This window comes from Lathamus discolor, chromosome 3 (assembly GCF_037157495.1).
Source record: "Lathamus discolor isolate bLatDis1 chromosome 3, bLatDis1.hap1, whole genome shotgun sequence".
Taxonomy (NCBI): domain Eukaryota; kingdom Metazoa; phylum Chordata; class Aves; order Psittaciformes; family Psittacidae; genus Lathamus; species Lathamus discolor.
In genome coordinates, this window is record NC_088886.1 from 38,216,820 (window position 1) to 38,360,998 (window position 144,179).

General features: G+C 40.7%; 5 protein-coding genes and 1 long non-coding RNA gene across 12 annotated transcripts in view; 3 read left to right on the forward strand and 3 right to left on the reverse strand.

Annotated features, from left to right (window-relative positions):
- Nucleotides 1-19,574: 19,574 nt before the first annotated feature.
- On the forward strand, nucleotides 19,575-29,120 carry RARRES1 (retinoic acid receptor responder 1). Its single transcript, XM_065674692.1, has 6 exons — nucleotides 19,575-19,856; nucleotides 25,884-25,946; nucleotides 26,922-27,096; nucleotides 27,771-27,907; nucleotides 28,478-28,540; nucleotides 28,633-29,120. The coding sequence occupies exons 1-6, from the start codon at nucleotides 19,638-19,640 to the stop codon at nucleotides 28,789-28,791; spliced, it is 816 nt and encodes a 271-aa protein (XP_065530764.1). The 5' UTR covers nucleotides 19,575-19,637; the 3' UTR covers nucleotides 28,792-29,120.
- A 3,026-nt stretch (nucleotides 29,121-32,146) lies between these two features.
- Nucleotides 32,147-56,250, reverse strand: GFM1 (G elongation factor mitochondrial 1). Its single transcript, XM_065674688.1, has 18 exons — nucleotides 56,079-56,250; nucleotides 55,332-55,484; nucleotides 54,498-54,630; nucleotides 54,071-54,275; nucleotides 53,144-53,260; nucleotides 51,910-52,060; nucleotides 47,700-47,854; nucleotides 46,674-46,758; nucleotides 45,462-45,599; nucleotides 44,673-44,774; nucleotides 43,986-44,042; nucleotides 43,441-43,578; nucleotides 42,437-42,519; nucleotides 36,104-36,266; nucleotides 34,846-34,990; nucleotides 34,198-34,358; nucleotides 33,304-33,357; nucleotides 32,147-32,511 (listed from the first exon to the last, which is right to left on the reverse strand). The coding sequence occupies exons 1-18, from the start codon at nucleotides 56,157-56,159 to the stop codon at nucleotides 32,380-32,382; spliced, it is 2,253 nt and encodes a 750-aa protein (XP_065530760.1). The 5' UTR covers nucleotides 56,160-56,250; the 3' UTR covers nucleotides 32,147-32,379.
- On the forward strand, nucleotides 36,942-42,903 carry LXN (latexin). Its single transcript, XM_065674693.1, has 6 exons — nucleotides 36,942-37,125; nucleotides 37,596-37,658; nucleotides 38,266-38,440; nucleotides 39,051-39,187; nucleotides 41,072-41,134; nucleotides 42,087-42,903. Exons 1-6 carry the CDS (start codon nucleotides 36,997-36,999, stop codon nucleotides 42,180-42,182), a joined length of 663 nt encoding a protein of 220 aa, XP_065530765.1. The 5' UTR covers nucleotides 36,942-36,996; the 3' UTR covers nucleotides 42,183-42,903.
- Nucleotides 56,251-56,304: 54 nt separating the features above from the next.
- Nucleotides 56,305-71,045, forward strand: LOC136012004 (uncharacterized). 2 transcript variants are annotated; one of them, XR_010611546.1, is made up of 4 exons: nucleotides 56,305-56,473; nucleotides 59,461-59,535; nucleotides 68,406-70,339; nucleotides 70,417-71,045. It is a non-coding gene; the product is annotated as an uncharacterized LOC136012004 (long non-coding RNA). The 2 variants fall into 2 exon arrangements; XR_010611545.1 differs by having other exon boundaries at nucleotides 68,406-71,045.
- MLF1 (myeloid leukemia factor 1) lies at nucleotides 57,154-73,388 on the reverse strand. 3 transcript variants are annotated; one of them, XM_065674690.1, is made up of 7 exons: nucleotides 73,365-73,388; nucleotides 68,388-68,550; nucleotides 63,234-63,320; nucleotides 62,191-62,319; nucleotides 61,001-61,160; nucleotides 60,258-60,390; nucleotides 57,154-59,310 (listed from the first exon to the last, which is right to left on the reverse strand). In XM_065674690.1, exons 2-7 carry the CDS (start codon nucleotides 68,520-68,522, stop codon nucleotides 59,208-59,210), a joined length of 747 nt encoding a protein of 248 aa, XP_065530762.1. In that variant the 5' UTR covers nucleotides 68,523-68,550; nucleotides 73,365-73,388; the 3' UTR covers nucleotides 57,154-59,207. The 3 variants fall into 3 exon arrangements, with proteins under 3 accessions (XP_065530762.1, XP_065530763.1, XP_065530761.1); XM_065674691.1 differs by lacking the exon at nucleotides 73,365-73,388 and adding an exon at nucleotides 73,132-73,219; XM_065674689.1 differs by lacking the exon at nucleotides 73,365-73,388 and adding an exon at nucleotides 72,951-73,070.
- A 10,480-nt stretch (nucleotides 73,389-83,868) lies between these two features.
- The window catches only part of RSRC1 (arginine and serine rich coiled-coil 1), a 172,177-nt gene continuing 111,866 nt past the window's right edge, over nucleotides 83,869-144,179 (reverse strand). For all 4 annotated transcript variants that reach the window (XM_065674698.1, XM_065674694.1, XM_065674696.1 and 1 more), the window contains 4 exons: nucleotides 120,079-120,147; nucleotides 87,880-87,986; nucleotides 86,807-86,953; nucleotides 83,869-85,987 (listed from right to left, as the gene is read on the reverse strand). In XM_065674698.1, coding sequence (XP_065530770.1) covers nucleotides 85,895-85,987; nucleotides 86,807-86,953; nucleotides 87,880-87,986; nucleotides 120,079-120,147 — 416 coding nt within the window. In that variant the 3' untranslated portion in view covers nucleotides 83,869-85,894. The remainder of the gene's footprint in view (nucleotides 85,988-86,806; nucleotides 86,954-87,879; nucleotides 87,987-120,078; nucleotides 120,148-144,179) is intronic.

Genomic DNA, 144,179 nt, shown 5'->3' on the forward strand with positions numbered 1-144,179 from the left:
GCTGAATGCCTTCTTTGCCTCTGTCTTTACTCCTGCAGACTCTCCCCGAGGGCCCCGGATTTCTATAGCCCCAGAAGGAGTCAGGACAAAGGAGGAGTTTGCTTTGGTAGATGAGGATTGGGTTAGGGATCAGCTATGCAATCTGGACATCTGTAAATCGATGGGTCCGGATGGAATGCACCCACGGGTGCTGAGGGAGCTGGCGGAGGTCATTGCTAGGCCACTTTCCATCATCTTTGGAAAGTCGTGGGAAACGGGCGAGGTGCCTGAGGATTGGCGGATGGCAAAGGTCACACCAATCTATAAGAAGGGCAAGAAGGAGGACCCGGGTAATTATAGACCGGTCAGCCTTACCTCCATCCCTGGAAAGGTGATGGAACAACTTATTCTTGACTCCATCACTAGGCATATCAAGGATGAGGGGGTCATTAAGAACAGCCAACATGGTTTTATGAGGGGGAAGTCATGTATGACCAACCTTATAGCCTTCTATGAGGAAGTGACTAGGTGGAGGGATGATGGTAGAGCGGTAGATGTAGTTTTTCTTGATTTCAGTAAGGCATTTGATACTGTCTCCCACAGCATCCTCATAGATAAGCTAAGGAAGTGTGGGCTTGACGATCAAGTAGTGAGGTGGATCGAGAACTGGTTGAAAGGAAGAAGGCAGAGAGTTGTGGTCAATGGCGCAGAATCTAGCTGGAGGTCTGTGACTAGTGGAGTTCCTCAGGGGTCGGTGCTGGGACCGGTGCTGTTTAATATTTTCATCAATGACCTGGATGAGGGAACTGAGTGCACCCTCAGCAAGTTTGCTGATGACACAAAACTGGGAGGAGTGGCTGACACACCAGAGGACTGTGCTGCCATTCAGCGAGACCTGGACAGGCTGGAGAGTTGGGCGGGGAGAAACTTGATGAAATTTAACAAGGGCAAGTGTAGAGTCTTGCATCTGGGGAAGAACAACCCCATGTACCAGTACAGGTTGGGGGTTGACCTGCTGGAAAGTAGTGAACGGGAAAGGGACCTGGGGGTCCTGGTGGATAGGAGGATGACCATGAGCCAGCAATGTGCTCTTGTGGCCAAGAAGGCAAATGGCATCTTAGGGTGCATTAGAAAGGGAGTGGTTAGTAGGTCAAGAGAGGTTCTCCTCCCCCTCTACTCAGCCTTGGTGAGGCCGCATCTGGAATATTGTGTCCAGTTCTGGGCCCCTCAATTCAAGAAGGACAGGGAATTGCTTGAAGGAGTCCAGCGCAGAGCCACAAAGATGATTAAGGGAGTGGAACATCTCCCTTATGAGGAGAGGCTGAGGGAGCTGGGTCTCTTTAGCTTGGAGAAGAGGAGACTGAGGGGTGACCTCATCAATGTTTACAAATATGTAAAGGGTAGGTGTCAGGATGATGGAGCTAGGCTTTTTTCAGTGATATCCAGTGATAGGACAAGGGGCAATGGGTGTAAACTGGAGCATAGGAAGTTCCACGTTAACATCAGGAAGAACTTCTTTACTGTAAGAGTGACAGAGCACTGGAACAGGTTGCCCAGGGGGGTTGTGGAGTCTCCTACACTGGAGATATTCAAGGCCCGCCTGGACAAGTTCCTGTGTGATGTACTGTAGGTTACCCTGCTCTTGCAGGGGGGTTGGACTAGATGATCTTTTTAGGTCCCTTCCAACCCTTGGGATTCTGTGATTCTGTGATTCTGACTCACTGCCAAGTAAGGTGCCCTTCCTTGACTTACACAGGTAGGAAAACCCATTCTGTGCATGTCACCTGTTTGCAACCTGAGTCAGACCTACCCACAGCAAACCACATGTGTTCCTGAGCTTCTTTCAGAAAGGATGAAAAGAACAGATTTCTTTGAAAAGAATGTTCTATGAGCTAAGCAAATGGGCAAAAGTTCTGAGATGGTTCTTGTTGGAAACCATGCTATGCTTGTATAACCTTTCACTTACAACTTGTTTTATTTATATATTAACTTTTTCCATTTAGGGAAATCCTAATTATATCTACCTCTTCACACCGGCAGTAAGGCAGAAAGCAAAAATGGATCCCAGTGACATGAGAAGGCTGCAACCTTACCTCTCCTTGCTTTCCGTCAGGAATGAAATTCCCAATAACATTAATAATTAAGTTACCATAACTAGATATATAAACCATGATCTCACTTGGATGAGTAAGGCAAATTACACTACTCTGAACTGGCTGTGGACATCTGTGGACTCCGTTTTGATTACACACTGTTCAGATGTGAAGTTTTTCCTTTTGAACTAAAACAAGTTGTCTGCTTTTTTAAACAGAAGCTCAAACCTTCAGAGACAACCTCACACTACACTGGTGTCTGTATGGGAAACTTCTGGGCACCCCTCTTTGTCCCTTGAACATCCCCAGTATTCCCCATTGGCCTAGGAGGGATGGCCTGGAAAGGACCAGTATTGGCTTCTCCTATCCCAAGCTGCTGGAATTCCTTCTGTCCCAGGTGTTCCCTGTGTAAATGACTGCACGTACCAGGAGTAGCAGCTTATGGTTCTTTGCCTGTCCTGCCTGCATGCTCTGCACCTCTGTAACCTCAGGTGAAAGCCAGCTCCCTGCTCAGAGATCCCTTGCACATCCAGTGCTTTGCTCACACTTAGCCAGGGACCGCATGGTAACCATTACATGAAGTCTTAGTTAAGAAGAAACTGAAGAGAAAAAAACACAAAGTTATCCTTTCTTGTAAGGAAAACAAGTGCAACGTTTTTTTTCTGGAAATTTGGTCGGTCGGTTCATGTGACATATCTACAACAAGATCCACAACCACAAAGCATTCAAATAAAATGCGACAAGGCAGTGAACTGCTGTGACACTTTTATTTCAAATATCTAACATCTAACAACAAATGCCAAGCATACTGCTTTGTAAAATTATAGAGAATGTAAAATGGAAAGAGAAAACTGAACTAAGGAAAGGAAACAGATAAAAATCCAGCTTTTGAGAATGACGCCAAGTAATAATATTCCATCCTGGCCCCCACACAAGACCTGAATTGTTTGCTTCCCTTGGCAAACTGTATAAAATCACACTTCTTCCAGTATAGTTATGCTCTAAACAATAAGTGCTTTGGGACAGATTTGGGCTCCAAGATCTCCACTTGAGTGCCTTGCTGTCCAATTTACATATAACCCGCTGGTGAACAAGAACTGACTCTTAATTTCTTTGGGGAACGTGTTGCTCAGAGTCTTTCCAAGTGCTGGTAACAACTGTATTGTTTTGGATGGCTTTTCCGTGCTGAACGGCAACATTTGCATCACCACAAAGAGAGAAGAAACAAATTATTAGACCTTTTATAACTTCTTAAAATCTGATTATTCCAGGGAATTAGAGAGTCAGTAGATTCATAGGAGGTGAGAGGGGTGGAAAAAGGTGCTTGCATCTGAAGCCTGCTTTCTTACAGGCTATGGAGGAGGGGTGGCACCAGCAAGAACAAAGTACCCATGCTTCCTTCTCCTCACAGCCAAGCTGCAGACACAGGGCTGACCTCACAAAGGAGCCAGAATTATATGGGATTCTTATTAAAGAAAGAAAAAAGGAACATTTTACAATGACATTTTTAATGTCATTAAATTTCATTAAAAAGGACATTGTCTTTGGTCATTCCCCACACCAGAGTAACATGTACAGACTTCCCAAAGATGACACTTTTCTACAGTCATTTAGTCCTGGATCATCTCAGTGTGACTGAGGATCTAGACCTGTATGTCTGAATAAGATTTAGATATTTTACTGTTTAGATTTAGATGATTTAGTCACAACTAATCACACTGAGGTTTGATAGTCAGGTGCGCAAAATCTGCACTGCTTAGGAGTCAAAAATCTCACTTTCCAAAGTCTGTTCACATGTACCAAAGTCATGCTGCAAACTAACCATAATTCTTCAGCTTTGTATAAATTTTTGCCTAGAATCTAAATTTTTAAGTTTTCATTTAAAGGCTCCCTCTTGCTATGCCCAGCTCTGTTTTTCTTGTTGAGCATTGATGAAATTCTTCTTGGTATGAGTATGCTCAAACAGATCTGTTATGGTTATTAAAAGCATTGTACATGCCAAAATATTTTGATTGACAAAATGAAAAACATTTCCAGGACTCTGAGATCCCTATCTGCTGTAAGCCTTGTGAAGAACTGGCCCAAAATAAAATTACATTGGTGGCTATTACCACTGGCAGATTGGTAATCTGGTAATTACTAGGAAGCACATCAGCCCAGGCAGAGCTGTAGCATCGAAAATTCCCAGGGTGAGGGTGGGATGTTCTGATCCCCGCACAGCAGCGAGACTTTAGCCTTGATATGTGCAACATATGGCACTTCTGTACAGCCTGGACACTGATGAAATGAGCTTCACTTGCTGCTGAAAGTTACTTTCCCCCACAGAAAAAGAAAGCAAACCCAGGAACCCTGCACTTGTAACAACCACTCTGGGAGAAGGAGGCTAGAAAGAGGCTTTACCAGAAAACACAGCCTCTAGGTTTAGGCTTCCACGCTTCCCAGACTGTGCTTTTTCATGAATGTAATTAACAGCAAAACAAACTATCTTAATAAAGTTTTCACTCAAGTACAACTTTTCATATGGATCTTCTATGAGGGACCCTCCTGCCTCCTTCCCTAGCTACCCCAACATCATTTCAGCTTCTAGTCCAGTTTTTCTTAGCTGTGGCTCTCATTTTGCTGCACTTTCTGCTCAACAAGAAAGAACAAAAGCTTTTTATAAGTTCCTTATACTGATACCTGAAAGCGCAGTGCTGCTCTCAGCACATTCCCAGCCTTTATTCCCTGGAAGTATTTCCCACAGACAGCCTCACACCCTGTGTCCCTCGCAGGAAAAGTAATTTTCCTACAAAACTGAAGGGCTGGGATTTTCAGGGAGATTATGTCATGGACATTAGGCTCAGGGGATAATGTTTTGATGGCCAGCCCTGGCCCCAGTGTGGACATGGAAGGTGTCCAGCAGCACTGTGTAGCCCAGCAACCTGCCCAAACACCAGTGCTTCCAGGAAATGGAAAAGAAACAGCGGTTTGAGCAACCCATTCACAGGTCCCATGGGACTGGGAAGAACTGGTGGATGAATCACTGCTCACAACACATCTTCAAGGAAGTCAGCAGAAAATTAAATGGGCTCCAAATCCCATAATTAGTTCCCAGGGGGCCAAAGGGGACCCTTTGCTGAAGCCAACAGCCAGGTTTCAGCCTACAACCATACAACCCTCATCTTGATGTATGCAGCAACTGGCTTTGTCAGAGTTTGGGCAGGGGCAGCTTTAAGAAAAGAAACAGTGTCCAGCAGTAAATGGTCTTGCTGACGCAGCATGATGTGTTGAATTGGTAAGAATATCTTTTGTTGCTGCAATGCTTTCCTCATTTATGTGTGTACTGAGTACTCAGCAAATAGATTTAGCAACCAGGCATTGTTAAACTAAGTTATGCTCCTCCTTCAAGATTTATTTTATATGCTTACTATCAATATCTGCCACAGCAATCCTGCAGTTTCTCTGATTTAGCACTGCATGTTGTCCACAAAGTGACAATTTGCTGTTGATGCTATTGTCTTAGATAAGATAAGCCACAGAGCCCAACAGTGGTACATCTAAAGTTCAGCTCCAGACAGCAACTCATTCCCAGAGCTGTCACATGCTCCTGCCTTCCCACCTGAGAGGTTGCTGCTTGTTCTCATTGCCTCTCAGCTATCAGATAAGCAAGAAAAAACGGGTAAAACCAAGGAGTTGATGTCTGCAATTCCTTTTCTGACCAGCAACTGCAAAACTGCTCCCAACCCTGGAAACATGCTGGCTCCATAAACAGGTCATCTTTGGTTTAGTCTGAGAAAAGTCTACCGCACCCTACTTCCAAAAAATGCAAAAATATCCAACATCTTTTTCAATTTGGTGGTTTTATTTAATTAGACAGATTGATCAGGGAAAGATAAATAGCTTACAGTGTCAGCAATACTGTCCTGAACAAGCCTGTCCTGAACTCATGCTGCCTCTTTACTTTGCTGCCAGATGGAAGTACAGTAAAAATAACTGCAGGAAAAAAAAAAAAATCATTTTCCTAACACTTCACAGAACTAGTGAAAGGATTGGATGTGAATATTCAAGATGGTTATAAATATCTCAATAGGTTGGATTGTACCTTTGCTTTCACATTTAAAATTTTGTTCCCTTCTCAAGCTCTCTGATGACCCCATGACTGACAGTGAGCTTTTAGAAAAGGGCATTGTCACACTAAATCCTCACAACACAAACCTCACCAAAAAAACCAGAGAGGAATTGTATTGGCAAGGTACAGTATGTAGCAGTATACACAGATGCAACTATCTAGAGACTTGGCAATTAATATCTGTCATATCCAGTATATACATATATGTGTGTGTACAAACATGCAGAAACACACATATGCAGACCACAACAAAGTCACACAAATTGTGGGCTAAGATCATATGCTCTATCACAAGGTATGGCTTTTTATATCCTTTACCCAGACAAAACCATGGCTTTTCCTGTGATAAACAATAAAGTTTATTCTTGGGAGAGCCAACTGGTAAAAGATGGGCTGTGTGACTTCCTCAGGTGCATTCCCATCCCACTGTCTATGATTGTTGGTGTTATCTTCCACCATCTCATATTCTCTTAATATAACATCATATTTCATTTGCCATTTCTAGCTCATTTAAAATTTTTTTTCATTTTAGTGATGTCATGTCATGATACGGTCTTCTATTTTCAGGCATCTTCATTATTTGTATAAGAAAATGTTTTCTGCCACAATTAGCATAAGCAGTTAGATCATTCCTGCCAAAAATCTGTTTTAGAGCGGGTGCCTGTGACTCTTTCACTGGGATTGCCAGGCATTTCCTCTTTGAATCAATAGGCTGCCTTCATAAGTGAAATATTAATATCAACCCCCCCGATTTAGTTTTTATGCCTAAGTCAAATTTACTCTGCTCCTTCTAAAATCCTGCATCCACTACAAATATGCAAAGTTGCTTAATTAGAATCTAGAAGGCTAGAAAAAATAATTCATTAAAAATCAGTACCTAAATCATAACATCTGTATGCTCTCAGCAAAACACTAATCTATTCCAGTAGATTTTGGTTGCCTTTATAAACAAGTTTGCAAACAGAAAAACATCTGTCATTTGTCTACACCAGAAGTCAGTGAGGGTGCCTGGTTTGTAACACCACTCATAAAAACCAGCTAGAGGTGCTTCCTTCTATCTTTGTGTACAGCATGTTTCTTTCTGCCTTTTTATTCGTAATTCCTCAGTTACAGTAAAAGACATGCAAATCTGAGAATGTGCCCTGCCACTACAGCCAGACCCCTGAGCAGTGCCAGCGTTCACAAAGAGGAACTTGCACAACTTTATTTAAACAAGGTCACACTTCGCCGATTTAATACTACAGAACCACGTAACTGTACTGGGCTCCACGTAGAAGGCTGAATGAAAGTTCCGCATGAGTAATACGAGGTTAAATCTGTCATCTTCTGCACCCACAAATGTTCAGAGTGCAAAATGGGGATTGCATTTATGCCCATGAGAAAACGTGGGTTAAAAGTACAATCCTCCCTGCTTTCGCTGCCTCCAGTGATATATTACCAGGCAAAACTACATTGCTCTTACAAGTGCTTTGTAAAATCCCTCGCCTTTTCCTCTCTGCCTGCTAGCACATTTTCCTCTGTGCAAACTTGCAATTGCAGTCCACACAGGGCCGCACTGACTGGTGAAAATGCTCAGCCACTAGGAAAGTACTTCATTTTTCTCCATCTGTCTGCAGCTTTTGCATCATAGCAAAGTTATAGCAGTTAAAAATACATGTTTAACCTTCTGAAGAAAACCTCTAGACTATGGCATAGCAGCATATACAGAAACCAGAGCAACAAAGGAACTTGTATCCAATTTCTCAGTTTAAATCATGTTACTTTGCTTACTTTAACTCATATTAGTACAACAGTCCAGTTATTAAAATTGATCTATTATTGCATAGAAGCCAATAGATAGCAAGACTTCTAATTTCCTCTGTCCAAAAATGTGAAGAAGATAAATCCAAGAGGTATACAATCAGCAACGTTTTTATTCAAAGTGCGTATTAACAGTATCTAACCAAGCATTCACTAGAAATCAAACTGGAAGATGCTACTGGGAGAAACCTGTTAGTAAAAATTAGCATGTCTGTCATAAGCAATGACCTATGAATGCATTTAAAAAATGTATCTTAGGCCTGTTTTGATGAGATTTCATTGTGCTCTTAAAATGTTACCACTAGAATATATGTTTTTAATACTGATAATAGTTACCTTACTGAAAAGGCTCAGGGAACCAGAGGCCAGTAGCGCAGTGCTGGGGACAAGCCATAGATATTGCCAAGGGAAGGAAAAGGACTCAGTGGCAACAGAAGCATTTCCCATTATTGTGCTTTAAATATGCTCAGCATTCACTCCCCTGCTATTGTTTTTCACATTCACCTTTGGAAGCAAGGTCAGCCAGGGCTACTTAAAAAAAGTCAAAAAAATGTCATTATAGGTTTGAGCTATCTGCATGGAAAACTGCAATAATGGTCATGTCTTACATAGAAAAATGTAACAGTTCTCCCTCTTTGTCTTTTACACAATAATTTCACTTAAATCTTCAAGATTTGTTTAGACAAGATCAAGAATGGAATACTACCCTCAGTTAAAAAATCTTTCAAAAGGAAAGGGTGAATGCAATCAGGGATTCAGAAAGGAAATCTTAACCACAATATTCACAGCAATACTTCAATCATATGTTAGACCTCTGTCAATATATATCTATTTTGCTTCATATACATATGGGGATATGTTCTGTTCATGAACATATTACAGATCTGAAGCCCAGCCCTACAAAACAGAAGATTGTAGTGTCAGGCTCTTAAACTGGCAGCAAATCATATCATCCAAGACGTTGAAACAAATACTGCAGCACATTATAATAATGCCTAATAACACTGGTATCAGGCAAAACAAAACTTCACAATGTTGGATGTATTTTTCATAAATAAATAAATAAATAAATAAATAAATAAAAATTAGCAAAACCATCCTAAACACAGTTTCATGTTGTAACCCAAACAGCAGATATCATGCTAACACTGATTCAGTACAGACAGTCTGACATTGAAAAGCAACTCCCCCAAAAAAGAAAAATGGCAGTTTCATTTTCCAACAGAAAATGTCAAATTTGCATCTGTAAAATATAAAAATATTAATCCAGTTTCTGCCATAAATAGCATTTTCTTAAAGTCTTGGGAGGGTATCAAGCCCAAATCCCTGACATTTTGATTTAGTGAAACAACAGAATAATTTCCCGGATCACATTGTATTCCTGGGCAGAAGCAGCTTAGCTAATGAGATGCATTTTGCTGGTGATAACAAACAGAGCACAGGAAAGGTGGTCGCCAGGTGAAAAATAATGTCTTCTACAAATTGTGGGAGAAAGCTGGTGACTGCTGAATGCCATTATGTCTGGATCTAGATATGCAAAAAGAAAAGCAAACTCAAAAAAACAGATCCATGGTTTGTGCTGGAGCTGGGCATAAACATCTCCTGATCTATACTAATACGTCAATCATTTCCAGGGAAGAGTTTAGTATTACATTCCCCATCAGTATAATATCAGTAAAAAGCTATAATATTCTTAGGTCTTGAGCTACCAATCTGCTGATGTGCAAAATTAGAGACCATGGTGCAGATTTTTTTAAAAATTGAAGATTTGAATATACCCAAGGCTTCTTTTCCCAGATCAGAACTACTGTTCAAGACTATACATGACATTAAACATTCCCAGTTTTCATTTGCTCTATTTCTCATAGAAACTTGTAATATAAAGGACAAATGCTAAACATTAATGCCCATTACAACGTTTTCACCTAAACATGACCCCCCCATTTTTACCACAGCATGTAGTGAGAGGTGATAGCACAAGCAGTCAGCTCACTCTCTGCTGTAGCATGATGCAGTTGTGCAGCGTTCAGCTCATGGCAGTGGAGCTTTGCCAGATTACACAAACTCACTTAAATTTAACAGCAATGAAAGTTGAAGAACTTTCTCTGTGTAGTCTCTCCAACTGGAATTAATGTCACTGAAAATTACTGTTTAGGGCTCCTCTACTGTTCTTTACAAACTCTTTTTTCCTTGAGCTTTAAACGGCTGAAAGTCTTTTAGTCAGTCTTATTACAGGATCAAAGCTGCCGCCAAGCTCATAGCTTTCGGTTGTCACACAGATTTTTTTTCCAGTATATACAGTGTTTCAGTGACTATGATGGTCATGAAAAGTACCACATTGGCCACACTGAAGTCTGTGCTTTGTAAGCAATGCTGTTTCTCCTTATTTTCTTTAATCCTTAAACCTCACAGAGAGATTTGCATTTTGACTCCACAATCACGCTGCTGATTAAGCCCAACTACGCAATGTGAAGAAATAAACACAATAGTTCTTATACGTTTACATGAGGAAACAAGTAGGTATTTGTTAAAACGGTATGACTAATCGAGACAGAAAAGATCATTTTCTCTGAAGTTCTGGGAACATACAGTGATGCAGAAAAGGACAAAGGAGGAATTATTCCTAATCAGAATGAAGAAAAAAGAGGTTATCATGAGATAGAGCAATGATAAGAAAACTGCCATTGACCAATGAGAGACATGTTGAGAATCCAAACCATTCATTAGGATGTAAAGGAGATAATACCTAGATATGTGAATTACTTAAAGAATGGGAGTCGGTTGCTCTGGTGATTTTATTTTGTATTCATCTAATGCTCAGAATAAAAATCTAGTTCCAGTTTATTTTTAAGACACATAAATAGTATCTACAATAGCCACATATGAACCTCACAATCAAAAAAAACCCACCATAATATGGATTTTTGTTGGTTCTGTGACATGGTTTTAAAAGTTACTGAAGAGTAACATGCCCTTATTGCTATCAGGGTGGTCAATTTGCTTCAGGACTGTATTGCCTGGGGTAGAGTAAACCCTGCAGAACAGTAAAATTAGCATCCTGCGAATTGTCATCACACCATTTTATAGGTGTGAACTGGAAATTGGGTAATATATCTACTAGCATAAATAGAGATGACAGTATTTAACTTGGAGCAAATTGTCAAGGACAGTAAGTACAAAATTCAGTATTTGAAGAGAAAATGCCACACATAAATTAGTTAATCTCCAGAATGCCTCCCTGCAACAAAACTTCTTACTAGAGAATTAACAATAGCTATTTTCCAGCTTAAATAACATCCCTAGATAATCAAGGGAACCCTCCAATGCCAAATATGTTTTTGTCTGTGTTTCATCTTTTGTCTGAGAGACTTCAGAAATTATGAAAAAAAAAAAAAACAACCCAAAAACCTCAGGATCACCTTATAGGTCTGTCTGCCCAGAAGGTTTTGTTCAGCAGTGACAGAGCAGGATTGTCCCCAGCTGTGCTTCAACCAGTGTTTCTCCCATTTTGGCTTTCAATTATACAAGCCAGGGACCTTAGAGCTCAGCATCCACGGCTCCTAGGGAGAGCAGACCGTGGAAACAGCCACTGCAAAGGGCAGAGAGAACAGCATTCATAAAGGAGAGGACAAATGGGATGATATAGTGAGCAAAACACGGAAAATGCGTTCCCTCTGTTGTTACTTCCGCTGGGTCCTTTCAAACACGTCACCTTGCAAGAAAGACGGTTTGTGATACAGTGTTTTGGAATTTAGCTTAATGCGTTAACTCGTTTGTCCTTACCTTATTTAAAACACTGAGCCGTCATTCTCTAATTATTGTGCAAATATTTAATGTCTTGTTTAAACATTGTGCAACTAAACACTGCGAAAATTATTGTTCTGTTGCAATAGTCATTCAGCTGTGACATACATTGAATCTTTATAAAACCAGTGTCAAAAAAGCCAGTATTTCAAGGGGATTTTTTGTTGCTATCAGCTATAAGTAAAGGTTAGGCAATAACCTATTAAATAACCTAACTAAATAACCTAAATAAACCTATTAAAATAGTGTGTGGGGCGAGGGGTTGTGACTTAGCGTCCGTCTGGATCTGCTGGGAGATTTAATTTAATCCAAATAGTGCATTAGGGGCTTCATTTTAGACCCCATCATTTGGAGATCTGAAACACTGCCCAAACATCTCTGGAGAAGTAGTATGGCTGAGAGCAGTATGAAGGAATGAGAGACTCTAACCAAACATCACAGCTCTGCCTGACCTTACAGCTGTGACAGCCTCTGTGACAGCCATCAGTGGTATAAAACACTCAAATAGACGTGTAAACCTATCAGCCTTTCATCTTTAATGGCTACTTTAATTTCTGTCAATTTTTAAACAGGCCTGAGCATGTGTCCAAGATCTATTTGTTACAGTTTTACACGGCAGATCTGTGATTTCAGTTTATTAATAGGCAGTTTTTATTGCTTCTGTTTATTCTTGGCTCTGTGTGACTATATCTCACTGGGCATGTAAGGGATTTGTTTGCTGGAGCCAGTCTATAAACTAAGATTTCTTTGTTCCATACCTGTCCCATAATCAAGAGAAAATAATCCAAATAGGTTACCAAAATGTTCTGTGTCTCCTTTTAATATTAGATTTACTCCCACTGGTTATAAAATACAGCCTTTCACTTTTCTTGGATTTAGGTAACTTTGCATATATTCCTATTTTCTAGCAAAATATAATTTCTGATTCCATTATTTAGCCCTTAAATTTAGCCATCTGCTATAAACCCATCTCATTTTTCCAGCCCAGCAACAACCAAGCAAAGTCCAGCCCAAGAAATACACTCCAAACCTGTCATACTGACACACTGAGCAGCTTACTTTTCTGCCAAACTCCAGAAATGCAGCACCCATCTTGTATCCTTGATAAAGGTTAAGAAACTAAAAATAGCTGTGAACATGGTAAATCTGAGCTTTGTGACTATTCCCCAAGGTGGGTGACTTTAAATGTGGTCCTATTATGAAAAAACAGCCTCAAGAAAACCCCGAAGAATCAGTGATGTGTATTGCATGAGTGGCTTGAAACGGCTGAAGATGCAGCACAGTGACATGCTGTTTCATGCTGACTTCCCCGGGGGCATGTAATGTCACCAGTAAAGAGAGAAGATCCACACTGCATGTGCTTTGTGCTACTAAAATTGATGCTAGCACATCTATACTGCAACCACTGTTGATTTTTGGGGAAGTAAAATAAAAGAGGACCCTGTAAATGCTTACATATTTGAGAATTTCTGTGCTTCTCTGTTTCACTGAGTTCACAGAGGTTTGCTCTGCACATAAATAGTTGACGCTGTAAAAGATATTGATTTGACACACTAAAGCTATGGTAGATCGAATCCCATAAGGCTTCAAACACCTTAGCAAAAAGAGTGCAATGGGAGATTAACAGTGATCATCAAACATCCCTTTTGAACCAGAGGAGCCTCCAAGCAGCAAGACCAAAAGTCCTAATAGATAGTTCATGGGAAAAGTCTGCTAACAGCACAGGGGCAGTTAAAAGAGAGCTCAGAAGCTTACTCACGACTGTTTGAATTTTACAGGGTGTCGGTATGCATTGGAACAAGTCCAGAGTAGGGCCACGAGGTTGATCAGGGGACTGGAGCACCTCCCATATGAAGACAGGCTGAGAAAGTTGGGCTGTTCAGCCTGGAGAAGAGAAGGCTGCGTGGAGACCTCATAGCAGCCTTCCAGTATCTGAAGGGGGCCTATAGGGATGCTGGGGAGGGACTCTTCATTAGGGACTGTAGTGATAGGACAAGGGGTAATGGGTTAAAACTTAAGCAGGGGAAGTTTAGATTGGATACAAGGAAGAAATTCTTTCTTGTTAGGGTGGTGAGGCACTGGAATGGGTAGCCCAGGGAGGTTGTGAGTGCTCCATCCCCGGCAGTGTTCAAGGACAGGTTGGATGAAGCCTTGTGTGGCATGGTTTAGTGTGAGGTGTCCCTGCCCATGGCAGGGGGGTTGGAACTAGATGATCTTAAGGTCCTTTCCAACCCTACCTATTCTATGATTAGAAAAGCAATATTAAAACATACAAAATAATGGAAACAGGTAGCATCAATCATTTTGCAAGGTTTTGGCTGGAAGGGGTTACTAGACCTTCTGGACTTACATAGGTATCGCAGTCCCTTATATGCCAAGTGTTAATCCTGTATTGACCCAACTAAGTTGCACTTAAGTGATGGCTTTCACATCCTTTCACTTTTCTTCATTTCCTGGCTCTAACAATTCTGGTAAAAAAAAAGTCCTGAAAGTTTAATAGCAGACCAAGTCAAAGGCCTTGAAGGTAATTCATGTCATAGTGAGTATTTACTGGCTTCAACTGCTTTCTCCCTTCTTGTTTATTTTAATGTCAGTTCCCTATGGAACTATTACAGCTACACAGCAAACTTCCTCAGAGGCCAACTGACATACGACACACAGGTTTTTATATAACTTGTCTACTGTACACTCACTTGGACCATAAGAGACTTCATTTTGGCTTTAGCATAGCCTGCTTGTTTGTCAAATCACAGCACATCATATATTTTGGGCGAAAGCACCTGCAGGAAACAGGCTATGTTGAGTCACACATACAAAATCCACTGGGAAAATTCTGATACCTGGATGTGCAAGAATGGCATCTGCCACAGCTGACACCAAACGTACATGTCTATCTTTATAAAAAAAATATAATAAATTCATTAATAACCAGAAAGGTTTAAAAATAGCCAGAAGCCTTCAAAACCAAGTTTCCCTGAAAAAATGAGGCACACTAAAACAGCATATGTATTTTTATGCCTATGCTTAACCATACGCAAAGTCAGCCCAGCAATACATGAGATGATCACTTATTCAAAGCTTGATTTATCCAGCAAAAAATCTGGATATTAATTAGACAGAAAATAAGCTCTTGTGATTAATTATTGGGAATAAAATAAAACCATAAATATTGGGGGATAGGAGGAAGCCATAAACAATTCACTTAAAATCAAGTAAGTGAGCTTACTTTTAACTACAGCATGATGCTGAAGCTAGAACTGGAAAAGTTGCAAAACAAAATAAAACTGAAGTTTGTCCAAATTCGTTGTATTCATATGTGTTACAGTCATCTGTTAGTGATTACAAGCCAGTGGGGTCTGTTGTATGCAAAGGATGTAGAAACAGTCTTCAAATATGAAACAAATTAAACAGCCTCTAAACAAGTGTTTGATGTATGAAAAAAGATAGTAAGAAAATTAAAACCTCAGAATGCTTTTTAAACCAGCTGCCTGAAACAACCCTCCTTTCCATTTCCAAAGGGTCTGAGTCAAATGTGACATAAGCATGATTCAAACCACCACACAATGTTAATACTAGGAAATTTTCCATCATGCAGTTAGCTAAAGAAGAACAGAAAAAGGAAGAGTGAGAGAGGCTTATTGGTGGGTAACTTAGACCACTGCCATCCTTTGAATCTGGACCAAGTTAACTGGGATGAGAGGTAAAAAGATATTCTAGAAGGACAAAACCTACATGCACCACATACTAACTTACGTACATCACTTCAAGGTAGATCTTTCACCCTGGTTTCTTTTGTTCAGCTATTACATGCTGTAGAGCTCCGTTTTCACAGTCACCAAAGAGTCTGAAACAAATGATCAGGGCCTAGCTTGAGGTCTGGCTGGTAGAGGATGCGCTTTCAGCTTTTAAAGGCCTCATAAAATCAGGGTTTAAAATAAATATTCTAAACATTATGAAAGCATAAAATGCCTATGTTTGCACATACTTAGGAATATCCCACTAGCCCTGACCTGGCCATGTTCAGCATCTGAGCTTGTATTTCCCAAGCCAAAATGTTTTGCAAATTCAGACTTACATTTGATCAACAGCAAATTATAGCAACATAATCTTTGTAGTATTTTAGGAAACTGACATGGAATTGTCCCTGCTTTGTGATAGAGGTTCTCTGTCCTTGTCAAACTGACCCTCGGGTCCTGGTTACTCATAACCTCTTTGTGGCACTCAGGAGGAAGGAAACAGCTGTATCGCTGACAGTGATGCTGACTGAGACAGCAGGAAAAGGAGAACATAAGGGGGAAAAGGAAGCACATCGAAAGTCATAGGTGGGTCAGAGCCTCACAGCCCAGCACTGAGATACCTGAGGTTTGCAGTCTTTTACAGCACAAGTGGCAGAGAGCCAGATTTACAAGCTTTTACCTCTTTTTAAGCTCTTACCTCTTATTTAAGCCTCTGAACTTCCACAAAACCCAAGGCATCAAAAACGTGAGCATGAAATGTCTGTACAGGGTGGGTTTAACTTGTTTCCTCAAACAGGGACAGCTGCAGCATGTGAGTACACTATTGTCATGAGCTGGAGAACCGGCCCCTTGCAGCCTTCGCCTCCTCCCTTCCCACCCTGTTTCACATCCTGCACCAAAGCTTTTCTTACCAGCCATCCCTGCTTGACCATGCTGCTTGCCCTTCTTGGCCTCTGCTTCCTCTGCTCCCATGACATCCTCAGCCACTTGTCCTACCTTCGGAGAGCCACTGTGAGAAATGTAGTGCACGAAGTGAGCTGGTAGCATCAGGAGACCACTGACACTGATCAAACCCCTCCAGTGTCAGCTAAGGGGAATCATACTTTGAATTTAATTTTAAAAGTAACATCAGAGCTGTCATCGCAGCAGGGATAAATGAGAAAAGACTAGATTGCAGTTTCTTCCAGCTAAACACTGGAGAAAACACTGGCCACTGCTCTTGTGGCCAAGAAGGCAAATGGCATCTTAAGGTGCATTAGAAAGGGAGTGGTTAGTAGGTCAAGAGAGGTTCTCCTCCCCCTCTACTCAGCCTTGGTGAGGCCGCATCTGGAATATTGCGTCCAGTTCTGGGCCCCTCTGTTCAAGAAGGACAGGGAATTGCTTGAAGGAGTCCAGCGCAGAGCCACAAAGATGATTAAGGGAGTGGAACATCTCCCTTATGAGGAGAGGCTGAGGGAGCTGGGTCTCTTTAGCTTGGAGAAGAGGAGACTGAGGGGTGACCTCATCAATGTTTACAAATATGTAAAGGGTAGGTGTCAGGATGATGGAGCTAGGCTTTTTTCAGTGATATCCAGTGATAGGACAAGGGGCAATGGGTGTAAACTGGAACATAGGAAGTTCCACGTTAACATCAGGAAGAACTTCTTTACTGTAAGAGTGACAGAGCACTGGAACAGGTTGCCCAGGGGGGTTGTGGAGTCTCCTACACTGGAGATATTCAAGGCCCGCCTGGACAAGTTCCTGTGTGATGTACTGTAGGTTACCCTGCTCTTGCAGGGGGGTTGGACTAGATGATCTTTTTAGGTCCCTTCCAACCCTTGGGATTCTGTGATTCTGTGAAAAACATGGCATGTATCCCAATAAGGAAAAAGTTAACATGTTCCCTTTGCAAAATTTTATAAACACTTTCCCGCTAAAATATATGAAGAATGCCATTATCCTCTCATAACCAGCTGTGTGATATCAAGACAAGCAGCGCATTGTAAAGCTGGGAGAGGTGCCAAATTAATCTAAAGTTAACCTTTCTATATGGGATATAACTCAGATGAAGATGGGAGGTTTGGCTCCCAAATTGGATAAAAGAAACTTAATTTGCTGCTTAAGTTATTGACGGTGTCAGTTAAGACTGAAGGCAAAAAAAAAAAAATAAAAATAATACCAAACTGCATAGTTGCACGCTTTCTCTTGGATGCCGAACTTACTGAAATTGAATTTAAAAAACTTCACCAACTTCTAGGATGACTCGTATCAGAAAACAATTATTTTTCTGTAGTACACGTCCTGGGGGAAACTGCTACACAGATTCTGAGGATGAAGATAGAAAGCTAAATAATGTCAAAGAAAGAGATGGGAAAAGCTAAATAATGTCAAAGAGAGAGATGGTTCCATACTTTTGTCTGGAACCAAGCATAGTGTATGACAGAAAAACAACCATTAGGGTAGGAGTACAGTCAGATTTAAAAAAAAGATGGAGTAGTGTTCAGAGCCTTGCCTGCACCTGGCACAGGCTCAAGGGGCAACAGGACTACTCTGCAGAAGAGAAATCTGCTGAAGGCTACTAACCCCCTAGAAAATACCCCTACCACCTCAGGAAAGCAAAGAGCTGTAAGTGGCAAAAAGCTGGGAGAGTATTCCTGGGAAGCATGAGCTATTCTTGCCTTGTTCTTCTGGTCCTTGCAAAGAAAAAGCTTTGTCCAAGGGTACTGCGTGAGATGAGCTCTTGGCTGGAGTCCATATGGTTATCTTCATCCTACATTTTCACTCAAAACACAACCCATTTTTCTTGAGGTGCTTCAGAAACTGTAACAAAGAATTTGCTAACAAGCAACAAGAAGGAATAAAGCAAGCTATAGAAGGGACAACACAGAAACAGCACAGGGTTTCTAGGAAGGAAAGTTAAAAAAGAGAGGAACTACATTTGCATCTGCTACCCCAGTGGAAAGAAAGCAAGCAGCATGCCGGAGGATGTGAAGATACAAAATATTATTTATTGACAATATCTCAGGAAGGAAAATCATAATCACAACAAAGTGAGGGCAGTTAAATGTGTGAGGTGGCACACAAAACAGTGTAATGAAGATTTTTCTTATGCCTCTATTCTACTAATTATCTCCCTCATAATTATCATATTCCACTAATTATTTCCCTCATAATTCCCTCAAAATACTGAAGAAATACTGAATATTAAGTTCTACGAAAAAGCATTACAGTAATAAAGGCAACTTAATACTCTGTGAGAGACAGTTTGAGTCTTTAACTAGAGTTCTGATTTGATACTTTGATGCCCCAATGCAGAAGCATGCCCCACATGCAGAAGTGTAAAAACAGGTTCCCAGCTGCGCCCAATACAACCATCCATCAGCTCAAATGGTAATAGAGCAGACCATTAAAAGCACAGCATTTTTAACCCAGGAAAAAACCCGTACATAAAATATGTTATACCATATTCAGTCTCTCCAAAAGAGATGCTTCCAGCAGTAGCACTCAGCAAGCTCGCTTGTGTCTTAAAAATCATCTTAAGGGAATCTGGCTGCTGGGCTGCTGTCTCAGTTCATTTTCTTCGCACTACAAGAGAGATGACTATTCTGGTTGCAAAAAACTCCACTTCGTGAGATCTATTTCAGGGAGGAATGTTTCATCTGCATCTTGTGCATAGTTTGTGGAATATTTCAGCTGCATCTCAGGGAAAGTCTGTCTACCTGTAAGCGTGCCTGTTGAGTTTTGGGCAGTGCTATGATGACTCTGAGGAGGAGATAACTGGGGGTTTTGCCTAGTAATTACCTGTACTTGTTCACATATGCACTATGTGGTTGCCCATCTGTCTCCAAGTGGCAGTCTCTCACTTCACACTGGCACCCCTTCTAGCTGAGGGGGCAGCGGTTTGTCTCGAGGGAGCCAGGGGGCTCAGGCTCCCGCAGTCCCCTGAAGCCCCCATCCGGGCTGCGGCAGGTGGGAGGGCTGAGGGGAGTAGCCGAAGAGACAGGAGGTTCCCCAGGCAGACAGCGGAGGGAGGGGAGGGCGGGAGGTAGCGGGCCGGGCCCCCGCTATTAGTACCGGCCCTCGGCGGAGCCCGCCTCAGTGCGGAGCCGGCCCGGCCTCTCGCCGCCTCTCAGCACCATGCAGGGGCTCAGCGCCGCGCCGCCCGCCGCCTTCCTCCTCTGCCTCAGTGCGCTGCTGCTGCCGGCGGCCGCGGCTCCGGGCTCCGAGCGGGGGCTGAGCCCCAGCAGCCGGCTGGCCGCGGGAGCGGCGCGGGTGGCCCTGCACTACCTCAACTTCCGGACGGGGTCCCCCGGGGCGCTGCAGGCGCTGGGGCAGGTCCGCAAGGCCACGCTGAAGGTACGGGGGAGGCCGGCGGGGCAGGGCGCGGGGGTAGCGGCGTGGCTGCCGGTCCGGAGGAGCGCGGGACGGACGGGCGAGGTCTTTAAAGCAACTGCGGGAAAAGTCTAATTAACAATAATTACTGTAATAAAAGAGGGCGGCCCTCAGCGCGCCCCCTTCTCAGGGGGTCGGGCCACCGGGTGCCCTCAGGAGGCTGCGGTCCCACCGCCTCTTCCCTCAGTGGGCACCTCCGAGGGGATCCGCTGCTAAAGGTCACAATTTAAATAACCCCCAAATCCAAGCCGAGAGCCCCATATGGTGGTTGAGGGTGCTCCAAGTGCCCTGTCCTGGAATCAAAAGCAGCATAGCATGGAAACTGAGGAACAGAGCAGGCACATGCGGGAAAGAAAACAGTTTGATAACGAAATCTTTCCGACAGAATCACTTCTGGAGTGACCATCTACTTTGTGAGAGTAGGGACAGAAAGGACTCGGCTTTCTACCTCTGGAGACTGAGAGCTTCAACTAAAGGCAGCACAGTTCCCGTCAGAAAACATGTCTTTATTCTCACATGTCAAATTGTGGTGACAGAAGGGGATGAGAGGCCTAGACAGAAGCGGCTACAGGGGCAGAGCTTTCATGTCATGGAGAGCTAGTCAGGGATGCTTGAGGCACCCTTGTCATGCTCCGTTCTCATCTTCTGACCACAGGTTTTGGGGGGTTTTGCATCCTTCTCAGTTTCTGAAAGTAAGAGAACAGGCAAAATTGCCTAGGAAACACTTAAAAAAGGAGATCTTGCAACACTTGTCCTCCAGCATCTGCATGGCATGTTCAGTTCAGGCCCTTACTCCTCAAACTGAGAATAAGATGGTGTAAGTGTGAAATCTTCCCTTTCAAGAAAGATGTTCCAAGCCAGCCTAAATCATTTAGGATGAGCCTCAATCTTTCACATGTATCCCAGCTGGCAGCTGCACAAAAACAGTTTGAAGCCTGTTTGAGTTGCACACAGTATTTAACAGACCAGAATAATTTCCAATTAAATTTGACAAAACACAAACTACCACATGAAAATTCAGAATGTGTGTGTCCTTTCAGCCTTGTGCTATATGAAGTAAGTACAGTGTTAGCCATGCTGTCAGGGAATGCTAACACCATGTCCTGCTATGGATTTATCTGAGACACCACCCTTTAAGTAACCCTGTTCTCACCACCATTCCCAAACATGTCATTAAACATATAGTTTAAAAGGTGCTGAGCATGGATGTGCTGGAATGACATTTCATTCTTCTTATGAAATTGCTGCAGACACCATATGACAGAAATTTACTGTGATACTTGACACTTCTCTGTCGAAACTTACAAGTGCTCCTTCTGTATTTACTGGGCACTTTACTGGATAGTGTGCATAGGTATATATGTCTGTATTTACATATACAAATGCTTGTGCCTCTTTTAAGAACAAAAGTATGTGCTGCTGGAGACAGTGCATTTGCCTTGTAAAGAGACATACCAGCAGTAAGGGGTTGGTGCAGATCCTCTTTCCAATCCCCATGTAACTAAGTATTTGCAAGGTAGTTTTGGTTGCAGGGAGAGAAAGGGATTTTTTTTCCACCTGCAATGAGCCATCTGTCTTTTAATACAGGAAATAAAAAACTGGTTCATAGAAAAGTGAAATGCCTCATTACTTCATTACAATACTGGATGTTGTAGGAGCTTTCTGTAACCATTTCTATAGTTTATTTCCCCTCTTTCTTTGTACACTGTGACAACAAGAGGAGAAATGTACTAGACCTGGTCACTTCCTTCTTTTCTGTCCTCCACTGTAAACAATGAAAAGCATTTCCTGGAAGGAATGTGCTATATTATGTAAATGAAAGAGACAGAAATGTTGGGGTTTGGGTTTTTGTTTGTTTTTAAAGAAAGCTTCATATTGGTTGGTATATTACTGTATCTAGTAAAAATAGGGTAATTTTATAAAGGGATAATAGGATAATTTTATAATGGGATTTAATAATGAGCATCGTCTTTTAAAAACTAACAATACTAGCCCACTAGTTGGTGAAACTGTGGTAATTGGAAACAGGACTGGAGACAAGTCACCAGTACGATAACTCTCTTAGATGTAAAGATACTTTCTAGTTCAGGTGAAATGAGATGTCAGTAATTTTTTTGTCCTAGCAACAAATGGTAGAGATATGCCAAATATATAACAAATCCTACCTTGCTATTGGCTGCAGTTTTCTTTTTGTTGTCCCTTCTCATTCATGTGGGTTTTTAATTAAGTGAGTATCTTTCAGGAAACAGCAGCATGCACCACATGGAATAGTTGACAGAAGGACTTTAAAATACATGTTTTTTAAAAGACAAGCATTAGTGTGTGCCAGCTGAATATCCTAGAATTCAAGAGAGAAACTTTCAGAACACTGATGTAGTGGTAGTCTCCTATACCAAGCTGACCTGGAAATAAATCATAGCTGAGCAGGAGGTATGTGGACCAGGAGGTGAGGTGCAGAGGTAAAGCTAGGTAATCTCTTGGCTGAACTGCTACACTTGCTTAAACTGGACTACAAAATATAATTTTACAGATGAGTATTTCTCTTCACAAGCTCACCTTGACACAAAACAGCATAACACCATAACCATGATCCTAATATTAGAAGTCAATTAAAAGATTTCTATTTATTTCCAAGTCAGTAGAATCCATGGCAGGGTAGGTAAATTGTCTAGGGAAAGCTAGATACAGAGAGGTTGAGAAATTATCCATCTCTGCTGGGTTTTGCTGCCTGCATGGGGTGACATGGCTGCTTGTGGATCCATCTCCAGAGCATCCTGAAGCTGCAAGCCACCAGTGCCAGGGCTGAGGTAGGAATCCCCACGGGTGATACTGCTCTCACTCCTCTCTGCAATGCTAGCTCCTCCACACTTAATAAGCAGGTCAGCCCTCTGATCTGGCAACCAAAAACTGGTCCCAGGGGAGAAATGCTAGTGGGGAAACACACAGAAGAAGAGATGGAAACCTGCAGCACAGGGTGAGAGATGGATCACCCCTTTCTGTGCCAGTGGGGAGTTACAGCAGCGTACACCAATTGCGAAACCACCTCCTTTGGGACCTGGAATGAAACTGCTCTTAAATTGCTATTTTGGCCTTCACAGTACTAAAAATCTGTCATGAAAATTGCATTAATTTTGAGCCCGGAAATAAAAGAATCCCGTGACCCAGATATTCAGTGGAAAATTGAATTACTCACTTGTTTTCTTCTCCTTTGGGCACATTGGCTTCTTTCAGCCAGAAATCATTGCATGATGTCGAATATTCCTGAGCTCAGATTTAACTCACACTATGTGACAGTTTTTAGCGATGCATTTTGAAATTATAGTGGAAATACTTTTATAAAAGTTAAACTTGTTTCATGCCAAATATACCTTCTACCTCCCTCTGGTAGGATCAAAGTCCTGTGGGATGCATACCCAGACTAAACATGTATTTTAGCTCTGTAGCACCACTTGAAAGCTTGAATCTAATTACTATTTTCAAAGTTATCACAGTTATAAAAATAATATTTTCTTCAGCAGAGAGACCAGGTAACACCAATGTGAGAACAAATAATATAGGAAGAATAGCTGAACATGTTTGAAATGACTTGAATATACTGGACAGAAAAGATCCAGTTTAACTATAAAAGTTTTGTTGCAGACTTTAAGACCCTGATGTTGTAACTGTGTATAGGCAGCCTGTGGCACTATGCTCTTCAGGAAAAGTTTCCACAGGAACCATCCTATCCCATCCATTATCATCAATTAAATTGGAGCTAAGTTTTTCCTCCTGCTTCAGAGGTGTTGTAGTCTACCTGTTTCAGGTTCTCTCATCTGTGATACTGGTGTCAAGAAAAGGAGTAAGCCTAGCTCACTGTGCTTAAAAAATACCTATGCTTAATCACAAACAACAGTGGTAACACAGCTCTTGGGTAGCTTTACAACAAACAGAAACTTAGGACTTAATGTAGTGATTAGTGAGAGATTAGACCTTTCTTTCAGCCCCACAAATTCCTGATTCTTTTGTCATCCTGCATTTCAGAAAGATAGCTTTTACTATTTTGCTGTATCTCCTCATGTCACATTATCTGTCATTTCAAGGACAGCATTTTAGCTGATATACAAAACAAGAAGAAGGGAAGAACGGAGAGGCAGGGAAGAAAGAGATAATCTGAATTCGCCGTCTGTCCATTTCCTTCATTCCCTTCACGGTGTGATCAGGGTCCAGCTCCAGACTTGCCTCATCTTAAAGTTCAAGAGGATGTTTTACAGAAGTAGAGTAAGCAACTGAACCAATTTGTCCTCTTACCTACAGCACGTAACTCCATGTGTGTACTAAAGGCAAGTGCTGGGCTGATGGCCTTGCCCTAGGAATGAAATTTTGCTAACATTATGCTATTAATGGCTTCCAGGAAGAAAGTATGAATGGTAACACAGAGGCCCAAGTTTAGATAAATAAACCATGTCCATTTGCTTTGGGTTCTAAGCTTCAAAATTATGCAGACAGCCAGAATTCCCTTCCTGTTTATCTGAGTAGTATTGTATTTAAAAACCAAATAAGACTAACAAATCAGTGCTGTTGCTGGAATAGTCACTTGACTTAAACATATGCTTGAGAAGGCAGCTTGCTGCTCTGGTAAGATGCATTTTCTACATTTTGCCTCATGCGCCACACAAAGAAAAGCCTGTGTAAAGATATATCCCCTACCAGCGGCAAACAGAACCAAGAAGAGGTTTTTGACAAGGGAGAATGCCTCTTCTTAAGCCAGGCAATATATGAAAAGGAATAAACTTTCAGACACAAAAGTGACCTTGTATATCAGAAAGCTTGTCTAAGAAATCACAGTATAGCACACAAAAATACTTACTTTCATTTACTTCTAGCTGATTTAATCAAAGGATTGGAAATGTACCAAAATGTTAGATAACACATAATGTTATTTTATAAGGAAGTAGTTGAAGAAATAAACTTTTCCACACTATTTGTTACTCAGACTCCCCACTCAAAAATACAGGAATTCTGAAGTTAATATAAAAGTTGGTAGGAAAACAAGAGACTGACTAATGAAGTATAGACCAGATAATGCAGATACTTCTTACTAGCTCTGCTTTTTTATTATGGAATGAGACACTGATCCTGTTTTAGCGTAATTAATATTTTTTATTGTCAACATTAAAAGCTAATTTCTGTTTCAGCATGCTTTGGGCTGGGACAGTCTCATATCCCACACCAAAAATATAATTTGTTAACTGAACCATTTCTGTCAGCAAGACCAAAAAAAACCCCCACCCAAATAAACAAACAGAAAAACCCGATATCCAAGAAAATGGTGTATCTCAAATTTTACTTTTTTAAGGCTTTTCTGATGCATTACGCTATAAGAGGTGCTACTGGCTGCTTTCCATAAGCAAGGAATATTATTTTATTCTTCTTTTATTCCTTAACAAGCAAAATCTTGGACAGTTGATTGAGCAAGTTAGTGACTGGTATTTCCAGGGCAAAAAGAGCAGATCAGAATCCTGCTCTGCCATGCCATGTAATGAAATCAAGTCTCTTCCCAGTTGCTGTAGAAAAAAATAACTAGGCTAAATTAATGTAAAGCCTTAGTGTAATTCCTGTTCAGCTGTGAATCAGTCAGCAAGATTTGATTAATTTATATATTCAAGGGCACTCTGATGGCCTGTACAAAAAAGAAACTTCCCTGAAGGCTGAACATGGATCTGTAATTCTATGATTTTTAGTTATTCAGTATCGATCCATCCCATGAAGGACTTAAAGCTGCATTTTTCTACTTGTGTACCTCTCTTAGGAACGGGGTTAAACCATCCCTTAATGTAAGGGCTATTTAACGGTAGTATTGAGATCCTTCACAGTTTGCTGCTTAGGACTGTCTCAGTGCATCTCATCTGACCAATTTCCTTGATGCCCTTGTTTCCATTATTCAGCGCTTACGGCAAGTTACAGTACATAAGGCTATAGTTATGCCAATTGCTGAATCCTTCTCTCTTCCAGAGCATCCCAGATTCTGGTCACAAGTACTACCTACAGTTCACTACCGAAAACTACAAAACTGGGGTGAGTTTATGGTCCTCCATGTTTCTTCTAATAGTGTATTAAAGGAACTTCAGTATCTTCGTAACAGGTTACATTTAAGTGCTGTCATAAATGGATCCTTTCACAATGGAAAGACTTACCTTTATGGTTCTACCTGTCTGTCCAGCATGGGGTACAGCTTGCGCTTGGGATCACTTGAGTATTTCATCTCAGACCCCAGTCTCTGCCTGGGCCCAAGTGGTCAGAGCACTGTAGTCACCCACTTTGCTCAGTGCCTGAAGAGCCTGTTATGTTTCAAATCACATTAGTCACATGTGATTCGGAGAACCACCCCCTTGTCTCACATGTAAGCACCTGAGTGAAGTCCTGCAATAGCCCAAACTCATCATGACAGTATGGTCCTCATTATCCAGCTGTAGCTCCTGCTGTGCACACCAAAATGAGAATAGTTGACAAGTTGTGTGATTTTTCATTATAGCCCCCCCTCCATTCATTCTGTCAGGCAGTTGTCATTAGCAACTTTACTGTAAGCATCTGCTTTTCCCTTGCGCACACATTTAACGAAATTCTAATTATTTTCAGAACTTACTATGAAGCATTATTTTTGTTTCAAGGCTAAAGTACACAAGAAGAGTCCCTGTTACCAATTGAGGTTATTTTTCGAGAACTCAAAACATATTTCCAAGATGACTTACTGCTTTTCTGACACACTTTGATTAAAAAGTTCTGTTAAATCACTTTAGCCTCGTGGGTTTAACATATTTACTTTTCTGGGAAAAAAAACAAACAACAAAACAAAACCCCTACCAAGAAAGAAAATTATAGCCTTCTGAAGACTTTCTTGACCCTGCATAGTTTTATACAGAGTATCTCACAAAGACATATACATATTCCATATGTATACTTCACATCATGTACCAAGAGCCTTTTTAAAAATGTGTTGCTGGCAAATAAAACCTTGCTTAAAGACAACATGTTTAAATTCTATCTTTCCAGGAAAATACTGGGAGCTGCCTTGCTACAGTGTTGTATCTGAAGACAAAGTCTCCACCTGTTGTCAATATCAAGTGCATGCAGAGCAAAGACCAGCAGCAAATCCAGGAAGAGGACAACAGCCTTTACCAAAAACTCAGGCACCAAACAAAACCAATAACTGGAAACAATATTCCAGGTATATTCCTCCAAATAATTGACTGTATTTCATTTTATCTTAAAGAGCCTGGGTGCTTTTAAGAACAGAAGCAAATGTACATGCATTTTAAAAAGGAGACGCATGCATTTGCAGTAGCACCCTAATACCATAGAGCTAACTATCAAAGCAAGTCTACCTTGCCAACAATTCTTGAGGAGAAAAAGAAAACACAACCCAACATCTGTTGTGAAAGTGTTTTGGATTTAAAAGCAAAGCCTGTGCAGTTTTATCTTCAAGTAAACGCAAAACGTCCTCACGTGGTAACAATTGCCTTAACCCACACCCCTTCCCCAGCTGAGGGGGGAATTCACAAAGGATGACTAACAGAATTTTTCCATCCTGGAAACAGAGCACCCTGGTCCCTCCTTTCCTCCCCACTAGGTAGGGGCTTCCACTGTCATGGATACTGGGCTTCTCCCATCCCAGCAGGGACCGAGTGAGCAGAGTCTCTTGGCAATTGCAGTTCTGTCACACTTTCATACTCTGACTGCAGGCTCAGCATCACTTTGCTCCCTGTTCAAGCCTAAAACATCAAAAGCAAATGTTGCTTCCCAGGAGTAGTGCTGCACCAGGCAGAAGTGCTATGGGTTTATAATTTTCGCACTGAACAGACAGAATCAGTCATTTTATATTACTCTTTCTCTCCCTTGCAGACAGCCATGGCAATATTGAACCTGCCCTGGAACCAGTGTGGGCTTTGGCTGTTGCTGGCAGCAGCTACATAATGTGGGAAAAGTCAAGAGAAAACATGGGCTACTTCATGGCACAAGTGAAGTCTGTGAAGCAGTGGGTAAGTGACGTAAGTGAAGTGGGTAAGCAAAGTGAAGCCTAGCCAGGCTGAAAGACAGCATCAGCCAGTGCCCAACCTGCATTCTCAGGGAACACACCTTACACCTTCAGTGTAATGAACAGGAGTTCCCAAAGCTTTGTTTCCCCCCCATTGCCTCTGATCAATAGACAGCATTCAGTTTTTAATCCCTAGTTATTTAGAATGAGATCTGAGTTATTTCAAATGAGAATCTCTCTGAAGGAAAAATTAAAATGCATGGAGGATTCTCAAAGTTATTTGAGGGTTAGTCAATTAATTAGGACCAGAATCAGCTGAGTTTCAGGTCACAAAACAAACTGCACAGCCACGCCACAGTTAGTGCCTTCAACTTTTTATAGGCAGGGTATGCTCCTAATTCCCTGTCTCTCCGCACACAAAACCTGCCTCAATGACACAGCCATCTCGAGCCCTGTTCACCTCACCTTGCTCTCTAAGCAAGCTAAATACAGTCAAGTAAATCTGAGTAGCCTCTAAACTTCAACAGTATAACTTGTGTCTTTGGTAATTTTTTTCTTTTTGAAACATGCCCAGATAAGGAGAGATGATTTTATTGAGTTTGACTACACCGTCCTGCTTCATGAAATTCCAACACAGGTAAGAAAGTGCAGGCATACACTACATCCTTTCATTAACTGAGGAACAGCATCAAAATTGTAAGAGATGTGTATTTTAATTCTCTTCTCCAGGACATTATCTCATGTCACATGCGCCTCACTTGGCTTCCTGGTCATCCTCTGAAAGTAAAATACTTCTGTGCTTCAGTAAACCATGGGCTGGAAGATGGATCTGGAATGGAATCTGGATCAGCTGCTGGGGTTCTACATGAAAAGGGACCCAATCTTTAAAAGCAATTGTCAGTTTTATATACCTATATTAAAAGAGAAATCCTTGTATTAATAGACCTGGAGCTGCATTTTTTCTATGCAAGTTGAACCGTGAATGAGTGCTTTTGCTAGTCTGTCTTGTTCAGAAATTAATTCCCATAGTTTCTTAAACTGCTGCACTCGTAGAGTTCTACATAAGAAACTTGGCTACTACATACATATACAGAGAAACATACACAAGTTCATTTTATGTCACTGACTTACTGTAGCTTTGAATAACATAGTTTGTAAATAAAGTTAATATATTGGGATAAAAAACTTGAGAAATGTATTAATCTGTTGCTAAGAAATATTTGTCTACTGATTTTTTATTTTTTTTTGGGGGGGGGGAGGGCAGAGGGCTGTGCTAGATCTATGCTGATTTTTAACTTACAACTCCAATAAACCCAATACTGTTCCACAGGATGGAGGTTGGGTTTCCTTCTGACACTGCTGTCTGACACTAGCTGTCCAGCCTCTAGAAGGACTTAGATGAGCGCAGGCAGCAACACATCTCCCCAGGAGGCCCTGGTAACCACCCTCTGCAGAGCCTCATCCTGCTGAGGCAGTACCAGCTGACAAGAGTTTTTCCTCTCTTACTTGTGAAGGCAACTCAGAAAATACTGATACAAGGAAAACATGTTTTGGGGTCTGCCTGTCCCAGAGTCCTGCACAGCAGTGCTGCTCAGGCAGAAATCGAGGGCACTAGCATTGTGTTTGCAGTTCTTTCTATTGCCCTGAACAAAAAACTGCCAACAGGACAGCTCTCTATGGATGAATTTCCACACTGGGGTTTGGGGTGCAGAACACCCCGTCAAATAGCTCGTGGATTAAAGCTGCTACGTCTTGTGCCTATTCTAAACACAGCAAGTCCCCTGGTAATGATGTGGTTTTATCCCGTCATGCCCAAATCTCCACTTGCGTTCCAGCAGAGCTGCTGCTGCCTTGTCTCCATTTACTCAGATAGTGCCAAACTATCTCCAGTTTGCTTTTTCTTCCTCCCACAAGCAAGATTTCTCCCAGGTTAAATTAACTCATTATCAGTAAGTACCTCTTCCTTCGGGAAACACGGCCTCTGTTTCTGGGATGATTTTGTTCTTTGTAATTTGTGCTACATTGCGCTATCATTGATCTGTAACTGGAAACCATGATTTAAGATACTTAACATGACAGCTTTAACTGTTTAGGCAGGTGATATGTTAACCCCCACAAATTCAGGCATTTTACACAGTGTATTACAGTCCAATGTACTTTTACTGACTGAAGCTTTTTATATAAGCAAGTAACAGGCATTACAATAAATTCCATGAAGCAGCATTTCACATACTCCTGGTGTTTTCCTTCATGCTGGCAAAACATTCTCCATCATCTAAGGCATGAAATCAGAGCTTGTAAATGACATTTCTCAAAGAAACTAGTGATGAAAACATTTTTTAGAATTAAAAGATTAGCACAGATTTTGCACTTTGGGGCTCTACTTTAGCACACATCTAACGGCAAGTTCAGTTCCCTTACCTCGTGAGGCTCTCCAGACACCAAAGAGAGGATTGGGCACTTCTAACTTGCCAGACTGGTGTAACTGATTACTAATAAGCAACACAAACTCATGTCAGATGAGAAGCTGCACCATAACTTCTGGAGAAGTAGCAAACCTGTTGGAACTCAAAGGCAAAATTTTCATCAGCTTCTTTAGGGCCAAGATTACAGTTAGTGGGCCAGAACCCAGTATCATACAGCAAAATTCTTGGTTACATCAATGCAGTCATGGTCTGAGATAAGGCCTGGGCAGGTTCACAGTGAATTCTCCATGCTACAAAACCTACGCAGAGCCTGTTTGGAAGAGGTGGAGGCAAGAGAAGAGGAAGCACTCTTTTCCCTCTTTGCTGCTAGGAGGAGTTCACCTAACTCAGACATAATGTGAGCACTACCTAAAATTTGACTAAATAAACGCCCCATCGTGCTCAAAGAAACAAAGGCCAGGGTGTCCTAAGGCTCTCGCTCTCCACCCTACCTCCAGTGCTCCCCATTTCCTGTGAGCCTTCCCTCACCCACAGATTCTCTTCCTGGTGCTTGAGCTGGGCCAACCACACTGTGCCAGGTCTGCAGAGAACCAGCACTCCCCTGGCTGCACCCATGAGCAAGGAATTCACTGCACAACTGGCCTCAACCAAGCACAACATAAAAGCCATATATAAATAAAATAATAACTACCCCATTTCTTCCTTGCATTGATTCTGCTTTTGTAAGCCATCTCTGACTTTTGGTAAACGTGCTGTATTTGCTTAAAAAAATCTCCAAATGTCACAAGAACCTGCAGGGCTTTTTGTGAAACAAGTCCCAGCTGAGTATTCTCACAAAACCAAAGCTGTGAGTGTAAGGAAATCAAGAAGGATTTAGTCCAAATCAGTATCGTACTCATACACATTTTGCCTGTGTTTAGACAGCATTTAACCACCCGTGACCAATCTCTCACTGTTCTTGAGGTTAAAGTCAGTAATTTTCACTGTCTGCTTGCAAAGGCTGAGAAGATGCCCAGCTGCTACAGTTCTGTCTGTCTGGTAACCATCAACCCTGATCCTGTGCCAGGAATGTGGCTGGTTTTGAACTGGAAATTCATTCTCTGTTTACTGGAAGTCTGAAAAAATATTGTTAAGCTGAGCAGGACAGGAAGAGAGACCACGCAAAGAAACCCCAGTGTGGATCTGCTGGTAGCAATTAACAAAAAAGTAAATAATGATAACTACTCTTTCTCACCTAACTATAGTACCCTTGTCTCAGCTCTCTTCTGAGTGACCAAGAACCATTCAAGTGATTCCCAAGCTAGCATCAGCAGCAACATGTCCTCTCGATTGGAAGATTCTGGGAAAATTAAACTTTGGTTTAGTCTTCTAACAAGAAAGCAAGGCCATAAAATAAATCCGTGTCACTCACAGTGTCAGAAAGAGTTGACTTCTACATACATTCTCCTCAATCCTCTTCCAATACCCTCTACTGTCAGCGACAGGTAGATTTGGTGACAAGAAAGACTCTAGAGGCTTCTGGCACAGTTTCTGAAGGATGTGGAGGGAAAAGTGACATTCGTTCTCTGGAAGGGATGCTGGAAGTGGCAAAGGATCTGTGCTTGGAGGATGTGTGAGAGAACGCTGAGCATGGGGTTGTGGCTCATCCCTCCCATACCTGCCCAGCAGGTCAGCGTTTGCCAAGTCTCCTGAATAAAATTTGTTAAACTTTCAAAACCAGGGAAACAGGAACTGGCCTAATTACAAAATAATGATGTATCAAGTAAAAAATTAAAACTATTTTACTACAAATGGATTAAGACAAATTAACACCCGTGTTTGAACATTTATGTATTTTGTTAATGAGTAGCATTTACATGTGAACAATTCTGTAATCTCCTGGTGGCTTCTGAGAACACCACAAAGGAAGGATACTACGATGAAATGACAAGTCCAAGTCCTGCTGCAGCTTGCACTTATCCAGCCAGGCTTGACTGCTGCCACAGCCTGGGCAATGGAGCTTTGGGAGAATATTGTGAAAAAACATTCAACGTACACGAGAGGAAAAGAGTCAGTTTTTGACTTTGCCCTTTTTTGCAGGGAGCCGTCCTGTTGCTTCGAGGTATTTGTTAATTACTTCTTCTTGAGTGCTGGGTGAACACGGTTGGTATTTAGAGTATTCCATTGTATATTCACCCTTTCCCTGTAGAGTCGGAGAAAGAACAGTCAAAGTAAGGTCACAAACAGTGTAAACTTATTTAGCAGGCCACACCCTCATCTGTGAAATACACGCAGTAAGTGCGTATGACGAACCACACATCATGTACTGAGGCACACACATACGAGATACAAACCCACACACTATCTGGACGCTGTCCCTGTGAGCAAGACTTTAAGATCACCTGTGGTTCCTACCACATGAGTGTGACAATTCTGCTTCAAACCTAAAAGTGACTGCGGTATTCATACCAACCCATTTGAGTGCCTACAGAAAACCAACACTTTTGTGACATCAGATGTGGAACAGTGGATTTTATGTCACACACAGACTCACCCAATTCAAATGCATTCAAAGAGCATATAACTACAGGCATATAGATTATAAAAAAAGGCACCTTAACTTTTTGGCACTGCTGCAAAAAAATCTCTTCTACCTGCAGACATCCATAATTTAAGGCATATGCCTAAACTTTTCCAGCCTATGAATTTAATACCTTTACTGATACCGACCACTTTGTATTGCTTACAACTCTGAATCTCTTCTATCCTCAAAGCATGAAAGAATTTTCTGGCCAGAAATGACATAGCTAATGATAGCTATGCTACTTAAAAAGCTACAGTTAACGTAACAGCAAAACCTCTAAGCTTATTTTCTGATTCTGCACTTGACTCTTATTGCTTTTACTGCTGCATACACTGTGTACAATGATGCAAATTAGCATACTTGATTTACAGAAATAAACATGTTTTAGCAAAAAGTCCAGTGAGTACATACCTCTGTGCAAGACCTCAACTCAGTAGCATATCCGAACATATCATTCAGTGGCACCTAAAATCCAAAAATACTCTTCTTGTAAAAACAACATGTTTTTCCATCAACTTTGGTTATCATCCAATTAAGCTCAATTACAATTGCAGAGTCATCAAAATCTGGTGCTCTTTTTAAACAGTAGTGATTTAATTATCTGTTTTTGTAAAATACCTCTTATTTCAACTAATTTGTATTCACAACATTTTTTCCAGCAGGAAACCCCCAAAATTCCAGAGTCTGAATGCCCCACATATTGAAATACCCCAGACTCAGTAATCTGTGACACATAGCACGAGATTAAGCTTGAAATAACTCAAGACTACAGCTCTAAGTAATTTATGAAGCAGAAGCAATGCACTGTGGAGCCTGCCCTTAGCTAAGGCAAACAATGATTTACCTCACCACCCCGTGAGAGCACACGGGGTTTTTTGGGGAAAAAAAAAGGAACATTGAAGACAAGTAATTTGCATTTATCTGCAATTATTACATTAATGCAGGCAACAGCTAAAGGAAGACAGCAAACAAAAAGATCTTCCCAAGAGCTCTGTGTGCCCGTATTGCTTGTGCAGACTTGTTTCGGGCAGCACAGCTGGCCCATCTTGAGCAATCAGAGTGCTGTTTCTTTCTCTGCCATCATCTGACTTTAGGTCAGTAAACTAGCTTCTCTGGAGCAAGACAAATCTACAATAGGTTTACTAACACTGCACAGTACTTATCTGCTGAAAAACTAATGTTATGTTCATCCACTGAAAAACACAGCTACAAGTTTATGTACATTAGAGAGGAAGTAAAACAGTAAAGGGAGTTGAAAGGCAGCACGAGAAAAGGAAAGGTCAGGAACCAGTAAACAACACAAACCTCAGCATAAAGAGTAAAGTAATCCTCTGTGCCATCTTGTCCCGTGATCACGCCGTGGCGGCGATTAATTCCAGCAATCACTGCTCCTTGGAATTCCGTGGGTGCCATCACCTCCACCGCCATAACGGGTTCAAGTATACGCACAGTGGCATTCTCCATAGCTGGAGTGGGAAAAAAATAATTAAATAATCAAACATAAAAGAACAAGCCTGATGTAATTCAAGGTACTCCTGTGCATACCAAAGAGGTGTTTTATGGTTAATGACAAGTGCTTTTCACATCAGTGGGGGAAAACAATAATCAACTATGTGGAATCCCAGCTCCCCTGCCTTTCATTCCTGAGACTGCAATGCCAGAAGGCACACAGTTTGATAAAATGTTCTTTTTGTAACTGTCTAAAAATGAAGCTTGTTGGTATTTCTGTACTATAAACAGGATTTCTCCAAATAACCAAAAGAACTATTGTGCCTCCCTTAAAATTTCTTTAAACTCTTGCAGATATTCTTCTCTACACAACTGGCCAAACTTTTGAGTGTATCCATAGGACACACCAGGCAAACAATGAACCTATAGAAATGAGTACACTAGATTCAGCTTCAACAATCAGGAAGCGAGCAGGACCACAGATCCAAATGACCAGATTTATACCTTGCTTCAAGGCTCCTTCTCCTGCTCTGATGAAAGAGATTTCATTGGAGTCCACCATGTGATGTGCACCATCTTCTAAGACAAACCGCACTCCAGAGATTCTGTGCCCTGACACTAGACCTTTTTCACATGCTTCTCGGAACCCCTGTGAAATAACATCTTCCAAGTTAGCAGTCTGTAGACCAAAACAAAGCCTAAAAAAAGAGCAGCATTAACAATAGCCTGCAAAAAACATTAAACTTAAAAAACAAAGCAGTAGTAACAAAAAAACCCCACCAAACCCCACCAAAACCTTTCATGATGTCTAACAGCAATCCTGCATCTACCCAATGGACCTTCTTGCTTGGTAAGATAATAGAAGAAAAAACAGCAGGGAAAACTTCCCATTCCCAAGTATTTGAAAACTTTGTACTATCATTCTTCGGCACCTCAGTTCAACATTGCTCTTTTTAAAAAACAGAAATCATGTAACAAGCTAAGGATAAGAAAAGGAAATGTCTCAACTCAAAACTTTGCTTTGGTAAGGGACTGTACAATCAAAACCTAAAAGAATGCTCTTTGTGGAAAGAACTACTCTAACCACTTAACTAAAGAACACGAGTCTTTTAAGACTGCAGGCTTTTCCCAGGATTTGGCAAAAATCTTTAAGTGTTGCATCATGTAGCAATGAAGGAATTATTTTGGGTGAATCCATTACTGTAAGAATTCAAGGATCATGGCAGGTACTACTTAGATTAGGATGTGGTAAATTATAAAGTTTCAGAGAGACAGACAGAGAGGAAGGCTGCAGAAAAGAGAAAAGAGAAAGAACATTTGGTAATTCAAGAAATCCAGCTTAATTGCAGTTTCCTATATAGCTGGCCTCAGAGAAGTCACAAAAAAGTTACATATTTGGGGGTTAGACATGAGAATCGTGTGGCCACAATCAAAAGCAGAAAGGGGGCCATTAAAAAGCAGATTCAACAGGAGGCTTGTTCGACTGCGAGACAGGAAAGCCTACCTTCTGTATGGAGGCACTGCCTTGGAAATAGAGCAAGCACACACCACCAAAGAAAACAAACAACAGCTTCTAAATTAAGTGGAAAACCTAGGAATGTCAGAAATGAAGGAAAACCACACAAATGTGATTCTGCTTCCACTGAAGTAATGGGAAAAGTTGCCTTGCCTTGGGCAAGGCAGTCACAGTAAATGAGGACTGTATAGCAGGAAAACAACCAGTATTTTTTATATGATATACACACACAAAAATATTTTGTACCTTTTCAATAGCAGGCAAGAACTGCTTTGGAATATTTGTGCCAATGGTTCTGTCTTCAAACTCTACTTTTGTGTAGTCCTCCGGATCCAGGGGCTCAAGCACACCTACAACTTTGCCATACTGGCCTGCTCCACCGGTCTGTTTCTTGTGCGTATATTCAAACCTAAGAACAAAAGCATGTTACTCATTACACAAACCACAGTTTCCTATAGAAAAAAAAAAAGTTCCCATTTCTCACTTTGCTTTATTCAGTTTGGTTCTGTGTAAGCAAAATGACGAAACACCGTATAACAGCAGATTAAACAGCTTGAGGCTATTTAACGCCCAAAGAGGGAACACCAGGACTCATCTTGCAAGCGGGAAGCTGAGAGATTGCGGTGAGTTAAATCTCACAAAACACAGACTCGGCAAGCAACGCTAATAAAGCCTGCTTACCTTTAGGTGTGTGCTTTTTGTTGACTTGAGTAACAAGATTCTTATTGCTGTTTCTGCACATACCTACAGTTTCCACCCACAAAGTACTTTGATGTTAAGCACAGACGCTGAACAAGGGGATAATCAGAGAAAAAACTTGTGAACACGAACTGCTAAACGATTTTTAAGCGAACCTGGAGGGACGTGAATCCTCTCCAGAACATCCGCCCGCGGTCCCACCGGCTGGGCTGCCGCCGGTTCCACCCGTGAGCACTCGGCCCAGTGCCTGGGCGGTGGAACAACCTCCGTGTGTCAGGGCTGCTCCCCGCAGCGCCAGGCCAGGTCAGGCCAGACCCGGGCAAACCCGGCAAGCTCCGCTCCCCTTCGAGGCGCCGCGGGGGCGGCAGCCGCAGCCGGCGGGCCGGCCCCGCTCCGCCCCGGTCGCTTCCTGCGGGAGGAGGAAGCGGCTCCCCTTCGCCATGGAACTGCCGCCGAGCCACCACTCCGCCACCCGGGCAGCGGCGCTGGCTGCCTGCTACCTCAGCTACCGGCGGGGGAGCCCCGGGCGCGGCCTGGCGCTGCGGGCCGTTCGCAGCAGCCGCAGGCAGGTGAGGCCGGGGGGAAGGCCGGGGCAGGCCGCCGCGCCAGGCCGGAGCTCGAACAGGGCGGCTGGCAGGTTACCTGCCTCCCGAAGGCGGGCAGCGGCATCGCTAATCGCCTCAGAGGGGCTGACTGGCAGGCTGCGAGCAGGGCAAGACTGCCTCGGGAAGGCAACAGCACACACAGGCTTAATATGAGGAACGCAGTTAAAGCTTACTTCGGTATTAAGGCAAGCTGCACATTATTGGACAGAAAGACACAGCGAGCCCAAATACTGGACAAATACGTAGTATACAAGAATGGAGATGGATGAAGAGGTACTAATCAGGTGCACATTAAACAAGTGATCTTAACATGGCAGGAAAAACTGGGCCCTGTAGAGAATCACGCCATTGCAGCACTTCACAGTAACTAGAATATTTTACACAATGCAAAGTCATTTCACAAAATAAATGTTCTTAACGTTTTCCTTATTTAGGACATCGACGGTGTTGGGCGTAAGTACTATCTGGAACTGGTGTTAGAAGATGTCCTTGACAAAGTGAGTTCACATTTATTTAATTAACACATTCTGTGGGCAGAAGTTGGCACTACCGGCACGTAATAAGAACGCATCGGCTTATGCTGCCGATCCTAGATGAGGCCAGTGGACACACCAGTTAATAATACTTGACATCACACTTCAGATTTTTCTATACTGCAAATCAGGAAGAAAAAAAAAAGAAGCTAAATTTTACCATAATGGAACCCCCATTTCTTTCACCATAAAAGCCCTGAACACCTGGTACCTACCACTGTAACATAAGACAGTGTTAGAGGGATCACAGGGACATTTCAGGGTCATTCAGTTGAAAACTGCAGTTATTTGAACCCATTACTCCACCTGAAGAGCCCAAGTAACATTCTTCTGCACCACAACCATGGCCCACCCATGGCCCCTTCTGTCACCACAGAAAGAAAACTGCCCTTATAGTATATTCAACGGAAATACTACAAATTTAACCTTTTCTTAGATAGTCAACAATCTGTATGGGCCAGACTTAGAGAAAAACGGCAACTACATAAACCAAAAATTTTAGAACTACAAATTACTAATATTATACATCTATTTAATCAAATATTAATACATATAATTAACTCTGTAACAGGACAGTACTGTTAACTGCACAGCTGAGGTTCTTCATCATATGGGCAACAAAAACATTGCTCCAGATGTGCAATTCACAATTGAAGGAGAACTTAAGAACACAGATGAAGCAGATAAGATATTCTACAATCGAATCAAGAGCCTGGAAAAAGAGCTTGTGGCAGAAAACATACCAGGTACAAAGAAGGGGTTTGGGCATGAAGGAAGGTTTTGAGGCAGCATCTCCATCACCAGAAGCAAACCTCAGCTCAGCTGGTAGTGGTCCATGATCCCTATGGGACCCCTACTATAAAAGCCAGAGCTGAGGGGGACTGGGCCATTAGCCCTACTCTGAACACATGCTGACTCACTTTCACAGTGGTGTGTCAATCACAACACTAGTAGTTTTATTCATCATTTATGAAATCCACAACCTCTATATGATTTACATGTGACTTCTCTTGAAAACCACCTGCTACTGCCACCTCTTCCTTTACCAGCGTACTGCTTACTGCTTGCGCCTGTCCTTGGCATAGTACATCAGACACCCCCGCTGTAGTACTAGGGTCTGCTCTTACTTTAGAGCAACGGCTGCCTTGAAGACGTTACAGAATGTATATTAAGAGAAAGAAGTGGGAGAAAAACACAGGGGTGATGCAGCAGCTCTTCCACAATTATAAGGAAGATCTGTGACACCCAGTGAGGAACCTAAGTGACTTTAGCACCAAACCTTACTATTAGGTGATAAGGTTCTGCTAATGGCTGCAACTATGTGAACTTTGCTTTGTTACTTATTTTGTTTGCCAGACAACCACGGCAACACATCCCCAGAAATGGAGCCCATCCGGCTGCTAGCATGGGTTGCTTCTGGCTATGTGATATGGCAGAACTCGACTGAGAACACTAAGTTCCAACTTGCCCAAATTAAACATGTGAAGCAAGTGGTAAGTTATCATCAACGCCCTGCACAAAAAATACCATCTATGAGCTAAGGAGTTGTGGCATGTACTGGATTACAACTGTTAAGCAAGAAACCTTAGATGTAACGTAACTTCTCTGTCTGGTTCATTTTTAAGCCAGTGTTTAGTTTTTGTTCGACCTAATCCTTCTCTCTAACAAATCATAAGTTCATTAGTGTTTATTTAGATCACTTCTCTTCATAATTTTGCTTATAGAAGCCATATTTTCTTGGCAAGAGCAGCATTTTACACTTGCTCAGTTAAGAAAATTGACTCTCCACTTTAAGGTCATCACATTGATTACAGTTTTATACTACTTTCCTGCCTTCCATCTTTAATGTAGGCCAGTCTGACAGTGTTCTTGCATCTGCATAAGATGCATTGGAATACTGTCCTTTATATCTTGATCTACACCATGATCTAGCAATCAGTCACAGTAATACTGCTTGATGTCTGTGCAATAGCTGTGTCCAGACAAATAGCAATGGGCTGCACCTCAGATTCAATAAAACAATCTACAGTCCTTCTGTTTGCATTACTGCAGTCTCCATCCATTTGCTAGTTCACCACAAAATGTTAATCAAGAAAGAAAGTATTGATGTAATTCCGCTCTCATTATTAGCTGGTTTACTTTGTTCTCTCCAAACTTACTAATTTTTAAGTATTGGGGGGGGGGGGAGGTTAGGGTTAGAGTTACTAGGGTTAGGATACTTCAGAGCAAAATATTTTCTATTTTCACTTATTTCTGAGTGGTTACGAGTGAAGTGTTTATCTTGAGCAGATCTGGATCTGCCCTAAGCTAAGCAATAAAAATAACTGGAAAATCTCACTACAGCTGTCCAAATTAAGTCAGTCACTAGCTGCCACTATCAACAGGCCTTGGAAACATCTTGCCTGGAACAGGCTTAACTATTAAAGCGACTTGCTTTCAGAAAAGCTATTGTTAGAGCGGGTTTGGGGTTTGTTTTTAAATTAATAGAATTCAATGGTAGATTCTCCCCATTCTTCTCTATTTGGAGAACATATATCATAAGTTAAGAATAAGTCCTGAAGGGACAGTCAACTTGAAATTCAAGGAAATTTAGTATGCAAGCTAGGGTAAAGAAGAAGGGTTTCATATTTAGAAAACCCAGTAGATCAGGATTCTTCAGAACAGACTTTTAGAGCCCAAATGTTCTGCCACTCAGAACAGCTAGTGAATTCACATGAAATTCTGAGGATGAAAGAAATGCAGAAACTCATTCTGGGAGCACTGTTTGTTAAGGTTTTGCTCCCTCTGATGGCTATCTTAAAGCAATTCACAGATGCTGCAGGGCTGTGCAGGAGCAAGATTAAAAAACACCCTCTTTAACAAACCAGATGAATTTAAGGATAAGGCAGACGTAAGAATATTAAAGAAAACCAGCTGCCTGGTTCTTTTCCCTGAACAATAGATATGTAAAGAGTATGTTCCAGTGGCCAGTGTATGCACTGTCGCTCACACAATCACTGGTAACTTGTAGAGCCTCTGGAGTGTATTCCAAGTCTTATCCTATTGACAATTTTATTTAGTATTATTTGGGTTAAATGACATCTTGTAGAATCAGGTGTTGCCTTCCCAAATGAGTTCCTGAAGCTGAGATAAATCTAGCTTCTGTAAGGGAGGAATTAGCACAGGTTCCACATTCAGTCTCTCCAGTGCAATTTTTGAGATCACAGAAACAGAAAACAGTACCTTTTTGTTTTGTTATAGTGACTAAGCTCCATTTGCTTTATTTATTTCATTTGGTTATCATAAAAATTCTCTAATGTATTTCAAAGAGAACTGAGTCACTTTTTTTAAGGCAAGGGGAAGCCCCTCATTCAGCCCTTTTCATCTTGTCTTTCCAGAAAAGAAGTGATGAGTATCTTGAATTTGACTACATGATTCTACTTCACGAAATGGTGTCCCAGGTAAAGTCTTCATTTCTAAAAAGACCTTTTTAGAGCAGACAGTAATTTTCAGCTATTTCTTGGCCTTCTTGGGAATGCCAGAAGTTCAGTATACTGGTCATTCACAGCTCTCTCCTCCTGGGAGGTACTACCGCCAAACTGGCCAGAGATAAAGGGAAGCAGCAGCAGCCTGCATCCAGGACTGCTTAGCTGCATTCCAGCTGGAGTTACAGAGCGCTTCTATGCTAGAGGACAGCAGTGCTGGACCAGTATAGAGAGGCATCATGTAACCCAGCAGTTCATGGAAGAAGGCAGCAGAAACTTTGGTTCCCAAAACAGCATTTACATTGTATGCTATTCTCCGTCATAATTTTGAGATCTGAGCAAATGTTTTCATAAGAAAAATACAGAAAACTTGAAAGAGAAGTTCCCGATTGTGCAACCTCCTGTAATAAACCATCCACTGATAATAATCAGAGATCTCACTCCCACTGACAGCTCCACTGCTTCCTATCCCACTACATTCTCAGTCAAGGCACCTATAGCGCTTTTAGTTCCTAAATTTTCGATGAAGAAAAATTCCAGAGAAGCAATAGCTAACTCACTGCAGAAAAAAAAGCACAGGTTTTTCATTGTGCTCTGTTCAGTGAAGGGCAAGTGTCCCAAAATAGCAATAACACTAACAGTAAGAGGGGAAATCCAACTTAGACATGCTCGAGCTGCAAAACTTGCTGAGGTGAAAGAAAAATGTAGTTGCAGCAGCATGGAGCACAACACAGGCTAAAAGAAAACTTGCAGGAGACCTTCAGATATTTGGACAGGTCACAGGACTGTGTTACAGTGCCTACCCTGTGCTGTTGCTTGATCAACTACTTATACTCAGCCCAGTTATGGCTGTATTGCAGCAGTCAGTTCCTGTTTGGTATCGCCCAAAGAACATACCAGTTTCTACAGTGTTATTGTGTACCCACAGGAGATCATTCCCTGGCAAATGACAGTTCTCTGGCACCCACAGCATGGTGTTCAAGTGACACAGGAGAGCCGTCAGCTGAAACATGCATCAGAATAACAAACCACCTGATACAGCAATGGAAGAAGCTCAAATGCTACAATAAGCATTTGAAGGGAGGCCAGATAAGTTGATGATGGTGGATACACAACCAAGGTACGAAGAAGTTAAGGACTTTGACTTCTTCCTCAGCTAAACTTTTCCTGTACATTGTGCTTTGATCTGATAATTCAAAGGGCAATTTCCCTGCTACATAATCAAAGTCTTTATCAAAATATATTTAAAAAAGCTGTGTTACCAGAAAGAATACTTACGGCACAGGGGCAGAGATGTTCTCCCTAAAGGCAACTTTTGGCTTTCCTATGGTGCAGGGGCAACCATACTCCCTTTCCATTCGCTGCAGGGGAAAATTAAATACATAATTGTTCAGTTGGAAAAATTTATTGGAAATCATTTTACTGACAAATCTTTCTGACATGAGAAACTTAATCAGGGTTAACCAGGATTTTAGGTTTGAGGTTGGATTGATTTTTGGGGTCTTGGTATTTTTTCTTTTTTTAACATCACAAATTATTAACTGTCATTTTGCAGTCAACCTTGTTTAGGGCCTGTAGCTTTAGATATAGGAAAAGGGAACAGCATTAGTTATTTTACTCAAATTTAAGTTTTTAAAGACAAAATCCATTTTTAATTCATTCTGTCAACATTTCAGATACATCTATTGTGTTAGACTAAAATACAGACATCAACTTGAAAGAAACAAATAAACCACTAACTATTCCCTCCTGCCTGCATAATTTCTTATTACGGAATAATACATTTAAAACCACAGAAACAGAGTATTTTTCCTGTAGGAAACTGCCAACAATAAAATTAATTATAAGCAAAGGCTGTTAAAGCAAAGCATAGTGCTTGATACATTTTTTATGGATTTGAACCAAAGAGAAAAAATATTCCAGGCATAAGTTTCACTGAGATAGTTTACAAGCCTTCAAAATAGAACCACTGGAGGGGAAGAATCTGCAAAAGCTGACTTAAGAAGTTAAGCTCTTCCCTAAGCAGCTAGCGTTCACTGCTGGGAAGATTTCAAAATAGCTGTCACATGATAACCCTGATAACACTAAAGCAAATGGCGTTGTACACCTCCAAACATCTTGTAAACTTGATGTGCGCTTAAGCACCCAATTACAAAATAGAGCATAAAGACTGGCATCAATTAGGCCATCTGCAGATAGATTCTGGTTGCAGCCAGAAAGGAAGAATTCTTGATTGGAAAACCAGCAAAAGTAGAATCCATAGAATCTGCTTTCCATACTACCTGGGCATAGATTTCCAAGTGCAGTTCCCCCATTCCAGAAACAATGGTCTCTTTGCTCTCATCATCAAAATGGGTTCTGAAAGTGGGATCTTCCTTTGTAAAGCGGCTCAGACCTTTTGCAAATTTATCAAAGTCATTCTGAAAAACAATTACACACACAAGAAAACATTAACTCAATATCCAGAAGTTGCACAAGAAAAAGGCCTGTTTTTTTTCCTATTAACTGCTTAGCACTCTCTCATGAGGTTATTTTCTGAAACACAGCCACACGTTTATAACTGTATTTATCCTTCCAGCTACTTCGAGTCCATGTTTACACAGGTCAAAGACATGCATCTTCTTTATGGCTAAGTGATACCATCTACTGCAGTCACATGCTGTGTTATCTGAATGATATATTCTTAAGTACTTCAGATAAAATATTTGAAAACACTGCTCATTTTAGTCTGCAGTTCCATATTTAACTGCTAACCTGCATAAAATTATAAAAGTGGCAAAGGAAGGTAACTCAGTCAGAAGAAGGTTGATTCATAGGCTCCTCCTACCTTGTTGGAAGGCTTCATAGCTACTGAAATGACAGGATCAGGGATGTGGATTGATTCCTGCAATGGCCATAAAGGAAGAGATCATACAACTCAGTTCCACTACACTTGCTGATGTCATTTCTCCACAACAGTTTGGTCACAAGAACCCAGGCTTACAAATAGCTCAAAAAACTCATCTACCCTGTATCTAATATCATAGTGTAACAAAATTATGTAACTCTCCTGAGGATTACTACAAGGCTATAACATAATGCATGCTGTACTACCAGCCACAGTATTTCCAACACCATTTCCTAGATGTACTGGATTTCACGCTGGTGAGAAGTCTGCTTCCTGTGAGATTTTGTAAATATATATAAATAAAAAAACCCCAACCCAACCTGATGTATTTAAATACATATACAAATACATAGCTTAATCCTTTTGAGTAACAACATCTACTTCTAACAGTTTGCTAACACTGAAATAATATTTGATTTCAAGCATAGTAAATGGGTGTGTATCTCTCTTGCCCATACCATACTTCCATACACTTAGGCTTCAAGAGGTATAACAAACAGTCATAAGAAGTACTTGTGGCTGTATATATGTCAGAAAATATTTAAACTGAACAAATGATTACAAACATATGACAAAATCCTGGCAGATTTCAATGCATGAGGCATACAGAAGAAAAGGTGTACTCACCATGGAAATGTCAGTACTGGTTTTATCAGTGAATGTATCCCCACTAGCGCAATCTATTCCAAACAGCGCACATATGTCTCCTGCATAAACTTCATTTACATCCTTAAGAAAGATAAGTTTACTATTTAGGTAACACTGAAAGGCATCTTACAACCTACACCTGGTTTTAAGAAGATACATAAATAATGTGTTAAAAAGCCTGATGTTAAGCTCCTCTGAAAATTGAAGGATTGGTAAAATGCTCTGTAAATCTTCTCTCCCCTTATTCAAAGCACAAAAAGGAGACCTCAGCTTGGATGCTAACTTACTCTAGTTTAAGGGTGTGAAGCAAGCAACATACTATGTTTCATCAGGCAGTCCTGACCCACCTATAGAGTTCAGGAATCCTAAACAGGAAAGACTGGTATTTGCAGCTGTTTTAGTTTCAGAATTGTATTCAGTAATCATGTGGAAGAAAATTTCTGCACGTATTCTGCCAATCCTATTTCCCCTCTCCCAAAAATATGGAGTATGAGGATAATACCACAGCTGGCTTTCTTTACCTATCACCTCAGAGCCATTTGATAACGCTTCTTGGGCAAAGATTCTTCCACTTCAGTGGAAGTAATACACTAGAGATCATTCCAGTTTCTTGCAGAGCACTATTAAGTGCTAGAGGCAGGTATGAATTAACAACAAAAGCAGAACTCTCACATATCACATTGTTCAGAAATAGCTGAAAGGCAAGCAGCTCGTTTGGTGAGAACAGCTCAAAAGGCAACCCATGTGGCTTGTACCTCTCACTCTCACCTCCATGTTGTCCGAATGCATACGGACAAGTCTCGGTACGCGCACTCTCTTCCCAGTCCTAGTGTTATATATATAATCGGATTTCTTCAGCATCCCCTGATAAGCTCGAATATAGGTTAACTGCCCAAAACGTCCAGCCTGGAATAAAAATTCGTTAGAAGTCAGATATAATCATTCTGAGAGACAAAACTACTACTATTCAAAGCATCATCTGTGCTGACTGACTAAAGGTTTCTGGTTTGAATTTACATACTAGATATGTAAATGAAGCTTTTTTTGACATAGTCTCAGCTTTCCCTTAGCTCTGAAATGGAACTTGGCATCTCCCAGCAATTTTCTTTACTTCACCAACTTTACCACTCCTAGACGTTCCCATCAGAGGTGTACACTACCTACCAATCTAGCCAGCTCTGTCCATATGAAATCTGAACTCCTACTCCCTAGGTAGCAAACAACATGTTTGGTTAAAATTGTGTACTTTTTTCCCCTCTGACTCTCTTGCATTCCATTGTTTTCAACTTCAAACAAAACCAGGAATTTTCTCTGAAAGTATCTGAAATAAGCCCACAAAACCCCCAGATTTTCAGGTTTTAACTAAGAAAATCATGAAATATTTCAGGGACATAACCCATTTTAATATTTCTAAATTGGCAGTGTTCGACACATTAGTAGAATTTATGCTTGAGAGCAGTTTTTAAAAAGAAATAAAATTTAATTTAAATATAAGCTGATTTTTTTTTTGTTTGTTCACACAAGTTTTGGTAGTACCACCTTTTTGGACTCATTCTGTTTTCTACTGAAATCACCAGTAATGAATCTGAATACCTTCCTTTCTCCTTCAAGGTTAGCACAATGAGATTACAACTTTTGCTCCACAGAACTCAGATCCTGGTAGCATGGAAAACTTGCAAGCAACTGAATAAATCAGCTAGGTAATACTCTGGACATCCATTCTCCAGAAATTTTCAGTTTAGCTGTACTATATACACAGCAGCCAAGTGAAAAAGCCATCACATGCACAAACAGACACACTGAAAATACAAATCTTTAAATGTGTGCTTTTCCCCTAAAATGAAAGGCATTTCCCAGGCATTAATGACAAGCCATCAGTAGCTTGCTGCAAGTAGAACTTGCATAAATCAACTCTTGCAGGAAATGCTTTGCTTCTCTACTGGGTTTGCTGCATTAGGAAGGAAAATGGTAACAGCTTACCTCCAGTTTAAAAGCAAGGCCTATAAAAGGTTGGGAATCATCTCGAGCAGAGTTCAAGAGGAACTTGGTTTTGTGCTCAGAATCCCTTAAAAACAGGGATGAAGAGGGGGTTTACATTATGAAGCAAACATAGCAGTGTCCTCTAAATATAAGCCCTACCCCAGCAAGTCCCAAGGGCCTTCAGTTCCACAGGTTTATATCAGAGGCCTAAAGATGCTGACATATGTAGCTTCCATATGCAGCTCCCATATGCTCAGAAAGCATCTCAGAGAAACTGCAGCAGATCCCTAAAAGGAGGACAAAACTATGACAAGTTTCACTAGTCCTTCATATCATCCAGCTATTTTGCCCTGAAAGCAATTGATCGTACACTTGGACACAACTCATTAGCAAGTCTGGTTTTAGGGTGAAGAAAGAGACACTGCAGTATCTCTCCTGACAATGTATATGTGAAGTTTAGTCTATTTTAGCAGGCAGATATTAGGGGCAGTGAGAGGCATAGCAGCAGGGAGGAGTCATAAACTGTATTTATAGCACCATTTCTGTTCAGCTATGATTATATTGTCTGAACAATTTGAGCACATTATGAAGACCTGATGGCCGCCTCTAAGCTATGACTGAAATGTTAAGGGCAATTTACTGGCTCAAATGTTGGGTTTCATGCTATTTAATTGTGAAGGTACATCTACTTCAACTAACACATCCAAAGAATGAAGTGCTCTTTACACATTTCACATGTGCTCTCTCCTCTACTGTAAGTATGAGTTTAAGGGTTGCCATTAATTTCTAACTACCTAATCAGATACCAATTTTTCAAATTTAACAACTACTATGTTAAAAATACCAGCATAAACGCTCAAATGAGAGATGAGCTTCCTTAGTTTTGGCAGTTTGTGCAAAATTATGGTGGCATTACTTAATACAAATGGGAAATGATCATGGATTTTGTTAGCATTCCCTGCTGCATATTACACTGCTTTGAAGCCCAACTGCAAGACCCCTCCATGTGCTTGCCACTATACTTACTGTTTGTTAAGGATAGCGTAGTTCTCAACCTCTGAAGGATTGGGGAGGTACTCCAGGACAGCATCCAGCAATGGCTGTACTCCTTTGTTCTTTAAAGCACTTCCCACAAGTACTGGGGTAAAGGACTTCTTCAGTGTCGCTCTTCTGATTGCAAGCTGGAAAATACCAGTGCATTACTCTCCTCCTGCAACAACTTCAGAAGTCTAATGCAGTACCAACCAAGCAGCAGTCAGATGGTCTTTTTGCTGGTCATCTCTACTCCTGGAGTAAGGTGCTCACTCCCACACAGTCTCCTGTACAATGCCCACACAGTGCTTCCCATAGAACTTGCTCACCAGAATTCTAGCGAATTCTGTGAGATTTTCTTTATCCTTTATCTTAAGTCCAACTTAAAAATGAGAATGCCTAAGATAAATACCAGGATAACCTCCAAATACTCAGAATGAGTTCTTGGTTCTCTGCTGGTAAAGTCAGGGTTCCTTATTTCTGTTTTGGATGCCTCATTACCCCTGTTTAGCTAATGTCAGGAAACAATACATGTTTAAATTTGTGAAAGTAAAAGGAGACGCTTCAGTATCTCCACAGTTCTTTAAACTATGGGAAACTCAAAGAGGCAATTAGGTAGGGAAGGGATACTTGGGTAAGTGCCATGCTGAATGAATCATCGCTTTTTTATGAAGGATGTTTTAAAAGCATAACTGAAGAACCTCTTCACATTCACCTACAGACCTGCTGAAGTTGCACCAAGTGTCTTGGGAATCTTTCCAGGACATCCTGGCAAACCGAGTAAGATAAACTGCATGGTAATCTCACGGTTATTCAGCACCCCTCACCAAAGCATTACACAATGTTGCAAAGTATAACTGAGAACCAGTGGCTTCCATAACAGTGATCATAGATGTCTTCCATAAAGGTGGACAAAAGCTATCTGCCCCACCACGGAATTAATTACTGAAATGGAAATTGCCACTTCTGTCCCACCTCTCCCTGCCACTAGAGGATGCCATCTCCCTGCGCTTACCGAGGCCCCTACTCCAACCAAAAGCAGCTCCTATCATCTTTGATAAGCTAAAAGAAATGAATTCTTGACAGAGCAAGTTCACCACATCATCTAACCTGGGAGTTATTTAAAGTACCCAAAGACGGATGGCTAAGCTATCTTCTTAATTAACAGAGAACAGTGGTTCCTTAAATTTGTTGAGGTAATGACTTCACAAAAATAATACAAGGTAAAAATCCTACATCGTCGATTCTGCTCATCTTGCCCATGTCTGTTCTCTAGAGCATTGGAAATATAGCTGTGCTGAGGCCCCATGTTTTTATTAGGCCACATGTTTTCAAACAAAGCAACATGACTGCAATTTGTCCTCATCAACAATTACCTCAGGGAAAAAAAGTAATTTTATTTTCACACAAAGATTATAGTCACTGAGTGCCCCACTGAGTACCTGGGGCACATCAGTTCCTTAAGTGCAGCATTATGGAAAGCAGCAAATTAGGTGATGCTTAAGCAGCTGATCTTCAGCAAACATCATATGCTATGACTGTGGCATCCATGAGTGATACTTAGCATCATTTCCACAAAAAGATATTTTCAATGGAAACTTGGCTGCTGGCCACTGAAAGAAAATCCATCTTCAGGGACATATTAGTACAAATTAACCTGCATCTGCAGTACTACAGCCATTAGAGCTATAATTAATTGGCTTTCAGAACTGGGAAGCAGAGGCATGCTGAATAGACAAATTTGTCTTGGTAACAGATTTCCTCTCCAGTAGGAGCTATTAAAAACAGCTTCTTGCTAAAAATCTCTCACCTCTTAGAGCAATACAGTGTATTCACACCAGTACCACTCCCTCTGCCAGGTGAAGGACAGATCCTTACACGTATCTCAAACTGCTAGTATATTTCTGTCTTTATCAAAGTAGAGAAGAGCTGCTTCCTAACAGAAATAGCTCAGGCTTCATAAAGTAATATTTAATTAATGGAATAACTAAATGTCTGGTTATCAGTAAGAGAGATGTTTTCTTGGTACTTTTAAAAAAACCTTGTGCTTTTGTCTCAAGCCAAGTTGGGATACACAGATACACAGATACACAGTATATTCTTCCTGAGACTTTAATTACCAGTAGGTCAGCTAAACCAATTAAAAAATAACCCCAACCAAAACACCTCCAAACCCAAGGTTTGTAGCAAAGTTAAAACAAAATCAAAATTCGGAGGTCAGGAAGATTCAGATAACCAAACCTTAGAGGACTTGCAACACCCGTAAGCTTTGAGGGTCTGCCAGTCCTCTATATACCAACAGAGAGAGCAGGCAACTTCCAGGCAAGCAACCACTGCAAACCCCAGCAGGGAAAGGACAACCACAGAGGCAATCAGGCACTGCTAACAAGCCAGATATTTAGAAGAGAACTTACATTTCAAAGCTAATTTTTAAAGTAGCAACCTCAGTGATCACATCTGACTGAAACTCAGCTGGCCTAGCAGGCTCCACTCAAACAGCTCATGCTTATAATGTTTATGTCTCAATTCAGCTTGTCTTCTTTAGTTCCCAGCTGCAGGCAAGGAAAAGCAAAAGGAGGTGGAAAGTGCCATGTCAGGCAGGCTCCAGGCTCCAGGGAGACTCTGTGCAACATCACCGCTCAAAGACAAGCTGTTCTATCTCCAACAGCAGCTCTCTTAGAAAAAGCCATCTGCCTGCAAGGCTCTTCACACCTCACTTTTTCATTTAATCACATCAACTGCTTTACTGCAGCAGTTTCAATTTTTGACTAATAACTATTAACAGCGGGCACTATGAGATTACTGTTTACGTTAACTTCTCACACTAGCAAGAGGTGGTGGCAAACAGCAAGCTGCATCACAAAAATCCCCACACTGAGCGTGTATTAAGAGGAAAAAACAGCCATGTTTAGATCCAGCCCTTGGTACAGTTCCCCCGCACTACTGTGTGCCAAGGCACAAAGCCCAGCAGACAGCTGTATGTCAACAGCCACAGGTCATTGTCTTGAGTTACATATCCACCCCGTGGGGCTGAGCAGTGAATGCAAACCAGCTTAGCACTTGTTCTGCAAGGGTACATGTCCTCAGGTTAACTTTATGCTCATGGCTCAGCAGAAGCAGGTCCACATGCAGCACAGGCTCTCTTACGCTCATGCTGGGATAGCCAAGCTTTGCACCTGTCCTTCCTAAAGCTAATACTGCAGTAGCTCAAGAGGCATCATTAGTCAACGATAATCCCTAAAGAAGAGGCTGCCATCACATGCCATTGCATGTAATGATCTGCAACAGTATGTGCAGATTGCCAAGTCTGACACAGAACAGCCTAAGCAAAGGAACACGTTAGCCTGGCTGTCCAGCCTCCCTGGCACTGCACAACAGATCTCATCCTGGACTGAACAGTGGCAGGACTTCCACAAAGACTGTGTAACCATAGCTGACCTTCCTAGGCCTCCCTGCCACCTTCTACTACATGGACATGGTCTTGAGGAAACAGAGACATCAAACTGTCACAAGAACAAGTAACTTTCAGTCTACAGCCGTCTGATATTCAGAAAACGGTGTTATTCATTACCTCTGTGAGCATCCCTTTTTGTTGGCATGTCTGCCACTTCATATCTGAAGTATTTCATAAAATTAAATCATGTCCCAATTTCCCCCCACTTTCAAGAAATGCAACTCTCCTTTTTTTGAAAACTGTATTTTGTCCTGGATTAATTTCCTCCAGCATTTCCACCTCAAATCATTCTAGTTTCCTTCTAATGTACTGCTCTTTTCACTTCAGATGAACGTAATCAATGCAAATACAAAACAAGGCAGGATTTCCTAGGCACAAAGACAGCATCTCAACAACTGACTTGTTGTGGGACATGGAGTAAGTCAAAACTGTCAAGCTGTAACACAGGAAGGCAACAGAATGACAAAATTACTAGCTGTATCTTTGTGCCATTTGCTGGTCCCGGAACGGCACACACCAGCTCAGACTTCTCAGTGAAAAATCAAGAAATAAATCTGGAACGGGCCCTCAACAGGGAGTCAAGTGGGTGTCCATCTGTAGGAGGTGACACTCACACCAGAGAGCTCAAGCAAAAATAATTTCTTCAAGACTTCAAGAACTTTTTTATCGGAAGATGAGAAAGGGAGGAGGATAGGGACAGAAAACAGTGAGGTAACAGTGCTATAGGAAGAACCACCACAATAAAGTTACCTTTAACTCAGCAGGTGTAGGAATCTTCTCTTCCAAAAACAGCTCCCCAAGTTGATCATCTGAGTTAGCAACGCATTCAATCAATTCCCGACGTCTCTCTGCAGCCTCAGCTCTAAATTCAGCTGGAATTTCATCATACCGAAGATTCTGGCTACACACACATAAATAACATAACCACTTTAAAGAAATACCGCATGAATCAGCCTTTCTATCACTAATCATTGTGATGACCTGCCTGACCAAGAAAATTCATTCTTGACATGGATATTGGGGGAAGGGTAAGACATAAGAATATCAACATGTTATCTTTGATGATTTAGCAGGTTTCTTCCTGCTCATATTAGGAGTTTGCACCTGGAGTATTGTGTGCAGTTCTGGTGTCCTCAACATAAAAAGGACATGGAACTGCTGGAACAAGTCCAGAGGAGGGCCACGAGGATGATCAGGGGACTGGAGCACCTCCCGTATGAAGACAGGCTGAGAAAGTTGGGGCTGTTCAGCCTGGAGAAGAGAAGGCTGCGTGGAGACCTCATAGCAGCCTTCCAGTATCTGAAGGGGGCCTGTAGGGATGCTGGGGAGGGACTCTTTGTCAGGGACTGTAGTTGACAGGACAAGGGGTAACGGGTTAAAACTTAAACAGGGGAAGTTTAAATTGGATATAAGGAGGAAATTCTTTCCTGTAAGGGTGGTGAGACACTGGAATCGGTTGCCCAGGGAGGTTGTGAGTGCTCCATCCCTGGCAGTGTTCAAGGCCAGGTTGGATGAAGCCTTGTGTGGGATGGTTTAGTGTGAGGTGTCCCTGCCCATGGCAGGGGGGTTGGAACTAGATGATCTTGAGGTCCTTTCCAACCCTAACTATTCTATGATTCTATGCAGGGTAACCTGTTCGACAACCTCACCCACATCTTATCTTCATCCCAAAAAGCTCAGGCCAAACCCATGTTATCAGTTCCCGTTATAAAGCAAGTCTGCTATTTCTCAGGCTGGCAAGTGTGGCTACCACCCCTTCACACTGCTTCAGTTAGCACAATTCATGCCGCCACTGCCCATCACTAAAGCCGACCCTGGAGAATCATTTTGCCGTAACCTGGAGAGCTGAAAGGTGATATCTCAGCACTACAAGCCACATCCCTAACTTCCCAAAGAGTAGGCTTTTTCATCTCTGAAGAGAAATTGTAGGTAGTTGCACAAAATGCCAGCTCTAGCTAAGAAATATGCAAGTTTCAAAACTTACCCAAGCTCACCATCAAAATATATAGCCTTTTCTTCAATGAGATCAATAATTCCTTTAAAGTTTCCCTCCAGCCCAATTGGAATCTGAACAAAAGCTGCATTGTGTTTTAACTTGGATCTGAAAAAGTGAACAAATATAAACTAGATCAAGAAGAAGAAAAAAAAAGGAAAAAAAAAAAACAAAACCGAGTAATTTCTATATATGTGCTCCAGATGGTCTTTGAACAACATATCACTCCTACAAAATCACTCTCTTTTCTCCTTTGGACAGTGCCAAAAATCTACCAATACTGATGAAAAATGCCCAGTTGCATTTTAACCTGAGTGACAGCCAGCCCTCTGTATCTCAACAGATATACTGAGTGACTTTCATGGGAAAGAAGGCTGTGCAAACTGGTTTCAGATAAATTACTTGATTTATGGGAGTTGCTTCTCTCTTAATACATATTAATGCACCCATCTTATTTGATCATTTGATCTCACAGATCAAACTAGGCACAGAGAGACTGCAGGTAAGGAGCAAGCAGGACTTCTGTTATCCGAACTAGAAACCATCTGACCCTATGGCATCTTCCTGCTGGAAGCCGCAGTACATTTGCTACCAGGATCTAGGAAAAAATTAAAAAGCCATTTTCAAAGTGGCTCCAAATATAGTTCCATCAAAATAATAAATATCAACCCCCCAAATTTTGGTCACTGCAAGCTCAGGCTGACACTAACATTTGTTTTTCTTGAGAAAAATTGAGTTATTTAACAGGTCAGATCAAGATTTCTTCTCAAATCAGGTATTACCCTCTAGTTGGCAACTACAGATCTAAAAAAACCCTTTTCAATATTCTTCCTTAATCTGTCATGTGAATACTTCAGATTTATTTCACAAATAATTTTACATTAAAATGTAAATTATGTACATAATTTACATAAATACCTCAACTGTTGTACTGCTCTGGCTGGACTAGAGCCCTGTCTGTCCAGTTTGTTGATGAATGTTAAAAATGGCACATTGTAACGTTTCATTTGCCTGTTCACTGTTATTGTCTGGCACTGAACTCCTCCAACAGCACAGAGAACCAGAATAGCTCCATCAAGAACTCGCAAAGATCTCTCCACTTCAATTGTGAAGTCCACATGCCCTGAATAATAAAAAATACCCATTATTCACAGATGAGAAAAGATAATGAGAAACTGCTTTCTCATATAAGCAGAAAAGAGCAACAGCCAACAGAATCATTCTGCAGCTGTACAGAAAGAGTCACACTAGCGCAGCTTGAGTGACTACTGACAACAAAAACAGCACCATGTTCTATGCATACATGTAGGAACAGCAATCCCAACGTGTTCAGAACTGCCATTACCTGGTGTGTCTATGATGTTGATGTTGATGTCTTTCCACATGGTGTATGTTGCTGCAGACTGAATTGTGATTCCACGCTGTCGCTCTAGCTCCATCGAGTCCATGACAGCTCCAACTCCATCCTTACCTTTCACCTTAAGGAATAATAATAAAAATAAAGTACTAAAAAATTAAAAATAAAAAAATGGGTGGAGGAAATTCAGTCCAAGAGTTTACCAATAATTTTGCATATGCAAGAGTGATGCTTTCTACACTGAGCATCATCTTTCAGGCAGTGAAGAAAAGCAGATATGCCAGCAGTTCTTAAACTACAAGCAAGTCTTTTTTCCCAGCTTCATGTGCAACTTTAATGTATTTGTCTCTTATGAGGTTCATTTCTTAAAAAGCTAATCAGGAGTCTGTGAGAAATTATGCTTTACTGTGAATTTAACACAGTAACATACCTGAAGCTAAAAATGACCTCACTATGCACTGTATCTCACAGTCATCTTTGGCTGTATCAAAAGAAACACATATCTTCAATCATTTAATTACCATGGAGATAATAAATAAGTAAAGTCTTGAAATAAGATCTGAAGTATTCTGAAAGAGGGAGGACACTGCAGTAAAGGAGAGATTTCTTTTCATCCCCTTGTCCTCCCGTTATCTTTAAAGGGGTATCAGGGAAACCAGCAGAGCTTGAGGATTCATTCTCAGCTTGGCCAGAAGAGCCTCAAAGGGCCCACCAAGCGTAGCTCCCTCACACCACGCTAACAAACGAGTCACAGCAACACCACAACAGCACCCAGCACACTCGGCCCAGGCAGGGTGTCTCTGGAGTCCTCTGAAAACCGACCTCATGCATCTGCGCAATCCTGCCCGTATAGAAAAGAATTCTCTCCGTTAATGTCGTCTTCCCTGAGTCGATGTGGGCTGAGATCCCAATGTTCCGGATTCTCTCACTGGGAAGGAATCCTGAAGAACAGTGCCTAGAGGAGCTCAGGAGAAACTGAAAGGCAAGAGAATATTGCTGGTTTAGCTGGGAGCAGATTGAGCGCAGACCACTGCATCGACAAATAAACTTCCAGTCAACTGCCTTTCTATGGCTTCTGGCCAATCTATGATCAATGGAGCAAAACAGCCTTTCCAAGCTCCCACAGGGTCACCTTTAAGCTCCACACCACACTCGAGGAAGCCACCTGACCCCTCCACGTCAAGTCCCGTGTTTCAATCCCACTCTATATTCTCAACTTCTCTGTTCCTCCTCCTGTTCCTCTGACCGACCCTCCGCACGTTTCCCTGCGGCTGATACGGTGCTTTAGGACGGGTCTGTCCTCTCCCCCTCACCATCCCTTTACCCCAGCTCCTCCCCGCCGCCGCTGTAACAGGGGAGGCTGGCGCGGCCGGGCACCGACATCTGCGGCCGGCCTCGCACAGTCCCCTCGTCCCCAAGCCCGCGGGCGGGCTCAGCCCTAGCAGGCTTCGCCAGGCGCCGAAGGGCCGCGTCCCCTGGCCTTCTCCGCAGGGCGCCCGTACTGTCCCGCCGCAGCCCGGCCCGCGCCGCTGCAGCTGCCGCCCCTCACGAAATGGCCGCGGCCGGTACCTGCTGCCGCTGCCGCCGCCGCCGTTGCTGCTGCTTCTTCAGGTGCCCCCGCGCCAGGCCCGTCCCCAACGCCCGCAGCATGGCTCCCGTCCGCCGCCGAAGTCGGCCCACACCGCTTCCGGGGCTCCACGCATGCGGAGCGGGCCCGGCGGAGCCAAGGGGCGAGAGGCTCGGGGAAGCGGCAGCCGAGACCGGATGTCGTCAGAGAGACTGGCCGCGGGGGGGCAGGGGTGGAGGAGCGTCCTGCAGGGCCAGGCCGTGATGGTTTCTTGTGGCTGACCCCAGTCACTACTTTAATTAGCGGCCTGGACACACGGATTAAACTACTGAAGCTCACCGAAGGCGGTATTTGAAGACACAGAGTCCTCAGAGGAGTGCTGTAACTGCAGATTAAGGTTAGCTGGCTCCACCAAACCAAATCAACTTGATGTAGGCAAGGATTGAGCACAGGGCTACCCTTCACAGGCGTCACTGATTGAGGCACCTCAATCAGAACAGCTGTATGGCAGCACTGCACGAGAAAGGAAAAGACACTCATGACAGCTGGGAGGATGGAAGTTGGAGCCCAGGTACCAGCTTGTAATACTGTGACCGCCACATTACAATAGCCAAATTTCAGTCAAGTCAGCATTACAGATACACCAGGTGTACTCTGCATGGCCTCTCTCTATAAATACCACGATAATAGAGAATTTAGAATTGGGTGATAGCATATTTATGGTGGCTGTTAGAATGGATGGCATGCTGACATTCATGCACCTATATTCTCAACTACAAAACAGTAAATGCCCAGTGCTGAGGATTACACCAAGCACAGCTGGTCTTTCACACCAGAGACCACTCCAGGAGCAGGTCTGAAGCAGAGACCCAGCCTGGCCACCCCACACACAAATGCTCCCCCCATCTGTTTCCTCCTGGTGCAGTGCTTTTTGCATGGTAAATGCACCTTTTCCCTCTGGAAAGAGAGCAGCACACTTTCCCTCATTGCGTTGTTACTGGTGTCATACATAAGAATGCTCTTGAGCAGGCCAAAATAAAAAATGCACTAGTCAATGTTGTGGTGTAAACAAAACAATAACCACAAATAAATAATTTTATTAAAGAATTACAGTTTCCGATGTTTCTATGTAGAACAGCAACTTTTGCATTACACTTTAGAAGACTGGCTTGTATAACAAAGTAACCTGTAATGAATATCAGCCTCCTTCCACTATAATTTTAAAACTGAAGTACATACTTGTTTTGTTGATTATATATATGTGGCATGGGGTTGTTTTTTTTTAATCTCAGTAAAGCACAGAAAAAAAAAAAGTAACTTGTAAGATGAATACTTTTTCTGTTAAATAGCAGCAGCTCCCAAACCAAAGATTTCAAGGTTTTGACTGTTTTTCACTGGGAAGTTTAAGTGACATGCCTGGAAAAATGCCTCCATGGCCTTATATTCTCAATGATATCAACTGCAAAATCAGTGTTGTCTTCAGTGTACAGAAGGTCAGGCCATAGAGTTGTACTCTTACTTTTGAAGGAGAATAAAAGATTCAGGATTCTGGCAGTTGCGACTTTGTTACACACAGCTCATCCTCCCATCAGGAGTTGCTCCTATCTCCTTACCACCCTCTTACCTTGCCCACGTGTGGAGTGGTTCAACAGCATAGATTTATTGTCACTAGTGTTTGCTCTAATAATAGGAAGAGACATTAAACAAGCAAATAAACAACTGTCTTGCCCTTGGCAGAGTTCAATAGAAGTATTTTTGATTATTTGCACATTAATAAGCATAGAATTAAATAATCCACAGAATCTAAAGAAAGATTAAATATGATTTAGAGGCCATTTGCTTTTTGGCCAAACAAAGATTAACTTACAAACCCTATTTTCTTTTATCATACAAATAGTGCCTTTTTAAGGCTATAATGTTTTAGCCTTGAAATATATGCTGATGCTATAACATTACAGTCTACAGAAATTATTTGTGATACAGCATGGGGATCAATTCTGTGTGATAGAACAGCATATGAACTCAACATTTGTGATACAAAGACCTGTCCTCAGTCACACAGTTAGCTTTTCTCTGGAACATTAGGCTCCTTAACCAAACAGTACCAGCATGAGATGAAGTGTTAGATTTAAGACCCCTACATTTGCTAAAACAGGACACACAAAAATACAAACATGTTTCATCTCAGCTGAGGGGAAATGGTTTCCAGTATTCAGGGCTCTTTCAGCTTTTCAGGAGAGAAGAAACAGTGTAATCATTCATTATCCAGTTAAACTTACTGCTAGCTCAACCAGTTTCTCACACGTATTTTTCTGGTCAGTAACTAGTAGTTACAGCTGTGTTTTAGGCCACAGCAGTATTATTACAGCATAATTAAAAGCTACTACAGAGAATCTTCAAGAATTAAAAATAATGGGCCACCTCCAAAGGAAATATACAAAGGATAAGAAATACAAAACCAACAGTCTAGGCACAGAAGAGATGCAAGCACAGCTTATAAACATAAGGATGCTGATAAAACTAAAACTGATAAAATTTAAATATTTGTTAATTCACTATTTCACTTCATGCTAAAGCAGGGTAAATCTGGGGATTCTATAAAATATTAAAGTATGATTTTAAAGATAGATAGGTAGATACAGTGGCTGTAGTTCATTCAAATTGCTATTAATTGCTATATTACCTAGAAAAATCAGTAATTATTTCAGCCACACAAAATAAAAAGAACTTCATTCTGTGTAAGTTACGAGTGTGGGGGAAAAATACTTGCATTACTTAATAGTTGCAGGCTTAATAAGAAGCCTGAGACTGTTACAGATGTAGCAGAAAAATTTTGTAAATCAAAGCATTTTTTTATTTTCTTTTTAAAACAGAATTAGTGATAACCCGTTAAAGTGCTTTTAAGTGGAAAATTGTTATGTTTTTAATTTACTGGAACTGGATGGTTTTACCAAGGATCTGAAGTTTTAAAGAACATTCAGTTGTCAAAAGATCAGAGTAGTAAGGCACGCTAATACTAAAACAAAAAACAGAGATTGGTCATATATATGTGTATACTTATACAAACATAAGCAATGCAGCACCATTATCTTCTCTGAAGAAACTCCATTCAAATGGAGAATGGAAGCAATTTATTTTTTGCTGCTTCTGATGGGGACATGTGTTCCTTTAACACTGAGATTCTCCAAAGAACCTCGGGGCTCCCTGGATCCTGCAACTGCCCGTGGTTTCTCTCTGAAACAAAAGCCAACAAAAATCACAACCACCATAAAATAAGGGGATGGGAGAATGTATATTTTGTTAGTTACTTAAGTGGAGGTATAGTTTAGTTGTAACACAGATTTGATTCTTTCTCGAAAACTCCTTCCATTGTTACCACCATAGGGTTGGACTGATTCCTCATCTTACACACTCTGATGGCAAGAAAGAACCAGCTTCGTCTGAAAACTGAAACTGAAGGTAAAGTAGCCTCCATAATAAACCTCTAGAATTGGCGGGGTGCCACAGGGAAAGTGCTTTGTGTAGTTTACTGAAGAGGACCATCTCCCTTCTGTAGCATTCTCTACCAAATATGCAGCTGATGAGGCAAGACAAGCTGCACTGACACTATTTGTCAATAGTAGAGGGGAAAAAACTGAAGCTTGGCAGATAGCAGTTTATGCAGGGGAGCTCCTGCATTTACTGATGAAGACCTCATTTCTACACATACTCCTCGATTTTAAGATTAGGAGAGGTCTCATTTGAAATGTAACTCTGCAAAGAGGGGTGTGTCTGTCTCCAACTATATGGAAAACATCTTCCCTTTTACCCAAGAGAAGAGATCAGCCTAGCCCTCAATAAGGATTATAGCTTAAAGCAGCTCACCTAGTTTAGTAACTGTGTGGACAGCTACAACATTTGTACATGGTTGAGCTAAGAGCATTGGCCTGTTCTCTAGAGCAGACACCATTTTAGCCTATCAATTTATTAAGATGTTTTCCAAGTCAAATATACTAAATTTCTTCAGAATTTAGCAACAAAATACTGCCTTACACTGTTTGTTGTGGCACCATGAAGAGGAATAAACAACACTTTTTTGTCAGATTGCCAGCAACATTGTTTGCATGTGAACAGATTGCTTCAAAATTCAATTTTCATTCTGCTGCTAGTATTTCTTTATTCTGGTAGGAAACTCTTTCTACCTTCTTAATCCATCTCCCTTAGGTATGTGATGAGTACTTCTGTATTTTGGAGCTTCTAAAGTGAATCTAGTTCTAGATGGCTTGAACTTCATAATCTCATTCTGCCACTCTTCATCAAAGGTCTGGGCCTCATCTGAAAAAACAATTAAAGTTCACTTTTTAATAAATGCTAACAAAGTAGGGGAAAAAATAAAATGTATTGAAAATTAGGGGTTTTGAACAGTGTTTTTTAAACTTGTGAGCCATGATTCTCCACATGGCCTTCAAACTATTTCTAGGGAATCTGTAAAAGACTACTAAAAGCTTACTGCCAGCAGGCTTATGTTTGGAAGATAAAATTTAAAAAAAAACAAACAAAAAACCACAAAGCAAAACACTGCTGTAAAAATACAGGCACATTTTAACCACACATCTCAAACATGTGTTAGCCACCAACACACAGCAAATAGCATAATTCTGTTAAAAGTTTGTTTGAAACCATAAAATATTATGAAAAGTACTTTCAAGTGCAAGCAGCTGTTGTACAAATAAACAATACCAATTGCATTACAACACATTTTCAATTATAAATGGCCACTGTAACCGCAGTTTCCAAATTTATATCAGCCAAGGAAACCTGATTTGCAGACTCTCAGACTGTCTGAAAAACAGTCCCTTTTAAGATGTCTCAAGCTGGAACTTCAAAATTGGTATGTGAAACAACAGTGTAAAGCCCATTAGGGAACTGCATAAAAGAGACATACTTTCATCCAAGTTGATGAATTCTTGGTTCATTTCTTCATCACCAGTCTTGCTGTTCTTTGATTTTTTAATGACATGAGCACGATCATTAATGTGATGACCAATAGCCATTTTTTCCAGCCCACTTTCAGAATCTTTAAGTGCTTTTCTTGTCTCCTTAACCTGCACAAAAAAAATGAAGTAAATGGTAAATGTCTTTCCAACCAAAAAAAAGGTTAAGAAAAAAAAAAATCTTTTTTTTTTTCCCAAAGGATTTTTATCTTTCTTTTGAAAAAGTTAGGTTTTACAGGCTTTTCCAATTTACTGTGTTAGTTGAACATACACTAATGCACAGATCAAGTCTATTCCTCTTGCCAACTGACAGGAAGATTAAACAAGAACTCCTAAAGCTCCTTGAGAAACGTACATACTGGATATTAATTGTTGGGGGAAAAAAAAACCCTAATCTAAATATACTACGCGCAGACAAGTCTTCAACATTCTCCTTGGCAACAGAAGGAATAACCAATGCCAATATTCTCAGCATGAAGGGACAACTAATTACTAGGTTGTCATGTTGACTGGCTTGAAACCCAGGCGACCACTTATCACTGTGTTTATGGGTATATTATTAGAACCTTTTCGATAACTGAGTGTCTGCTTGAGTTTGAACATATCCCACAGCCAGTCATGCTCAACGGTCTTTACTGCTCACATATAGTCTTTCGTGAACCTTGCTTCAGGGTTCAAATTCAAATTTCTTAGCAGAATTAGATGCAACAGCTGCAAGGAAGTCAATGAAAGGGCATCTTCATCTGAAGCATTACATAAGCATTTAAAAGAGCTTGAGTAATGGGGATGATTTGAAGCCATGTTTTGCATAAATAGGCTGCTTCTTGTATCTTACATTTTGGACAGAAAATTAATGTACAAGAAGTGGAAGAATCAGCTGTTCTGGCATCAATTTTTCCAGTCTGATAGACATACAATTTATTTAGATTCATACTTAGAAGCATACAAATTACAAGGAAGAAAACCGCACTTCAGCTTCAGAAGCCTTTAATATAGAGCAGTGTTTAAAAAGACATATGTTTTTCTAAATTATAAGAGTAACTGTCTCCAGGAAAAAGAACCTCAAGGAAGCTGCAGTTTGGCATAGATGAAATTTTGGTAATTACATACCACCTTTTTGCTGGATCTCAGGACTACTTACACCTCCTGGAGCTGTGCGTGTCTGAGATGAAGCCTGGAAAACTTTTGGTGGTTCATCTCCTACTTTGGAGTATGTCATCACAGAGGAGGAGCTAAATGTGTGTGCATCTGGATGGATGGACAGGTCATCCTACAAGCAATGGAGACTTCTTATTAATAAAAAATGAAACTTGTGGATAATAGGTACTTCTTACATTCTGACACTATCTCATTGTGAAAAGAATACCCCTCCGAAAAATTAACCCTCACTCCTGGCACCACAGATGCAGCCTTGTTGGGAAGAGACCTCAGCATTTAATATACCCTTACTCTTGTCCTAGCCTTGTCTGGCCACAGGTCTCTCATGCCAGGGAACATGGTAACAAAGCCTGGGCAGCAATAAGCAACTGCTTGAATGCTTGCCCTGGCATAGTTTAGTAATGAAGATATATAACCTGTAACCTAAGTCTTGCCACATACAGTATATAATGTGTGTAAAGAGTTCTTGTGAAATAGGACTTGAGCAACAATGGTTACAAGCCATTTTACAAGGCCAATAAAACACAGTCAATTTACTGAGCAACACTTTAACAGGTATCAGTGTTATCCTAAAAGACTGCGGAGAAAGAAGAAAGAAGCAGCACTGCAAATAAAATCAGAGAAAAGCCTATATGGAGGGTGACATTTAGGCTTCATGGTTTTTGTTTTTAAATGTCCAGTAAAGCTTTAAATTGCTCCTTTGCTTAAGGTGTCAGATCTGGCAACAGGCAGAGACCAGATAACTTACAGCAGTTCTAACCTGTAGAAAATAAAGCATACACTTAAAATACTGTTGTTAGCAAATAATCAATGACAGCATAAAGAATTATAACCATGATATAGTGTGGGGGTAAAATTTTAAATTCCTCCTGTTTATGACTAGTAACCTTTATTTTGGCAGGACTTTGAGTAATATTTTAAACAGCTGTTGTTCTCCAAGACAATTAATTTTAGAACAATTTTTAATATATATAAAAAAAACAAACACAAAAAACAAACTCAAAACCCAACAAACAACAAACTTACAAATTTTCTTTGCATTTCCAGCATACTGTTTCTCATGTTTGACACCATCCTGTCCATTGCAAAAAAAGGGTCCCCAAAATCTGCATCCTAATAAAAGACATTAAAATTAAAACATAGTCTAGAACTCCTCAAGTTCTGAAGCTGTTTCCACATGCATTTTCTAATGCAAATAAGACCATCAAAAAGGTTTTCAAAGGCTGCAATTCATAGACAAAGACAGGCCAAAATGCATCTTTTAAAATAAAAACTTGTAAGCCAACATGGGGAGCTTGGTTGTTAAGTTGGAGATACTGGTAAGACAGAAGTCAAAGATTTGACACCTGAATGTGAAAATAAGCTCATACTGTGGCCAGTTTACAAGAACTATTTTCAAATACCTTCTAACCTAACTAGCTTCTACTGTAAAAAGGACTATATGGCGCTCCATGCCTTATAATCTACTGAAGATCAAATTATCTCTATTATGTAAATCCCTTAATGCATATGGAGTCACACTGAAAATGCATCCCAGCAGACACAGCTGTTCCTTTGCAGAAGTAGTGTACATTACTCATAAAAGGGCAGTGGGGAAAAAACAGAGAATCATAAGTTGGTATTTTAATGGCATCTTAATTACTTGATGCTGTAGATGTAATCAACAAAACATTCATTTGTTATTTTTACACAAAGGCAGAAGATCCCGTGTTGCACAAAGGATAGATACTAAGGTTTACATGCACAGAATTTTATTAATAGGACATGTAGCTGATGGCATATACTGATGAAAGCTGTCTTTTGAAGAAAATGAAACCAAACCAAACCAAACCAACAAAAAAAAAAAAAAAACCAACCAACCAAACAAGAAAAAACATAGATAGGGAGACAGAAAGCAGGGAAAGGGTGAACTCTCCTAAGTGACCGTCTGGGAAGACAGTAACACTGTCCCTAAGGAGCATCCTCCTCTGGGCTCCTCTCCAGTGTGGCAGGTGGTGATGATAAATATTTTCATCATGCTTTTCCATTCCTACTACAAGCTTTTCCTCAGAACCAGTTCAAACTCCCTACTGGGCTGCCTGGTTTCCAACAGGAGCAGCTCTGGTTGGAGCACACTACTTGAGAGCAAACACCACACACTGATGGGTTGGTGAGTTTAGGCATGTGCGCATGTAACTGCTTCCCAGGACAGCCGCTGTGCCACCACCACGCTCTGGTCCACAGGTATGAGACTGACAAGAGCAGGGAAAACTACTCCCATGAGCTCCGCTAAACCCAGCAGCTTTGTCAAGAGGCTGGCTGCTGGGCTGCACATGGCAGCCCTTTGCACTGAGGTGCTTCGAAACACCAGGGTGCTAACTACAATTGCAAACATACCACACTCCTCGGACTACTGGAAACACATAAATTGAATTTAAAAGTTTAAAAATAAAACCTGCAGCTTAAGCATAAAATTAAGTAAAACTCAGATACAGAAAAAAATTTTCTTGAGTAGGAAGAAATATGAATCCTTAAAGGGCTATCAAAACCTCTGGCAATACTGATAGACAATTTAGGGCATCAAATCACAGCAAGTGTCAGTAACTCCAGAAAACTGCCTTCTACAGTTAGAAATCCGGGTGTTCATCAATGCCATTGCCTAGTAATCAGCTGTACCTATGGAATTACATGCCATAGATTGCAGCAAGAGGGTAAAACCATAATCTGTGCAGTTAGCAAAAGAACTTTGATTAGCTTTTTGCATACAGCAAGATGCAAATTTGTGCCTTTGTAATGTCGTATTTATATCGTTAGATCTGTAAAGTCAAAGACCCATGATTATTTTTGTCTGCTCTGCAAGTGAGAGCCACTCTCTTAACCAATGGGTTTCAATCTGAGGACTCTTTAAAGCCTTCCAAAGGCAGGAGTCAGAGTTTGGAGTCTCCAGAGATTACTTCATTCACATCCATCAGAGATTAAGTACAATCAGGTACATCACTGAGTAGAAAAGCCAGCTGCTAAGCAATAACTTTTCCAGTCTTGGTATCAGTCTATTTAATCTACCCCAGCATTTTCATTTAATAAGAATTAAAAAATTCTTTCTTGAATTATACTGTTCCATACATGTAAACACCACCAAAAGCAGTTTGTAAGCACACCGAGACTCGCCTTTGTCCATGCTTTAGTTATGCAGACAGTATACACGTACTAGCAAGAACTAAAAGGGTTATTGGTCCTGGGATACTAACCACTCTACCAAAGCCTGCAAAGGGCATGAGGCCATAGCTTGTTGCCTGGAAGAAAAAGGACCAGCGTCTTTCAGTTATACCTGTTATCGGACAGCAGAAGTAACTTTCATATACATCAGCTAATATTAAACATTTTCAATCAAAGAAAAACAGTCATTCAAAAGGACCTTGGTAATTTATAGTGTGCTACAACAATATAATATGAAGTAGTCTCCAGGTATATAGAAGTTAATATATTTACACTATTGATATTGGAAAGTAATAGCTGTCTCCACATTTAATAAGGCCTATTCACATGTATGTACTAGAAGAACTTAAAACTAGAAGCTGAGAAACATTTGTTTACCATAGTAACCTCTGTGCCAAAATTATTTAAAACATAGCACAGTGCTTCAGACATCACCCACTCTCTGACAACATTCTAGTCATGCAATAGAACCCCCCTGCTGACAGTTAATGAAAATCAACAGATCAATAGTCCCCTTAATGTAATGTAATTAAATTTTAGAAGGTTGGCGTAAAATTTTAGAGCTGAAAAAAAAAATTTAAGTGGTGCAGTTGGCCTGTTAACAAGTACTCTTTATATATTAAAACTGATCAATGCAAATAGAAACATATTTCTTTAAAATATCTATACATTCCTTACAATAAAATGAAGTCTAACTTCAGCAGTTAAGTCAGCAGTTTCTAAGATCATTGCAAAGAAATTCCAGGTAAATTTATCATCATATACAGAACCCCCTGAAGACAAATCTCCACAAGCAAATTATATTCTTCTGCAGCTGTATAAATAGATGTAGCTATAAACACCAACAAATATAGTTCCTGTTTGACCAACTGATATTGAATATCCCTATATGACAGGGCAATGAGATGCTGGACAACACTTTGATGTTTCCAGGAAGCTAAGGTTGGAGAGTTACATAAAAGCCACCTAAATAAAGAAGTACCAAACACTTCACAGTAACTTCTAAGTACAAAAGGAATTGACCAGTTCTTGGAGCACCTTTAAGAACTCTTCCACACTGCAGTTCTGTCTAATATGTATTGACAGAATAACGTACATATTTATATGTTACACATATCAAGTGCAAAAGGGATCCTCAGAAATAATAAAGTTTACAAACTTTGTTTTATAATACATGCTAAAAGCTGCTAAATAGTTGCCTAACATATAGGACCATCAGATACCATAACAAAACTGAATGACAGTATCTTTTAAGATGTTTTAGCCCATTCATTGTGCTAAAAACTGACACTGCAAACCTGCTTGAAAAAGGAAAAGCATGTTAAAATTTGAATGTTACATTGGTACACATTGTGTTGTTGCAACAAGTTCTTTTCCTCATAAAGCAGTTTTAGACATGCTACAGTTTACTTAAACAGAATGATAATATCAGTAATCAGCATGGGTAATTTTAACAAAGTGGTTTTTATGTGGTAGTAAAGATGTCCATTTTTTTCTACACAAAACTAATTATTTTAAGTATCTGAGTCACTTCTGGAGGGAATCAGTAAAAGCGGTTTGCAACTACTACAATGCTCAACTAATCAGTGCCAAGCTTTCTGTGACATTTGACAGCTCTGAGGCGAAACATGAGGAACATCAAAAGATTCTGAAAAGATTTTAGCAGGTGTGGAATTCTTCTGTTCTTATCAAAATAACACAGTGCTTTTGTGCCTTTAACTTCTTTCTGTAACCATAGATAGAGGTTTCCTCTGTCTCATACCTGTCCCTCACCACCACGTACAAGGGACACAAACTTCTGGGCTATTAGGATAAGGTTCAATGTGTTCTTTTTCTGAAGAAAAATGAAGGCCAATCTGGTTTTAGGCATCTACTGAACCAAGGCCTAAGAATCTGCTTCAGTAGAGGAAAGATCATGCCCTAAGTAGACCCAGCAGCATCTATATTTGAAACTAACTGGCAATGTATGAGCAGAGAGGAAAGAATCTGACAGTTACCCTTTTGACTTGCAGGTGATAGTCTGTGTTTCAGCTGTGTTTATTAAGCTCTAACTATCTAGGTTTGAACAACCACCACCAAATCTGGCCAAGTTCCACAAGCTCTTGAAATGAGTGTTGTCTTCCAACTTTTTTTTTTTTTTTTGTGGGGTGGGGGGCAGGGAGAGTTGTGGGGTTTTTTTAATGGTTTGGGGATTTTTTTTTTTTTTTAATTGAATATGATTCACTAAAGTAAGAGATCATTCAGCTGCAAAATATTTAGCCTGGTGGAGGGGAAGGAACCAACTTCCAACTTACATCCTTTCTAAATACAGCAATTATAAAAGGTTTAGCTACAGAAGCATAAGATATAATTGTCCTGCATGGCAGAAAGTTAAAAAAAACTACCTTATACAAAACACAGATCACTGCCAACTTCTCAGTTTCAGCTGGTAATTTATAGAAATACTAGATTTCATATCAGTTTCTCTGATCCCAAGTGGCTGCAACACAGGTTTTTGTTACATCAAACTAACATGAGTAACTAGACACAAGATACTAAGTTGCAGAGTGAAGGCATAAGTATCAAGGTACCTTTTAAAGAAAGAAAAAAAAGGAAGAGTTCAGAGAAGGCTCTGTTGCAGGACATTTTTAATGCCTTTCTGTAACAGAAACATTTTTCATACATAATATTTATTAAACCAAACATTTGATAAGATTGTTTAGTTTGTTTCATTAAATACTGTATATTCAATGTTCAATAATATACAGACTTGTCATTAGTCCTAACAGAAGCTTGTCAGTGTGAAGTAACAGGCCATTAATGAACCAAGAGAGATTATTCACATGTTACTCAGCAATGAAACTATCTGACCAAGGCTGTAACAGCTGAGCCAGGTCCCTGTTTCCACTGGACCAAATTTAACAGAAACGGAAATGTGAAGCCAACTATATTACCAGTAAATGTAAATTCCATGTAGCAATCCTTAGAGATTAAGAAAATACTTACTCTGCGATTTCCTCTTAGAGCAACCTGAGAGTCCTGGCATGCTCTTCGATCTACTGTTCTCTCCCCACCATCTGTTACACTGAGAAATGGATCTCGTCCAAAAGGATCAGAAAAGCTTCTCATCATCTGCCGCATATATTCATGGTGTGCAGCAAAAGGATCTCTGAAAAAGAGATATTTTGCACAGAAAGTCATCAGGTTTTATTCCAAGCTATGGAAAATTGCTCCAAAATTGTTAAAATGCGATTTTATTAATGATACCATATGGTTCTCTGTTCAGATTCTTACTTTAACAGGACCTGACTGGGCAATCTCCTATTTCTCACAAACTCTCACTTCTTTCACTTTTCTTCCCATCTCTCACGTTGGTTAGATGTTCTAGTTCTTTTGTCTTCTCAGCTGCCTTCACGGCTCTCCTGCACTCTTGTGTGTCCGTACTGCTTCTTCTCTTTCCTCACCTTTCCCCAAAAATATTCCAGCCCTTGCAGCCATCTTTCACTCCAGCCTATGTTTACCATCTGCTACAAACTATAAAACTGACTCATGTTTTATCACTACTTCTACCTCCAACCCCTGATATTAAAAGAATTTTTTTTCCCCTCTCCTTTTTTGACTTCTCAAATCTCTCAAAGTTTAGTATGGTACTACTCACTGAACTCATTATGTCCCACTAGATTTCATCACCATCACCCCTCAAATTTATTTTGCTGGCCACTTCCATTCTACTTCTCATCCTCCTTGACCCACATGCTCAAAAATGTATACAATTCTCTCCATCGCCAGCTCCATCTCCGTTACTTTAGTCACCCACTATTGTACCCCTTTTTACCCCCTCCATAAATCATGTTCTCATACCCCTTTTCTCTGCTTAGGAAGAAAGATTCTTACTGGCTTTTTGCTTTCCTACTAGTTTTCTCCCTCTTCTCTCTAAACACTTAGCCTCTGCTTCCAAAAACCTGTAGGTTTTTAGAACCTCCCGAGTAATCCCAAAGATTGGCTTGCAGGTAGAGCACTGCTCAAGTTGCCTTCTGTTACTACTTACTTCATTCTTTGCATTCTCTAATTTGGGCACATACTAAATATTTCTAAGGCCAGAAGAGGATCAAAATATGATTTTGCCAGAAGCACAATACATGATCAGTACTGCTGCCTGTGGTCCAAGGCTACAAATTATTACTTTATACAAAAAGTACGGGTGATTTCCTCCCTTCACCTCCAGTCTAATTTCCCCCTTTGCTATTCCGCTGAAAGCCATTTTATTAACAATCATTTCCCAGGTATGTTTACTTAGACTTAATAGCACCTCATCTTCCTTCCTATCAACTTCCTGGCACTCCCCAGACGGCTCACACCCTGATTCTCTCCAGCACACTACAGCCTTTCCTGTAAAATCTGCCTTCGTGAAGAAAAGCTTCAGGTTGTTCTTCTGACTTTAACAGCCAATCACCTCTTGCAATTCTCTTGAACAGCTTTTCTATTCTCTCCTCCCTTATCTTCAGTCCTATGAAAACTAATTTCCTCGCCACGCGGCCACTTTGACCTCTCCACTAATACTCTCTTCTTGTGCCAGAGTTAAACTAAAGGGTGCAAAGAAATAGAGCTACAAATGTACACTAGATTAATTTTCAAACAAGATTTTTTTTAACACAATATCCTTTTAAGCTATGCCCATACTTAACTCACTTAAATGCAAAGGGACCTGTATAGAAGTAGTTCTACCATTGTCGTTAAGCAGACCCTAATCTACTCCACTCACATGACAACCAGCTTTAACTTCAGCCCTAGTGTGATAAGCAGCTTGCACACAGCAGGTGTCCCCTCACGTTTCACAGGATGAAGAACAGATGGAAAAAGTCACTGCATGAGCCAAGATGAGGGAAGCACATAAGCACTACACTGCAGTAGACGTGTACGTCCAGCAAATCTCTTCTGACACCACAAACTTCAGACAGGTTTGGTTATCAAAACTCAAACTGTATTCCATCAGTAATATATATATATATATATATATAACAAAATTTCTCTCCAGTCTCTTCTAGTTCAAAAGGGCACTCGAGTTATCTACAACACATCATAAGCAAAATAAGATTTGATGGACTGAATGTAGATAAGAAAACCTGGTTTAATTTAATGTGCATAACATACTGTAATACACCTCATCTGACAAAATAATGCTTCATACCTCATGAAATTGTTCTTTTTGCATTATCTCAGTTTCTCTGGTAACTTCTCTTGGCCATTCACCCTCCACTATATCTAATTGATACACTTACATCTGCATCTAAAACTAGGGGTTTATGTTGGTTGTTTTTTTTTTAAATGAAGGTCTGTGAAGCAATTTAGAAATACAGCTTCTTACTATCATCAGAGACAGGGAAGTAAGATATATACTGTGACAGATTCAGGAACAGAAGTGAAGCCTCCCAATTCCCCAGGGACATTTTAGGGAGCTATTCATAAAAAGATCTAGTGCTGTCAAGCTTTGAAACAAATGCTATGATTTTGATATGCTCCAGAGTAGGGCAAAACCAATGGGAAGTCAACAGAGAATCTGTCTGGAAAACGTGTGTCCTGGTACAGTGTAAGTCAGCATGTGTTTCTGGCCAGTTTAAAAATCAGTGTCCTAGAACAATAAATTCAGTTTATTATTTTTGAAAACTGTACTTTGTATTAGATACATTTTATTTGTTTGTTTATTTAGGAACTTATGTAAGCCTGAAGCTGCAGAATCAAACTGGAGGTAACACCTGGACAATAAAACAAGAGCTGTGTGTTGGTGAATTAAAAACAGAGGCCAACTGCACTTGGCAGAGAAGATGCAACTTCTGCACCTGTCCAGGCTATCAGGGATGAAACTCGGGGAGGGAGGGGTGCTGGGCAGCATTTTGACTGACTGACTGGTGCTTCCCCAGGACAGCTGCTCACAGACAGCTATTTCTTTTAACCCAGGCACATTTCCAGTTCAGCACTCAAAATCTCTCCTTAAGAGGCAATAGAAGCCTATTATTACTCTATTTTGGAAGCCAATCTTATCTGAAGCAATAAGCTAATTTCCTTAACTACATGCAAAACAGATTTAAAAGGGCAATGCCAAGAACATTAATCTCAAAATCAATCTCTCATCTCTTTCACACACACTCCCATTTATCTTCTGCAGTCATCTTTTCTCCCTAGTTTTAAACTGCATCAGTGACTGCAATAAAATAAGAGGAAAGCAACTAATACTTCAAAAGCATGCTGCAAAATACTACAAACAAGACTTAATTTCTATTATTTAGTTTCGTGCAGAGGATTTACATAGTGAAATTTTCTGCATATAACTGATGAGTTGTGATAATTGTGCACATATTCCTAGAAACCAAGTGTACTAATCAATCGTGCAGCTTTAGAAACTATCCCACCACTAGAAACATGTTTCTGCAACTAAGCAGTAGATTCTCCTTTAAGAGGTACAAACGCAACCTCAGCTAGAATATCCTGTAGCTAAGAGATACAGTCAACAAACCCACATCACAAGGCCCTAAGTGTTACCCTGCCTTGTCCACCCACCAGCACTATCCCTTATCTTTGCTTGTAATTAAGTTCCACATAGTTTTTCCTAAAGACACGATGTCTTTATTTGTACTTACTAAAATCATTCAGGCTCCTTCAAGCTGTCTGATCCCATTCTTACCCACTACAGATCAGTTTCTGACGAAGGATATAAAACGGGGCCAGACTAGATACTTCAGCAGTTTTGACTATCCTAACATAGGATCGGGGAACATTTGCACGACACACTACTTGGATTTGGGTTCCCATGGGAAAAGAAGATTCCCATGAGAAATAATGTTGTTTCAGAGTTGAGTACATAGGCATGATCTACCCCAAGCACTATCATTGTGCTTGCGGTATGGAGATCAAAAAAACCCACATCTGCTGAGCTGAAGCATCAGGATCCACTCAGGAAATCGGCACAAGGAAACAGCTTGCCTTTATTGATCTCATATAGATACTGGCAAAGTTCTAATGCAAGAACACCTGGTGTAACCTTTAGTTGCGCACTGACAACAGTTCAGAAAGTCTGTGGCAAAAAGAAAAAAACAAAACCGAAAAAAAAAACAGAAAAGCGAGAACATACAGCACCTCTCCACTTCCTAAGAAACTTCAGAAAAAAGCAACCCAAAAACAAAAGCAAGAAACTCAAACCAACGCAGGTGAAGACTTCTTTTCTGTAGATGCCACTATAAAATTACGACCGACTTCCCTACTGCACAGTAAGGATTACGAGCGTTGCTGAAGAGGGGCCACAAGCAACAGTGTAACCCCCTTCCCCTAGTACTAACATGCACTCCGCACCCTCGTTTGCTTCGGGTAACGGGGGAAGCACGGCTAGGAACCGTATCAGTGGCTTAACCCCGCACAGACAAGAGTCCTCCAGAGCAAAGGGAACCCCGAAAAGCTCCTCCAGGCTACGGCCACCCCGACCGGCCACTCGCAACCCCCAACACCCCAGCACCGGGGCTCCAGAGGCCGCCCGCCACCTCCCAGCCCGGCTCCCCGGGGCCACAGCGGGCCCCTCACCGGAAGAAGGGGTCCTCCTCGAAGCGGCGGCCCAGGCCCCCGAACATGGCTGCGGCTCCCGGCGGTGTGAGCGCCACCGGCTCCGCGGCCCCTCACGGCGGCACCCGCTACCCCACGTGACACCTCCCCGCGCCTCCACTGGCCACCGCAGCCGCGGCGAGCAGGGCAAGGCGGGGCTCACCGGGAGCCGCTGTTGCCGTGGCAACGGGCGCCGCCGCGCGGCCCCGCTCCTACACGTTGGTGCCGGGCCCACAGCGGGGCCCGGCGGGGAGCGGAACCGGGGCCGGGGCGCGGCCCGGCGCGTGGGCCCACGCTGATCTGCGGGCTGCCGCTCCCGAAGGCCCCTTTGGACCGGCGAGGTCCTGCCCGGCTTGCGAGGATGCGGGTCCCGCCGTGATGTACTCCCGGCCTCACCCCAGCGTCTGCCGGGCGTTTGCGGGCCGATGCTGCCGGCGCTCCCCCGTCCGCTGCCCCGTCCTCAGCCGTGCGGAAAGTAACGGTGTTTGCTCCAGTAGGTGGCAGTAAAATAAAGCGGCCGTTCTGGGAGGAGGGCCGCGGCCTCTTGACTGCGGCCATGGACAGGGGCAGCTCTTGGGCGCGCAGGGACACCCCAGCGGAACGCCCCCAGGGCTGCGCTACAGCAGCTCTAAACGGCTGCTCGAGCAAAACAGAGCCATGAGGAAAAACTGGGGCCGCGGTGGAGTGGGAGTACTTGACAGCAGTTGCTGCGGTGGCCATCACAGCTGTGTGTGGGTCAGGATACATCAAAATGGGCAGCATGACCGGCAGCATGGCCAGCAGGTCGAGGGGGGTGATTCTGCCCCTCTGCTCCACTCTCATGAGACCCCACCTGCAGTGCTGCGTCCAGCTCTGGGGCCTGCAAAACAGCAGGGATGTGGACCTGTTGGAGCAAGTCCAGAGAAGGCCACAAAGATGCTCAGGGGCTGGAGCACCTCTCCTATGGAGACACGCTGAGACAGCTGGGCTTATTCAGCCTGGGGAAGAGAAGGCTCTGGGACACCTTAGAGCAGCTCCTGGTGCCTAAACAGGCCAACAAGGAGCCTAAAGAGGGACTTCTTACAAGGGCATGCAGGGTCAGGACAAGGGGGGAATGGCTTTAAGCTGACAGAGGGGAGATTTAGATTAGGTATTGGCTATGGCTGCCCCATCACTGGCAGTGTTCAAGGCCAGGTTGGACAGGGCTTGGAGCAACCTGCTGTAATGGGAGGTGTCTCTGCCTGTGGCAGGGGGTTGAAACTGGGTGAGCTTTAAGGTCCCTTCCAACCCAAACCACTCTATGATTATGTTATTACCTTTCACTCCACACCAGATGAGCAATGACAAGGCATATCCAGTTCCTGAAGCTTTACAGAGTTGCTGGCTGGATAGCAGTTCTTTATGTATTGCTTAACTGTGCCTCCTTTTGGAGTGAGAATGGTTAGGGTTACTGGTTAAACAGAGAGGAAAAAAGAGCTCTTTGTCTCCTTAGCAGGAAGAAGCAGTCCCACAGCCGACTGTAAGGGAAAAACTCCTCAGCAAACCCTGTCACTAGGCAGGTTTGGCACAGGAAGGTTTCAATAAAAGAATGGAGTAAATAACATGGGGAGTGTTAGCTAGGTTTCCTGAAGAGCGGAGTGGTTGTGAGCACGTAGCGGTGTGTATAAGAACTGTGGTTACAGACAAACTTTCTTCTGAAGGAATAAAGTTTGAAAAAAAAAAGAGGTACCAGAGGAGAATCGTGGAGAAAAACATGTATGTGTTTTGAAAAATTATTTTTATCTAGATAGCAAAGTTTCTCAGAGCTGTGAGCCTGGGAGTTGTTCCCTCTCTTGCATCTCCTGTCAAGCGGCAGGTGAAGGCTCTTCTCACATCTATTTCAATATTCCAGTGTCTAGGGGAAAGATAGAAAATGTGCCCCAGACAACCAGGTGGGATTAGAGAGCATCAGGATATTTATATGGCAGTGATGAAAGTAACTTCTTTGTTCCACTAAGATCCATCACGCTGCAGAAACAGCTCTGCTGGTATTTGGCCCAAAGTGGAAAACCGACATAAAAGATGAATGAACTGAGCCTGCAATATTTTTGAAAAATATCTGTAATTGGGTGAGCATTGATTTTGCTGTCTACTGATGTAGACTTCTCTTTAGATCCTAGCAAGTGGTGATATTGCAGCCTTACGATGCACTCCAAGGTGGAGCAGTTGTTACAGTGAAAACGTTTATGCTGACTGACTGGTGGGCAGGGAAGCGTGACAGGAAAAGGGTTACCCATTGATTACCCAGGTGAAGCCCGTGAATTGTTTGTACATTTCTGATGAAAGATTAGCAAATAAAACAAATCAGGCGTTAGTCATGGAAGTGAACTCTGCCGCTTTGGGGCTTTCTATAACGAAATCTCATGCCAGTTATGATGTTATCAAAGAACTTTTTTATTGCTCAGAGACAGAATTCCAGCTTTGTTTCAAACCACACACAAAAATATTACAAATGTTGTAGTAATGTCATCCTCTGCACTGTAGTTAGTCTTTCAGTACTAAAAGTTCTTTAAAACTCCTCTGAAGCTAGAGCAAATTCAAACTAGAGATGCAATAAGCAGTAGCTTTACAATAGTGATTAGGTCACATTAGTCATTTATTAATTATTTGTCATTATATTTTGATTACTAGAAGATGCCCTGGATCAATTTGTTTCTGCTATTGTAGTAGTTCATTAATATCCGTGGCATGGTATGCTAGAATATTCACTTACTACTCACTACAAACCAGCAAGGTGAATTTTCTTTAATATAGTTAGCGTATCAAATACAAAATCCTGCAAACTCATATCCTCCTGGAGCTTTATCTTCTCAAAATATTTGTTTTGATGTGGTCGTTTACAGTCTGCTACCAAAACCTATCTAGGTTTTTACCAGTATGTATTTACAGTTTCTGAACACAGATACCAAACAGACTACAGCTTCAGTTAGTGCTGCGTACTCTTTGTATGAATTCAGCCTTGTAAAAAGAAACCTCTTCTGTACTATGATGAAACAGAAATGTGGAGCATTCCCATGGCTGTTCAGAGTACATCATATCATCTACAGTTTGCTATTTAATTTTATGCAGACTCCAACTCCAAAAGAGATTTCTTTCCAAGTCAGAGCAGATCCAGAGCTGGATTTCCGAGCAGATAACTAAGCAATATGAGTTCCAGTTAGTGTTAATTTTTCAGCTGCTAGTGGGAAGATGGGCCCCGTTAGAAGTGAGCTCATTATGAGAGGCTTACTAACACGATGAAGTCAGTACTCTATTTGCACAGTGATAACTCTAATTGCTCAGGCCTTCTTATGGTTTGTGTCTGCTTGAGTTAGGTTTCTTTTGTGTAGATAAAAAGACTTCTGTAAGAAATCACCTTGGTGCTACAGCACTGTCAGTCTGGAGGGCATCTCCAATGAGATTAATGATGTCTGCCTTAATATAAGAAAACTTTGCATAAATGAGATTATGGTTTCTGCTGAAACCTGCCAACTCTTATTCATTTGCAGTAAATATTATCTTTAATTAAAAGTTTTAAGGTATCTTGTTCCTGAACTAATGAGATCTACAGTGATTTCCCTTAGGAATTAATTTACCTTCTTAATTCTTATTCATTTTGGTGATATGACTATTTAAATCTGATTCAGACTTCAGAGCTTTGTTGAACATACTCATCTAGCACAAAAGGTCATTTTGCCATATTGACGTTTTGTTGGTATTTATAATTCTCTGTTCTCCCTTGATTCTAAAGACGTGTCTTTAGGTTCCTGCTCCAAATATTTTCTACTAACACTTGTGTTCATCTTAACTCTTTATGATGAGGGCTCTTTTCCTCAGCTATTTCACTTTCACTTGTGTTTTCTGTTCCATCCAGAGTACAAAACAACTATAGTAACCCTGAAGAAAAGATCCTGATTGTAATCAACTTATTTAGAATAGCACAGCTTCATAAAATATACTTAAATATGTGGAAAACATTGGGTGCAATTGCTGAGAAATACAGGAATATTTCTGCCTTAATATCTGGTCAGTTATTAGCTGTGCTTTCTCTACAAGGATTATTTTTAACCGGTAGGGATGCTTAACACTCAGAGGTGAAAACTGCATTCCTACGTACTTGTTTAAATAGGCAAAGTGCCAGCCAGCAACTGGTTTGTGAGAATGAGAGCCAGACGTTGCTAGCTGGATTTAAAAATATATAATTCTTATAACTAAATTACAGGGTTCTCTTGTTTTAAAAATAAATGCATATCAAAATTAAAAAGTAACAAAAAGAAATATCTGGTTTGCATACAGAAAGAAGACACCAAGAAAAAAGAAAGAATCCATACTCTTTAGTTCATTATCAGGAGACTTTTCTGTTGATATCTCATCTGAATCATGAGACATGCTGTCAGTCTCTTCACTGATGCTTGAAGATGCCAGGTCTGCCACTATAATGAGATGTTAGATGGTTTAAAACTGGGGTAATAACTCCATTTACCTAATGAAATAAATGGAGCAAGACAGAAGTAAACCTGTCTCTCAGAGTTGACCAGAGGTGATTTTGTTCTTGTCTCTTCAGAAATACATTGTCAGCCTTGAATAGACAAGCTGCACCATATTTTATGTAAGATGCAAACTGGGGAAGATTGATCCCTGCTTGTAGAGGAAGAGATTTCTGTCTTCTACTGTTACTCTAACATTTTCTATTTTCCCACTCAAGACATTGTGAGAGGAAACATTTCTGTGTTCACCCCTGAGACTCTCTTTGGGCTCTGTATATAATTAGGAAATACCTTTAAAATCTATTGTTCTGTCTTTGAAATTGAAAAATAAAAAACAACAAAAAAACCCCAACCCAATGTGGAAAAAAAGAATATTAATCATAGACTGGAGTAGAAACTCATGGCTGCAGGAGATTCCTTGCACCACCAGTGGGTAAGAAATGTGGTTTATGGCATCAGCAGAGTGAGCGCTGGTACTAGCTGTATATAGAATTGTCACCGACTTACACAAGTTGTTGATAATCTTCCATTTATAACTTACTAGCAGACCAACTTCCTCCCGTCACACACAAATTAGAGGATTATCAATAATGCATGAACAAATAAATAATGCTTGCATGCCGTTGTCAGGGCAACAAATATCATTTAGACTGCAACAGAAATCCTCATGTTGTGATTTGAAGCCTTCTGTATCTGTAAGGCTTCAGTGAGGTAAAATAATGAGGTTTGTGTGTGTTTCTTTGAGTCAGCTGAAAGAACCAGTGAAGTATATCCTGTTAGATGTGCAGAAATGTGAGAGATCCCTTTTAAAAATCAGTATTTCATTTCATTTACACATTTTATAGCTGTTTACAAAATACCAATATGAACAACATATGAACTGCCACACTGGATTACCTGGTAAGTCTCCATGGTGTCCAGTGTCTTATTTATGAGTTACCTGGGCTAGATGTTTTATCAGAAACTACTACAAAGTGCCCAAAGTTGTGTGTGACACAATCTGCCCCTGACCTGTTGCACTATCAGTGTACAAACTAATTTCCAAGACCTGGAGGATAAGCTTTTGTATTCTTTTTCAAAGCATTTGGATGTTACTCCTTAAATCATCTATAGAAGCAATAATCCGTTTGAGAGTTTTTAAGTTTTTGGCTTTAATTACATCTTGTGGAAGTGAAATCCTGAGTTTAATTTTTCATCACGTTAAACAACATTACTTTTAATCTGCCCTAATTTTGTGACCTTTCCCTCTGTCTTCACTTCTTGTTTTTGTTTAGTAGAGTGAAAACTGAGGCATATAAATATATATATTCTTGTTATTAAAAAACCAACAGAACCAAAAACCAGCCAAGAACTAGCCCCAGCGGGAGCATTTATTATTGATTCCAGGATTTGATCCAAAAATAATATTTGTTTAAATGGACTCCATTGCCGTCATGTACAGTTACTATTGATTTGTAAAAATCATGGCAGCACACGTTAAAGTATTAGGAAGCAGAGGGAGTTTTGTTCTTGAGTTACTTCAGTAATTTGCAGCTATCTCATTTTGCCATTCTCAATGGCCAAAAACCCCAAAAATACATGTGGAAGACACTGAACTTCATCAGTCTTCTGTGAATGACTTATTTATTTCTTATATTTGGCAACTTCTCTTTTGGCACTGGAAGAGAAAAAAAAAACATACTCTAATCTCAGCATCATGGCATTTATGGTTTTTCTGATGACTGGGGCAAAGCCACTTGGCTTTGGTGCTTCTTTTGGCAGTGCATTAGGCTAACAGCAAGACATGTGGGAGATGACTGGCTTCTCCTCAAACCTGTGCGCCAAGAGAGGAGACCCTGTTCTGCTGAGCTCTATGGTGGGGGCATTTCTCTCACAACCAGGGAAAGATGGAAACAAATTGCTGGCACTGGGAGTAAATGCAGCAAGTATGTTCCTGGGGCAAAGTCTTTATCAGATTAATGGTGAAGATTGCCAAAATTGAGCTCAGAATTTGGCCACGGCCTCAAGCTGTAAAATAAGACAAAGAAAAATGCAACACACCCCCAGGCTATAAGTCAGCTAGGTAGCAATTGCTGCTTGATTTACCCTGTGCCTGCAAGAGACGATTTCCATAGGAAACCAAAAAGCACACTTTTCTTCTGCAGGTGGTTTGCACCAGGTGAAGCCAAATTTCTCCACTGTTTAAAATCTGTGACCACAGTTTGGACAGTAGAGTGTTTGTTCAAGCGATTGCACTAATTCAAAAGGTCTTGCCTGCCTTAGGCTCTCTGTAAAACTAAAAATGAATCTTGATAGTTGAGCAGCCATTTAAATTAGTCCTGTATAAACCAAGTATATTAAAAGCACAAGTTATCACAACATCAAGTTATACAGCTTGGAATATGATGAGTTTCACAGGTGAGGCAAGAATTAATTGTCAGTTTTAATTGTCAAGCACTGTTCACCTGAGGAAAAAAATTCCCAGCTTTTATTACACAATTACTTTTAAATGAGATTTGTTGCAAGACTTCAAAGAGTGTAGGAAAGCATTCAGCTCTGTTTACCCAACTATTGAGCATGAGCACAGTATATTAAAAATAGGTCCTTTTCCTGAACTATTTTGGGAAAAAGAAGGTAACAGCACTCAGGAGCTCTGATCAGCTCCAAGCTGTGTATTTCCATGCACTGCCCAGCAATGTCAGGAACAAGGTTGAAGGTAATTTGAGAGGACTCAAGACAATCAGTGCTCCGGCCCCAGTCAGTTCTGTAAGGATCAGCAGTTACTATTTAAATTTAAAATGTATTGGCATAAAAGAGGTATCCTTACTTCTTACAGTTAAGTTCTTTTACAGATAGGCTTAAAGATGTAGTGCAATTTCCAGGGGCCTAAGCATATTTTTAGTGGAAGTGGCCTTTTGACAGTGTTGCTACAAAGCTGATTACATTCCATCTGTAATGTCAGCCCCGTGCAGAGTCTTTTGCGAAGGCAGTTTGTTATAAATTGTTTGTAAATGTCAGATAAAAGCATCGTTTTACTGCAAGCAACTAGAGGTAGATGCGTAATAACATTCACATTAATATTTTATTTAAATATATACTCAATTCTCATAGTCACCCAGCTCTGCAACTTGTATGAAGACTGAAATAAGACAGCAATAATTTATAAAAGAAATACTCTGAAATCCACTGAAAAGGTAACAAAAAATGCAATTTGACATTTTTGCAAATGTTAGCTGTATTTACTTTCCAGTAATAATAATTAGTAGGATTTGTTTATGCCTTCCTTTCAGAACTGTGACATGGAAATCCAGCCACTGCCTTCAGAGATGTGGAGACTCCAGAGGAAGGTGCCCGTGCCCACCCCCCCTCCCCATCTCCCCTTTGCTCCAGAAGCTGCTGTGCTGGTGAGTGAGGGGCAGCTGACATTGGGCAGCCAATTTTGCTGGCAGGGGAGGGGAAGGATCCACTTTTCCTTCTTATAAACTCCCCTAGGGACTGTGCCATGTAGTAAATATTTGGAGATTACATTTTGGGACTGTATTTTTTATTTGGAAAGATGTAGAACGTAAGGCACCAGAAAACTATGAGGCAAACTGCTCTGTCTGGTTACCCTGACTCCAGCTCTGTTTAGGAAGTAAAAAGGTAAATTTGGTTTACGTGCTTCTCATCTCTATGGGCTTTCTAGGTAGCACCAAGGTTCAGAGCGACAACTGCTCTGGAACAGCAGAGACATCTAGTGGGAATCAGATTTTTACTGTCACAGCTCAGCAGAGACACCACCTTTCAAACCATAGCTTTTACATTATAGTGTGTTCAGAACCGATGCCCAAGGGCTGAAAGGCTTCTTATATCATTACTATCCTTACATCCATGCAGCCCCAGTCTATATTCCATTTCTGAAGCAGCAAAAGGATAGCCAAGATGTGATTTTGATTTTCACCTGGGTTTAAATCATGGCATGACCACCATTTCCAGCTCACAAGGCACTCACCTTGAGCAGGGAGCCCAGCCTGGAGCAAAGCACAGCTCAGGGATGGTGTTCCCACTGAGCTCCCTCCTCCACTGTCTGGGCTGAGCTTCGGCTCCTGCTTCCTTCCAGAAAGAGCAGACGTATCGTGTCACATCTCACCCTGGAGTGGCAATTCCAGAGTGACTCAGTGTCTTAAGTCTGCTCCCCAGCGTCATACAATCTGGCCCAGCCACTGCTGCTCTTTTTTCCTAGGTCTTAACAAAGGAGGAACACAAGGAGGGGAGGGAACAGCCAGCAGAAAAAGAATTAGGCAATGCTGTGGCAAGTCAACATCACAAATGGTGAATATTTTAAATGCTGGAGTAATAGTAATCCTCACATTGTTTTTATTACTGCTGCAAGCTGAAAAGCCACCACAGCCCTGTGTCATATGTGGATTAAGTCATAGGTTCAAGCTGATCTCTCCTGAAACAGGTTTCTGAAGTTCAAGGATCTCCACTAAAAATAACTTCCTTCTCGTAACTTGACAAATGGAAAACTGTAATCATTGAGAAGGTTGGTTTTGGGTTACTGGTGGAAGAATGGCCTTCAGGATCATCCAGTCCTGCTCATTATCAGAGCGACTGAAGCAGAAGTAGCAAAATTTGATCTCCTGGCTGACAGTGTTTTCTTACATATCATTATTTTAGTAGCAAAAATCTTTCTAAAATATAGCAATAATAATAATAAAAACTAAATACACCTCCTTTTCAAGCAATTATGATAATAAAAAATAGTTGTGGAGATGCTAGATAAGAAATCAGAAAGGGCTAGTGAACATTTTACCTGAAAGTTATCAAATCAAAATCAGCCTGGTTTGATTTTAATTGACGGTGGCTGTGCAGCAGGCTAAGTGAAATGAGTTTGCTAATGTAATTTCTAGGGGTAGAGGTCTTTGCTGACTACCAGAAGTCTGAATGGCTCAAATTACAGCATTATCTTTTCACTGCTACACACCATTCATCCGAGTCAGATTTAAGGTAGTTTGGCATTAGGAAGAACTTTGTGTTAGAGCTGATTGTCTTAGAGACACCCCATCATGAGTCCTGAATGACGAAACCATGCCACTGCTGTCTCTACAACCTGCAAAGCACAGCTACAAGTCCCATGTTTTAGATGGATAACTAACAAATAGCTGTTTCTTTCCCCTTCTTAATCAGGAATCCATTCCCTTTCACCAGGAGCACAGAGCAAAGTGGAAAAACAAACCAATAAAATTCCATAGGCAAGAGCCCTAAATGCTAAATGTGAGAACATCAGAAGACCTTAGAAGCAAAGAAACTAAATGAGTAGGATTCCTGTGGAAAGGTGTCACTCTTTTTTTGGATCAGGAAAAGAATGGCTTGTGAGTCAGCAGTGCATTTTTCCAGGTTAGTGGTGATTAATTTGTACACATTGACATGAATTTCATGTCAATGCTATGACACAGCTAATTAAATTTGTACCTGACTGACTAGGTAACACATGCTAGTTTTTCCTCACGCAAAAAGGCCCCACACATGGAACAGTGGGGTGCACACGTAATTGGATTCAATCAATTTATAAATGTGTCCAAGACTTGTAAACTAATTTTAAGCAATGTTTGTCAAAATTCTCCTTAGTTGTGCATAGGTGGTTACAGAGTGAAGATTATTTCTGATATTGCTGCCTTCTTCCATATTTCATTTCTGACACTCAAATATCTCCCTACCTTTGACAGGAAAATGAATAATTTATCACAGGATGCTATTCAAGTAAAAGCAAAATAGTTTACACAACTTGAATCAAAAGTGCTGCAGTCTGAAGATTTACACTTACAACCCTACGACTGGCCTTATGCAACCTTCCTTTTACTCCACAGGAGCAAACGCAGGGGAACAGTGTTGATTTTTGCTGAAAGTTTAAGCTGTGGAATCAGCAATGGCAGGTTCTCAGAAATGTAGAGCGCTGCTCTGGTGCCCCTTAGAGAGGGTTCAGCTTTGGAAAGCACTGAGCCTCCTTGCAAGTGAATCTGGCAAAGAGCCACCTGCATCTCCATGATCAGTATTTTGAGTATTCAGCCTAGCCATATCCAGTGAGACATCCACAGTAAAATTAAAGCTTACTTGCAAGACACAACATGTAGTATTGCTGAGGTCGTGAGTCAGCTCCACATGACCTCTCACCTCCAGGACCCACACTTGAGCACCGCTGACTTGCTTTAGGCATCTTTACAGATCTGTATTACATGAACTTGTGGATTGTAACAAGGACAGTACATTTTCTGATTTGTAACAGACAGTATCTAGGTAAACCCACAATTCCTTCATCTCCCAACACCAGTAACTTCATGAACTTCAAGTATGCACAACGAATGTTCAAAGTAGGAATGGAGATAGGGTGACAGAATATCGGGCCTAAAGCAGAAACAAATGCCTCTTCTTAAATGAACACAGACACTGGGCCAATAAACAAGCTACATATTTAATGAAAACCATGGAGTTCTGAGTAATTATTTATCAGTTCTTCTAATCACTAATCTGAAACTGGAACTATAAAAATCAACTTTATAATGATTTGCTCTGTTTCAAATTCTGCGTGGCATGTTTCAGTACATACTTTTGTTCAGTTTAGATTACTTAAATGCTATTTCCATTTTCTTTCCAGATATTGTTCACAGTTCTTCTCCAGCATGGATCTGCTAGACAAATGTAGATGTTGATTTATGAGCAATAGTAGGTACACCCTATTATTACCACTAAGTTTTAGTTACTTATAACAGATCAGCTTTTAGAATTTTTTAATATCCTGTAGTGTTGTGAATTACATAAAAGGAATAATTTTGCATACAATAAAAATACCAAAATTATACAACATAATACATGAAAAAGAGGAATTTACACTTGTACCTTACATGGAGATCAAATAGTTTTTATTTACTATGAAGGAAACATAGAAGGAGATTAGAAAACAGAACAATGACAAATATTTACCATTTGAAAACGCTGAAATGAAACAAGAGAAACAATTTTTTTCCCACTTCTTGTTACAGACAAGGCAGTATCGAAACAGCTATTTTAATAAAGGACCAAGTCAAACTAACACTTTTCAGAAAGAAAAAGTAAAAACATGTTAGAATGCAAATTTAATATATTTTCTTTTTATATCAGTGATTTAAAGAAGAAACCAAAGAACATTCCCAGAGTCAGCCTTCCTTTTTTATTTTTTTTTTCTCACCGCAGATTTGAGAACAAGGAAAAATAACACCATAAAAAAGCTTTATGAATTTCTTCACTCACATGGGAAAGCTGATGCAGGTCATTTCCAGTGAGGTATGTCCAGAGATGGGGACTCAGGTTAGTCTTCTACTGATGCAATAGTTTTCTCACAGCTTTGCTAGATACCTCAGAAGAAATACTACTGTATTTTATTTGGTTGATCTCTGGCCTTTAGTTGAATGAAGGACAGATTTTTTTTGTAAGTATAGTTGGGCTAAATCTGATAGATTCAAGTAAGACTAATAATTCAGTATTTTAAAAGTCACACTCAGACAAAGGGAAGCTTCATAGACTGAAAACAGTCACTGTACAGAAATAGGTATGCCACTAGTCTAGTCAACAAAAGTCTGTACCACTACTCACAATAATCTTTCTATTATTTCCCATTAAGAGTTCACAGAAAGCCTCTTGTAGAGGCTCTTGTAGATTATCAAACAATTTAATGTGCTTAAAATTGCTCAGAAAAAAGTATTTCTTGAAATCTGTTGAAAAGCTTACTATTTTGTTTTAAAGAGTAACCTTTTTTTTTTCCCCCAGATGGTAACAGTAGTGGGTAGATGTTCAAGGAAACATTTCTTTCCCCTCAAGCCCACCATAAGTGAGGAATCATGCTAATGCTGGAGCAGCTGGATCAACCCATCAATCTAGAAGAGACCCTCAGCAAGGAGATTGTCTACAGATGCTCAAGATTCAAAGACTGCTACTGCAATGCACAGCGGAAAGAAGAAGAGATAACAGTGAAATCATTTGCCCTGAATCCTCCTCCAGCTGCAGTAGATGCAATGGCCCAGGGTGGTACCGCTCGCACCCCTACTGTTACGCTAGTCAGTCTGAACTTTGACAGTCTTATTTTTGCATTTTTCTTTAAACTGCTGCATTATTATATATATATTTTTGATTGGAAGCTATAAAATTACATCTTCTTGTGTTGCCAAGTGTTTTGCACCCCAGAGAAATTCAGTGCAAAAAGAGAAAATTACCCTCCTCTGACAGCCTGCTCATCTACAGTGGGTAGCTCGGCAATACAAGTCGCCAATCAATGAGTCTGGGAGAAAAATGGAGGATAGAACATTCTTGTGTCTTCAGATGAAATCTTTATTTTCTGTACAACTCATACTGAGTATTAAAATCTCCTCAAAAAAGAAAAATAAAACAATTTAATGGTAGGATTTCTTAGTATTCATGGAGAGCTGGTATGTGATGGTCACAGTGGTTTGCTCAGGCTACTGGACTGCCCATCAGCCGTTCTTGCCGGAGAGCAATCAGCCTCTGAAACCATTTCTCTTCTGCTTCTGCCTTCTCAATAAACAGCTGACAGACAAGGGGGAGAGGAAGAAAAGCAGGAACAACTCATTAACTTTCTCTTTATTTGCTATACTCTGTTGAAACATATGCAGACTATTTTGGTGCCCAAAGGTGCCCAGCTGCACAGGGGTGTTAAAATACAAAGGTGATAGAAACACATTCATAAAGGTAGTGACTTTTAAGGATCAGAAAGCCAAGACATTCCAATTTCAGTCTTCTCCTGAAACAGCAAGTTTGCCATATTGTACAGGTCTTAACCCTTGTCAGCCATGTTCATTATACAGAACTCGCATTAATTTATTTACTGCAAGTCATTTATAACTTGCTAATACTTAAAAAAACCTCTACCGTAAGTATTCCTATTTCCAATTACAAAGGATAAGCTTAGCCATAACAATTTAAAATGATCTTAAGTTTGTCATGTATTTAAAGCCTTACAATCTGCCAAGGTCGACAAGTTCTGGCTCTTTCACCAGGTTTCCAGCTGCAGAAACCAAAAGCATTTTTTCATGAATTTTGATTGAACAGGGATTTTTATATGAACAGTAACTTCATTTCCCCTGCAATTAGTGTGCTACTTTGTTATAAAATTTGTTTGTAGCTCTAAAACTATATCACTAGTGAACTTCTTTTGTAATTATTCTCTGTCAGATGGTGCAAGGAGTGTGATCCTGTTTAAGCCAATAAACGGCCCATTAGCTAACGGTCTCCGGACCACAGGTTATTTGATGAGCAGCAAAGCAAAATGGTTGTTAGTTATATGAAGTTGCTCTTTTTCAGTGGGCTGTCTTGTTCTAAAGATGAAGTAAATATTGACACACTTACATTTGGATGTGCTAAAGAATTATCATCTTGATATTTGATGGCAGTAGGAATATTGGCAGATGGTCGTTCTTTTTCAGGAGCAGATGTATCAACAGCTCCCACTCCGATAGTTACAGGTTCATACTGTAGTTCGGTAGGTTCTGTTGACTAAAAAGAAAGAAACACATCTGAGTATTTTATCTTCAAACACCCAAAGGCGGCAGAATTGTAACTGAGTGCTCAGCTTTGCTCTTATTGCAACACATGCCCATGAAAGGATCTTCCTGCAAATAATTCTCAGCATGCTCAGTGGGACACACTGGGCATGGGCTAAAGTCCAGACTAAGCACATGAACTGGAAAAAAAAACCAAACTCTTTGCCTTGGGCAAGGAGAGAGCTTGCAGAACCTTAGCTTTGGCGTTTTGGATTGCTTCTGAAGAGGCTGCAGGAACTTCTCGGAGACTTTGAAAAGGCAAGAAAATGCAAGTTCTTGGGGAAACATACAGTGGTAATTAAAAAATTCAGATGGAAAACCTGAACAAAACTTTTGCCTGCATACTTCCAAAACCAAAATTGTCCAAGTTCCCTGGAAGATCTGACAGCCAAAATGCAGGTAAAATTCTGGAACCTGGATGTCCCCTGTTAAGTTTTTGGACAGCTGACTGAAACCAATGCCAGTTTGGTTCAGGGAGTAAATATGTTCTTAAAGTCTGGCTTCAGTTAAGCAGAATGGAAAAAAATCCAGACCTCTACCTTTAATTACAATGTAAATGTCTGATTACTTTTGGATTTTAATTCTACTTTTCCTATAAGAAAATAAAAATCTTCATGGATTTACATGAGTTTAAAAGAATTTTTTAAAAATGGAGTTGCTCACCATATGTAGATATACTGTCAAAACAGCCAATTTCCTTGAAATTCTTACACATTAAAATTTGCTCTTTGAACACCACACCAAGAACACTGGAGAGTTGTTGGCAGGATTTAAGATTGTCAACACTGATGCTCTTTCATCAAGGGAAACTGCTTAATAGTGCAGCTTCCACCTGACTTTGAATGGATTATGCACCAAGAAAGGATATTGAAAACTTACCTTTTTGACTTCTTTACTTGATCTGAATGTCTGTGGAACAAAGGAGTCACTTTCAATAGCTTCAATTTCTTTTGCTCGTTTCACTTGCTCTACCAGGGTGGCTTGGTCTACAAAGAGCAGGTGTAATGTCAGTATACATTAGTGTAAGCCTGTGATAAATGCCATGTGTAAGCAGTGCCTTGAATATATTTTACAACAGTACATAACAGAAACAAAAAAACCTCAGCTTGTAATGCAGCCTAAAACCTGTTACAGAGAAAAACTCCTTTAGTAAAAGCAACAGTGAGCTGGCCATTCTTGTTCAATGCATGGTATCATTCAAGATGCCAATTTAAGAACTTGCTAGAGATGTCCTTGCAGAATAACTGCTAGGTTTATGACATGAGCGTTTCCGGGAGAACCTGAGGATTCAGGAACAGTGCAGACAACTCAGTGGAGTTCAACCCATACAGAGCAGTAAAACTACTTCTGCTTGTATTCAGGTGAACTTGGCTCCAGCTGTGGATGTCCCAAGATACGTGCCACCACCTGTCTTCTCATGACAAGCTAAGTGATTAGTTTGGCATTAAGAGTTCCACCATTAGATGAATTTACAAAACAAAAAATCTTAGAATCTGGTAATAAAATATTCCTAACATAAACACTGAATATTGTGTGCTCATACGATTCTCTGGTGACCGATTTGCAGCTGTTTAACCAAATGAGCAAAACTGCTTCTGAATTGTACTGCGAGACCTTACAGTGCATGTAGATTCCACAAGATATTGTTGAATCCCAGGCTGAGACTTTATTTTGTCAAAGCAAATGCTGCTCCCAGTGACTTTATGGCAAAGAAGAGCAGCTCCTGCCAGCCTTGGTATGAGCTACATTAAACACGTAACTGGGGTGCTGTCAGATAGGTTTTACTTGTTCCTTCATGGCTCAACCAGATGATCTCCTGGTTTAGATTTAGACTGGTGCCAGATTAGACCGGCAGGAAGCTCAGAGCATTCATAAATGCAAGGTGCACTTCTTTTTAAAAATCACACTAGTGATGGGTGACAGTGAAGTTCTATGTCACAGCTACGTTGACCTAAGCTGCCAAAGGGATGGTCTGTCTTCGCTCTCTCCTGCACCTGTTGTGCAGTCTGGTGTTGCTCCTTTCACCAAAAGCTGAGTGATTAAATTAGCTCCCTTGCAAGGTGAAAGCTTGAACTTGTGCCACAGCCCAAGAAAACACCACGTCATCCCTGAAACTTGATGCCAGACTTGAAATGCAGCAGCAACATCATGCACAGGCTGGTCTGGTGCAAAGTGTCTTCTAGCTCAAATTCGGTTTTAAAAGGTTTTGTACTACTAGCCTTGATGTCAGAGTGGGTGTACCTGCCCCAGCCAAAGTTCAGAGGCCAGCTGCCTTCTAACACTATGGCATAAATTCAGATCAGCTTTTTGGTTAGCTTGAAAGTGCAGCCGTGTCTGCCCTGCACTGACAGGACACTGAGGACATGAGTTTGAGTCACAGAATCACAGTCTTAAGTGACAAAGTGAGAAGAGTGCCAAAAAGATGAGGAAAAAGCAACATAGGATGAAACAGTGCTATTTTTGCAGGTGATCAAATAGTACATGAACACACAAAAAAATATATGTAACTTCCATCCTTTTGCAATGACTAACCACTGAAAACTCATTTCAGTCTAGTAATGACAAGTAGGTGGAGCTTCACATGAGCAAATAAACTACCAGCAGCTCAGAAATATTCCTGGAACGGCCCTGTGCATGCCAAATTAACAACTTCATTTTTTACCAACAGGTTGTACAGCAAACCTGCTTTAATCTCAGTCCTGGGTGGTACATTACGGTACACCAAAGTACCAAAAAAGTACTGACACAAAAGTATCGGCTTTACTGTCTGCTTCATTTTCTGCTTCTTCAGATTCAGTGCTCCGTTCACCTTCCCTACCTACTTTTATGCCTAGCTGCAGCAACAAAGAAATCCTGAATTCATTCTGCTAACTGCAGGCTTTTGTTCACAATTTTAACCACTTTACTTACGAAAACCATTTGCTTTACATGTAGCATACTGGGGCCAGTCCAAGACGGCTGAGGTGCAGAAGCAGAGAGGAGCGGATGGTTTGTGCTGTGAGCAGCATGCGTTTGTAAAATGGGTAAGGCAGACAAAATATAAGAAGAGACGGGACTTTGAAGCAGCAAACAAGAAGCTGCCTCAATGCTTAAAAATTATTTGGGAATATTATTTGGTCTTTATGGATCTGATTAATGCTCCTTGTATGCCCAGCCACAAGCCCCTGGAAAGGTTTTGTTGAAGCCTCAGTGTTTGTGAGGCTTAGGGCAAGAGCTGCGCTATAGTGAAGTGCATAAGTAACACCTGAGGTCTGATTTTATGGAATTTAGAAGAAAAAAACCAATTCCCTTGCTTGCAGTTAAGCTTGTGTTTAAAGTTATGCTGCCTTGCTGCTGAAGTCTTCTCTTTTAAAAAGGATCCCATGGGAAGTATGAGAACAAATATGCTAATGCCCTACTAGGGAGAGGAAATCGTAATCCATCAAGCTCTTGGGTTTGAGGATAAATAAAGGAATGGTAAGGTGTACCTGGTAGTCGCAGTGTTAAGTCCAGGTACCAAAGAAAGGCAGGTGAATGTAGATTTAAAAGCAACTCTTATTTCACAACCCCCCCCTCAGTTCGCAGCCTGTTGTAGTATCTTAAATGAATCTTACACAAACCTGCGGGAATGACAAATTATTAAGGGGCAAAAATCGCTAAATGTTTAGAATTACATCAGTGACATTAACTTGGGGAAAATGGACTGGAGGAAGCACAACCCATTAGTGTCTGATTTTTCTGACAAACACATTATTGGTAGATAAAACGACTTCCATATGTTGTTTGTCAGATGTCAGTAGAAAGGATATGTATTTCATAGTAAAATCAAAAATAATGGAGTCAGAAAGCTAAGAGGCTACAGACAAAAAAAAAAAAAATCAATACTAACTCATTGCACAGCAAGTCTTCTTACTGTGTTATGGTGACAAATATAAACTAAATCTTGTTTAGCCCTAAAACTAGGGCTTGTTGAGGCCATTTTTTATGAAAACACAATTCCAGCAGCGCTCACAATTACCAGACCTGTCACCAGCTCTTTCACTGACACTCGGCTGTGGCGATACCACACAGCGGCTGGCCAGGCAAACCTCCCTGCAGGGTGCCATGGGGTGCTGTAGGGTGCAGCCTGTGCCCAGGCCAGCCCTCAACACCCACTGCACTCCTCCATCATTGTTTATAGCCCTTATTGTGAAAGGGATGCTACTAGGGGAATATCTAGTTAATGTGGTTTTATAGGAAGCCAAGGATTTTTGCCCCGTTTACCCAGCCACAGAGGATTTACCTGGGAAAGCCGTCCTTCAGAGGTTATTCAATATTTTACACTTCTGATCTATATTTACATCTATTTACATCTTCCCGTGCCTACATAAATATACCCACATACACACTCATCTTTTATAGCTCCTATTTTCATACTGAACCAGTCTATTAGCAGTAACTTGAAATGTCACTTTAGGAATAAAATGTGAGTTAATCCTTTAGATGCCGCCCAAAAATTTCACAAGCACAATAATTCGGAACACTTGAGAATCAGAGGAAAGGAAAAATAAGTTGCCTGCAAGCTCTGCGTAAAATATTTCCATTTCTCTGCTTATTTCTAAAGACAAGACTGCTGACGAAGCACGCCAAGAATTTAACAAGCATTGAAATGGAAGCATTAAATGACTGATAATATGAATGCCCCACTAAATAAAAACATACTTGAAATATTTCTTGTCTAATCTTTAGGTGTGAATTTGTGATGCTTACTGGATGAATTGCTAATCCTATAATCCTGACCACAGAAATGAACCCATGCCTTTAACTAAGGAGTTTTCTTTCAAGTGAGTCTGACTTAAGAATCAAAGCTATGACATAATTAACCTAAAATATTCCTCAGAATAAATAATCCTTCATATTTTACCAATTATATTTAAAGGAAGATAGCTGGCTAATTTAAATGACCCATTTCAAATATAATGCATTTTAAGTAATATGCTTTAAAATACAGAAAAAGTTGCAATTGTACTGTTCTTTTGTTTATGAGTTGAGGATTAAAAGAAGAAACCACAAATAGCAGACTAAACAAACCAGCTAAAGAGGAAAATAGTTTCCCCTTCATCCCATTTTATTTAGGGTTAGCTTAGGTGATATTGTGTAATTTTTATACAATTGTATATACATAACTGTAGGGATAGTCACAAACGCATTATAGAACTGTGTGTTGGTTCAACAGAACCGCTGCTTTTCACGCCCAGTGCTTTTTAATTGCTTCCTGTTTTTATGTCAGCTGTGCAAGCAGACACGTTCAAAGAAAAATTAAGTTTTTATCTGGACAAGATGCAGCGGAAGAGACAGAAAAACTACACGGTGCTGAGACATACTGGCTGCCGCAGCGCAGCGCACGGGAGTATTGCTGTTGAGCAAAATGAAAGCACTAGGAAGAGGAGGCAAAGTCCAGCGGGAGTGGTGGGATTCACTTCATTTGTGTCACTACGAGACCCTAGAAAACTTGGGGCTCTGATTTTCAGCGACTTCCTCCCCGCCCCTCAGATCTTTTCTCTGCGCAGGACACAATCAGTGATGCTAACGGGGGCTCCCCCCTGCCACTGGCGCACACGCTGGAGCCCGCAGGTATTTGCAGAGCGTGACCTCAAGCCCTGACACCTTTCCCCATGCCCGAGCGCCGAGGTCCAGGGACGCCTGGGGTGACCGGTAAAGCTACGAGGAAGACCCGGCTGGTGCCTTCCCCACCGCCCCTCGGTGCGAGACCTCTGGCACCCGCCAGCCCAGCACAACAAACGCGCCAAGGCACGAACAGCGCCCGCACGCTCCTGTGTTAACCATGAACTTCCCCCCACCCCGATCCCTTCTCCTCCGGCCCGCTGGAGCCGGAGGAAGCCCTCGGAGGTGGCGGAGCGCCGGGCAGGCTCGCAGCCGTTAGAGGGAGGCACCGCCACGCACAACGCCGGCCGCAGCCCGCCTTTGTCTGGGGCGGTGGGAAAACCGCGATGATGAGCCCCGGAGGTGCCGCGAGCCCAGCATCCATCCCTGCATCCATCCCTGCATCCACCCCTGCATCCACCCCTGCTTCCATCCCTGCTTCCATCCCTGCATCCACCCCTGCATCCACCCCTGCTTCCACCCCTGCTTCCACCCCTGCATCCACCCCTGCTTCCACCCCTGCATCCACCCCTGCTTCCACCCGTGCATCCATCCCTGCATCCACCCCTGCATCCACCCCTGCATCCACCCCTGCTGGGCCGCCCGCAGCGCGGCAGCCGGAGGGGGAGCGGGGATTAGCTTCAAAACTACCTCTTCCCTCTAACAACTTTAACTCAGGATACACGCTGCTTGACGCCGCTAACGTTTCCAGCTCCCCTCCGCAGTGTCAAAGCGCTGTTTCAACACTTGGCCACACTATTTCCCAGCTCTTGAGGTTTCCGGAGAACTAACTTTTTCCAGACAAAGTCACAGAAACAATAAAACGTACCCCAAATAGAGCACCTGTGGCCGGAGAAAGTTTTTAGTATTGATTTGTATTCTTCAAACTTAACTATAAGTACTCTGGTAGTACAATTATAATGCATTAAAATAGCAACCTGTAAGTACTCTAGCACTCTAATAGTACTACAGTACTTGCAACATGCTATTTTAATATATCATAATGTATTATATATCACATAGTGTTCTATACTACACTTTAGATATTTTGATGCATTAAAATATATATTTAATGTACTAAACACATATACAATGTAGTATGTAGTATACAACATAGTATAAAATATATAACGTAGTACTTATTAGAGAAAGTGTTAGAGTACTTACAGTCTTCTGTTTTTATAAATTATAACCTAGCTTTCACAGTATTTTAAAACAAGTCTGGACACTAATCAGTTTTTCTTTAAAAAGAATGGAAATACATGGTATAAAATTGAGCAGAAAATATGACGGGAAACTTTAGCAATCGAGTTCTGGATTTAAGAACATTTAATTTAAGCAACTTAGGAACACTGGGATTCCTGCTCCAGCCACACATTTAAACTGCATGCAGGTTACCCTCGCTGTTGCACTTTCACGCACATGCTAGTTCCTACATTCGCTCACATTTTGAGGCCTTTTGGGGTATTTCTGAACAGATTCTGGGAAGAAATCAAACTCGGCTAACAAAGCATTAGCAAACAGCCCTGACATGCTTAAAATTGCCAGAGGTTTTCCTTCTGTTAATAGGGGGAGCACAAGAACCCCCCCGGGTGGGAGAAGAGGGGCAGCTCGGGGCCAGCGAGCCGGCTGCCCCCACCATACACCCAGAGCCACACGGCAGCACCCGCCGGGAGAGGCAGCGCAGCCGGTGCAGGGCACACCGCATTTGTCACTGTGGCTAATATCAGAGCCTCGCCGCTCTTTTTTCTCAGCACACAAAAGCAAGATATGTAATTCAATGGTCAATTTACCCTTGTCTCGTAGGAGATTTTTCCCCGCTAATTGATAGAAATTAAGCCATTAATCAAGCCACTAGCCATCATTCAAACCAGGGAAGATGAATACAAACTTTCATCATAACCACCTTCCCCATTTTAGTGTTCATTAGCATTAATTTTTAATGCAATTATGCTATTCTTTTACGCTGAGCTCATAAATTACTGCTCTTTTGTGCTCGCTGGCCTTGTAAAATCCAAGGTAATGCTCTGAGCTCTGATCTTAAAGGCAATTACTGGGTTCTTCTATCTTTTATATATCTCTATCCCAAATAACCTCTATATTGTATATACAAACTAACGAGTGTTATATTACACGTAAGTATAATATATAACAATTTGTCTATGTTAAACCTATACACGTATCTATTATACAAATGCAGATGAATAAATTTCTGCATCTAGCCATACCCCGCTATATAGAGGGAGCTAACTCTATAGAGTTGGATATTGTACTGGATGTACAATAATGAAAAAATCCGGTGCATTTTAGGCTACAGCAGGAATAAGACGAGCAGCTGAACTTTGGCACACTGCAAGATACGCAGAGCAGCAAGGCTGAAACTTTGCAGCGTCCAGGCTTTTGCATTTTTGGTTTACAAGCAAAAGTAATGTGAAAGTTGAAGACGGGTGACTGTACGTGCCCAGTGATTTTCCTTGTTTTTCCCTACTGCATGTTATAATGTGTGGCAACATCTGCAAAGTCTTTCCAAGATGCGCTATTTAACAATTCCACAGTATCACACACTGACGCACGGTGCCACTGTGATGCTCGGTGTCAGTAACTTCCATGCTTTTATTCCAGTCCATATATTGATTCTCAGTAACACATCAGGGGAAATGCACAGCAGCTACAACCACCTCTGGCTGCTCTCAAACACTGTATTATCATTTAAGTGGCTAAAAATGAAATGTAGAGTAGTAAATTGTTGTTTGTTTGGTTTTAATTATTTTGCCACTTCTTTCCTGGGCTAGGCCTTTAGCTGGCACATAAAATAATGCCATTCACACCAGCTAAACATCTGTCTAGCACCAATAAAATATGCTACATGTATTTAAAATCCCATTTCATCAAGGCCTTAGCCAGCATCAAACAAGACAATTCTCAGTTAAGACCCATGCTTATCCCACATATTCACTCTGGTCTCTCAGATAAATACCCATTTGACATGCGGTATGTACACATGCAATGTTGGCACAGCCACCAACATCCACAAAAAAAACATTTTTTAACAGAAAATAAAAGACTCCACAAAAGGGACTGTGGTTTAAGGAAATGGACACAATTTCTGTCAAATCTAACCAACAGAACCGTCTCCCCCAGCTTCACAGGCTCCTTAATTCATCCCTGTTTTTTTGTGAACACGGACACGAGCTTCTCACCGAGATGCTCTAACTTGCTTCTTCATGATGCAGGCTGCCAGCACAGCTCTGAATAGTCGCCGTGCTGGCACAATCGCTGCCTGAAACAGGGTGGGCAGCAAAAGACATCTAATCCAGTAAACCCATCAACACGATGCTCTCTGCACATACTTCCTCACTCTGAGGTAGGTGGCGCAGAGGTAGGGGTGTGAATATGGATGTGGCTGTCATATGTAAACTGCAGCCAGCCGAATAAATGAATGTATTTTGCAATTTAGACTCTCTCTTTTATCCCCAGTCTATCAATCTGCCTCTGACTGAGCTTGTAACACTACAAATCCTGAAACAGTTTTCGGAGACTCACTTGATGACAAAAACAACATACAAAGCAAACCCGATGGAAACCAAAGGAAGGCTGCAAGGCAGGTGGGTTCCAGAATGGGAATCCTGCCACCCAGGCTGGTCACCTTGGACCACCACAAAAACATTCCTGTTTTTTCTCCCTTGTTTGGTAGAAAATAAACATCTGAGATACCAAAAATACACTAGCCAAAGTTTTTGAGAGGTCCTGCAGAGCCCACTTGGAAAAGATTGTTTTAAATCCATATTGATGACCCTGTTAGACCATTGTTTTAGACATCTTTTTCTCTCTATATATAGATTATACATTGCCCTGGTAACAATACTTTTAGCAAAGATTGCCTAACCCATCCTGCTACAAGATCCTGCTTTGAGCTGCTTGCAAGTTTGTCAAACCTGAAATGTTTTGAGTTAGTCTTTGGATGCTCATCTCTACCCCAGGCTTAATGTTCTGTAGAAGACTTCAGTCCAGCTGTTTATGAAGACAGTGAAATGGTATAGATCTGCCAACTGCTGGTAAACTTGACTTCCAAACATTCAGTTACTGCTTTTGCCCTGCTATTCAAAATTCACCTTCATTTAGTCAAATCTTACATCCCTTGCTCCTGCTTTACCAAGATTTTTTATTTTCAGCACCAAAAGACTGAAGATAGGCTTAATATACACAGCACTGCATGGTTTGCCATGTCTAACACATATGTACAAGCTTAATATCCTCAGACTTCACTATAAACGCTGCTGCCGCTTCAGATGATAGTGAAGAACGACAGTTCCCCTGGAGCTCTCCACAGCTCCTGAAGGAGGGATGAAACCATACCAAGCAGAAGTGAAAACGGGAACAGGTGTGTTGCACAAACAGGAAAATGCGCAGCAAAGAAGATCAGGGTTAAAGGGATAGCTGGAATTTTAACTGCAGTTAACATGCCCTGAAGAACTGCATTTGAGACAAGACTGTTCCTCCCATTTCATGGCGGTAATCACAGCATGGCCATTGACCACCCTGCCCATTTTCTGCAGGAAACACAAGGGCTGGACCAGGCTCCTGCCTCAAACAAATCACACATGGCAACTGAAGTAAATGGGAGCAGGGTTTGGGTACAAAAAATGCAAGATTGAGTATGGTGGAGACAATGTTCTGCCTTAGAAGTTCTCCAGAATTGAAACCCTGTTATACTTCTGTCTCTGCTCTCAAAACCCCAGAATTAATAATACCAAGCTGTTGTGAGGATAAATTAATGTTCATGACATGTTCAGATCCCATAGTGATGAGTCCCTGGAACAGCCTGTGAAGAAATTCATACTGCTGCTTTTAAGATGAGGTTTGAATAGCTACAGTCAAATACAGTACAGACCTGCATTTGAATGGTGAGAATATAAAATAATTAACTAAAGACTGTCCAAAATGAAACAACCCTGACTGAGGCAGAGACCCTGCAGAAAATTTGCAGTTAAGCACTTTAAAAGTCACAACACTTGATTCTGGGTTGGGTTTTTTTCTTAATTTCCAGGCATTTGATTTGGTTTAATGCAGAAGCATGGTTTTGGTGCGTGCATGCATGAAGGTACACCTGCATCTGCACACACACAAACGTGCTTTGTTCTAGACAGAGCTCAGAATAGGGCTGTAGAGGTAATGCATGGGCTCAAACATCTCCGCTAATGAGTACATTACTAAGTGAGGCACCAAAGGGAAAAAAGAGTAAGAAGGGTTTCAACATTCGGCTAGCCTTTCATTTTATATCTTTAAGGATATTTCTCTGCTCCAAACCTCTAATTTAGCTAATTCCATTCACTCTCGTTGAGGAGGGAGCCTTCCCGGGACACAACCAACCCTTTTTTCTTGTGCGTCCTTCCTTTTCACAAGGCAGACAATATTATCAAGCGAGCAGGACCTGCCACAGCCCAGCCTAGGTATCCCCATAGGACACATTCCCCCCAGGCATCACGCATCAGCACCGAGCTGTAAGTCAGCGTAACTGGAGAAGCACGGGGAGGAACACTGGCTAACTGGGATGGGCTGGAGGCTAACCAAAGACTTAAAAAATGAAATAAAAAAGCCTCGAACAAACAACTTTCTGACAATTGTTAATGGATAAAACAATTACACTCAATTCCTTCCCTGAGGAATATGCGCACTGAAGTAATTTTCCCCACATCCCAGTACATGGAGCCCCTGAAGGCCTCTTTCCTGATGGAAAAAAGGGGTTGGTACTGGTCAGGGTGGGGTAAAGCATCCCTCCAGCTTTCTATTGCTGTTGGCATGAGTAGTTTAAGCCAGACTCAGTCCAAGAGAACCTAAAACCTAAGTGGCTGGCTGTGCAGTTCCACTTTTTGTTTTGTTTTTCATCAGCATAAATCTTCAAAGGAAGGGCATCTGGTTGGTTACTTTGGCAAAGAGCTCCATCCACAGCTGGTCCCTGCCCAGTCCCTGTCCAGGGAAGCCCTGGATCTGGTCAACTCCTGCAGTCCCGAAGCTTGGGACAGGACTAAACGCTAGACTTAGGGACAAGGCTTAGCCTGGTGCTTGCTTGCACAAGGCTTAGTGCATTGGTGTAACCAACCCGGCTCCTCAGGACACGCCATGCACTCTACCTGCTGTTTATTTGCCTTCTGCTGTGCGTTTTGGTTGTTTCTGTTGCACTGGTTCGCTTCTTCCATTTTTTACGTTTCCCACATCTCAAAACCAGCGTTCAATTCATCCTCACCCTTGTAAAATTTATTTTCCCTGTATATTAAATGTATTTCTGTTTAAAAAGAAACTGATGATTTGGAGACAAATACGAAGTGGTATTTCACTGCTGGAAGGAGCCTATGCACGATGTGGTTTTACTGTCAAAATGTAGATCTGGGAATTTTGCCATGTTAAATCCTCGGAACGCAGGCCCAGGAACGAACTAATACCTTAATGCTTCAACGTGAAGGAAAGAAAACATAACTCAATTAAAATATATACTTTGGGGATTTTTCTGACACTCTATATACCCGGGAAAGCTGCCATCTACCCTGACCTTTCTGTTATAATTATGTATGTCATCTTAAGTATCATTAATTTAGTCTGTATTTCACTCATCCTACATGTTTACCAAGTGTCTGGATTTTTTCTTTGACTTTAAAAACCTACATTTTCCTGTGAACAAAAATACTTAAATAAAATGAACAACACAACTTTCTTGCAAGTACTTTGGAGAATAGGAATATAGACTTTAAAATAATAACTAGCAAATATTTAGATGTTTGATGCTTTGAACGTATGTATTCCTTTTAAATCGAATGTGATGACTTACACGTGCACTTAGAGGAAATGAATATATTTCTGTGGCACTGTAGTCTAAATCAAAAAGATAAGGCTCTTCTGACTGCCAATAATGAATTCGTTTAAAGTCTGTACAGCCATTTCTCATTTACATTGAATGATGTATTCAATTACTCCTCTAAGTATACATTTTAACATAAAATTAGACTACAGTTATGGTATACTTACAGATAGATCTGACTGTTCCTGCTTTTTTAACTCTATATTATACCGCTTAATTATGAAGCATAGTCCTTATTACTACATGGCTTAAATAGCTAAATGATCTGAAATGATACACAATTTTTAAGAAGGCCCTTTAACAAATGGATTATTTTCCACTGTAGTTTTCCAGAAAGCCTTGCAAACATCAGAGGACAGCACCCACAGCAAGCATGGCACCAGTGCAGAAACCACCTGCATCTGTTCCCATCATGCTGTACCAACCTAGAAAGAGGATGAAAGCAGCTGTTTGCACACCCATGATCAGTACTTCAGTATAGTTCATTAACATGAGAGATTGTGGAGTATGCACACGTTTGAGTTAAAATAACCATGACCTTTTTTTTCATAGGGTACTGAGCAGGCTCAATGCTGATTCAGAGCTGCCAGGCTGGTGGGGCAGGGTGAGCCTCTCCTGCCCACAGACACACAGCATCTCCTAAAGCCCTCCCTGGCAGTTCATCTTTTCTTATTTCAGAAGCTCTAAAATATGGACTTGGAGACCATAATCCTTCATTCATAGTTCACACGGCAACTATTTTCAGCATCTGCTGATTGTGCGCTGATCCCCAGAATAACGTGGCACCAACAGATCAAAACCTGTGTCTCGGGTAAACTGGGGTGGCAGCACCCACACAATAGCTACAGCTTTTGAGAAGCACGAAAGCAGGCAAAGAGTAAAGTAAGATGCTACAAGTTTTTTCCATCATAAAGATGTATTAACTGGAAAAGACACCCTCTCCCCAAAAATCCACTCAGCTTCTGAAAGGCTCTCTACATTTCACTTAGCAATAGCTTTGCTTCAAATTTTCCCAACTTACAGCCCTGGAAAACATCTATACTACTTGATAAATTTCCACCTGGTAAACTGATTTCTTTATTGCCTTCTAATGCACCACTCCCGTTTTGAGGTTCTCAGTTTGCATCACAGACACAAACAAACCAGCTAACAGCTTTACGAAATCGTCCTTACTCCTGAAGGCCAGAAAGCAGTGTCTATACCTACAAAATTTGTTTATATAAACCACAGTAAGTACCGCAGTTGTTTTTAGGTATTATTTTCTAGATACATTCAGATTTTGCAGCCATCTCAAAGTTCTTCAACTATGTTTGATTAATTACTTGACAAAGAGTTTTGAACTACAAATGTAAATCCTGTACACTTGTCATGAGGATAATGAAAGAAAATATATGCGTGCTTTTACACATCTGTAAGCCTATTATCTCACAGATGCACTTTTATGCTTCACAGTTCCCTTTTTAAGAATAAGCCCAAGAAAGCACAACCATACGCTTGGAGAATGAAAAGAAAATGAGCGGAATATTTCAGGAAACTGAAGAATAGGCTCTGCTTTCTTCTGCTTTGGTTCATGTGTTTCCCCCCAGCTGGGAGCTGTGATGTAAATTGATTTCTTTATTTCTTATTTGCTTCAAAATCAATGGGAGCACCACTCCAGTTCTGAGGTCCTTGGTTTGCATCACAGACGCAAACAATACAACTAAACAGCTTTAGGAAATTGTCATTTCTGCTAGAAGCCAGAAAGCAGAGTCTTTACCTAAGAACCCCATTTATATAAACCACTGTAAACCACACCAAGACTTGCCATGGGAGAGCACACCACAAGTTAGCTGAGTCTCTGCTGTCACTACCAGAGCTGTCCCCCACATCTCCGACTTAATAACCCTGTGACAAGAGACCCCAAAAAGTGATATTTTGCATCTAGAGCTACTGTGGAAACTCAGGTCAACTATAAACACACATTATGAAACTGTTTCTGGTGGTGATGGTGTAATAGTTTTTGACTGAATTGATCGTTCCCTGACAATACGCGACTCAGCCTTGCAAATGCATCAACTAGGCAATGAGGAGCTATTAACTCTATTGATTTCCTGATTTCAATTGATAGCTAACAGGCCAAAGCTACACATCAATATTTGCGTAACTAATACCCAAGAGCTAACAATTTTGACAAATGAAAACCTCAATAGACCAAACAGTGCAAATTAATGGAAATTTAAAGAACAAACCTCAGGATTTAAGTGAAATATTTAAGCAATGGATAAATACGCTTTATATTTCTGAAGAACTGTGGGGTTTATATGGGGGAAATAAGTAAATATATAGAAAATTGCAGAAGAATGCTCCATTCTTGGTACTTAAACCATGGGATTCAGCAATATTGAACAGCAAACCCAAGACTTCAGCTCCTAAAATAGACCATTTCAAAATGGGTAATTGAAAATTGAGTAGTTTTGAATAATTTGCTAAATCGGACAAAATACATGCATATTAAAATGGTTGTAGCATGTTTGTAACATCTCCAGATTGCACATTTCTGTATATAGTTATTATCACGACTGGAAAACAACATTTTGCAATCCCCCCTACCCTGGTTTTGGAGTTTTAGCGTTTGTTTCTTTTTATTTTATTTATTTTTTAATAAAGTTTGAATGTCAAAAAAGAAGCAGAAAAAACACAGCTTCCTCCTAAGCAGGATGATTTTCTTTTTTCTTTAACGGACAAAATGAATGCCTGAAGTAGAGGAGATGACGATTACATCTGCCATGTGTGCGGTGCCTGCATGTCCAGCTACTCTCCTTCAGAGAGCTTTTCACCTGTGATCAAACTGGAAGACTTGTCTATCTCTTTCTACCTTCTTTGGACAAAATAAACCTAGTTCCATCAAATGCTGTCCACAACCTGTATTTTCTAGATCTCTAACCATTCTCCTCATGCTCTGTCTTTGCTGCCCAGGATTATTCACAGGGTTTCCAAGAGGACTGATAATCAGATCTTTCTACTTCCCAAGAGGAGAACTCTCATCCTTTTATACTGCCTGCTCATTTCATACACCGCTGTTCATTTTCCCTTTTAGAAGCAGCTTTTCAATACATAGCCATAAATTCTTTTTCAAATGACTTAAGTCAGATAACTAATTACATGATTGCTTTACAATCCCATTACCTTAACTGATGCTTGTCTCAGACTTTCCTTTAGTACAAATAAACGCCATAAAGATGTCAGTAAAATACACAATATTAATGAAATACAGAAGCCATTTTTGGTTTTCAGCTCTCTTAAATCATGAAAACAATTTAAAGACTTTTAATTTGCAGAAAAAAAAAAAAACCAAAAACCCAAATAAACAAAAAATTTAATCAGGAATTGCCCTGTGAGAGAGACTGTAAGTTTACCTGCATTTTCATTTTAGACTAGAAGTTAAAATCTGAATATATGTTGATCTTCTGCAGTTGGCTTATATGAGTGTGCCCGACTTCAAACACCTTCTCAAAGATAGCAAAATAAACCAGAACTGAGGTGGCAGTTTTTAATCTAAAATGTGTCTTTGAAAGGATTTAAAATCAATTTTTTTTTAACACGATGCTAATGAAACGCAGTGACTCACACTACATACCCAGAAAGGGAAAACAACTTCCTGTTTGCTAGTTGCAGCTGTAGCTTTGAACCAGGACTACCTACTTATGGAGGGAGAACCTGCTTAGTGCTTTACCTGGATATCTTGGATATCTTTACAGACATGAAAGTAAAATCTTAATTATACCTGCTATATTTCCTAGAATAAAATTACTCCGATGCCACCTTCAAAACTCTTCTAACATTTATGCACATTTTATTGGTGCCGTATCTCTCCTTAAAGAAGCCTATGTATTAATGTGCTTCTTTCCAAGAGAAAATTTACCTGCTTTTTTCCCCCTAATTTAATTTCATAAAAAGTGTAGGAAACAAGACAAATGTTGCTTTGTATTTTCATATAGAGGCAAAGCAAGACACTTCCACAGACGATATAAGAGAAGTTATTATTTTTAATCTACTTTTCCTTCAATTTCCATACAATTTCCCTGTAACCATCTCAGGCTTTGTGCATTGCTTCTCTGTTCATGGATTTTCAGTTAATGTGTTAAGTAAAGCCAAATTTTAGACTATTCATATGCAAACAGAAGGATTAAAATATTCTTCTTCCCAGGTGAAGTACACATGTTCATAACGCTGAATAAGGGTGGCATGATTTCAGGCAGGCCCCATTCCCTCCATGAAGTACAGCTGCCTCAAAGCAAATACAGGCAAGACCAACAGGCAGTGCCGGTGGACACTAAAATATGACACCTTTATGATAACAAAATCATGGTTTCTTGCCATTTTCTTTGCCATTTCTGTAATCACCAAGGATAAGCTTATTAAATTGAGAGAAAGAGCTGCAGGTTGAACATCTTGCTGATCATCAGATCACTTTATATTAACTTAAATATAATAAGATGAATTTTTAATTTTTTTTTTCAAGTTTTCCTCAAAAACTTAGTTCTGCAGAGTTCAAACATGCATAAAAAATATACCTGGAAAAGTCCATCTTCTGCATGCATGAATCAAGCACTCAGGAAGCCTTTACAGTCAAAGGCTATTTCACATATCAACACAACCCTATTTTCTGCTCATGAAATTCCACTCTGGCTCATGTCTTTACACAAACTCAGACAGCAAGTGGGTAGAAGGCATCCAAGATATTTTGAGGACAGATAGGCCATCTCACAAAGGCACTCATGGCAGTATATAATGTTTCCTAGTAGGAGACGCTGGGACCTTCCCTGATCAATAGAGCCCTGTATTAGCACACTTCTCATTTTTACAACACCTAAAGTGGAAACCAGCATTTAATGGCTTGTGTAGGTTTTCTGACAAACGGCCACTCCATCTATTGTACTTGCTTTATTCCCTTTAGAACTTCATCTTCAAAACCATATTTTACACAGACAACCTGCGGCCGAAAATCCAGTCAACAAAATCTGGAGAGCACAATACAAACGGCAACCTTAGAAAAGCACAAAACCAGAGATGCACAAGCATGGGCTTCCTCCAGCAAACATGCAATTTCTGCAATGCAAAATATTTCAAGATCAGTTTTCTCCAATTATTTCCACCTCCAAGAAACCCCAGTCCTTGCAAGCATTTGATAAGCCAGTCAGGTTTCAATGGTGATTTCACTGCATTAGATTAATGCACACCACCCCTAATAATTTTTGTCTAATTAAATCACAGCAGCAATATTCCCAACGGTTCCACATTTTGCAAACAATCAGGCTTGTTCAGCCCATCAGCAGTCAGAGATGCCACTCAAGGTGCCCTGGGCTGGACATGGCCCTCACCTGTTCTGCTGCCCCATGGGCAGAGCTTGGGGAAGCACATGGGAACCCCCACCCTATGGACACCTCGCCTTCCCAGCCTACCCGCCTCACCAAGAATTGACTGAAAGAACGGATTATTTTAACAACTAAAATAATGATAGGAAAAATCAATCTATCCCTTTTTTTTTCCCTTAAAACCATCTTTCTGTTCTTTTTATAGTTTATACTTAAAGTATTTTTAAAAAAACTACAAATACTGCTTTTCAGGGCTTTAAGGGCAGCTGGTCTAGGGCTGTGTGCTTACCTGCAGCTTTGGGGCTAGGCTGTGAATTTAACAAAGCGTTAAGTTAAACACATTTTTCAATAACTTTGCCACTGTTCCAGCCCTGCTACTAAGTGACTATTGATAAAGGAATATTTTTACCCAAAACACTATGCAATCTTTGCAAGTTAGCAACACTGAACAGCTCAAAATGCCTTTCCTTCTGTGTGTCCCTACTATGCCCCCTTGCTCTTCCCCGCTGGCAATGCCAATTAGACTTCTGGGAGCTGCTCATTATATTGCCACAGCCAAATGGGATATAATTTCCCACATCTTTAACTTACAGGTCACTTATGATTTGACACTTTATTTATGTCAACTTTGGATTTAAATGCAGCCACACAACAGAGATTACGTGCTTCATGTAAAACTCAAGCATGATTTTACTGGTGGGACTTAACTATTCTTCTAAATGCATGAACTGAAACCTCAGCTCTGCTAGAGACATCCATAGGCAATTTCCCTCCTTGTTTATACCCTTATTTTTCAAATGCTTCAGATTACACATTTGCTCAGAGGAGCATGACTGCAGCAGTAGTAAGTTTCTTCCCTAACTTTTTCTGCACAAACTGAACAATGTTGGTATTTTCAAACACTTCTACAGCACAGTCTCTGTGCTTACTGACAAAATACCTTACAGCAACATCCTTCCCTGCCACAGTGGTGTAAACATCATGAGCCCAGTGCAGCAACCTCAACTGGACATTACAGAGGTAATTTCCATTCCTTTTAATTCAGTGTACAGAAAAAACCACAAACTGCAATAAAACCACACATGAATAAAATAAACCCTGGTGATGACAAGAATTTGACATTTGACTACATTAATGGTCCGAGCTCAAAGTCATACTAGAAAACATACTTTTTAAAAACAAAAGCATTTTCTTTCTCTTTCCTGAGAATTTTGCCAATAAAGCAACATACTGTTGCAACAAACCTTCCTTTTTGGAACTTTGCTGGTGCTATTAAAACATAAACTTTTCAGGTCGGGCGCTTGTTAAGACCAAGCTGAATGGCAGCTTCCAAATCCAAGCTATCCTGGCCACATGCACACACTCAAATTCAAGCAGAAAGTATCCCTGACTGCTTCAGTGCCCCCAGTTAGCTGAGCATCCCATTCACCATGGCTGATGGGAAGCACATGGGGTTTCCCATTTCTGTCATGGGGGAAAATAGTAGAATCAAAAAGTGGTTTGGGTTGGAAGAGATCTTAAAGACCATCTAGTTCCCATCTCCCTGCCATAGGCAGGCACCTTCCACTAGACCAGGTTGCTCCATGCCCCATCCAACCTGGCCTTGAACACTGCCAGGGATGGGGCACAGCTTCTCTGGACAACCTGTGCCAGTGTCTCACCACCCTCACAGGAAAGAATTTCTTCCTAATATCTAATCTAAATCTCCCCTCTGTCAGGTTAAAGCCATTCCTTCTTGTCCTATCCCTACATGCCCTTGTAAAAAGTCCTTCTCCAGCTGTCTTGCCTGCCCTTTTAGGCACTGGCAGCTGCTCCAAGGTCTCCCCAAAGCCTTCTCTTCCCCAGGCTGACCAAGCCCAGCGCTCTCAGCCAGTTTCCATAGGAGAGGTGCTCCAGGCCTCTGAGCATCTTTGTGGCCTCCTCTGGACTCGCTCAAAGAGGTCCACATCCTTCTTATGTTGGGGGCCCACCTGCTGGGTGCAGCACTGCAGAGGGGGTCTCAGGAGAGCGGAGTAGAGGAGGAGAATCCCCTCTGTTGACCTGCTGGTTCCAGAGGTGGGCTGCAGAGGAGCATAGGGAGCACACACAGCTCTTAGGCTGTGTTAGGTGAGCCTGGAGCATCAGCAGCGCCAGTGAAACCTGGACTACATTACACTGGAGAGCAGATCTACAGGGACTGACCTGCAGCAGGATGGGGGCACCAGGATCAGGGACTCTCCAGGGAAGGCAGGAAAGTAAAAGGAGGTACAAAATGGGAAAGGGCAGAAGATTATGGGGAGGCACAAAGCAGTCAAAAATTTAAGGAACACACTTAAAAGAGATTATTAATTACAGAAGCTTTAATAAAAAGCCTGGAATTGATTACTCAAATAGGCATTAGCTATGGGGCTCTATTGATCCCCTTTTGATCAGCTTGATCAGCTCTGTTGAGGAAGAATATGGTCACAGAGAGTGGCCAGTAAAGGCGCCACATTTCATACTGCAATTTTATCCCTCATGGTTTTTGTTATTATGTGGATGCTCTTCCTAATATGCTGCACTATGCCACCGCAACCACACAAAACTTCACATTTTTATATTATCCTTGATTTGTTTCTGCTTACTTTTAATTCTAAAACGTCAATAAAAAGATTAAACGCACATCAAAAAAGATCACAGTGTGTGCCAGATGCTGAAACATCCTCCAGAGACTGGAAGCACAACACCAGGTGTTTGTGTCAGACTAATGAAGCAGCATGGGCACACAAGGGACAGGAAGGGTGGAGCTGCAGAGACTTACACGTAGCTTAAAATCTGCCATTGTGAAGGGAAAACTGGAAATATTTGGAAGTACAATTCTGATAAAACAGTAAAAAAAAAAATCATGTCTATACGAAATATATATACTAAATAATTCGGAGACTTAACAGACTGAGTTCAGGTCACTGCCATAATAATGAACTTCAATAAAATTTACTGAACATAAACTATGACCTAAGGCAATAACTAATGAACTTAAGGGCATCCTGATATATTCCCATAAAGCACTTTAACTTATTACAGCTACATGGCCTGACCTCATGCAATCAAACCTTTTCGTCACAGATTCAACCTCTGTTTTGAATATCAGCTGCATCCAGGTACAGTCTTTTAACTTTCACTAAAGGAAGTGTTAAGTAGAATAGCTGGTTCGTCACGGGTAAGCCAGTGGTTAGATTCTCCATGTGAGAACTCTTGTCCAGCAAGTTACAGATGAGAAAAAATAGAGCTTATTGTTCATGATACGTGCAGAATTTAATTAAGGGATATTATAAAAGCTGAGTCCTCCAGGCTTTCTTGTATGTACTAACTTTCCTTTTGTCACCCCCATCACACAAAATCCATGCAGGCCTTACATCCTCAGCCTTCAAAGTACTTGCTTTGGCCAAGGCACGGGGATGAATTCATCCTGCTCATTAAGCGATGCAGTGTAGGAAGCAGAGGAGAGCACTCCTGGCAGCTCCCTCTGTCTATGGAGGACTTTTAGTAGGAAATTCTGATCTCAGTTTGCTGCCACAGAGAGTTCAGTAAAGCAGTACGAACTCAAAGGACAGCACTAATGGCATCACACTGGTGCAGCACCAGGCAGCACACGCACGCAGAAGACACAGTAGAAGCAAATCTTCTGATGCTTTCAGTATCTAATTAAACTGTCTTACTTGATAAAATAGCATTTTATTCACACTATTTAGTAAAAATAGAGTTCTCTGAATTTCTTCGTCTGAATTTCTAATAATACTACTGAGCGATGCCGGAACAGTAGAACAATCAAAATGTAGCTCTTGAGACTATGCAGTGTATGGGGTTGATTCAGGACAAGGATCAGACTATTTTAATGATAACACCTTAGGCAAACCAGACTTTGAGGCATTGAAAATCTGGAGTCAAATACTACAACTCGGGCTCATCACATTCATATAATCCCCATTTCATACATTTTCCATCAATTAGTTAACCTTCACCATTTTGTTTTCTCTACCATTCCTTCATGGCAAGCCCTTACTGATGCTGTCCCTTTGCATTTCTGAGATACATGGTAGAAAATAGTAAAGAAAATGTAGAGATTATTCCCAAACTGACTGAAATGACTCCTTAGTGCATGCAAATTATCTTCCTCTTAAAAACCTTTTAAACTAGATTGACATTATCAATTTGATAGGAAATATAAAGACAGGAGAAAAGGTACTTTAAAACTACCTACTGTGTGTATGCGCTAATTTAACTAAATCCATAAAATAAACTGTTTTAAAAGTCCGTTCAGGCTACAAAGATACATTATATCAGTTGTACAAAGCACAATTTTCTTGCTGTGATTTAAATCCTATTAATCCATGTGTTCCAAACCTGCCCTAAAAAGCACGCTCCCTACCAAGACTGCTGCGAGAACACTTCAGACACAAACCCCATCTTCTCTGGACTCCATCTTTACCTTCCTTGCTAATGCCAGGCTAAACCAGCAACAGAAGAATCCCCAAAGCAGCACATACATCTTGTTAAATCTGTGAATAACACATCAGAGATCTGTTTCATTTCTCTGTTTAAAGAACAATTGTCTCCCAGCACTAAATGCTTTAACACCTCTCACTTGCATTCACTCGTCCCTCCTGCCCACGTGGGCTTCATTTGCAAGCCTATTCAAAATGATATTTTCCAAGCATGTGCCACACGACTTGTTCATATAAATGGAACAAATTAAACTGTCTCCACACATATCCTATCACATTTGTAGCCCTGATTTCTCTCCTTAACACGTGGCCAAGACACCGTATTATCTGCCTGCAGAGGTTGACCTCAGGATATTAGATTCTGCCACATAGCTCTCTTGTACTAAACCGAGGGGAAACACTTAATCACCTCTGCCTTTTCAGGAAAAAATCAACTTTAAATTTGCCATGATGAAAAATCAATAAACCAGTAATTGCTTGGCTTATCATTGCGTGGAGGAACAAATTGGGAAGTGAAGCTTAGCGTCCACACAGATTTCACTGAAACACACAGAGTTTCAGGATCACTAAGCCAGAAAAGGAAAAGGTCTCAGAGTGATAATTAAATCTACTCATGCTGATTTTCTGCCAAATTTATTTCCCCAGAGTACATAAAAATGTTTCACTGCTTACTGGGTAGGCATAACTAATCAATTCAACACTGGGCCAACACACACGAGAAACAGAAAATGCAAATTCCAGGATAAAGGCATCAGGACAATACCCACCCTAGCACAAGCCCCACCGTCACATCGATTTACCTATTGATCGATTGCAGCAGAACAAACCATATTTAGTTGCATTCTGGAAAACTTCTTTGCCTTGTTATCTGATGTAAACTGTTCTCTATGTGCATCTGCACTGCGGGCCACACGCTGCTGTGAGCCCCGGCAGTGCAGCGGCATCCCCACTTCCTCCTCCCCAGACAACAGCAGAACATGTGCTTCATGACAAGACGCATTCTAAACTGGAAATTTAAAAATATTATTATATGTGGTATACTAAGAGAAACAATCAAAAAATCTCACGGTAATGCAGCCTCACACATTAGAATTTCCCTCTTGCGGAGCACTGTGTGCTTTATTTCAACCACTGCATTACCCATTTCATCTACTTTGAACCTGGCTTGCGAGGCCTGGAGTGCAAATAAAGTTTGGCAGTAAAATCCCCTTAAGATTTTGATGTCATTTCTCAAGTAGTCCCAAATGTAAACACGTAAACAAAGTAGAAAAAGCCCACCATTGAAAATACTCTTGTAAAGGTAGCACACTTTTTTGTTAATAGACCTAATTTCATGCAGCAAATTAGCATAGTTCCAATGGAAGTGCAAATGTAATGAAACAGAAAAATTCAAATGAGATGGAGGGAGCCTTTTTCTTTCTTTCTTTGCCTTTTTGTCACCAAAAAAAAAAAAAAAATCATTTTGCTGTGTGTCCTTCAACTGGCTATAGGGACTATGGTAATTAAAACACTTAAAACAGCACAAGCCCCCAGTCTCTAATCTGGAGCTCAGGTCAGCTGTCTGTAGATTCTAATTTGTCCTCGATTTGTATTCATGACAGGAAAATGCTGCATATTTAACAGCAAACCAGCAGGAGGGGGCATTGGTGGGCTTGGAGGTCAAATAATTTGATTTCCAAGCAGATTACATGTAACATCCAACATCTAATCTCACACCTGATTTGGCAATAAAATTACAATAAAAGTATTGTTAAGACACACTTGCTACAGGGTGGGGGTGAATAACTGGTTTTCGTGGGCTGAGGAAAACTTGTTTTATTGGCACAGTCGGCTTTGCTTATTGCAGCAAGGAAGCTCAACTTTTCCTGAGTAAAGGTTACAACGGTGTCACAGGTGCTGCCTACACAGGCTGACAGCCCAGAAATTTCCTCTTGGAGAGTTAAATTTCAAACCACAAAACAGTGGATATTGGAGAAATAATTTTTTTTTTGAAAATTCAAAATTTAGAATTAAAAAAAAAATTAATAACCTTTGAAAATGGTTTACAACAATTTATTGATGAATCTGTGGAAATTTTAGTGAACACTGTTGTTTGAAGAGAGACAGAATAAGGTTCATCAGTCAACAGCTACAAAAACATAGGGCAACTTTTATAACTCAGCACTCCTTACAGGACTTAATAAAACTTCATTATTAACATTTCAACCAGAAGGGCTTGGTGGAGTACACAGGGAATTACTATTAACAATTATGCACACAATACAATAGCGGCATTAATTTAAAAAAAAGAAATAAAATCAAACAATTGATCATTTTCACTCTTTCCCCTTCAGTTATGCAACAGGAACTAATCCAGTGAAAATTTAATGACCAAAAATATAGAACATTTTTCTCTACATAACCAAAAATAGAAAACAAAACCTAAATCAGTCTAAAGTGTGTAAATAATCACAACAGGTTTTGTACAGAGCATGCAAAAGCTGGGAATAGGAGAAAATAGAAGTGCATCTTTGTCCACCTGAGTGACACCTCCAAGCAGCTATAGGTAAGCTGTGAATTAGAAAATAACAAATCAAAGAGGGTTCAAAATTAGCTACAAAAGCCGCATGAAGAAGCGAGAACTAAGACAAACTTGCGAATGCTCTTTTTGCAAGCAAAAGATGCCAGTGGTACCCAGCAGATCAAAGCTGCATGGCTGAGAGGAACACACTGTAGTGCACATACCACAATGAATGCAAGAAGGATAAATGTCTTATTTGTAAATACACAGGGGACATAAAACTACAAAAACATGATGCTTTCCATTGTGCAATTTCTCTGGACATTTTGCATGGACTTGGTCCTTAAAAACTTGATACACAATGTAATAAGACTATTTATTTTCCAGTGAAAATAAAGCATTTTGTTCTTAATTGGTAGCGAACTCCTTAGACAAATTGATGAATTTTATTTTACAAGCTTCTCTTCAGGAAACATTTTCTATTCATTTTAGAACAGTGTAACATCCTTACAACTTTTTCAAAGACACCACAGGACAGTTTTTATGGTGCTTATTAATAAACTGAAAAGAAGTTTTCCTCTTGCTTTTGCTGTAAATTACTATTGTTCCCAATTCACTAACCAGCCCTTTTTTTTCCCTTCGCATTTCCACAGTCACCCTTTATAATCATCGTAGGCGAAGCAATTGCTAGCATATGAACCACTCACAATAGCATGTAATGAAAAAAACACGTATGTACTTTTCAAAACATACACTGCAAATTTGTGCCATGGAGATGCAACTACCTCAAGCCAATGAGCCACCACGTCCCACAGCCCCCAGCTGGGAGCCTGTCTCTACAGCTTGTACAGCAAGTCTCCCTTTTCAGTTGTAAACACTGCAGGTGGAAAGGCTCCTGCACATGCCCAGCATGGTTGGCCAGCTCCAAAACCCAGCTACCGAGGTGTGGAGATGGCACAGGGGTGCTAGTTTGGTCCCATTTTCATCCAGAACCACAAGTGCCCCTTTCTCTTCCTTCCCCTTGCACACAACACACAGCTGGGCTACCCCACTTGTCCATTTGCCTTTCCTTCTTCAGTATCATACATACGTTCTCCAAGTAGGATTAACTCTGACTATGAATTAATTCCTCTTAGCATCCCATAGTCACAAAATAAAACAAAGTAAATGATTAGTTAGATTTTTGATTTTGATTGGAATTCATTACAGCTATGGATTCAAAGAAGGGTATTTTTACTGAGTTACCTTTTGTAGTAATTATCATAGTGTAGACATTAATGAAATACTTCCTACCACTTGGAAAACTTTTTAATGTTCCTTGCAGACATATTTCTCCACTAACTCAAAATTATCAATATTGCCTGTGAAGCAGTGAGAGCTGAGGGCTTTAAAAACTTTTTTTCTCAAAGACAGAAAAGCCACTTTGATGTATTTTAAGATAAACTTAGGATATTTTACAAAGTAGTTTTTCTACTTTCAAGGAGACTTCACCACACAGACTCAGAGCTGAACTGGGATCTCAGGAACCTGGGGAGGATGCTTTGTTCTTCCAGTTGTCTCTACCTCTAGGTGAACAACAGCAATTCAGTTGTGATGCTGACTGTGTCTGGGTTAGTGGGCATAATGCAATTCTGCCAAGGGAAATTAGCCCTTTATGAAGTTGTGAAAGATACACAGAGCTTTAAGTCAGCAGAGTTCGTAACTTAATTTTGAAAGATTCGGTAGAGATCCCCAGACAAGAAGCATCGTCATCCTTATCACTATTACATAAAATACATTTCTACATATATCTCTGAAACATTACATTTCTGAATACAACACTGAATTACATTTCTGAACGCTACCTTTCCGAACATTACATCTCTGAACATTATATTTCTGAATACAAATGGTAAAGTTACACATCCCAAGAGAAACACAGTTCAGTATAGTGGTCATCTAATGCAACAGGCTTTCATTGCACCATCAACCCCAGATCAGCCCCTGATTGACAGTTGCATGATCATTTGTCACATCTCACTGACATTTTTTAATGCATCCTCTGTGCAGTGAGCAAACCATATAGCACAGCAGCAAAGCTAGGTGACAGAGATAAAGATTTGCTGCCAGTTGACCCCGGCTAGCACCCACACAGCTCTTGCTCACTGTCCCCGGCACAACAGAGGACAGAACTGGTAGAGATAATCCCAGTTTAGTAAGGGAAGGAAGAGGAAAAAAAAACCCCAAGCGACGGTCACCACCACTCACCAGCAGCCTGATGCCCAGCCAGTATCAGAGTAATAGCCACCTTGGAGGACAAGCAGAATGATTACTTAGGAAGAAGTTGGGAGAAGCAAAAAAAAAAAAATCTGAGTGAAATTCTATGTCAGTCCCTTTCAAGCACTATGGCAGAAAAGAGGAGCTCTTCTCATTTGTAGCTCATTTAAGTGATCAGAAGAGGAATTAAAAAGATTTCAAGTACTGTCTTGCATACAAGTCAGAAAAGAGATCACCCGAACTTTGAGCCATCTGAAGCTATCACAAGACAGAGACAACTTCTGCAAGAATACAATTGCTCAGGAACAGAACAACAGTTTGTTCATCTACGTTCTGAGATTCTAATTCATTTCCTAAGATGATATTCATCTAAGTTTGCTCCACCCCCTTCCAGAAAGCCAGCGAAAGACTCTGCATAGTAGATGCACGCTGTACTAAAGAAGAGGGCAAAACAACTGCCATCCGATCGTAAAAGCAGCCCTTCACTATTACAAAAAGAAGGAATTAACATCAGTGAGTTATTAGATTAGAAAGAAATTCTTCCCTGTGAGGGTGGTGAGGCACTGGCAGAAGTTGCCCAGAGCAGCTGTGGCTGCCCCATCCCTGGCAGTGTTCAAGGCCAGGTTGGATGGGGCATGGAGCAACCTGGTCTAGTGGAAGGTGTCCCTGCCCGTGACAGGGATTTGGACTAGATAGTCTTTAAGGTCCCTTCCAATCCAAACCACTCCATGGTTCTATGCCTTTTTAGTGCACAGGAATCTTTTTTAAGGCACAGATGGCACTTTGGTATCTATTCCCTATGGGAAGTCATCATAGAGATATTTCTAAAACACGTCTGACTTTATTATATTTCTATAAACCCACTCTGCTTACTTTGTCACAAGACAAACTGGAAGAAGTCTGCTTCATTTTGCAAGTGTTCTGGATCCTGCATTAGATACATTGCAAGTGTTTAAAGAATTGCCACTCTCAACTGCATCAGGGCATCACCACTCTGAAGTGCCATCATTCCAAACTTGGGACTTTTTTCTTTAAATGTGTCCTGGATTCCTGTCCTACAGCCTAAAAGACTTCTTCATACCCAATGCTCTATTTAAAGAGCTATGCTGAGAGTGTAATGGACTCCTGGTGTAGCTCAAGTAAACCCCACAGACTTCAAAGGCACTGAGCCACCTGCAGTGCACTGCTCAGCTTGCAGAATGAGCAGTAGGAATGAACACTGCTTTGAAGCTGTCCATGAACCTGTGTTACCAACTCCTACTTGAGACACCTCCGAATTGCTCCCAATTTAGCTTTAATCTGTTATGAGCCCCTCAAGTACATGTCCCACAGCAGCAGGACTGTGAGGCTCTCCAGTGGTGACTGTCAGGCGGGGAGCAGGTGATGCTTATACTGGGAATACTCTCAGATCCGTCCCATTTAGATTGGATGCAGGAGCATCAATTTGTCTCTGACAATAAGTTCTTGCAGTGTACCCCTGATAATATAATTAGAAAATTAACATAAAAGAAAGTATTTCCTTCAGATGTAACAACTGCCCAATACTCTTTGAAGTGAAAAAAGGCTTAGCATCCATTTCACTGGTTTTTTAAACATCATTAAACTAAAAGTTTATTAAATGTGAACACCTCCAACCTCTTTCAAACACAGAAAGAAATGCAATTGATTGGTTCAGATTTTTCAAAGATAATTACATAGTATTTTCCATTCCTGTGAAGCACAGCAGGGACTTCGGAGGTCCAAGATACTCAGTAAGACCAGAATATTATACCTAAAACTGCACAGGGCCAGCAGAAGCAACTTTGCCAGGAACAAAATAAGCCTGTAACTGCCAGGAACTTGGTTTGAGTGAAAGCTGAATGCCAAACTGACCAGTCCTCTGAAGCTGAGCCTTATGGGTGAACAGTGCTCAGCACCAAATAAAGCATTACCTCATAAAGCCAGTAACATAGTGCTAGAACAGGATTAAACTGAAGAACAAGAGGTGGTAATCTCATCCACTATTAGATGTGTGAATTTGGGGATTTCTGGACCTTTATTTAAGCAGTCAGTATGTGCTAGTTGGTTTGGATTTACCTGATAATGCAAAGCAAATTTTTTCAACTGTTTTCAGGGGACAAAAACTCCACCAACCAAACCCAAAAGCAGATGAAGGGCATTAACCACATGAATTTTTAATAAAGATTACATTACAGGTGTTAAATACATACTTAGCCTATTTCATTCTAAGTTCAACAGCTCAGAGGTTATTAAAGACATCTAAATCTGGAAACAAACGGGGGTGAGAAATAATGTAAAAACATATAAATCCCGTAGGATAGCAACCAACTGAATCAGACCTGCAAAGTATACTTAATTTTCTCACTCACACAAGAGGATTTAAAGAAGCTTGTTGTATCTGAAGTGCAAATAAGCTTTAAATTGCCTTAAGAAATCATTGAGGTTGGAGTTCCAGCTAAAGAAAATATGGGTAAGGAATAATATGAGAGAAATTTTATAGAATCACAGAATCATAGAATGGCTTGGGTTGGAAGGGACCTTAAAGATCGTCTAGTTTCAAGCCCCTGCCACAGGCAGGGACATCTTCCACTAGACTTCATTGTAATTTGATGGTAACCAAAGAAATAGTACCTGAAATCAGTACCTAAGAAGTGATGGCAATATGGAAGGAGGTAGGATGTATTTTCCTAACACAAAATTTTTGCTGATGACCTGTTCCAAAATCAAATATGTAAAAGATGTCCATAAAATACAGAGCCTTTGGAGGCCTAAAGGACTGCAGCAGCTCAGGCCAAGGTATGGAATGGCAATTTGGGGAAAGAAATGCAATCAGAGATTGGCTGCTTGAGACTGCTTGGTTGTTAGGAAGGATTCCTGCAAAAGAAGGGTGTCAAAGAAGGATAAGGAGGAATTTGGTCATCAGGAGACTGATGGGATTCTTAAATAGCAGGCAGTGTGGCAGAGGTTAAACACAGCAGATGTGAAACAAGAATTAGGCTCTGGTACCTGGATCATATAAAAGAGATGAGAAGGGATGAAGACATGACAGATGCAAAATTAAAGTTCCCATCTTCACCTTGAAGTTCAACTTGGTGTGCTCAGAGAACGTGAAAAGAGAGGGCAGATGCACGGAGATTTTCCAATAGGATTAGAGAGACTGGAAGAAAGATGATGTTTCGGAAAGACTAAAGGAGATGGCACAATAAAATCATAACATCGCTACCATCCCCTTTAGGTGTTTCCTTCCATTTGCTACATACTCAAGCAACCTACTACCTCTTCCCTTTCTTGTGCCTTTTCCTGTTTTGGTTTAGCCTAATGATTTTTTTTATCATATCACATTGGGAATAAAAAGTATCTCAATTTCTTAACTTCTCCTTAAATTTCAAGCTGTCCTGAACACCTTTACTCCATATCACTTCCACATCAAAATACAGTTGGTATTTGGCCACAACACTGATTTTCATAGTAAACGAATCGATCAAAAGGCCAGCTCTGAAAAACACATAATCTCCTTGAACATTTGATCATCTTCAAACCCATATCTTTTTTAGCGGGTGGTTAAAATACTGAATGAACATCCATGCAATCCCAGGTAGGGAGACACAGGGCACAGGGCAGGGAGAATCAAGAACACATTTATACAGAGATTGTTAGGTGTGTTAAGTAACAGTTGCAACCTGAAACCTACCATTCTTTAAAATCAAACATGCTGAAGTTCACTGCAGTCACCAACGTGTATTTCTGGAGTAAAACCACAGCAAGGAACTACAGGCCTTCACTACATTTTTTTATGTTCAATTCATTGCAAAAAATAACAGGTGTCACAGACAGTTAAATGATTCAGTTTAATTTGAACAGCTGAGGTATTTTCTTCTGAGACAGGGATGCCTATCAACAGCTGAAGTGAGAAACTTTGATTGTTTGCATTGGCTCCATCATGCTGTTGAAAACGTCTCTTCCCATTACTCACCAACATACAAGCAAAACACATTTGGTTGAATTATCCAGGCATTATATATTAACTTTCCACCTGCTGTACTGCAAAGGAAAACAGCTCGAATCTCACCAGCTTTCAGTGCACCAAATTTCAACAAGAAACAGTTTAGCTCACTTTGTGACACCATAGTGACAAAATACATAGATTAAACTAACTGCTGTGCTTAGTTTTAATCAAGCAATATTGCCCACCCACAAACCAGTGCTACCAGCTGCTCTATAAGGTCTTAATCATAGAATCATAGAATAGTTAGGGTTGGAAAGGACCTCAAGATCATCTAGTTCCAGCCCCCCTGCCATGGGCAGGGACACCTCACACTAAACCATCCCACACAAGGCTTCATCCAACCTGGCCTTGAACACTGCCAGGGATGGAGCATTCACAACCTCCCTGGGCAACCGATTCCAGTGCCTCACCAACCTAACAGGAAAGAATTTCTTCCTTATATCCAATCTAAATTTCCCCCGTTTAAGTTTAAACACATTACCCCTTGTCCTGTCACTACAGTCCCTGAGGAAGAGTCCATCCCCAGCATCCCTATAGGCCTCCTTCAGATACAAGAAGGCTGCTATGAGGTGTCCATGCAGCCTTCTCTTCTCCAGGCTGAAAAGCCCCAACTTCCTCAGCCTGTCTTCATACAGGAGGTGCTCCAGTCCCCTGATCATCCTCGTGGCCCTCCTCTGGACTTGTTCCAACAGTTCCATGTCCTTTTTATGTTGAGGACACCAGAACTGCACACAGTACTCCAGGTGAGGTCTCACAAGAGCAGAGTACAGGGGCAGGATCACCTCCTTCGACCTGCTGGTCACGCTCCTTTTGATGCAGCCCAGGATATGGTTGGCTTTCTGTGCTGCAAGCACACACTGAAGCAGGCTCATGTTCATTTTCTCATTGACCAGCACCCCCAAGTCCTTCTCCGCAGGGCCACTCTACATCTCCTCTCTGCCCAGCCTGTAGCTGTGCCTGGGATTGCTCCAACCCAGGTGTAGGACCTTGCACTTGTCGTGGTTAAACTTCATAAGGTTGGCATCAGCCCCCCTCACAAGCGTGTCGAGGTCCCTCTGTATGGCATTCCTTCCTTCCAGAATATCAACCGGACCACACAGCTTGGTGTCATCGGCAAACTTGCTGAGGGCGCACTCAATCCCACAGTCCATGTCAGCGACAAAGATGTTAAACAGGACCGGTCCCAACACCGATCCCTGAGGGACACCATTCGTTACCAGTCTCCAGCCAAACATTGAGCCATTGACCACAACTCTTTGTGTGAGGCCATCCAGCCAGTTCTTTATCCACCAAGTGGTCCCCCTATCAAATTGATATCTCTCCAATTTAGAGACAAGGATGTCATGCAGGGCAGTGTCGAACACTTTGCACAAGTCCAGGTAGAGGACATCAACTGCTCTATCCCTGTCCATCAGTTCTGTAGCCCCATCATAGAAGGCCACCAAATTGGTCAGGCAGGATTTCCCTTTAGTGAAGCCATGCTGGCTGTCACCAAGCACCTTGTTGTTTTCCATGTGCCTCAGCATGTCTTCCAGGAGAATGTGCTCCAAGATTTTGCCAGGCACAGAGGTGAGACTGACTGGTCTGTAATTCCCCGGGTCTTCCATTTTCCCCTTCTTGAAAATGGGGGCAATATTTCCCTTTTTCCAGTTGTTGCGAACTTCACCTGACTGCCATGATTTTTCAAATATGATGGACGGTGGCTTAGCAACTTCATTCGCCAGTTAAACTTTGGCTCAAAATATTAAGTTGCTTTAATGGCAGCTAAAACATTTGGGGATTTTTTTTTAAATTTGGTTGTAATTTCTGGTGCATTTAGCAGCTCCTGTTAATCTTACAGGTCATGTGCCGAAAGTCATGGTGAACCAAAGGAGTCGCAGACTGGGCATCTCTGTTTCAGATGCACTTGCAAGAAAATCACACAGCCCCACTGAACTTGGGTACCTTAAAAATCATAGTTTCTGACTTACTGGATTTTACTTTGCTTCTAAATTAAAAAGAAAAAAAAAGAAAAAAAGCATTACCTTCTTCCTTTCTTTTCTTTGCTTCTTCTTCACTTCTCTCTTTAGCCTTCAATGCTTCATCTGCTTTAGCTAAGAAGAAATACAAGTGTTACAATTAGTTAATTTATCTTGCCAAACAACATTTCCTATGGTTTCAACCCAATTTTAGATTCCTTTTTGTAGGTCCCACAATGAAGTAGATGTGCACGAAAGAACAGAATTTGGTTCTAGATGTATTTTCTTTAAAGATTCTACAACAGTTAAGACAACAGCATAAGTGATATTATGGAGAGTAATTTTTGCACACAATACTGGATCGATACAAATCTCTGGATTTCTTTTTCTGTGAAATAAAACTTTTAAGAGTTTTTTTCTTTTTTCTTAAACACAAATCCCCCCTCCCTACTTGTCCCCAAACCGAATCTTTATAGGTTTGGTGCAGTGCATTTAAATGCAGTGCATTTAAAAACCAAAAGATTTGCTACCATAGTGAGTAATCCGTAAGACCTCTATGGAGGATAAAACAGAAGCCAAACAGTATTTTCAGGGATGCAGAGTTGCAGTTAGCATTTAAAATTTAAAATAAGAGTCAAATACCTATTACTTAGTATTAAATTAGGTAGTATAATTTTCTCTTCACTGCAATTCATAGCAGCGCTACTTTACTCATGTTATGACAGTATTCTTCAAAAAAAATCTTTTTCCCTCTAGAAACCTCTTCCCTTATTACTTAATTATCTACTAGTTGCTCAACTGCAGGGGTTTTCAAACACTTTACTACAGATGTTAAAGAAGATTAAAAATATACAGCACAGTAACAAGGGACTATCAATATACTCTGTAAATTAATTAAATTTCTGTTCTAGCACATCATTTATTCCAAAGCATTAATGTCTCAAAGGAGCCATTCTCTTTTATTGCCATCTCACTGCCTGATGAGTGAACTAAGTGAGAATAAGTCTCTAATAGCATTATACTTGATGAAATATTAAGTTTTAAAAAGTATCACCATGTCAAAAGGAAAAGAACCAAAAAGAAACAGAATTTGGAACTTAAACCAGCCTTCTTAGGTAATAAAATCACCATAAACTGTGGTGCAAATAGTAAATGCTTATTCAGTTTTGCAAATACTTAGTCCTACCACCTCGTGAATTAACCAATACTTTGTGAAAACAACATTCAGTTCATGAGTGGGGTGTCTTCTGACCCTGGTTTCTTTTTGTAGCCAGTAGCTACACCTTCTTAAAATACACAAACAGCGGTGTTACAAAATGATAGAAGTAATTACGTAGACATCTGTTTCCATTTAAATGCTTTTATACATATTTAGGCTACATTTAATGTAATGAAATATTAAAACTTTTCTGCCAATGGAGATCATTACAAGAATCTATTAAATCAGATAATAAAAACAAACTGCTAGTAACTCTAAAGACTTTTACTTCATTTACACTTTATTCTCCTTGGTAAAAGGACAAGGATAATAGAAATTCCATTTAAATTCAATTTTGGTTATATGTGTAATTGCAGATATACCCCTTGAGTCATGTAAAATGCTCAGCTTATGTTTCTTTCAAATTATCCCGGTCAGATTCACATTCTACTCCTTACAACTGTCTTCAATATGTATTAGCAGAGCTCATTAGGCTGAAATTTAATAATGCAAACATCAGGTGGATTTCAAGAACCTCCATTATCAACACAAGATGGATTGCTCATATAGCTCTTGGGCCAACTGGGCACAATTTAGATTCAATAAACTACCATGCCTAAATTTGATTTATCTGTTCCACTATGCTACTTTGTTCTTCCTCGCCAATTTGTTGCTGCACAGGAACGATTCATTGGATAACTCAATGGTTATCCAAGGCAAAAAAATTATTAAAACACACATGAAAGATGTTGCTGGTCTGTGACTAAATTTCTGTTTTGTATTTGTTATCTCTACATCATTAATTTCCAGCCCGTGTGACTATAGTTAAAACTTATGCTAGCTGAAAAAGAGCTCTCCTTTGTAGTCCTGGGTAATTATACGGACAATGTAGCAATTTAGGAAGCATCACGAGGACAATTCTCTACACAAAATTGCTCATTAACAACAATTTAACATACCTCATAAATCTACAGAGCATTATGTTTCCCAGGTTACAGGGCACTGTCCATTACGACTAACGAAAGTCACTGAACTCAGGTGTTGCTTTAAGAATTTAATGCTAACAATTCTCTTAAGTATTTTAAGTTTTCTGTCATAGAATCATAGAATAGTTAGGGTTGGAAAGGACCTCAAGATCATCTAGTTCCAACCCCCCTGCCATGGGCAGGGACACCTCATATTAAACCATCTCACCCAAGGCTTCGTCCAACCTGGCCTTGAACACTGCCAGGGATGGAGCATTCACAGCCTCCCTGGGCAACCGATTCCAGTGCCTCACCACCCTCACAGGAAAGAATTTCCTCCTTATACCCAATCTAAACTTCCCCTGTTTAAGTTTGAACCCATTACCCCTTGTCCTGTCACTACAGTCCCTGATGAAGAGTCCCTTCCCAGCATCCCTATAGGCCCCCTTAAGATACTGGAAGGCTGCTATGAGGTCTCCACGCAGCCTTCTCTTCTCCAGGCTGAACAGCCCCAACTTTCTCAGCCTGTCTTCACACGGGAGGTGCTCCAGTCCCCTGATCATCCTCGTGGCCCTCCTCTGGACTTGTTCCAGCAGTTCCATGTCCTTTTTATGTTGAGGACACCAGAACTGCACACAATACTCCAGGTGAGGTCTCACGAGAGCAGAGTAGAGGGGCAGGATCACCTCCTTCGATCTGCTGGTCACGCTCCTCTTGATGCAGCCCAGGATACGGTTGGCTTTCTGGGCTGCGAGCACACACTGCCGGCTCATGCTCAGTTTCTCATCGACCAGCACCCCCAAGTCCTTCTCTGCAGGGCTGCTCTGAATCTCTTCATTATTCACTGGCAGAGCACCACTAAAACCTGAGATTTATTTTGATCAAATCAAGTTGTGGTTAAACAACAATAAAAGATCCTGACAACTTATTTTATGCACCTTCTCTATATACCCAAGCACTACTATGTCCTTACACCATAATTTAAGAGTGTGCAAGACCACAGACAGCCCATGCTGGCCACTTACACTCACAAGCACTTTAAAAGACCTTATGTTTGGAAGAGAAGCCAGTTCTCCTGCAATGCACTTCCCTTTAGCCTGAGTAGGACAGACAGCTGCTTATCACCCCACATCAAAGAAGTCACTTCAGCAAAAGTCTGGGTGTAATTGATCCAGGGAGTTGGAGTGCTGAGATTGATCCTGAAACTGGGCTTCCTGCATGGATAAACAGCCAGCATGACAAAAGCCTGACTGCCTACAAAGCTTTCTAAAATAAAAAATAAATAAATGAAGAGGTGCTCAAGCTTGCAGCATTTAAGAGCTCATCCAACCCCGGATAAAATTACAATTCTATTGATTTTTTTGTTCTCTGAAGGATGCAAAAATGACACATGGAAGATGTTTCACATGTTTTGCTACGTTAAAATAGTAAGTTGTGAAATGCAGATATTTGCCAGCAGTTAGTGGACTATTAATACAAGTATAACAAGAAGAAGGAACATTTTAGTAATTTCCAGGTGTCCTTTATAGAAAGGCTTGCTCCAGCCTTGCTGGGATCAGCGGCTCATTACACTGGATGCAGCACAAAGGAAGACAAAATAATTCCTATCTTTGCAGTGAGAATAAACCATGAGCAAAGAGTATGAACACGCTACTCAGACAAATAAACACAAAGCAGAAGTGGAACAATATTGCTAAGTTGCAACAAAGGCACTAACATTTAATTAAAACTAAGCTACATTAAGTATCGTCTCTGTTACTAGAAAAACAAACAACAAACTAAGACCAAAAGACCCTTCATGTTTCCATATGCACTAATATCTTAAATCTGAATATGAGAACGTGTTTTGAAACTCAGACTAGCTCTTTGATCAGCTTTATTTCACCTGCTTTCCAAACCTGATAACTACATAACTAGAAACCCAACCTGTGTCACAGCCCTTTCTGAAGAGGCAAAGGCAATTGCCATGGATTTGGAGAGCAGTTGAGGCTGCTGCCCGTTCGAGTGGAGAGATTCCTAATGGAAATGCAGGTTGCCTGCCAGACATGCAACTTTGGTTCCTGTTGAGAAGCAATTATTACGTACAGATCAACAACTGTGGATCAATGAACGGTAGGTAATTCCCTGGGGCCTTGACTGGAGGGATGAACTAGGTCCACTCTTTTGACTTGCTTTAACCCATTCAGTGCAGATCTGCAATGCCAGCTGATCTTTGGCTTATGCTAAAAAGTGGGGAGAAAGAAGAGACACAAAGGAGAGAGACGAAAAGAAGGAGGGGAGGGGAAGGAAAGGGAAGGAAAAAAAGAGGATGATTTTGTATACTTTCCAGTTTGGGAAAGAAGGAGGGTAGGTGTTTTGATGTCTCCTTGATATCATCTGTAAAATTTTGAAGATGGAATGAGACATCAAAAATTAAATATAAGAACAAAGAAGAGCAATTTGGGAGCCGAGGAGAAACACTAGGCCATAATACCAGCTGATACAAATGAGCATAGCTTTACCAACTTCATCTGTAGATCCCATGAATTATCGCATGCTTTGTGTTACCGATATTTTGCAGAAATACTTAGGTTTATGTTCTGACACTCTGCCATTCAAGCAGACTCTACTTGCTTATGTACCAAATATTCACTCACACAGAATGTCAGGTTCCTGTCTATTTTCCCCATCCCAGCTTTCTATAATCACCTAGATTTTCCTCTTTAATTCTTTCTTCTTAACTAATTCTATTAATTCAGAGCCCTCTTCCCTTTAAATTGTTACTCGGTTACAGAAAAAAAAAATCTCACAAGAAATACCCCCTCACTTCAGAGAAGAAAGTATTTTTAATGAGCTACAAGCACTAAATGATCTATGCCCCTCCTAAATCATACAATATGCTTCCTGTTCTCCTATAACTTCATAATTTTTTACCTACAAGCAAAATCCAGGAAAGGAAATAAAAATGAAAAAGAAGAATAGGAAGAAAAAAACCAGAAAACTACAAAACCTGAACGATCTCATAGGTTTAAGAAAATATTTTAAGTTCAAAACATTAAGCATGATCTTGTTTCCTTCTACTAACACGGTATGACATGTATTTGACATACATTTAACAGTTACATTACTACTTGGTGCCTTCTCTCTTCCCAACAACCATCTCAGGTCATTATCTAATTAACGTGCTTCATTCAGTGCCTACTGAAATCAGCCACACTTCCCTCATATTTATTTAACTTCACAGTTTGCATAAATAAGTTATACAAATTGTCACACTGATGATAACTGATAACGAGAAAATGAAAACACCCCACATGCTAAGCACTCCATCATTGTGATGGAGCATAGGAGACTCCCAGGTGCCCAGGAAGCACCAGGGAAACCCCAGGAGAACCTGAGGTTCAATTAATTTTGTTGTCTAATATCAAATTCCACTGTACCCTGCATGGCTTTGAAGCAGTGACTTTTCGGCCAACCAAGACTGGGCACAGGGTCATCCCCACATATAACAGGCACATGAAAGCCTGACAAATATTTCTCTAACCAAAAGCCCTTGGTATTATGATCAAAGAAAAAGGATGGTCACCAATGAGCCTGACAATTTTCAAGGTGGAGTGAAAAAAACCCTTTATGAACAGGAGCAAAAGTACTACTTACACTCCTCAAAATTGAAATGATTATGCTTATGCAATGAAAATGAGATAAATTATTTTAAAATGTCCAGCTTAATGACAATGCACAAAGGAAAAACAAAATACCAACGTTTGGTGAAATGCAAATTGATGTATTAATAATTTGAACAAGTTCCCTAGTTGCAACACATGCAACTTCAATAAAACTCTTAAATCCTAACAATACCCTCGAGTTTCTTTCCAACCACTGCATCCAGTATTTTCTAAATAATTTCAGAGCCACTTCTTTAAAAGAGTTTTACTGAACCAGCTTCCAGCTGCTGCCATGCTCCAACATATGAGCTTGAAGCATGGGCAGGATGCCTCAAGCCGTCACAGGGTCTACTGCATCAACCTGACACAATCCATTTCCCTAAGGTAAAAAGACAAATACATTATTAGATGAACCATCAGTGTGGAAACAGTCAGCATCCTCCCAGAACTGCAACATGTGTACTTTAAATGGCAACAGGGTTATTTCAAGCAGCAGACTGGCCAGGATGGTAACCTTGACAGAGTTCTATGGCTATTTCGAACTCCTGAAGTTTGGCCAGATCAGGAAGGACCCAGCACAGTGTGGCACCGGAACATCTTGTCTCCAGTGTGTGGTGCCCTGGGATGCCCATATGACCCTTCACTATGAGCACACAAGAGCAATCGAACTGTACATTCTGGAGCTTCCCTGATGCTTCCTGAGCACCTGAAGTCTCCCATGCTCCGTCGCTATGACAAAAGCTGCACCACGTGGCAAGCAAGCAAGCACAGAACGGGACGGATGTTGGGAATGGAGCAGATTTACCCTCTATGTGCTTCATTCTTGAGCACAGCAAGAGGGCAAAGCAACAGTGGTTAAAATGTCCTAAATGTAAGTGATAACCAAGAGAAACAGCTGTGAGTCTACTGAGGAGATGCATCATGCGCATGTGGGAAGGGAGCAGGCAGAAGTAGACTGGTACCTAAGCAGCCCCATGTTTTCAGAACCAAATATTTCAACCCCTATTTTCACAAGGTTTCACAATAGAGTGCTATTGGAATCTCTAAAATCACTGGTCTAACAATGGTCTGTATCTAGCTAATAGTTTAAATAGTTAAAAGTATGGTATACAAACATGCCTTCAAGTTTTTCTTTGCCTACATACTGAAATTAAAAATAAATAAATAAATCCCTAAAGTATCTTAAAATGCAATGCTCATTATTGGACAGAAAGTATTGTTTTAACTATACTTTAAAGCTATAGCTGCTTAATTGTACTAGCAGTTCATTTTCTTTGCTGGTTACTTAGCCTTGCTAATGCTTTAAACCTCCTCATCAGTTCACATAGCACTAAGGAGCCAATGGCCACCTTTAGCTTACCAGGAAGGTGTACAAAACCATGCCTGCAAAAATCAATAGATTCTGTATTGAAACATGCTGTCTTACTGCATGACATGCTAACAGGAAATGTTGTAACAACCTCTTTGAAAAGTACAGCATATGAGAAAAAAAGGGCAAAAAAATGCAGCAGCTTTTCCAGAGGGGAAAGAAAAACAAAGACGGAAAGCAAATCGTCTTCACAAATAAATCATCTTCTAAATAGCATAAACAAAATGCATCAGCCCGTCTCCGCTTGAGAGCTGCTAAAACTAGTGGTTTTCAATGCTTTTGTGAAGATGCAGTGTATGGGTATCATCATTACTGCTACACTTAGTTCTATGAAAAGCATGTCTCCCAAGTCACAAAGACAAGACAAAGTCCTATAACATATGTATAATATTGTTTTCTCTTAATTATTGAGTATGAGAAAACTGGGAAATTAACAGCAACAAAATTGAACTTCAATTTCAAATCGCAGCAGTTTCTCTTCATGTATTCTGCAGCACAGCGAGATGAGGATTTTCCCCAGGCTTTCACTATCAATTTCTCATCTGTAGATAACAGCAGCATTCATCTGCATTAATATTTTTGAACACGTGAGCACAGAGCTGTTCACTGCTTATGGTTACTGCTTAAAAAATGACTGGGTATAGGCCCCATGGCCTCTGCCTGCATGAACCAAGTGCCATGATGGACCTGGAGGGAGCACAGTAGCGACTCAGCACCTCGCTAAGAAAGGAAAACTCCAATGGCAGCTGGAGTGGGACAGGGACCAGCCTCCCGCCAGGCCACGGGTGTCTCCAGTATTGCTCCTGGCAAGTGGGATGGGCCATGCAGCCGTCTGTCTTTGCTAACAAGGCTGGTGATCAATGTGCATGGCTTCCCAGCCAAAGTCCATTTGAGGTATTCATACTCTAAAGTAATTTGAATAACTTAATTCCTCAAAAGAGCCACACTGGAGAGTATTGCCAAGCCCGACATTCCCTCTCGTGCTTCAGGCAGCTACACTTCAACCTTTGTAAAAGCCGTGCCTATGCCCTGTGTAAATCAGATTGGGAGCAAGATACAGTGCTGGAGTAGGATTCTCTAACGCAGTTCAGCAGCTCTGTCAGTGATGGCGGGTGCTCACCAGACTGACCCCTGGGATGGTGGAACTGCTTGGGTTTTGGGAAGCACAGAGCCATTCCCTGATGGATGGGCATGTCAGAGTGATGCTTTCACCCTGATCAGCCTTGCGCTGCGCCAAGGGAAAATAGTTTCAAGCAAAGATGCTAATTAAAAGAAATCAGAAGAATATTAATTATTTCAAGGTAGAAATAGGGCAGGTGCTGTTTTGGGGGTGCAAAGGACATTTCAGCAGAAAGAAAGAGCTACCCTGCAGCACAGCCCTCTCCAGCACCATGGGAGAAGTGTGGAAGGTACAGGGAAGAGGCTCAGCTCTGTGCTGCCATATAATTTGATTTACCAGTAAAATTAAAGAAGAGGCGTGTTAGAACACTCACCAAATGCAGAGTGCAAGTTGTTTGGGGGAAAAGAAAAACTAAAAACAAACCCAATCAAGAAACAAACCATAATTGTGGACTTTCCAACTCTTCAGGCTTAAAAATGCGGCTATATATTTCCAGACATATCTGAACAAAAGGCAGAACACAAACTTAGAACACACATACAGACATTACATCTGAAATGCAGCCAAGCCATCCACGATGCTAATCAGGACTTAACTATTGCCTTTAAACACAAACATTTTTGCACTTATAAAATATTCAGTCAGCTCGCACACAGAAATACAAGTATAACCCATTATTAATTTACAAGACCTTATTTAATTTACATGCTATTTTTCTCTAGTATATTAAATTTATCAAGGCTTGTAGAAATCCTCTCTGCTGAATATTCATACACTGACATGTAAAGTTATCTATTATACATCCAAAAAACTTCCAACACAAATTCAAAACAACTACTTTTTCAGCTATTTCCTAAGGCACGAACAGAAGAAACAGAGTCTAATAGCTGTTAGTTCCAAACCAGAAGTGACAACACCATACTCATTTTTATTGTACGATATTTATGCCATTTTTCTACACTTTTGTCTTTTTACTTTGTGCTAAAATAACATTTCCCCCAAATATAAATAGCACAAACGTTCGGGCAGCCACTTGTCTAGTTCATCCATGGGTCATGGTCCCTAACCCTGTTGTGATGGCTTCGTTTAGCACTGTCCACTCTCATTACATGGCAGCTGACTAATACATTATGATACTGAAACATGAGAAGTTCCTGCAATCGCTGTCTGAAGTATTACACATAATTATGCCACTGACTTTTATTACAGGTACTGGAGATGCCCAAATGTGATGGTGGGTGCAGGACCTCAGTGCTCCCTTCTCCAGCTCTGTAGGTTGTGGTTACAAATTGCCCCTAAGCACAAATCTTTATTTCCAGTTTCTCTGCTTCCCCAGGGAAGAACACCCAGCGTTGTATTTGGCTGGGAGAACTTATCCCACCAATTCCTCCTGGTGTAGGGCCATACTACACCTTTATTTTTCATCCTGTTAGCAGCATTCCTGTTCAGTTCTCTTCCCTTAGTGATTTTGAAAGTATTTCCTTACTTTGGTATAATGTCTCCCACTACAGTGCATCTAGTGAGTGTCTGCCAGCACCCATGTGGGTTTTCCAGAATATTAAACATATTTTTGGTAGGAGATATGTCCAGTGACATGTGACTCACCTTTAAAAACTCAAGCAAAAAACAGATGTTTTCTTCCTCTTGTTCTAATGTTGGGTATAAGCAATATATTTGTGAGGATAACTCCTTTCATGCCAACCAGGCAATTTTTCACTCTTTTCTTTTATTAACTGTTACTATTCTCAAAATGCAGTTTGTGGCCGGCTGCTGGATATAAATGACATGGGGCTATAAGAAAGTAAGGCATAAAAGAGAGAATATCCAATATCATGTATACCTGCCTACCACAAAATAGAAGTTATTCTGCAGTCAAAATGGGTTAAATATTAAACAAACTTCTCTAGAGAGAGGGGAGCACGTACATCGTCGTCCAGAATATTAACATGCTGGTCATAAACCTGTAACGAAAAAATACCCTGAAAAGGCACAAGAGGTGTTGGGAAGCAAAAAGTAAGAGCTGACAGATAAAATCCAGCACTGGCAAGCAGGGCTGACCTCCCCAAAGACTTTCCATATCCCGGTTACTGCCTACTGTATTAAGACTGCCTTTCTCATCACTTAATGCTTATTTTCATCACTTTGCTTAAAATATTGATAATCAATTAGGGCTACGTCTGTTTTGCCACAGAATCTGTGTCACAGTCTATCAGACTGTCAGGGCCAATTCAATCCTCATTCAAAGTTAATTTTTTCTTCATAAATCTGCCTTTGGAGGAGTCATTAGGCGCAGAACATAGCCCGAGGTGCAATCACCTATTCTCTTTCATTAGCGGCAGGCAGGGAAGGTGAGGGAGATTATTAGAACTTTGGAATGATCACAAAGCAGCGTGCTGCCTGTCAGATCCCCCCAACATTTAATTCATCTCGCCAACTCGCCAGTGCGTGCTGCCAACAGTTTTAAATGGACATTATTCATGAACATCTGTGACATGCTGAATATTCTGAAATGGGAATGATGAAAAAGCGGTGCCCCCCTTTGACTTGAAAATTAATTCTATGGTCAAAACAATTAGGAATATAACAAACTTGCTTTGTGATGTTATTTTTAGCCCTCCAAGATATTCCACTTAAAAAGCTATTATTTCAGAAATGTAGGTATATAAACATAAATGTGTACACTCTGGATGGGATAGCACAGTATGTTATGGTATTAAAGAACGATGTGCATTTCCTTTACCATGGAAATAACAAGTTGTTGGGTTAGAGTTTTTTAAGCAATTACTGAATTAGTTAGCTTCACTATCTGGTACGTTGATACGTTTCTAAAACGTAGCCAAATGAGATGACACATTGGATTTTAATATGATGTCATAGTGAATTACAGTGCGCTTTTACTCATGGTGGACAGTAAATTGCAGTATGTGAAACAGATTTCCAAAATCAAATGTATTTATTGCTGCTTCCCTTGTCAAAATGAGCACTCAATGGCCATTACAGCATTTATGGTAAGAATGGCAGAAATACTGGTACAAGAGACTGGCATCCACAGAAATTAAATAAACCCCCTAGAGTCTCTATGCAGCATCCCTTAATACATGCAAAGGTTTTACTTTAAGGAAAAGTAATTTACATTGAGTGAAATAACATGAAGTCGTTCCTTGAATTTTACCACAAAAGTTAAAAGAATAGTAATGTACATTTTCTTCTGTTATTACTATGAAAACTGTGCTATAATTAGCAAACTTCTCACAGCCCTCATCATTCTTCTCCCCAAATATTCTCGCTTTCCAACTGCAAAATTAAGGGCCATATCCTTAGCGAATTCAAGCTGGCACAATTCCACTGACTTCAATAGAGCTCAGCAAATTTACTCCAGCTGAGGATCTGGCACTAAATATTTATTATTATTATTATTATAATAAAAGACTTAATCAGCAGATCTTGGCTGGGTACATTCATCTATTATTTAGTGCATTTATAATTTCTTTCTTTCTCACACACTCTTTCCCACACACACGTCTGATAAAAAATTCAACTGAAATATGTTTTAACACTGAGGATTAATTGGCTTAAATTACTTCTGTGGCTCTTGACTCATCACAGTGGATGCTATTAAATATTGCAAAGATTTGCTTCCATCTCAGAAAAGGCCGTACATTACCAGCTTCGACATCTTGTAATCAAATAATGTTTCACCTAAGACCCACACCCCCCAAACTGCAGCTGAGCCCAGGAAAAGAGCATAATCGAATACAATTCTTGTCTTACCTGATGTTTTGTCTTGGAGAGAAAATTATTTCTTAGAATAATAATTTCAATGGAAATGTTTAAATGGCACCTTCTACTTTCTTCTGTGGGAAAAGGGTGGGAAGAGGAAGAAAGAGCTTGGGAAAGGAAAAGCATGGCCCGGAGTTGAACATTTCCCTACTCTACTGAGCTAAAAAAGGCAGTAGTGTTTGGGAGAGAAAAAATAAATACCAGATATAAAAATCCATGGAGTCAATGATGATGCTTTGCTATACCCTTCAGGAATATCTTTCAGCTTAACTGCAAAACTGAGAAGTGATCACTATGAAAAACTCCAACTTTGATTCAACTTATTTCAATTGTTCTTAAACCAGTATTTTTGATAAAAGTTGTTTCTTCCCCCCTTGTACACCACAGATGAAGAATGAAAGAACAATGGAGAGTCTTCTACAGAAACAGCTGTAATGGAGTTGCTGATCAGGTTTGAGGAGGCACCGATTTTGTGTCAGTTATTCCTCAGTCAGCTTCAAAACTGGGTAGGACAATCCTCTATGTAGCAATAAAGGACAAAAAGGAGAGACCCACACAATTCTGAAGCCCCCATTATATTTTACACAGTCAAGTTACGTTTACAGGAGAATGCCATCTTTTATTCAATCTGTAAATTTACATTTTCTCATTTTCTTTCTTTCCAGCCAGGTTGGAAGGCATAGTTTTACCAACTTCTTGTTTCCCATGCCCCTGCAGCACTATAACTCTAGTGAACTAGAGTTCTTTCATTTTATGCAATCTGCATGTCTAATTGATGGTAATTTCTATCTCAGAAATAGGAAATATGCTTTTATGAATGCATTTTCTAACCAACATCATGTGAAATGCAAACTGCAGGATGTATCACAGTATAGGGGCTGAGGTTTGCCAGTGTGCTTATTGCTATTTGGATTTCAACAGACAGACTGGATCTTTCAGGTCTTCTTTTGACCATGTAGGAATCTCAGGAAAAATGCAATTTCTATGTTGACCACAGATATAAGGAAGGTGTGAATTACTTAAGTGACACCTGATAACCTTAGTCTGAAATAAGACTAGTAAAAATTATAAGCGACAAAGGGGGAAAAGCCATAAAAATACAAAGAAAGTATTTCAAAGAGCTCATATGCATCCAGTATGGTTGAAAGCCATCCTTGAAAATGTCCAACATTTGTTCAAATACCAGTCTTGGAAAGGGGGAGATCATTTCCAGAACAGATGCAGTCTAGACCCAAGGAAGTGCATAGTTTTGGGAACAGTACGGGAAGAATCTGAGACTCCAAGAAGCGTCCAACACAGTGGAGCAAACTGCTTCGGAACAAGAAAACCTTAATGCCAAAGATGCAACTTTCGGAAAGTTGTGAGGACAATTTCACAGGAACAAATTGAGCCCTTGGTAGAAGCAGCAGGTTTAGCATAACTACATGAAGCCTGCTGCACAGCAGGTATCAGCCAAGCTCTCTAGCTCCATGAACTGTGCCCCATCAATCTTACGTCCAACCCTCCAAAGAAGCACTCATTCCTGATGGAATCTGCCAGCCAATTATCTGCTGCATCTACATGAGACATCCGCTCTATGTTGTGCTAACCACATACCTCTACGAGAAAATATAACAGCTCCTCCATATAATTTCATAAATGAATTATATTACTTTGAAAAAAATACTCATTTGCTTAACACATCGTAATAAATATTTAAATTATTTCTGACAAAAAACTGGAAATGCGTATCAAATACAACTGTTGTTTTAGTCTGGATATTAAGAATGACAGCCAGCTTTTCTTTCCAGGGTTAACAGCAGAATTCAGTCTGACAGCTTGTCAGCAAACTTGAAAAACTCAGTCACAAAACTCAGATTCAAAATGAGCCCTTCTTTCATATGCCAATTTAAAAATGTCAGGAATCACCACGTTAAGTAAAAATCAAGTAGATGACAACTAATCTGGCTATCAAAAGCAAGCAATAAACCACGCAGTACTTACAAATGATTACAGGGAACAACATCGAGAAAAGCTAAACCAGCCTAAAGCACCTTGTAGGGCTACAAGAATTTTCATCTGTCCCGGGTTCAGCACGACAGCTTAAACCACAACATCATCTCATGCTTTTGAACCGAATTAAAACATAGAGAAGAAAACAGTGTAAGTGGCTCCTGTTAGCAATGCTGCCAGCAAAGACCCATCTAGACTACAGTGGTAAAATGTCTTCGTAGCTTGGCAGTTTTACAACAGTTCTCACAATAGCTTTTTAAAATAAACCTTCAAAATGTGTAAGTTTCATTCCCCTTAGTTACTTCTGGGCACTGGCACATGGCTACCACCTAATGACCAATAGCTTTTTCCATTAACTACAGTCTTTGGCCACTCATCTGCACTGGAAACCACCAACAAACATCACAAGAGTTGCTGTACTGCATAGTACAAATAACAGAAAATTGCAGAGATAATTATCCAGATTAATTTCACTTGTCTTACTGATGCAAGATCCAGGTATCAGCTCCAGTCAGTGGGGCACATCAGAAAAAAAACAATCACAGTCTACCCCAGCTGTGGCTGCCAGGGGAACACTGTAGCATATAAAACTTTTCCACATATGACCCCAGGCAGGTGACAGAAACACCACCCACTAATGAGTGGGTGCTGGAAATGCTTTTGGGTACTTCTGAGCTGAAAAACTGACAAACTGCACCTTCTTGGTGTCTTTCTCAACAGAACTGCTTACTCTTAACAGAGCAACAGAAATTCTGGATTTCCAATTGAAGAACAAAACTACTAATATCTAAAAGATAATACTTGTATATATCTCAAAGACAACAGCTAATAACATACAAATCTACAAGTTTTTCCACTGCACAAAGATCTAAACATTAGGATACCTTGTAAGATCATTTACCATCATTATTTACCATCTCTACAGCATCTTTCCTGAAAGCACTGTCAAAAGGATGTAGCTAAAGCTGGCCTAATTGCAGTTAACAGTGTTGAAGCCCTACACCTTACTCAAATTTCCACCTTCAGAAATAAAGTTTTATAACTAAAGATATAGCTAGAAAGGCTAATGAAGAGTAAGGAAATGCAGCTTAACCTGTTTGTTGAAAAACAGTATCAATTTCTCTCCTCACTATTTGCAATGAAGTTCCATTTAAGGAAGAAGTAATACTCATTAACCATGGTTTAATCCTAGTTATTAATGGATAGTACTGTAGAAGACCACACATTTTCAATGCCAGGCATTGCCACACATCACACCTCATCATGCTGCCCGCCACTGAGGCAGCACCACTTCCTAGCACTTCTCGCAGCTCCTGCCCCGGTGGACCAAGACAGTGAGCGGGGAGCCTGGATAAGCTGTCCACTGGGAAGGCTTGACATCTGCCTGGGGTCAGCAGGAGGGCACAGCTCTCATGAGAGATATGAGCCATGCTTCAAGAAGCTGTCCTGTAGATCTCAGTTGGTCACATGCCCATGATGACAGTGCTGTTCCCTGGACATCATGGGCTACTGGGAAGTGATGGAGTGTCACCCTCTTGCTGTAAGAGCTGCCTGACTGGGGTGCTGAGGGACTCCAGAACGTGAACAGGGTGCTGCACAAAATATCTTCCATATTCTTAGTCTTAGCATCTCGTAATTTAAAACTACCTGAAGGTGATACTTCTCTCATCCCTGGTATTGCTACAGTTACTATCACTGTCACAGACTGGAATGAAAATCTGTCCAGTGCAGAGTGGTTAAAGTGGGGAACATGCACCCCACCTCAGTAACACATTTGTCTTTGATTTGTCTTGAATTTGAAATGACTGAAGGGTGAAAACATTATCATCCATGTTTGTGTGAGCTGAACATCATGACTAAAATTGCATCAGCTCAAGTGGTGGGTCTGGATTTTCAAAGCACAGTGTTTTAGAGAAGAAAAACTTCCCTGTGGTCAGAAACCACCCACAGGGCACTCTTCCCCTTGAAAACTCTCACCATTCTTTGCGTGACTCCTTGTTTCACAAAGCTTGGCCTAACTGCATCCTTGCTGTTGGAGACGGGGATGCATTTGCTTGGGCGACACAAGTTTTACTTGCAAGTATAGTTTTACTGTACTTCCAATTGCAAGCGACGGAAAGGTCAGTAAAAATTCTGAGTTCCTGAAGCACTACAGACCTATCTGAAGCCCATTTAAATAAGGAAACTCAAAACTAAGCCCTCACAGAAATTTTATGTATTTTTAAAAGAATTAAAGTTATTTTTTAGATTTGTTATTTCCACCAGCTAGATAGAAACAATGCCCCAAATGATGAAGAGAATGCTTTGTTTACAGATTCTGGGGCTACAAGGTTATCGCAACAATCAGAAGCATGAATAAACAAAGAATGTTCCTTTTACACGTAGAACATGCACTCTGGATTCTTTGACTGTGTCTGAACCTTTGCTCCACCCGAGTGCCTAAATTTGAGAATATTAGGAACCCATTCAACTTCACAGAGGCTATTTAACCATGGACAATCTTGGACAGATTCTTAAATGTCTTGAATAATGGGAAAGGTGTTAGAGAAGAACATCATTTGTAGCAAAAAAGAGGGAGCACAAGTTTCTTGTGATGAAAGGGATACAGTGCATCTAGACAGCGCTATGTTAACAAATAATTTGTACCAAATGCGGCCATATCAAATTGAATTAACTTCTAAGCACAAAATTACACTTATAATTACAGTTATAAAGGTACAATACAATGTAAACTTAATCAAGAATGGAGTACAATTAATATACAAATAACAGCGCAAGAACCAGGAAGCATTTTGGAGGGTTTTTGAAGGAACTTTTTTCCCCCTACTCATGGCAAGTGTCTACTTTTACGATGATGTTACTAAAAAAATCTTTGGAAGCAAAGTAAAACAAAAAGGATCAAAAATTAATTTTTTTTTTAGTCCATAAACACTGAGACATTATGAAAGAAAACACTGTTCTTGAGTTTTATCACCAAACAGTTTCAATATCAAAGATTCACAAAGATACTGACTGGGGCATTGGAAGATCTGGAAATGATGAGGTAGAAAACCAGGGGTCCAGGCGTGGAAAATGCACAGGATTTACTGTGCATTAACTGCAGAATCATAAGACAGGCCTCCAAAAGAACTTGACATCTGGCACCAAAAGGGGGAGTGTGTGTCACAGAAAGATTTGTGGGAATGACTTATTGCTGATACCAACACACACTCAATTACACTTCTGATAGCCTTGAAAGCATTGCGCACAAAGCCCAGCAACATGCACACTCTGCATAAGAGTACAGAACTCATTCTAGTGAAAAAAAATTATGGGAAACTATACATTCTTGGCTTGTATCATTAACTGCTAGAATCATTTACTGTACACAGCATTATTAAATATTCCCCCAGGATAAAAGGAGTAAATATATTGCTTAAATACACAGTGGCTGACTGTAAAATTTCATTCCAGATTAACTGATGAAGATGAAGAAATGCTGCTGAAAACACACAATTTATCTTCACTATGCACAGCAGATCACTCTTGGAATTATGCCAGAGGCTATGTGGGTTTGAATTCAATAGCTGCATTAAAAGAAAACTAGACCCCTACTACACACCAGTCTGAACATCACTGAATAAACAGTTTGCTGCAGCACTGCTTAAATAATTCAAAAAGGAACTTTGGGTATCAAACATTTTTCTGAAGTATTGTATTTCTTAATGTATTTAAAAAAAATCTTGTTTTTAAAACTTCTATTAAAATCCATTAGAGTGAATGGGAAAACAGAAGAGTCAAAGACTGAAAACCACCAAAGGACTGATTTCTAGCACAGGATTTAAGAAAGGTTTGTCATCAGTGAGAAAGTCACCTCCAAGGTCACGTATCTTATAATATACACACACATTTACACTTACTCATCTGCAACCTTGAGAGATTCCAACTGGCTCCCATAAGTCTGGACAGCATAATTTTAGTTCAGACATATGTGCATCTATATATTTGTATGGAGCTATAACAAAGTAATAAATAAGCAGCCTTATTCAACACTAGGAACTACATAAACTTTCTCCAATTAGATTTCCTTTCCAGCAAGCTTTAACTTGCGATTGGAGTGCTCTGCAAAGTCTGCTTTTGCAGTTTACTTCAAGAGTGTATTTCATTCATTCTTAGAAAATGTAAATAATTTGAAATATTAAAACCTCACTAAATGTTTAATGGCACATAACTGCAACTATGAGGAGAGGGAATGCACATCAAAGACCTTGCTGAATTGGCAGCAGTGCACCTCTGCTGAGGCCCGTCATCCATCATCTGTCAAGAAGAATATACTTCTGAACTTACATGTGCCCCTACACGATGTCTGTCTATCCTTTGTAAAAAATCTGTTCTTCCAGATGAAGATCTATCAATTGTGTTAATCCACACCTCTTAATTGCATTGTTCAATAGCTTTATCATAGCTTCAAGTAGAACAGGGAAATCACTTCTGGTAAAACTTCAGGTGACTGACGACACAAGCGCCATGTCTGCATTGGCAAATAATACAGCACAAAAAGAGTGAATCCATAAGCAAAGAGGCTGGTGGCAAAGACTCGGTGCCCATTCTTTGCAGATTTCAACAGTTCTTACTCCAGACAGTTAGAGCAGAACTAGTCCATGTGAACCACACACCCAGGAATTGCTGGAGCACAAGATGTGGGTGTCTGGAGGATGCCTTTTGAACCAGCATCCTTTGAAAGGAGCTCAACCCACATGCTTTGAGACCATAACATGAAGTATACTGAACTCAGCTAAATAGAAGTTCTTTCCTGTGAGGGTGGTGAGGCACTGGCACTGGTTGCCCAGAGAAGCTCTGGCTGACCCATCCCTGGGAGTGTTCAAGGCCAGGCTGGACAGGGCTTTGAGCAACCTGGTCTAGAGGAAGGTGTCCCTGCCCATGGCAGGGGGGGTTGGAAGTGGATGATCTTTAAGGTCCCTTCCAACCCAAACCATTCTGTGATTCTATGAAATACGGATGATTGGAAGAATTATTTGAAAAGCCTCCTTCGGGTTCACATGACAATGCTGATGTGCACAGCACGTGTCTTATATTGGACAGCTCAGGATGTAGTCTACAGAGTAAGGCTAAAACTCAGAGAAGGTGGCAAAAGTCAAAGGAAAGAGCATTTACCCACAACATGGTATTACAGTATATCACAGAGAAGCAATGGCTCTAAGAGCTGAAAACTGCATGTTCAGAGCTGATGTCCATCATCCAGCCACTGAATTTTGAGGAACGCAAATTGCCAGAACCTCTCTCAAAAACACTTCAGTGACAGATTTATTTAGAAAGAACAGTTCGACTGCCTTAGTTGAAGACCAAGCTCAATAGTTCTTACTCCAAGTTAGATGTGATATGAAGTACTAAATAAAAACATTTAAAAGAATGATGAAAAATTGTGAGCAAAATGCACACTACATGCAGTTATACTAGCAGATGATCTTAAATTTGCAGAAATGAAAAGTCTTCCTGTACTCACTGTACAGCGAGAACAGCAGCTGCTGGATATTTAACAGCAGCAAATAACTTAATTTCTTTCCCAGGATACAATGGAAGAGAAAAAAAAAAGGATATTTTTAAAGAGGTAGATTAATATACACCATCACTTCAATGTTTTCTGGGTTAGTTCAGTTATAAGGGGATAAAAACAAGGTGTTTAAGGAAGGAACATGTCTCTTGAGCATTCCACAGCCACAAACAAATCCTCACACCTAAAACGATCTCATCTTAAATCACTTCTTTTCTGGTCTGGATGTGTGAAGCAAAGACATTCTTCAGGATCTGGATTTTCCTTACCTTTGCAGTGGTGATCTGCACTTAACGATACTATTCTCTGTGGACATTTGGAAAGTTTAAAGTTCAGGCATACAATTAAACAAATGTAATCAAAAGAGAAGAATTTCATTTTCTCCCAGCAAGCACTGGTATTCTAGACTCTTCCTGTAAGCACAGAGCTGCCCTGAAGTCAAGGCACCACGATGCCAAACCTTTATTTGGCCTGGTTTGAGCATCCTCAACAGACACACCCATGTGCAGCAGCTCTCCAGGGCAGGATTGGTATCGATTCCTGCAAGAATTTTTAGGGCACTACTTACTGTGGTATTTGCTCTTCACCCGTTGCAACAAGGTGACAAAGTCACCGACAGTAGCATCAAACCAACTAGAGCACTACCTAAACAGCAAGTACAACAGGTCAGTCTCATCTCATGTAAATACTTTCAAGGAAAGCCTCCCCTTATGAGGATGCGAAAAATTGGGCTTATTGGTTTTGAACCCTGAAAGCCCATGACAGACCTACTCAAGGCAGAGATGTAAATTTTATGCAATACGTGAAGATTTACAATGAGTCTGTACGACGTGGCAGTGCATGATCTGTAAGGGGACATTTTCTGAACAATTCAGGACTGCTAAATACTGTCACATAGTACAAAGAATACATCCCATTCTTACCTCTTGTTTTTAACACCTCTTTTCTCAGTATGAGGATGGCAACTGATATTTACAGCAGATAAACAAGACTGGAAACCATACAGAAGTATCCCTGAGTCTGATACAACATAATTCAGTGCACAGAATGGAAATTTCTCTGGCCTCTTGTATACACAGCTTCATGTTGCACTCATTGTTTATGACTATGCACCAGTAACATATATTTTTCTTTTACAATGTGCTGTCTATAACATTTTTAAAAATCACAGCTTTTCTCAGGATAACTTTCATCAAAACTTTGAGATAATAGCATTCTAAGATGATTCTAAAAATTTTGCACATATGTTGCAACTAGAGTACTGAACAACATTTCACTGCTTTAATTGCTATTTTCTTAACAGTACTTGATTTCAACTTCTCTGAACAACCCAAGATCAATAATAACCAGGCCAGACTAGTTTTGAGTCTACATGGTAAAAATAGGTAATAAACCGCTACTGGTTAAAGAGGATGTGCTGGGTCAGCTCAAAGTCCCAGTTAAACATCTTGGCTGTGTCCTGGAGCCATGTTTCATGCACACCTCCTCCTCTCACAGGGTCCTCCTGCCCAGCTCTCAACATCAGGCCATTGCACCCTATCGATCTTCTTTAAATCTCCAGAATAATAAATTTCAAGAAAACACAGCGCAAGCTGACTAAAGCTCTTTAATTACATCACTGCTGAAAGGAAATCATTGATCAACGGCATTATGGGAGAAGCAACTGCCCCCCAAACCAATTCAAAGTCAATGAAACGGCTGTGGAGCTGCCCCATGTGGGACTCTTCCCCGATTAGTGCCCATGGACAAGCAAAAAAACCTCTGCTAACACATGCTGCTTACTATGGTTTTGAAGCTCTCCCTGGCAGGTGTCATGCTCTAAGCATGGTTTTTGATTACTCTAATTAAATATAATATTATCAACAGATCTTCATATTGATCCCTAAACCCCCCTTCTAAGTAGAAAATTAAAAGCTCTGAGGGAGGGACTTAGAGGCTAACAGGTAGGTTTAATAGTTTTAATCTTACATCAGCTTTCTCTCTATTTCCTAAAAGTACTGTTGATTTCCTACTACAGCAAACAGAAGTTTATTATTTTCCTTCATTAGACTAACAGTAACCACTTTGTTACTAAATATATTTTTAAAATGGCTAAATTTAAAAAGCCCACCTCACCACGAACGGCAGCACACATCCACTTTGTTAACTAACAAAAATATTAAGGTAGGTTAAATGAACAGTGAAGTGCATTTTGATTTTAGACCTACTTTAATAAAACCAAACTTCTTGTATAGGCACAAGGAAATATTGATATGAACTAGAAAGCTTATTTTCATCAGCTATTACTAAAACCACTTAAATATTAATATCTGCATATAGAATATACTCTTTTGCAAGTTTTATTACCTGATGAAGCAAAATTAGAAAATACTCATGAAATTCTAACAAAAAGGATGTCTTTTGATTTTTTTTTTTCTTTTAAGTTTAGAGTGTAATGGGGATGTTTCTTATTACGAGGATCAATTACACATGAACCAAATCATAAATGACTGTATAATCCTCCAACTTTGTCCTTTAAAAACCCATTTAGCCTTATTACTTCTCTCTGGCAGGAGCCGGCAGCACGCTAATAGGCATGCGCTGCCTCCATGCCACATCTCTCCTCATTCATTTCATATTCCCTCAGGTGGTTCTCCTTTCTAATGCCCAAATGGCATCAACCTGTTGTTTAGCACATCCATGAAAAGGCAAGCCTGCTGGCTAATTTACCAAGGGATTAAAGCCCTGAAACCACTTCAATCTGTTACTGTGTCTCAGTGTAAAAGCCCTGCCCCTGACAGTCAGACTCCCAAGCCAAAGGGAAAAAACCCAAATGATTTTAAGAAAGAAAAATTCAAAGTGAGAGACAAAGTAAAGCCTGAACGTATCAAGTACATCAGATGCAGCTGCAGGCATCTGCAGCATAAAAGCTGAAAAATTCGGAAATTTGTGATGGTGCAAAGGGGATTTTTTTTTGTTTAAATGTGCTGATATTATAGCTGTTGACAAAATCTGACACTTTGCTAATGTAAGTTATGATACATTGACTAGAGCGGATGTTAAAAGTTCTGCGCAACTCTAGTTATTTCATATAATTTAAAAAATTTGTATTCATCTCTGAATAAGTTGGGTTTATTTTCACGCTCGTGTCCTGTGGGGACAAAGGGAGAGGGCTGCCCTACCATTCCTCTGGCGACAGTCACTAAAGCCCCATTCCCTAAGGACATTACGATTCTAAACTGTTATACTGGACACCCACATGATTGTTAAGCAATAAAACTAATAGTATTTGTCAGCCTTCATAGGAGCAGGGCTGTCAGTGAGAAAAGGCTATGTCTACGTCTGTAAAACCAGCTCTAAGGTTTCACCTCGGAGGCCAGGATCCAGCCCACACTGGCTCAAAGTCTTTTTCACTTTCTTCCTCTAAGTTTAATAAACAACAAAGCCATCATTTTTAACACTTTAAAAAGTGAGTGCAATGATTCATAACTATTTCATAATTAAAATTTTATGGCAAATAGATACAGCCATCAGTCATCCAGTCTGGTATGTGCAAAAAAGTAAGATTTCAATTTATAAGCTCATGCAGTATTGCATGAGCTACGCTGTATAAAAACACATTTCAAGACAGTTATTGAGCTGGGGAAAACAAAAAATCATTGTGGCTGTGGTTTAGCTTTGTTGTTTACTTTTAAATCAAATACAGTGTAGAGTATTAATTTGTTTGCACAATGCAGCACCTCTGTACAGTGACTGATGTCTAAAAAGGAAAAGAAATGTTATCCTCTTTCTTCTTTCAGTGCTATACTAATAAAGTTAGGTAGTATCCCTGGTACTTCCCAATGCCAGGAATACAGATTTTCTGGAATTACAAAATGCCAGGAAAAAGGGGAGGAGGAGGCAGGTGGGAAAGCATGCCAATGCCAGGGGTTTCACAGACAATGAAAACCTGTAAATCAGTGCTTGTAAGATAGACGTATTCAGAAATATTTTAACATAAGGGCATGATGCTCTGGATCCCATTTCAATAAATTTTATTACAGCGACAACATAGAATTCTCTGACCAGCCATGAGAACAGTGAAATTGGTGGTCTGGTACATACAAACACATTTATGGATTTTCAAAATTGTATTGAGCATCTTGGTTCTCATAAGCTGTAGAATCCATCGCTGGATTTCTTAAAAAGAAATACTATTCAAAAAACAAACCAGGATGATCTTGCCTATTTAATATATACAGCCAGCTCACTTTAGTGAGAATGTAGGTAAGTGTTTGCAGATCAGATTTACAAGTACACATTTTCCTCACTTTGAGGGATCTGTAAAATCTGCCATTTCAGGATAATCTTTCTGGTTTATTTTTCTGACTCTACTAAATAGAAAAATATAAGAAGACATTATTTGTTTAGAAATATATTAAACATTTTAAATAACGGAATGTTTCTGATACATGTTCTTAAAAGGACATTTTTATTAATCTCATAAATATTCCACATCATCTGGGAAATCGACTTTTGTTAGAACATACCCAGCTATTAAACTAGTTTTGTCCTACAAAATGTTCTGGT

Bases quoted from the DNA above. Each gene is read 5' to 3' on its own strand.
- RARRES1 (XM_065674692.1), top strand. From the start codon at position 19,638: ATGCAGGGGCTCAGCGCCGCGCCGCCCGCCGCCTTCCTCCTCTGCCTC. The intron at 19,857-25,883 runs GTACGGGGGAGG...TCTCTCTTCCAG, and splicing joins TCCGCAAGGCCACGCTGAAG to AGCATCCCAGATTCTGGTCA. The intron at 27,908-28,477 runs GTAAGTGACGTA...AAACATGCCCAG, and splicing joins TGAAGTCTGTGAAGCAGTGG to ATAAGGAGAGATGATTTTAT.
- LXN (XM_065674693.1), top strand. From the start codon at position 36,997: ATGGAACTGCCGCCGAGCCACCACTCCGCCACCCGGGCAGCGGCGCTG. The intron at 37,126-37,595 runs GTGAGGCCGGGG...TTCCTTATTTAG, and splicing joins TTCGCAGCAGCCGCAGGCAG to GACATCGACGGTGTTGGGCG. The intron at 41,135-42,086 runs GTAAAGTCTTCA...GTGTACCCACAG, and splicing joins TTCACGAAATGGTGTCCCAG to GAGATCATTCCCTGGCAAAT.
- GFM1 (XM_065674688.1), bottom strand. From the start codon at position 56,159: ATGCTGCGGGCGTTGGGGACGGGCCTGGCGCGGGGGCACCTGAAGAAG. The intron at 52,061-53,143 runs GTAAGTTTTGAA...ATGTGTGTGTAG, and splicing joins TATTTTGATGGTGAGCTTGG to CCAGAATCTTCGGTATGATG. The intron at 47,855-51,909 runs GTAACTTTATTG...GGTATTTTCCAG, and splicing joins CTACACCTGCTGAGTTAAAG to CTTGCAATCAGAAGAGCGAC.
- MLF1 (XM_065674689.1), bottom strand. From the start codon at position 72,997: ATGTTCGGGGGCCTGGGCCGCCGCTTCGAGGAGGACCCCTTCTTCCG. The intron at 68,551-72,950 runs GTGAGGGGCCCG...TCTCTTTTTCAG, and splicing joins GAGGAGGACCCCTTCTTCCG to AGATCCTTTTGCTGCACACC. The intron at 61,161-62,190 runs GTAAGTAGTCCT...TTTTTTGTGCAG, and splicing joins CACGCACAGCTCCAGGAGGT to GTTAAGGAGACAAGAAAAGC.